Raw genomic sequence first — 112,113 nt, 5'->3', positions numbered from 1 at the left:
TCTTTTGATGTAACAAAGGAAATGACCTTCAGATTACGCAGAGTGGTGGAAGTAAAACTGGGATGTGGCTATGCTTTCTTTAGTTTGAATAGTGGGGTAAAATGTCTCTGCCTTTATAATCTAGTCCTATACCATGCGGATAGTGGTGTCATTTATTGCAGTTGATAGGGGAATTCTGAATGGAACTGGATAGGCATGTTCTCACGAGTGCTTTGTTTTGCCCATTGGATTTTGAAGTCGTGTTTGTTTTAATGCCTAGGTGCTTCAAGTAAATCTACAATGGATGACACATGATTATTGATCCAGTTAGTTGCACGGAAGGAGAGATTTTTTCCCTTTACTTCTAACTTTGAGAAGCCCTAGGTTTTACTCTTTACTCTTAGAAATTCTACAAAATTTTCATTTGAGATAGGCGTCCTTTTTCTAGTTGGAAAGTAGGAGGGAAAAATGTTTGGTCTATTTTGGCTTCCCTCCAACAATGGATTTAAGAGTGTTGTGGGAAGGACTAAGAGAAAGAGGCCTGGATGTTGGGTGAACTAAACAAGCTCTTAGCCAAGATGAAGAAAGGAAGCATTTTGCACCCAAGAATAGTTTTGTAAGTGTTAGTGGGTCTGAAAATGACAGGGAAATATGACTATTTGCTAGGCAGATTAGATTGTTCGATATAATAAAAAACAAGGAAAGCTGCATATTATGGGAGAAGGACTTTATAAATCAGTGGTTATTTATCCCCACTTTGGGGTAGGTAGCCACAATCCTAATGGGGTTACACACTATGAGTGTTGCTGGTGAATAATACTTCAAATGTGCCAGCAGTATTCCACTATTTTATTTTGTAGCATCCATGAGCAATGGATAGGGATGACCCTACCCTGCAAGTGGCTACTTTTTTAATTTCTTTTGGGTGGACAAGTTGATCCTTATTACATCCAACAAGGTCTTGGCAACAGGTAAAGTGATGTTTTGTCCATTAATTAAATAGTGGACTTTTGTTGCTTGTCTAGTAGAGTGAATTTTAGCACCCTATTTTGTCAGTTTGTATGGGGCGTGTTCTATGCTTTGGGATATCTAAAGCAGTATTTTACAAATGGTTGCATCACCTAGCAGAGCCACAAGAAGGTGTACCTGATGTTCTTAGCTCCTTCTAGGTTTGCCTCTTAACCGACTAAGAATCACATCATCACAGCTAAATGTAAATTCTTTAGCATGTGTCTCCCATCCTATCAGGAATGTATTAAAATAGATTTAGGATTTGCCAAGATTGAAAGATAAGCTTTTAGGACCTGAATTGTATATTGCTGAAGAAGAAGAAGAAGAAGAAGAAATTTTGTTCCTGAACTAGATGGGCCACAGTAAGATGAGACAGTGTAAAGTTTTTACTATCCAGACTAAGAAACTTGGAAGAGCTAGCATGGATTTTACTGGCTGTCTTAAGGACTAGGAACAGCCAACATTTTTTAATTTACTAGAGAATAGCCAGAAAGACTAAAACTTGGAAGAGCTTCTAGTAGAATCTTTAGATTTTGAGGCATGAAAATTTCAGATTCTGGTACACATCTCTGTGCGTTTATTAGACCCAACCCTCACTCTTTAGGTGAATGCTGGATGCAGAACTGCAATTGCCATCTTGAAATGCAAATTAATATTCACATTCTGCCTGTTTTAGTTATGGTTGTGGAAACTTCTAGATCCTTGGTTATGACTCTTATGAGAGATTTAATATAAAGCTTAATCAAGGTTCAATGGTTGAGGCAAGGGGAACCTCTTCTCTCTATTTATTTGTTTTGCTGATGGAAACTCTCAGTTGTCTTCTAAAAAGAGCTAGGGAAGGGGTTTCATCCCAGGTGTCATTGTTTGCCAATGATACTTGTATCTTTTGAGGGACATGCAAAGATGAAATGTTCTATCTCATTTGGACTTTTAATGTGGTTTGAAGCAATTTTTAGCTGAAAATTAAGTTAGAAAGAGTGAGTTAATTTCAATTGGGGGTGTTACTAATGTGGAGGAGTTGGTGGTTGTATTGGCGTGCAGAGTAGCTAGGGGAGCTTCCTTCCATGAATGTGGGTCTGCCTTTAGGAGCTCCCTACAAATTGTTGGTCATTTAGAATGTGGTGGAAGATTTAGAGAAGGTTTGCAATGTGGAGCAACAAGGGCGGTGGGGTGGGTGTGGGGGGTTATTCTGGGTTGGCTCTTGGTGAAATTCTTGACAGATTGTTTGTGTAAAAGAGAGGAGGGTTGGGTATTCATGATCTAACTGTTCCCAAAAGACACTTTTTGAAAAGTGGAATTGGAGGTTTGTGTCAGAAAGGAAACTCTATGGAAGTAGGGTATTATCGATAAATTTGGAGAAGAAGAAGGGGATGGTGTTCTTTAGAGGTGAGGGGATGGATTTGGGGTAGAGTAATGGAATGCAATTATAGGAGGGTGGGGAGTTTTTGAGAGCAAAATCAGTTTTAGTGCAGACAATGGAAGGGAATAAAATTTTGAAAGGATATATGTTGTGGTGATCATCTTTTTTAACCTTCTTTATATGCTATAGCTACTTCAAAGGATACATGGGCAGTAGATGTGTGAGAACATGCTAATGACGGGGCATTGGGCTCTCGGGTTTCTTAAGACAGCTCCATGATTTGAAGTTGGACAGTGTTCCAACTTCCAAGTGTTCCTATTGAGGTTGCAAGGAAGATCAGTATATAGGGGTAAAGGGGATAGGGTGGTGTAGGTGATATTGGAACCTTTTCTTGTGAATGATATTTGGGATCCATGGGTTCCAATGAAAGTGGGTGTTTTTCTTTCCTAGGAAGCAGGTTGGAAAAAATTATTGACTTTGGATCGGTTAAAAGGAAGAGAATGGACTTTGGTGAATGGATGTTTTTATGTATGAAGATAAGAAACAATCTGTGGAGCACATCCTCTTCATCGTGTTAAGCAAGAATTTTATTATAGTTAGTATTCTCCTTGTTTATAGTATTGAGTGTTGAATTCTTTATATTGAACCTTCTAATTTGGGCGTTGATCCTTCATCCGAAAGAAATGAAAGATGGCGTGGGAAAGTAACTCCTCTATGCTTGTTTTGAACTACTTGGAAGGAAAGAAATTACAAATCAGGTGACAACATGGAACATGTTGATCAAAAACTTAAAACATCTTTCATATATAATTTTTTGGAATGGATACTATGTTTTCATGTTAAATACTATGTTTTAAGAACTTAAAGCATCAGTACTGCAATACCTAAGCTGAATGTCAGTCTCCCATTTATGAGATTGATAAAAGCATCCACAAAATTTGAAGTTCCCCAACTTTTCCCCTTACCTCAACTTTTACAAAGTTTTTCCGATTTAAGGATCTTCCACGAGTGCTGCACATTGTATTCATTCAGATTCAACTTGATCTTCTAAACCCATCTTGCCACTCAATTGCTCTCAAATCCAAATGTTCCCAACAGAAACAACCTATTACATCAAAGAAGCTGTCGGATAGAAAATAAGTTGGAGTTCAGCACTGGAAGCTTCAATGTGGTGAGGAGACATGAATGCATCCAGCGTGAGGCATGAGGATGGTCCGCTGGGCGCTTCATGACTTATTTCTGATCTGCGCCAAGAATTCTGGGAAACCCTCAAGCTATGTTTGTCTCAGACAGCCTCTATCCAACTGCACCCTGGAAATTTACCGAACTTTCTTTGCGTCATCATCTTCTTTATCTTTGCTGCATTCCCCCAACGACCAGCATCAGCATATAAATTTGACAACAACAAACTGCTTCCAGGACTCTCAGGTTCAAGCTCGAACAGATGCTCAGCGGCTACTTCTGCAAGTTCTATGTTCCCATGATTCCTGCAAGCCCCTAATAATGCTCCCCACACAAACTTATCAGGCTCAACAGGCATTGCCTTGATCAAATCATAAGCCTCAGAAAGCTTTCCCGCTCGGCCAAGAAGATCCACCATGCATGCATAATGCTCTAGTCTCGGCTCAATCCGGTATTTTTCTTGCATCTTCTGGAACAGACTTTCTCCAAGTTCAACCATTCCAGCATGACTACAGGCATTGAGGACTGCTGTGAAGGTCAGGTGATCAAGTTTTGTATCACTCTCCTCCATCTGATTAAAAAGCTGAATTGCTTCATTGCAGTATCCATGATTTGCATATCCAAAAATCAAGGAATTCCAAGTGACTCTGTTCCTCTCCGGCATCATATAAAATAAGATCTTTGCTTCTGATATATAACCACATTTTGCATACATGTCTACAAGAGCACTCCTAACATACACATCTTTCTCAACTCCGATCACCATGGCATACCCATGAATTTCCTTCCCACGCCTCAGGTTTGCAACATTTGTACAAGCAGGCAGCAGACTACTGATGGTTACCGAACTGGGGCAGAACCCTTGATCCAGCATCTCTTTAAATGCATCAAAACCCTCATGGTTGTGGAAGTTCTGCACAAACCCAGATATTACTGAAGTCCAAGATACCACATCAGGCTCAACCCCATTGGCAGTCATCAAACGAAAAACTTCAGAGACCATTGATTTGTCCCCCACCTGCGAAAATCCTGCGATTAAGGTATTCCATGATACTACATTGGGCTTAACCCCTGCTTGTTGCATTTTCTGCACCAAGTCCAGTGCTTCGTGCACAAATCCATGTTGGGCATAGCCTGAAACCATGGCATTCATCACCACCAAATCTTTGTCAACTATCCAATCAAATACCCGGCACGCCTTTTCAACATGCCCACATTTTGAGTACATATAAATCAATGCACTGATGATATAAGCGTCAGATTCAAATGAATTCTTCAGGATTACAGTATGCATATTCTCTCCAGTTCGTCGATCAGAGAGATGTCCACAGGCTTTGAGAATGCTGGGAAGAACAAACTGGTTCGGTCTCAGGCCTTCTTTCTGCATTTCTGAGAAGGCGCTCAAAGCCTCCTCATAAAAGCCGCGACGAGCGTAGGCCCCAGTCAGGACAATCCAACGACGAATATTCGTCTTGGGAATTTTATCGAACAGTTTCCGGGCGTTAGATAATTGCCCGCACTCGGTGTAGAAAGACATGAGCTTGGCGGCAAAATAGGTCAACCGAGCCAACCCAATGATGACCAGATGGGCATGCAGTGCTCGGCCACGGTACAACGCTCGATCACGAGCGTACATGTCGATGGCCTTTGCATAGGTATCAGAAGATGATTGAAATGTGCGGTGGGTGCTGATATTCCGATAGACCGTATAGACATTTGCTCTGTTGATGAGACTCTGCATTGCAGCAGCAGCCAATGGCGTCGGCCCGATTCAATTTCAGCTAAAGATATGAAAATGTAATGTACCCTCCTCAAATGATGGGTTCCACTTAGGGAGATGTCTACAACCAATCTGATAAGGGAATAGCACAAATGGAAAGAGCATATCACCAGTAATCCCCACAAGAACAGCAGCCCTGCTTGAAGTGGTGAAACCTATAATTGTCCTTCAATACTGTATAGCGGTCTGTAATTCTTGAGATATACTTCATAGTTGAATGGCAATCCAAGCAGACACGAAGGTTCTTCGAAACACGAATTGGTTTTCCAGGAGGCAAGCTTAAAAGGCCAAAACAAACTGCAAGCTTTTCGCTGTGATATAAGATCAGTTGCTCCTTTGGCTTTCTTGATTCCGGGTGAAGGACTGTTGTTGTAGGAGGGGAATACCCAATGTCTTGTATCTGTCTCACTAGCTGCTTCAGCTTCTCATATACTTTTGGCATTTCAGGGTGTGTTTTATCATGGGAAAAGAATTTGTACATCTTGTTGTTTACTTCAATCCAGCTACATCCCGGTTCTTTTGAAATTTCCTTCTGTTCCATTAACCTTCTTTGATTCTCAGCATCAGCCCATCTCCCTACTTCAGCATACATGTTTGAAAGGGTGACATAAACGGTTGCATCATTTGGTTCTAAGTCAAGTATCTGTTCAGCCACATATTCTGCCATTTGAAGGTTACTGTTGTATCGGCAAGCTGCAAGCAAGGGTCTCCATATTGAAGCAGTAGGTTTCATTGTCAATTTCTTGATGAAGTCTAGTGCATTTTCTAGTTGCCCAGCTCTACCCAGTATGTCAACCATGCAGCTGCAGTGTGTCTCCTCTGGTTGGATGCTGTAATCTTGCACCATGGATTGAAAGAACTCTTGGCCCTCTTGAACTAAGCCAGAGTGGCTACAGGCAGAAAGAACTGTGAGGAAAGTTGAACTGGTAGGCTTGTTTCCTTCTTCAATCATCTTCCTGAGCAAGAATATAGCTTTCCATGGATCCCCATTTTGTGAGTAGGCTTTAATCATTGAATTCCAGGATACCACATCTGCATCTGAGATCTGAGTGAAAACCTGCACTGCATTTTCTAAACTGCCGCACTGTGTATATGCTTCTATTAATGAGCTTGCCACATGCAAGTTCGACTCAAGGTTGGATTTTATTAGCCGAGAATGGATCTGCTCAGTAGTTGCAAGTGATGGAAAAGAAGAACAAGCCTTAAAGATATTTGAATAGGTGAACGCATTACATGCAACATCTTCTTTAACCATTCTGCAAAATGCTTCCATTGCCTTCTTGGTCTTTTCATTGAGGACGTACCCTGCTATTAGAGCATTCCATGACACATTAGATGCTGCCCTCCCCATCTGTTTGAACTGTTTCTCTGCTTCATCCATTTCCCCAAGTCCTGAATACATGTCTATAATGGCAGTCCCCACAAAGACACCAGATGCCATGCCCTTTTTAATGACTTGGGTATGAAACATACGGCCATCAATGAAATCCTTCACACAACCACAAGATGCTAGAACAATTGAAAAAGTGAACTCATTTGGCTCAATCCCACTTTCTCTCATCATGCTGAACTGCTTCAGTGCCTTCTTGAAGTCACCATGCTGGTAAAACCCATTTATGCTTGCAGTCCAAGAGATAATATTCCTTTGCCCAAGACTCTCAAACACAATCTCAGCCTCTTCCATCATCCCACACTTGCTATACAGTGTCAAAAGTGCATTGCCCACTGCTGTTTCAGATAAATACTGCATCTTCACAACATGGGCATGAAGCTGTTTTCCTTCTTGGATCGCTGAAATAGTCCCACAAACTGCTAGCATGGTTGAATACGTGTAATGGTTTGGCCGAATACCCATATTCCCAATTTGCATGAAGACTTGAAAAGCTTGAACAAAGAAACCATTCCTTGCATAAGCAGAAATCAAGCAATTGCATGTAGCAGCATCCAAACTAGTCATCTTATCATATACTCTCACCGCACTGTCCACTTCTCCGCATTTGGCATACATGTCAATAAGACTAGTACACACAAACTCATCACTACCAAGTCCAATTTTCACCACAAAACAATGCCATCTTCTGCCAAGTTCAACACACCCTTCACGGCCACAAAAGCTTAAAGCACTAATCACATATTGCCTATGTGGAAAACCACCACCAAACTCAACATGGGGAGTCCCATTTCTTGTGAAAAAACCAGCTTCTTTCACACCCTCTTCAGGATCATCCGTACACCCACTGCGATGGGACTCAGTAATTGAAACACCTATCCGTTTGGGAGTTTTTTCAAACAGTATACAAGCATTGTTTAAATCCACCCATCCTCCGACAACATTCCCCTTCGACATACACCCTTTATAAGGACCCGACGCAGAGATTATTGGGTTGATGTTCTTTTGAAGATCAACAGCGATACAGCCAGGAAGTAAAGAACAGGTAGGCCAGCTGCTGCTATAACACTTCAGTGGTGAAGCCATGCCACCCACCTGATCAAACCAGTAGTCTTTTGCGAGAAAAATGAAACAATCTTTATAGGTAGCAAATTTTGCTTGGAAAAATTTACCAAATTTTCTTCTTCCACTGCCCTTTAGAATTTTTGGGCCGTTGCCGTTTGGCCGTGTATCACTTTATGTGGCGAAAAATTGTAAAAATATATAATTATATTAAATAAATAAATTATGCCAAATGAATTTTGATTTAATTTTCTAATATTTTTAAATATTACAATTTTTATACTAAGAAGTTTTGAGTTTGATTTTTTTTTAAAATAATAAATTTATTTATTCATTTGAAATTTATTTGTTTAATTAATTTTTTTTAAACAAAAACATGTATAATTTAAAAAAAATCATATTTAAAGTATGTTAATTTTTATTTTTATTTTTATAATTTTTAATTTTTTTATTTTGTTTTTCAAAATTATTGAAAACAACTGAAAATAGAAAACAATCTGTTATGAATTTTTTATTTTTAAAAACAAAAATTTGTTTTTAAATTATAAAACAGAATCTTTATATCTACCTCTTTGTTTTTTGGTTTTATAAATGATAAATAAACAGAGATTTTTTCTTTTTCTTTTTTTTTCTTTTTTTTCTAAAAAGCTATTTTATTTTATGGCATTTTCAAATAATTATTTAATTATTTTGTACTTAATTTTAATTTATAAAACACTGCTAACTGTAAAAGACCGTGGAGTTGGGAACCGCAACATGCTATGTAAAAGCACAGCCACTCGTGGGAAGAAGACGGAGAAGACGAAGAAGAAGAAACCAGAAACGTAATCCAAACGCCATGAAATGAGATTATAAAACACCACCTCATGAACATGCATGGAATCACTCTTCCCTTAGCCCTGCAGCTCCATTTTTCTCCTCCTCTTTTCTACCTACAAAATCTACCCAAATCTTCATTACCCATTTCCAGAATTGCCTCTGCACCCCATTTCAATCCTCTCTTTTTCACTCCAAATCGCAGAAACAATGGTAAGAATAAGAGGAGGAATAGTACCCTTTTGAAGGCGAGTCGCAGAGAGTCTCCGTATGAGGTGTTGGGGGTTTCTCCTTCTGCTAGTCCTGATCAGATCAAGAGGGCTTATCGGAAACTCGCTTTGAAGTATCATCCCGATGTCAATAAAGAGGTATTCTTGTGATACAAATTAGAGAAATTTGATATGGGTGTTTCTTGTTTTTAACTTACGGTTCGTTTTCTTGAATTATAATGAAACCAATTTGGATTTTCCAGCTTTTCATGTCTGCAGAAGTGAGTTACATTTTTGGATCGTGTGAAGTCTAGAGACGTTTTTTTAACTCTGATTGATTCCATCAACCCTCAATAGCAGTGAAAAACTTGAGGAAAATTAAAGGAAATCATCTATAATTAGGATGAACTCCAATTTTGTGTTTGTGGTATGTGGAGAGGGTTGGAGCTGTGGGTACCCAAAAATGGGTAATCTACTATTTCATTGGGGACCAGATAATATTGAAAATACATGCCCTTCCATGACCGAGTATAACCAACTGAAACTCTCTCAAACAAATTAAAAGAAACTTAAATTCGTTGATTTGCTGCAATCATTGCCTAGATCACATTTTCTTTTATAGCTTCCTTATTTCTCTGGAACATTCTTCTTTGTTTTCTAGCTTGCCAGGAATTTGTAGCATAATTGATGGGCATGTACCTCATTCACAAGGGTTGTTCTTTATGTGGGCAATCATCAATGAGGCACTTATTATAAATTTAGACAGCCACCTTGGGAAAGCAATCTTGCTTTCCATAGTGATTACTTATACCCTACTCAAAGTTCCTTCTTTCTTTTTGTTGTGATTGTGTAAAGCTCAAAGGTTCTACATGCCTCGGTTCATGTGGTGTTCCTGACCTAACAGCATGTTAGTATGTAGTATACTAGTATGTCAAGCAAAGCACCTGTAATGAAGTTGCATCCCTAATGGAGTTCTTAGCACCCATGCATGTAAGAACCATGAGCCCATCTTTGCAAGAAGGGAAAACATATTGATTTTTCTTTACAGTGAACATACATGAGAAATTTAATGGATGAAACAAAAGTTCCAAGTGCAGTTTTATCAATTTTCTTATCGTGTGTTTGATGCAAAGGCTTGATGCACTTCACTTTGTATGCTATACTTGCTATATCTGGGTTCTGTTTATTCCTTTCCAAGGCCTTCTTCATAGCTTGTGTTAACAAATGGTAGAATGAAGACAATATTGCATAACCTGAATCTGTTTCTTCCCTGTTTTCCTTTCTGAATCTCAGGGCTTTAGTTTTCTGTAAATGTTTTGAGTATCTCAAAGTTTTTGGTTTACAGGCAAATGCACAGGAGAAATTTATGAGGATAAAGCATGCATACAATGCATTGATGAACTCTGAATCTCGGAGGAAATATGACTCTGGAAGTCGTGCATCCAACTATACCTATTCTAATGCTGAAAGAAACCAAAGCAGGAATACCCAAGAAGAAGAGTTCTATGGATTTGGTAAAAACTTTTGCCCCTGAAATCCATTTGTTCTTATATTCTTATTGTATTTATGCCTTTACATGTGATGGGTGTCCATCTACTTCAATGCTTACTCCTTTAAATAGTATATTGATGATTTTAAGGTAGCTGCCTTTAGACGAGAATTGCTTCCTGCCAAATCGACAGAGAGCATGGGACTGACATGCTTTTAATTGTGTAGTTAAATAAAAACATCTATGGCTCAGTGACCAAGTAGATTCTGCTAACTATGCTACAAATCATTTCCATTTGGAATACTGATAACAGTGCCTGGAAGAACCTGAAATGTTTGGATGACCAAATCAGACCAATTTATCACAAAGGAAAATTCCCAGATCAAATCAATTGACTGGGTAGTTGCATCCTTCTATGTTAAATGCACATTCAAATGGTTCTTTGTTAGGCTCTGGTGTTTATGGCATTGGTAGCTTTAGTTTTCCCATTGCTCATTCATATTCCAACTGTGCATTTATCCCCAAAAATGCTGATGGAGAGATTCTTTCCTCATTCTTCAGTGCATCTTACCCTTGCTTATGAGTGAGGTATTTTTGTATGTTCTTATACTTAACCCCTTTATGCTGCAGGTAATTTTGTGAGGGATGTTCAAATGACAGTAGGTAGATATGTCCTCCCATGATACAATGCAAGAGCAATTAAGTTGCATCATTTCAAATCTTTACAGGCGCTGTTTTGTTTTTCTTTTTTTCATACGGAGATCACTACCTGCTCTGTTCTAGTGCTTAAGCATGGCTTTGATGTTACAGAGGACTTCTTTAGGGATCTTCAAGAAGAATTCCGGAACTGGGAAGCCAGTGCTGCTTCACAAGGGAAGCCAAAGAGCCTGTGGGAGGAATTAGCGGTGAGATGTTAATGTCTTTTACCGTGTCACTTTATATGAAACCAAATAATCATGTGCAAGTGTTTTGGTTTGTTTTGAAACTCACAAGGGAAAGGATTTGAGGATAAAACCACCTCACTTGTAAAATCTGCATTTTAACAGGAAATTGGTGAAGAGTTTGTGGAATTTTTAGAGAAAGAGCTCAACATCACTGACTCGGAAGTTGAAGCGGAGGAATATGGAGGGTCTCAGAAGGCAAATCCATTTACAAGTTCTGAAACAGGGACGACAGGAGGTGGTGGTCAAAGTAAAGGCGGTCAAGGGAGCAGCATTGAAGAAAATATTGATGAGATCGAAGCTACTCTTGCTAAGTTGAAAAAGGAATTGGGCCTATAGGAGGAAATGCAGCTGCATTAATCCTTAGAAGATATAAATCCGAAAGACATGTTCTTTGTCTTGTTGGAATGAGTAGAAAAATGGCTGATTAGTGGAAATCCAGCTTACATAACTATAGTCCAATTCTTTGAAGGCCTCATTCATCACAGAGAAGAGTTATGAATGAAGGTTCTCTCAGCTGTAAGTCATTGAAGCACAAAAGCATGAAGTAATCATCACTTAAGATATGGGCTTATACATCTGTTTTCCTCTGTAAACAAAGCTCTCCATCACCTACGATTGAATCCTTGACGATTTCCATTGGGGTCTGTCCTTTCAAGCATCAGTCTTTCTGCCAACAATGTCAGACAAATTCTCTGTGCAGCACTCTGATGATCTGTATTGAATTATTCATCCTTTTCTACCAATAAATGACTTGAGCTTGGTTCCAAACTTTTCTGTTTACCTAGTATTTTCATTCCTTCTTGTTGTAACTTGCAATGAGGCCCAGATTCATGCAGGAGCAAGAATTTCCAGTAACACTCCTCTGCATCTCCTCCTCTACTCCTGCTACACACTTGAGAGCTATCAAAATAATTGGTTCTGGCCCTTCCCAAGGAATATGGATCTCCATTTTTACTTGAGCTATCTGCCTGCCTGAGGGCTGGGTTTGCCTCCCGTTTGGGGTCCTATGCATCAGGAAAATGTATGCGTATTTTTATGGTTTTAATATATCTCTTCGTTTTGCCTTTCAAGAAAAAGCTTCAAGAGAAAAAGAAGAATCTAGGGGGGAAAAGAAATGGATAATGCTCACAGGGAGTGTGACTTTTTCATACCAAATGAGGTGCAAATAATAACAAAGTAAAATGAAGAAGTTCTAATTTCCTGACTAACAAAAAGGTTACAGAAATTTCTAATTTCCATCACACAGAATTTGAGTTTCACTAATGAAAATAAAGGCTTTCTTACACAAAATATAACAGGTTGGGTCATCCCGAATCACAATCCCCCATAGAATCTAGTCCTTACAGAGCCAGAAAAGAATGTAACACAACATATAGAAAATATTATTTCCCTAGAATTAGAACATATAACTAGTTCTAATTTCTAAGTAACTCAAAAAAACACAAGATCCAGGAAAACCCCAGGAGTTATTCCGATGCTTAATGGCATTAATACACTAGGCATTAACGTACTAGGCAAAGCATTGAACCTACAAGTCTTTCAAAATCTCTCTCCAAACCGGAAAAATACTGCACCAGTACCAGAGTTATGATCAACAGCATACTCAGCTCGTACAAGACCTAGCTTGGCACCAACACCATAAGAGGAACCATAACCCATTCGCCGGTAGACTTCAGTTGGGTTCCCCTTTACATCCTTTGAACTTCCTAGATCATTTCCGTGTTCTGCAAACGCATACACATGTGTATTTCTTACAGGGATTCGTAGCTCAGCTGCCACCTGCATATGGCATTGGAAACAGGGTGTCAAATGCTTATTCTACAGCAACAAAATCATAAGCATGACCATCTTGATGAAATGTTAGCATATTTGCAACCCTAGCTTTTGCAATGTTCATTGAATGTAATGCTCGTCTCCAGGAAGTCCTACCTCAAGGATATTTCTAGCAGCACCCAATTCACCCATATTGTAACCTCTCACAGAATAAGGCCCTCCAAGTGCAAAAGCATCATAGCTTGGAAGGTCACCAACACAACCACCATAGTGGCCATGAAGCACTAGCACTGGTGGTGGTGGTTTACCAGCACCTTCCTCTACTTGCTTCAACTGGATAAATCGGGTCAATGTAAGCTGGTGGCGATTGAAAAATGGGAAGTTGCTCCCTACACCGAGGCCTTGGTCCACCTGCAATTTATTTTTATGTAAATAAGCACATTACTGGGGAGAAATCATGTTTTGCTGCATGTGAAGGTCACATTGAATGAAAGACACCATAAGTTCTCTAATATGATGGAGAAAGGAGCCGTTCTTCAAATTGTCAGATTAAACATTGCCACCTCCATAAAGCTGGTGATTTCAACATACAAATTATCAAACTGTATTTTATCCATTAAACACAGGACGATAGCACATGTGCATCAGAAAACTTAATAACTATTTTACTCTAGTCCCTATAAGGGGTCAAAAATGCTCAATATGTGAAAGAGATCTATAATAAAAGCACTGTGCAGTGGAAAATGTGAAGAAGGAAAACAGCAACACTAGGACTTCTTGTGTACACAAAAGCATGGTGACATTTGAAATGCTTTTCCACAAGCTTGTAGTCCTGGATTGATAATAAATACAGTAGCTATTTACACTGCAGTTATTCAGTTCCTAATTCTAGAACTTCTAGCAAATACAGCACATCCAAGCTGTACAATCACCAAAGAAATGACATGAAAGGAGGAAAAATAAAGGAGCAAATGGAACTGACCTGAAACACATTCCTCTCACCAACTATAGCTCCATTTACAAACTTGGTGTTATCCCGGGTGATATTTGCCTGTGCAAATGCCATTCGGTCAATGCCAGTGCCACTGAGGGTTGTTGGAGGTCCATCTGCACTGATACCTCCACTGGGCAATACCCTTTGTCCATTGGGAGAAATGTGACTACTTTCATCACGTGTTGTTATCTCTTCCATAACGAGTCCATAAGTGAATTTGCTCTGGCGGGTAAAGTTCTGCTAGGCAAGCAATCAATCAGGATAGAGAAGTATAAACCATTATATTAGAAACCATATATTAAAAACTTCTATATTACAAACTACAAAGCATCATATATGATAACCAATGTAGTCTACCTCTGTAATATTGGCTTTGATGCCAGCACGGTCAACCCATATAGGAGGAACTTCATCCACTCCAGGCCCACCGGTGAAGACTGGACTTAGTTTTCGGCTGTTGAAGCAGCTTGCACGGAGGGTACGATTGCGAGCATTATATACACCATCCAGATATGGATGCACATACTCGAGCTTAAAAGCAAGGTCATCCTGAGGAAAACATTTGCTTGAATGTTACTATGATGCAAAATCTCAAAATACCAGATACTTTGTTCAAAGGAAAAAGTGTGTTTCCATACACTCATTTGAAAAAAACCACAAAATAGGAACTCAAGTTTATAAAATACAAATTTCAAACACCTATCTAAAAATAATTAGCATTTCATGCACTTTTTTATCAAAGGTACTACCTTTGACAATTCAGGTACCACCTTTGACCATTTAGATACTACCTTTTAATAATATATGTACTACCTTTGACTATACATGAAACTTGAATTATTTTTTAGGGTTCTTATTTTGTAATTAATTTTACATGAGTGTGTGGAAACTCACTTTTTTCTTGTTAAAAATATTTAAATAAGATAAGAATAAACCCCATTTGACTGCTGAGAAAGTTGAGAAAACAGAAAAGAAAAAAAAAATGTTGCATTTTACGTTTTATGTTCTTTGGCTCTCAGCAACCAAACCAAGAAGAGCATCACAAGGCAAATTTACCTGGGGATTGAGGAAGTTGCTAGTAGTTACTGAACCGAGAATAGATCTATTGAGCCCTTTAATATTACGATGCTCAAAACTAACAGTTCCACCGGGCTGGATTGATGCCTGAAAAGACATTTTACATTACATTAACTAGCTTTGAATTTCTTTTCAAGAAATATAAAACTTCTTTATTTTGTAGAAAGTCAATATAAAAGAGCATAAAATAGAATTAACTAGACATTACCATCAAAACCCCAAATGCATAATGTTTGACACATAAATTAGACATAGATGATCGGGCATATACATACCAATGTGGGACGTCCTCCACGTCCAGGAACAATACTCCACTCTGAACTCACTTCAGCTGTCTTCTGTTCTAGTTCTTTAAGCTTTATTTCCACAATGATCCCACCCTCATTCTTCTCATCAGGCCGTGGGTTAACTTCAATGTTAGAGAATAAAGCAAGAGAGTTGATATTCCTCAAAGCTTGTTTCCCAGCTTCTATGTTAAAAACATGGCCTTGTCGAAGCTGTATACCAAAATTTCAAAGGCACAGCAGATAGATAAAGAAGTCAACAGTCACTCTTGTATGAAATAGAATTACTTTTTTCAAGAAAAATAGAATTATAATTTATATAATATAGTCATATAATAGTTTGATATGATATATTGATTTAATGAAAGAGTTTCTTATCAGATGTCCTAAAAGAAACATATACTTAACAAAGCAAAACCCATCAGCATTTTGGGAAATTCACTCTTTCATCTTATAAGTAAACAGTAGACAATAAACAATCAACCCCCATTGATTTTGATGAATAATCACCCATTGGAAGTATAAGAATATAAGATATAAATTAACAAAGCAAAACCCTCTTCCGGCTTGAGCAATTCATTCATTCAGCCCATATATAAATAGCAAAGGAATCACCCAATTCAAAGTTTTTGGTCTTTTCTTTCCTTTTGATGCCACCTATTAAAAATTTGAAACTAACCAATATATAACCCGACAGAGCGAAATCATTTACCTGTTTGGGCAATTCTCGCCTTACAACTGGAAGTTGGGTGTTCCCCTCAACCACATTTCCAAGCTTATCTTGAAATTGTATGACCAATTGTGTAATGTCCCCTTCAACCACCTCACAAACAACCTCTCTCGTATTCAAATTCCCGAAATTTACAACCTGCGCACAGGCGTACCCCTCATCATGATACCATTTCTGGACGCGGTCCCTTATCTTCTGCAGCAACCTCGCACTCACCTTTCCCTGATCCCTTAGCATCTGCAAAATCTCCCGGTACACCGGCATTGGCAACAAGCAGGGCCTAGATTTGTCAATTCTCCTCTTGTAATCTTTTTCTTGATTCCGGAAATACTCCATCTTCTCTTTGTCTGTCATGTCCGCGTCCATTTCAATAGGCTTCGTCTGCGGCATCAACCCCACATTGATGCACCTGAATTTATCTGCAGATTGCCATGTACTTTCAAGAAACGATATCGTCACCCCTACTGTCCCATCTGGATTGGTCTTCCCTTCGAGATCAACCTTCTCAAACATTCCACAAGTTGCTAGATTTTCAAGCTCTTTCTGAAGCTGGGCTTTGTTGTAGATACCTCCCGGCCGGATGGTGACCATCTCGAAGAAGGAATCTTCGGTGCCGACGACGCTCCCGCGACGACGATCATAGAAAAGAATTTCCGAGATCTTGTACTTCTTAAATCCACTAAGCTTGTTAAGCTGAACGACAATGTTGGCCGGCAGGCCATGAGAGTCCCATTCCTGAGATTCCTCGTCCTTCGCAACAGCAGCTGGAGAGAAAATTCTAGACCAAAACCCACCATCCCCACCCCCACCACCACCACCACCACCATCCCCAGTGCCTCCTACACCTCCGCCGCCGGAGAAATCGCCACTATCGACAAGGGGAGTGACGGGAGAAAAGCGGAGGAGAATACCGGCGGCTCCAGCGGAGAAGGCTAGGGCCTGGGCGAGGGAGAAGAAGGGTTTTTTCGGTGTCAAGGATTCAGGGTTTTGCGAGGAGGAGGAGGAGGAGGAGAGATCGCATTTGATGGTGTTGGCAGGCGTGGAAGAGCCTGCTTTCAAGATGGGGGTGGAGGAAGCCAATCTACGGCGGGGGCGAAGAGATGGGGTAAGAGGGGGAGAGAAAAGCTGACCCTGGGCGCCGAAGGACGCCATTGCTGGGCAAAAGAGGAGGGATAAGGCGAAGAGGATGATGAAGACTAAGAAGGGTTTGGTGAGAGGTTTATGAGTGAGAAGTGATAACTGATAACCAAGGCTAGGGTTTTTGGGCTTGGAACTTGTGAGCCCTGCTTCCACCCTCAGAATTTGGGCGACATCTGCAGTGTGGGATTAGACCTATTATATTCCATATATATATTTATCAATTGGGCTCCCAAATTCCCTATCAAATTCAAATACAATTATAAAAAAAAAAAATAAATAATTGAATTATCAACTATTACATTAATTGATTGGTACTTTTCTTGTTACCCAAGCAATGGAGCCAAAAAGGAAAATAACTTTGCAAAATCAAAAGCAGGAATCCAATTCTATTACCAAAAAAAAAAGTATTATTGTTTTTGGGAGTATATATTTCAAATGTAAAAATTAACGGTAAAAAATAATATTTTAAAATATTTAGGTATTTAAGATATTGAATAAATAAATAAATAAAGAGACCAATACTTTGTCCATGAAAATATTTTTATTTAATTAAAACATTTTTTAAATATTAAAATTATTTTTGTTTTGAATCAAAGCAATTTTAAAATGGATTAGCATGTAAGTAATTATTTATGTAGAAACTGGGCCAGGTCCAGTTTCTAACAGTGGTTGTAGCCCTTTACTTTAAAAGCCCAAGCCCAAAACGACGCGTTTTACTTTCCGGGAGGTAGGTACAAAACCAATTGCAGCGAAAAACATTTGTGGAAATGGCGAAAAATGAGCTTTCGCCTTCCTAGTTATCTCCTGCGACGCACCCCACCTGAAGTGTGTAAAACAGCCTACCAGTTACGTTCCCGCGCTGTAACGACTCAAACCAACCGCCTTGCTCTTTTCCCGGGGAACGATTTCTTCTCTTGTAACGGCCACATCGCTTGTGACACCGACGAAAAACAGAGTTCAGTCGATTTGAAGCTCTTGGCTCAGTTGCAGCAACATGGGTCTGCACCTACCGCTCACATTCTCAACAGAATGGTCTCCTCGTGCGCGAAATCTGGGTCTGTCTTTGTGGGAATTCAGCTTCATTCCACCATAATCAAGGTGGGTTTTGATTCAAATGTCTATATTTGCAGTGCTCTTGTGGATATGTATGGTAAATGTGGTGCGGTTTCAAGTGCTCAGCGGCTATTCGATGAAATGCCCCATCGGAACGTGGTCACTTGGAATTCATTAATATCTGGTTATTTGCATGTGGGTTGCCCAGAAATTGCAATCGAATTGTTTTTGGAGATGGTCAAAGTGGGTATAGACCCGACTCCTTTCAGTGTTTCGGCTGTTTTAGTGGGTTGTTGGCGAATGGAAGACACAAAACTTGGGATTCAGGTGCATGGTTTGTGTATGAAGTGTGGGTTTTGCTATAATATTGTTGTTGGAACGTGCTTAATAGATTTGTACTCAAAGGGTTGGAATATTGATGCTTCGAGACTAATGTTTGATCTCATGCCAGAAAGAAATATTATTACTTGGACTTCAATGGTTGCTGGCTATGCTCATTGTCAGCAACCTGTTGCTGCGATGGTTTTAGTTAGAGACATGCAGCGGTTGGGTATCAGGTTGAATTATGTGACTTATAATTGTCTATTGAGCTCTTTTTCTAGTTCAAATGATTTGGATCATTGTAAGCAAGTTCACTGTAGGATAATTCGTGAGGGTTTGGAGTCTAATTCATATTTGGAAGTTACCCTTGTGACAGTATATTCAGAATGTAGCAGTAGTTTGGAGGACTTTAATAAGGTCTGCTCAGGTGTTACAAGATGGGATCAAATCTCCTGGAATGCAGTCATTGGTGGTTTATCAAATTTAGGAAATGGTGAAGCAGCCCTCAAATGCTTCTCTAAAATGAGGCAGGCAGGCATTGATATGGACCTCTTTACATTTACAAGTGTCTTAAGAGCAATAGGAATGATTTCAACCCTTGATGAGGGAAAGCAAATTCATGCTCTGGTTTTGAAAGCGGGCTATGGCTCAAATCTTAATGTTCAAAATGGCCTTGTTTCCATGTATGCAAGATGTGGCTCAATTAATGATGCAAAGAGGGTTTTCTCATTGATGGACAGACATGATGTGATCTCATGGAATTCATTGCTATCCGGGTGTGCTTATCATGGGTATGGTAGAGAAGCTGTTGAATTGTTTGAACAGATGAGAAGAAGTGGGGTCAAACCAGATAATACCACCTTTCTTGTTGTGCTCTCTGCTTGTAGGCATGTTGGGTTGCTGGACAAGGGTCTTGAGTATTTTGATTTGATGAGAAATGATTATTCACTAGAATCTCCCACAACAGAGCATTATTCTAGTATGGTTGATCTTTTTAGTCGAGCTGGATATTTATCAGAAGCGGAAGACTTTATCAATACCATGCCAATAGAGCCAGGATCCTCCGTCTACAAAGCTCTGTTAAGTGCTTGTCAAGTTCATGGAAATGTGGAAATTGCAGTACGATGCGCAAAAAAACTTCTCCAGATGTGCCCCAATGATCCTGTGATTTATGTGCTGTTGTCAAATGTACAGGCAACAGTTGGTTATTGGGATAATGCAGCAAGCATAAGAAAGGTCATGTGTGATAGAGGAGTGAGGAAGGAACCTGGTTACAGTTGGATTTAAGTTAACAAAGAGGAGTGAAACAAGGACAGGAAAGCTTGTCAATGGAAAATGAGAGCACCGTATTTATATGGAAGGTGTGCCAGGATTTGAAGATCATTTGGTGCTCACCAGAATGGGAATTTTGTTTTAGTCAATGATGGAGATTGGAGTGGCTCAAATGTTCAGATCTACTCTGTTGATGTCATTACAATTGAATTAAAGCAAATAATCTTCGAAACTGATGTTTCGATGCTTCTTTGATGACAGTTACACTGTCACTGTGGCTGATTGGAATTAGTTACCATCAACTATTGTTGATATCAGTGGTCAATGGTATTCAGCATCAAGTGTTTATAAGGCCATAGACAGGTTAACCAAGAAACCCATGATCTAGTGTGGTGGGTCTGTATTTATCGGATCTCTCATAGTTGGAGGGTATGTATGAGTTTGCACATAAAAATCTCAGATCTTTTCTGCTTCATATCAGTAAAATCTTTTCTTTGTCTGACAAAAATTAGATCGTCTTAGGGTTGAGAGAGTATGAAGTGTTGTATTCTGTGGCAGTCTTATGTACCATGAAACAGGTTCAAATGAAGACAACTTTATGCCAAATGCATTCTTTTGTAGAGCTGGATTAATACATCCCTTGAAATGCATGGGAATGATTAATGTCTTGAGGTAACAAACAATACTTGAGATACTTTTATGGTGTGAACAAGAGTCCAAGATGATTCATTAATATTATGCAAACAATGGATGGAGAGGCGATGCATAATACAGGTTCCTGCAGCAGTTCTTTCATGAAATACAGGTTTAGTCATATTCACACCTAGCTTAAAGGTGTGATTCTTATGGTTGAGATGAACTGCAAGGCAGAGGACAACTAGTTGGATCCAATATTATACTCGCCGAGTTAAGCAAGTAATGATGATCAGGTCGGGCACCCAATCTTAAGTCTCATGAGTTCCCTCTACAATTTTTAGTATGTTAGACTAAACTACCCAAGGTCTTTTTTCATGTGAGCTAGGTCAATCAGGATCTCACCAAAAGCCTGACTATTGCGACCCCATCAGCACCTGGCACTGGAGGGCATGGGAAGAGTGGTGACCAAATATTGGATAAAGGGGTTCAGTAGAAGAGTATCTGATGTAGGACAATCCTAGGATGGTTGCCTACACTCAAGGGTAGGTAAGCTAGGGTTTTATTTTTTAGGGTACAAGGAGAGGAACAAATAATAAATTTTATGGTATAGAAAATTATAAGATAAGAAATAGAGAGAAAGAAGAAAAGATAGAAAACCTTAGAGTCTCACTAAAGACTTCTAGGAGTCTCACTTAGAAGAAAATCAATGGAGTCTCACCATTGAGAGTTGCAACCTTGCAATGAAAGAAAATATAATATTATTCATATCAATTCATCTCTTTGATTTACATTGATTAGCTTATTTATAAGTTTCTCTAAGAAATCCAAAGTCTACTAGGACTCTAATAACCTATTATGATTTTAATTATAATTATAACATCCAAAGTCTACTAGGACTCTAATAACCTATCATCTCAAATTCTAATTATATTATAACTCAACTAGCTAATCCTAATTAGACTACAATAAATATCAATCTCAATTCAATTCTAACTAATATTAATCCTACTTAAAGTTTACTTAGGTCTTCTCTTTCTTCCTTGAATAAACTTTAAAAGGCTTTCCCCCATCAATTATCCTCGGCTTGAAAGAACTCGGTTCCGACGAGTTAGATGCTTGATACAATTCATAGAGATCGGGGTTAAGCTTTTGAAAATCCGTTGTCGTAATCCATGTATTTTCAAAGTGTGGTTTGTCTTTGCCATTTCACCAAAAAAATTTGGTATCCACCTTGTCGAGTGGACACAATCAAAAACATATTTGATCTCAGGACGTAGGCTAAGAATAGGTGGTAATTGAAGATCCAACTCTTCACTTACATCATTGTGATGGCCATGGTAGATATACAAATCTTCCACATTAAATATTGGACTAAAATGCAAGTCTGAAGGGAATTCTAACAAATAAGCTTTCTCATCCAACCACTTTAGTACTCGGAATGGACCCGCCTTCTTAGCTTGAAGCTTTTGATATGTGCTCGAATGAAATTTTTCTAGTCGTAGACAAACCATCACTAGATCACCTTCTTGAAACTGAATATATCTTCAATGTGCATTTGTTGCCTCTTTATAGTTCTCATTACTGATTTTGATTTTTTTGTCGTACATTTTCATGTATATCTCGTATATGACGTGCAAATGCATCACCATCTTGGTTGGTGTGGACAGAAGTAGGCAATGGTATAAGATCAACAGGTTGCTTAGGTTTCAGCCCATATGCCACTTCAAAAAGTGAGTACCTAGTAGTATGATTAGTAGAGTTGTTGAAAGCAAATTCAGCTTGTGGTAAGACATTGTCTCAATTTCTTAACTAATCTCTCACAATGCATCTCAAAAGATTACTAAGGTTGTGATTAACAACTTTTGTTTGTCCATTAGTTTGAGGATGAAAAGAACTTGAAAATTTTAATTCACTACCTAGCTTGGCCCACAAAGTTTTCCAAAAATAACTTATAAACTTGACATCACGATCAGAAACAATGGATTGTGGTAATCCATCCAATCGAACTACTTCTTTAAAGAACAAGGCAACAACATAAGAAGCATCCCAAGCCTTCTTACATGGGATAAAATGTGTCATTTTGGAAAATCTGTCAACCACAACAAATATAGAATCAAAGTCCCGTTGTGTCCTTGGTAATCCAAGTACAAAATCCATGCTTAAGTCTTCCCAATGTTTGGATGGAATTGGTAATGGGTGTATATAACCCTGTATTTTGCTTTGAACATTTTCCTACTTGATATGCTCAACATTGTTTGATAACCTTCCAAACATCCTTCTTTAAACTAGGCCAAAAGAAGCGATCTTCCACCAAAGCAATGGTCTTATCTCGTCCAAAATGTCCACCCATTCCGCCTCCATGAAGTTCTCATATGACATGATCACGTAAGGAAGTCCTTGGTAAGTAGAAACGATTTTTATAAAACAAATACCCTTCTAAAATCTAGAAATCAATATGTGTTGTTTTTTAACCACTCAAAAGAGAGGAATAAACATCTCTAAAATCAGCATCATTGTCATAGCAATGCTTTAATTCTTCAAATCCAATTGTAGTGGCTGACATGTTTACTAAGAGAAGGGCATTCCTACTAAGGGCATCAATTACTTTATTTTCAATTCCTGCACAATGTTTTAAATTAAAGGTAAACAACTGAAAAAAAAAAAAAAAAAAAAAAAAAAAAACCTACTCCATTTTGCATGTCGAGAGTTAAGCTTCTTTTGAGAATTAGGATATCACAAGGCTTCATGATCCAAATATAAAACAAATTCCTTGTAATTGAGATAATATTGACAATGCTTAATTGCTTGCACTACCGCATAGAATTCAAGATCATATGTGGAGTATTTTTTTTCTTTGCCCCATTGAGCTTCTCACTAAAGAAAGCCACAAGATGTCCTTCTTGGCTAAGAACTGCTCCAATTCCCACATAGGAAGCATCACAAGCCACCTCAAATACTTTCTCAACGTCTAGTAGACGTAGGATAGGAGGGTTCACCATCTTGGATTTGATTTCTTCAAATGCCTTGTTGGTCGCTTTGGTCCAAATAAATAAACCAAGTTTCATGCATTCAATAATTGGGGTCATAATAGAGCTGAAATTTCAAATAAATCATCGATAGAATGTAGTCATTCCATGGAAGCTTCGCACCTCATGGATATTTGTTGGTATTGGCCAATCAACAATAGCTTTAATCTTCTTCAGATCTGTTTCAACATCCTTAGAAGACACAACAAAGCCAAGAAATACAACACTAGGGCTCATGAAAGTACATTTTTTCAAATTAATGTAAAAAATTTCAGTCCTAAGAGTGCGTTTTACTTGCTTCAAATGTTCTTCATGATCTTCACAAGATCGACTATAGATAAGAATATCATCAAAATAGACAACAACCAACCGTCCAATAAAAGGTTTCAATACCTGCATCATAACCCGCATGAAGGTACTTGGAACATTGGTTAGTCCAAACGACATGACTAACCACTCATACAATCCATCCTTAGTTTTGAAAGATGTCTTTCATTCATCCTCTGGTCTAATACATATTTGATGATATCCACTTCTTAGATTAATCTTTGAGAAGATTATTGATCCAACCATCATATCTAGCATGTCATCAAGTCTTGGAATTGGAAATCAATACTTGATTGTGATTTTGTTGATTGCACGACTATTCACACACATCCGCCATGATCCATCCTTATTTGGTGTTAGTAGGGCAGGAACTCCACAAGGACTTAGGCTTTCACAAATAAAGCTTTTAGTAAGTAATTCATCAACTTGCCTTTTCAATTCAGCATGCTCTGTTGGATTCATTCGGTAAGCTGGTAAATTTGGTAATGATGCAGCGAGAATCAAATCAATGGCATGTTGTACGTCACGTAGAGGAGAGAGTTGATTAGGTAACTCTACAGGCCACAAGTCTAAAAAGTCATCAAGGATTTTACGTACATTTGTTGGATATTCCTAATCTTGTTCTTTAAATTCTTCCACTTTCCAAGCCATTAAAGCAAAAATAACTTTAGTTTCTTTGCTCTCATTTTCAAATACATAGTAAGTACCGTTTTTTGTTGTGTCTCTTCCTCTGACTTCTTAATTGGAGAGACTTCTTTCATTGGACGAAGGATCTTCTTATGTCTGTTGTGTATGAGAGCATATGTATTTTCATAGTCGTCATGTTGAACTCTTCTATCAAAGAGCCAAGGTCTTCCAAGTAAAATATGATTTACTTTAATGGGTAAGACCTCACACCATACAGACTCTTCAAAGTCCTTACCACAAAGGAATGTTACTATGCAGCGAAAACTTATCAAGATAGAGGTGTCATTAACCCATGCTACTCTGAATGGATTTGGATGTCTATCTGTTTTAAGGTTTAGCTTCTCAACAAGTTCTTGCGAAGCTATGTTCAAATTGCTACCTCCATCAATGATCATGGTGCATAATCTCCCTTGACAAGAAATACGTGTCTGGAAAATGCTAGTACGTCGCCAATCTTCTTCTCCTTTTACCTCGAGTGAACTAATAAAGGTCATACTACAAGACTATGTCCTTCCGTCATACCATCATAGTAGTCACATTTTTCCCTAACTTCATCTTCATTGTAGGTCTCTTCTTCCTTTGGGTAACTTTCCAATTCAAATTCTGGTTCTTCAACACAAAAGTGTAAACCTTTGGTTGGGCACACAACAACATAATGACCATGCCCACCACACTTAAAGCATAAAAGAGTCACGTCTACTTTTCTATCTCCAATACTCATTGAAGTTTTACCTTTATTACCATTCTTATGAACCACATTCAAAGTCTATTGAGTATTGTCTCCACCATTCACATGATTAGAAGTTCTCAAGCTTGATGTGCTTAAAGGTTTGCTTGTTGTCCTGTTAGAGAAAGTGCTCCCAATTTGTGAACTTGGACGCCTAGAAACTCGAAATTTGAGGCATTCTTCTATTTTGAGGGCTAGTTGATAAACATCATCAATGGTATAAGTGTGTGCAACTATCATCTCAAGTTGAATCTCCATTCGAAGTCCAGCTTTGTTGCGGGCCGCAAGTTGAGCATCACTTTCCCGCACTTGATTTCGAATACTCAATTCATGGAATTCTTCTGTATATTCTTCAACGGACTTGGTACCTTGTTTAAGGGAAAATAATTTTGTATACATAAGTTGTTCATAATCAATTGGGAGAAAGTGCTCATTCATCTTCAACTTCATCTCATCCCATGTGTCAATAGGTGGTTGGCCAGTTCTATGAACTTGATTCTCAATATTATGCCACCATAGACGTGCTGCTCTTTTCAACTTTGCCTTCACAAAAAGAACTTTTTTATTTTAGGCATTGCATACCAATCAAAGTAATCTTCCATTGACATAATCCAATCAAGAAAAGCTAATGGATTTAGTTTTCCATAAAATTCAACAACTTCAAGACGTACCTTTTTTGTCACATCATCATCTAGCTCAAAAATTTTAGCCTTTCTTTGACTCCTCATCATAAAATTGTCTTGTTCTTCGCGTGATCAATTTGGCGATTGTCTAAATTGATGACTTGCAATCTCCTCTTCAATTGGTTGTTTTTCTTGACTTTTTTCTAATAACTTTATAGTTTCATCAAGTTTGTTATTTAGTTGTATTATAGCATCTTGATGGGATTGTTGTGTGACTGAAATTTCCTCCAAGCGTATTGTAGCGGCATCTTGATTGCTAGAAGTTTTTTTGGAACTCATGCTTGCATAAGTTGCTCTGCTCCTTAATTGCATATGCCTTCAAGCCAAAAACTTTGGCTCTAATATCAAAATTGATGTAGGACAACCCTAGGATGGTTGCCTACACTCAAGGGTAGGTGGATTAGGGTTTTATTTTTTAGGGTGCAATAAGAGGAACAAAAAATAAATTTTATGGTAGAGAAAATTATAAGATAAGAAATAGAGAGAAATAAGAAACAATGAAGAAAAGATGGAAAACCTTAGAGTCTCACTAAGGACTTTTAGGAGTCTTACCTAGAAGAAAATCAATGAAGTCTCACCATTGAATGTTGCAACCTTGCAATGAAAGAAAATATAATATTATTCATATTAATTCATCTCTTTGACTTACATTGATTAATAGCTTCTCCAAGAAATCCAAAGTCTACTAGGACTCTAATAACTTATTATGATTCTAATTCTAATTATAATATCCAAAGTCTACTAGAACTCTAATAACCTATCATGACTCAAATTATAATTATATTATAACTCAACTAGCTAATCCTAATTAGATTACAACAAATACCAATCTTAATTCAATTTTAATTAATATTAATTCCACTTAAAGTTTACTTAGGTCTTCCTTCCTTTTCTTCCTTGAATAAACTTTAAAAGGCTTCCCCATCAATATCTCATGTACAAGCTTGAGCCTGGGGAGAGGAGAGAGCTCTTTCTCAAGTTATCTACAGGGCAAACAGTTCAAGGAAAACTCCTGGTAAAATGGGTGTGGTAGAGAATGTTAAAGAGGCTGTAACTTTGTTGCTTCGGAATGAAGAGTTCTCCCCATCAACAGCTGCCCCAAGTACAAAATAATCATCAAACATTCCCATCTCTACCAAATTGGCATCACAAATTCCCATTACCACCAATTCAGCATCTCAGGTTCCCCCTCTCTACCGAGCCTGCATAAAAAATTTATCTGTACCGATTCAGCATCACACATTCTATCATGTGCCAGGGGATTATTGACATATTAGACTGTAATTACTATTAAACTGCAGTCCTGGTTCTGCTCTAAGTTCTGTATTTATGGCTTATCTGCCACAGCTGTGACATAATCTTTTTGTATTTTATTAAATTCTAACAGTTCCTTCTGCATTGCTGTTGACATTGACGAAGACAATCATGGAAGGATACTCCAGAGTCCAGACCAACTGAGGGAGAAACATGAAACAAGCGTGTCACACGTCCAAACCGTGTCACACACCTCTCTCTCGATTCATTTTTTGAAAAAAATCGTCCCTTCATGTGGACATCCCTTTCATGTCCATATTTATTAAACTTGTTTGAAGATATTGTACGTACGAAAATCATAAACATTCATGTGAGAACATACAGTAGGCAAAAAGTTGTCCAGGGCGTGTTTAACCTTGGAATTTTTTATTGGATGCAAATGAATAAAGCAAAGGAAGAAAAAGTGACCAACTTTTTAATTTAGTCTTGGCCTCCAATACCAACATAAATAGAGAATATGGCATTGATTGCGAAATGATATTTTCTGCCAACTTGAGAGAGAGAGAGAGAGAGAAAGAGAGAGAGAGAGATTATATCAGAGCCTCTGGGCAATGATTTGCCATGTGAAATCAACTTTTCTGATCGAAAATTTATGTGGCAATGTAAACTAGATTTAGCCATCTTAATTGATGGCAAGTGGTCCAATAATGTAATCTTGAAAACTTGGTCCTACTCCTCCCATGTGAAGATTCAAAACAAAGAAAATTCCCAAGAAATGGAAAACTCCAGAAACAGATTTAGCCATCTTAATTGATGGCAAGTGGTCCAATAATGTAATCTTGAAAACTTGGTCCTACTCCTACCATGTGAAGATTCAAAGCAAAGAAAATTCCCAAGAAAAGTAGCCTCCCAAGAAATGGAAAACTGCAGAAACAGTGGCCCTTCCATTACCCAAAATCCAAACATGATTTTCCGCCAACTACAGTTCTGTTTCAAACGATAGTGGGAACCCACCCATTTCTGATGGTATCACATCATCTATTAGGTGAAGAACCTTGAGAAAAACATGGACTATTCTACATCATGCCTTGGAGTTTATCTAAAGCGTTAGGTGAATTTTGTACCCCTGAAGAGTTGAATATTCTTTCATTTGAGTTAGCAATTCAAACGTTGCATGCCTTGAAATATCAGGCGTTTCAGAGGAAGGACTAATCATAGCGGACAATTGGTTTGAAACTGAGGCACAATGACAGTAAAGACTGGTGGAATTCTAGAATCAGATTCAAAATTCAAAAAACCATCACTTTCATTTAATTTTGGAAGGAAATTTCCGTAATTGGAACAGTTTTTTGGGAGTAGTGAATTTGATGGCTGCTGACCTGTTCCTTTTCCAAACCTAGTGGTTGTGTCTGCTGGTGTTCATATGCTAGTTTCTGGTATTAACTAATACTTTCCCAAACTATAATGAATGATATGCAAAAGGAGAAACTTTATTCTTATTGAAAGATCTGTTCATTTGGAGAGATGATTTGATGTTGAAAAAAAATTGATAAGAATAATACTCATCTCAAAGTATTTATCAAATTAATTTTTTTATCCACGTAAGCATCCACATAATTTTTTTTTTAAGTGTAAAAAACCATTGTTGGTGATTGGATTTAAAAGTTTCAGAAATATCCTTAAAATCATTTACATATCGTGGTTTTACAATTTTCTTAAAACCATAATTAGTAATTGTGATTTCAAAATTATTTTTAATCCATGTCCGTTTTAATAGTATTGTGATTTTAATATTATTTTTAATATATTCTTTATCATAATCACAATATAAAAAAATATTTTTTGTCATGATAATCATAAAACCACAGTTAATAACTGTGATTTTAAAAATATCATAAAAATCATAGTTACAGACGGTGATTTTACAATTTTCTTTAAAACTACCGTTAGAGGGAAACTCATGTAACCATAACTAAAAAAAATATGAAATTTTAGAACTTTATTTTTTTTTATTATTATTATAGATTATGGATGTACCAAAATTTCTTAACAATGTACCAAATTTCCTTCAAGTTCATTTCTTACCATTTTTTTTCAACAAATGGATTATTTTGGACTCGTTTGGGACCTTTGATTACTCTTCGATGAACATGAGAGTCAAATTTGGAGCATGTATCTTCTTGGAAAGGTGGAAGGCATCATTGTCCTTTTCATGGCCCACGTTTGAGATTGGGTCCCAATGAAAAGGGAAAGAGAGATTCCTAAATTTCAACATAGAGGTCCTAGACACCTAGTTCAAAAAGCTCTGCAGAGAAGAACCAGTCATGTGAATTGATCCTGTAAAGCCCATCTGTCTTTGCAAAAAAGAAATCTTTTGCAACCTCTTTCAATGGCTACAATAGTTACATCGCTTCACTTTTTGATCATTCTCTTCACATCTGTCAAACTCTTGGCCTTGGCAGAAGAAGCAGCCCAGTTCATCCACAATGGCTTCCAAGGAGCGAGTCTGCATCTTGGTGGAATCGCGAAGATCCACCCAAACGGTCTATTGCAGCTGACCAACACTTCAAAGCAACAAATTGGCCGCGCTTTCTTCCCAGTTCCTCTGAAGTTCAACACATCTTCTGGTGATTCCAAGTCTCTCTCATTTTCTACCATTTTTGCATTTGCAATAGTTCCTGAATGGCAGGCTATTGGTGGCCATGGTATTGTCTTCACCATTGCGCCATCCATGGACTTCCCTGGAGCTGTGGCAAGCCAATATTTGGGACTCTTCAATGTTACAAACAACGGTAATTCTTCCAATCATGTGTTTGCAGTTGAGCTAGATACAATTTTAAGCCCAGACTTGAAAGACACAGATGGAAATCATGTGGGAGTTGATGTGAATAGCCTTGACTCTGAAGTATCAGCTCCAGTGACCTATTTTTCCAACAAAGAAGGGAAGAATAAGAGCTTAGAGCTCATAAGCGGGAAAGCTATGCAGGTTTGGATAGATTATGATGATGTGCAGAAGCTAATCAATGTGACAGTAGCTCCCCTCAAAAGCCCAAAACCAAGCATGCCTCTATTGTCAACACCCATTAATCTTTCTTCTATTTTCTTGGAGTCTATGTACGTTGGTTTCTCTTCAGCCACTGGTGCAATGGCAAGTGATCACTATATTCTTGGGTGGAGCTTCAACAGAAGTGGGAAAGCACAAAGCCTTGAAATTTCAGAGCTTCCTTCCCTACCCCCAAGGAAGAAAGGAAGGAAGGCACTAGTTGTAATTGTTTCGCTGTCACTGACAACATTAGTAATTGTTCTGGTTGTGCTCATGGGAGCCGGTTACATTATAAGAAAATTGAAATTTGAAGAACTACGGGAAGAGTGGGAAGGGGAATATGGTCCTCAAAGATTCTCCTATAAGGATCTCTACAAAGCAACCAAAGGTTTCAAAGACAAAGAGCTTCTTGGAGCAGGGGGTTTTGGGAAGGTTTATAGAGGAAGACTTCCTTCTTCAAACTTAGAAATTGCAGTCAAGAAAGTGTCTCATGATTCAAAGCAAGGGATGAGGGAATTTGTGGCTGAAATTGCAAGCATGGGAAGGCTTAGGCATAGGAACTTAGTCCAGCTCCTTGGATATTGTCGGCGAAGAGGGGAACTGCTCTTGGTCTATGATCATATGCCTAATGGCAGCCTTGACAAGTTCCTATTTAGCGATGAAAATCCGATCCTTACTTGGCCTCAACGGTACCATATCCTCAGAGGAGTAGCATCTAGTCTTTTATATCTGCATGAAGAGTGGGAACAAGTTGTTCTCCATAGAGATGTGAAGGCTAGCAATGTTCTCCTAGACGCCAATCTGAATGGCCGGCTAGGAGACTTTGGGCTTGCTAAATTATATGATCATGATACCCACCCTCAAACTACTCATGTAGTTGGGACCGTGGGATATCTGGCACCAGAGCTTACTAGAACAGGGAAGGCAACTAGTAGCACTGATGTGTTTGCTTTTGGGGCTTTCATGCTTGAAACGGCTTGTGGCAGGAGGCCTGTGGAGCTACAAGGATATCCTGAAGGGGGGGTTCTGGTTGATTGGGTTCTTGAATGCTGGAAAAGAGGAGCTATTCTTCTGACTAGTGATCCTAGATTGGAAGGTAATTACGTTGCAGAGGAAATGGAATTGGTTTTGAAACTAGGCCTGCTTTGTTCAAGCCCTATACCTGCAGTTCGGCCTAGCATGAGGCAAGTGATGCAGTACTTGAATGGAGATGCTCCTTTGCCAGAGATACCACGTAACTTTTCCAGTATGGGAACATTTGGAGCAAATGGTGAAGAATCAGCTGAGGTTATCACGTCATTCCCTTCATCATCTGGGACGACTACTGTCCGTTCATTCTCTAGCTCTGATTCAATCCTCAACCAAGGTCGATGAATAATGAAGCAGCAGTATTTCATGCTGCGCACAGACCCGATCACGAGTCAGACCAATCAGGCACATGGCAGGGTTATGCTTGGAGATGGGAATGAAAAATAGAAGTTATTTATTGTATAAAATACGATACATCAGTTTCTGAAACTGATAAAACGATACTCTAATGATATATTTTGTATTCTAATTAGACTCCCATGTAAAGGTTACAATTAGTGCATACATGGATCTGGTTTTGAGACTAGACTTGCTTTGTTCAGACTTCAACCCAGCAGCAAAACATGGTGAGGCAGGTGATGCAATTTCTGGATGGGAATAATGTTTTGCTAGTGAAAACCATGATGATTCAGATTATATTAGCATCCATTCCTTTCTAGTTGAATTCACCAAAAAAAAAAATGTTTTCAATCACAAGAAACACAATTGAAGAAAAAGATTTCGGAGTGTCAATCTATTAGTGACTTCCAAATTGAGAGCAACTTGTTATCTTTATGCACCTTGGAGAGGTACAGAAAGATCGAAAGCTGCAGTTGCTTCATTAAGTGGTTTTTCCAGGATGGAGGATGTGGTATATATTTCTTTATGCTCCAGACCAAGTTCATCAACTAGTGTCTGGCATATAGTAAAGCAAGGGGTTTTGATCTATCTGATCTCTATTTTTAGTTTGGGGAGTGTGGTTGAGGATGAGTTTAGGATGCATATAATGTATGGTTATAGTTTGTGTACTGCAGATATCAGTTCAAGGGCCCAACTAATCAACTGACAATGAAAGAAATGCTGCAGCCAAATCAGTAGTTTGAAAGAAAAACAAAGCACCCATTGGAATTTAAACAGAGGGAATATCATAACACAAAATTACATGATATTAATCCATGAAAATAGAGGTGGCAATATGACCAATTCCTCATTCCCCAGAAAGGGTTTATCCTTCCTGAGATGGTCCAATATAAAGGGAAGAATAAAAGAGGCAGGCTTCAGTACTGGCAGCTCCCATTATCACTCCTAGCAGTTGGATCAAAGTTTGCTGCAGATGGATCAGTGCAACCTTCAGGAACAGGAACACCAACTTGTTGGGCTGCCTTGCCTGCATCCAAAAAAAGGGACAATAGCTTGAACATGTTCTTATATATTTCTTCCATTTATAACAAATTCAGAGAGCAGATTAAAACTTCTTACTAAAGCCTCTAGAATCAGGGTTGCTGACCATAAAAGGCTCCTCTCTCGATGGAATCCACGTTCGCATCTCCAAGAGCTGCCTCGCTTAAGTACTTGTCAGCCAATTGAACTCTCTTCACATTCTCCTGTTCCATCACAAGCATGTTACCATACTCGAGGAGCTTCTCAACTGTCATCTTGGGCTGCTCAAAAGTTGGGGGACCCTCCTTTGAGTTAACAAGCTTCTTGCCAATGAAGTCAACTCCAACACCTGATATCCACTTCCTTACTTCATCGTCATAAACCCGAGCTCTGAGGGCACCAAAGAAGTCTGCAGAATACAAAGAAAAAAGGCAAGTCTCATGTTGATGGCATGTTTTTGGATCAAGACAGTTCTATCTGCTACCAATGCAATAATTCAGGAAAGCCGAGTTTGTCGACATGCTTACCAATGGATTGCCCTGGGAAGGTGTCAACAATCTTGACAATATCATCATCAGGAACGTTGTCGCTCCTGAAGATTCCCTTGCAAACACCAATCCGGTCCTCCCTATTAGGAGCCCAGTAGAATTTCTCCATACGACCATCACGAATGAGAGGGGCATACAGAGTTGAGAAGTCATTGCCAGTGACAATGATGGGGACGCGGGGATTTTCCTCTTTGTTGTACATACCAGGGAGCTGGACATTTGTCGGGTTATCGGCAATGTTCATGAGGGTTGCATTCACCATCTGGTTGTTGACAGTGTATTGGGTAGTTCCACCAAGCCTACCTGCTCCTGCATCAAGATCATTGATGAAGAGGCAGCACATTTTTCCCTTCCTGATGATGTCAGCTGCCTCACGGTACCTCTGCCTTATCAGTTTTGCAGGTTCTCCTGCATTCCCACTTTCAAGTTCTCCAGCACTCATCATGATGGGGCTGAAAATTTGGAATTTCATCACCATGAAATCAATGTACAAAGCAAGAAATCTTCACAAACATTATGAAATAGACAAGCAAGTTGAAGTGAGAACTAACTTGATTCCCATCTTAGAGAAGACAAGCTCACACTGGAAAGATTTCCCCTGACCTTTGCCTCCCCAAATACCCAGAATGAGGGGAACCTGCAACAAATTCAAGATTTTCATCCAGGTTTCTTGTGATTGGAGCAAAACTCAGTTCATAAACTTCTAGCTAGAACTCCAAGAACTTCAAAGCTCAATCATTTACCTTGATGTTAGGCAGGGTCATGAAGTTTTTGGTGATGTGAACCACAAGCTTGTCCATGAATGCTGGAGCAATGTAGAATCCATCCATGTTGTTATCCAAGTTGTATCTGAAACAAATCACATTATCTAAAATGAAAAATCATGTAACCCATCATCATCAAAGAGGTGTTCCTTTTGTTCTGTATTTCTTACTGGCGAAGTCCGGTGCTGAGGTATTCATATGAACTCATCACAGCATAGTGGGTTCCAGATTGCATGGGAGCTTGGAAAAGAGAATCCACCATTCCCTTTCCTCTGGTGATATCCTGCTGGTCATCAGACACATCGTAGGCAAGCCCTTTCCATCTGTCCTTTTCAGTTTGCTCATTCTCGTCGATTTCTGCAACCACCTTAAAGCTTCCAGATGCAATCTTTGGGTGGGTGAATCTTGAGCTCACCTTCTTCAAACTGCTCCCGAAGAAGGCGGAGCTTGGGACTGAACCTCCAGTACCAGAGCTGTTCAAGCTCAGCTGCATCAAAGCAAACCCCTTTAGGCCTAACAACCCACACAATTAAACTTAGTTACACATACCATTTCTCTCAAATCACATTCGGACGGATCACCCACAATTTGAAATCCTTTAATTTCAGACCAAAACACAAAGCCCAGGAAAGAACTTCTATAATAACATGGTTTTCTCTCCTTCGAAATCACATTCAAACACACCCAGTAATCAAAACTAACCAGCTTTTAGTAAAACACTAAGACTTCAAGCATGACCCATTAGACCACAAAAGAAGAAAAACCCATGAAGGATATTTCAGTAAAATATGAAGGAAAAAAAGAGTTGTTTCTCTTCTTTTCCACTTCACAAACTAGTTACAGGACCCAACAGCAGAGAGGGAAAACACAGTACCGGTGTTCTGTTAACAGCTCCAATGGTTGAGACTGTTGTAGCCATGGCGATTAATCACCAAGGAGGCTGCAATCGAATCAGAGGAAATTCAAGTCCAACTCTCTGAGGGAAGTGATGAATGGGGGAGACTTGGAGGTACTTTTAGTAATGAGTTTTTGTGTACTGGTTTTTCAAATTCTTAACAGCCACACGCTGAGGATTGGATGAGTGACACGTGGTGGTCTCTGAGACAACCGTTAGTTGCACATATATACAAAAAAGGATCATCTCATTCCTCTGAAAGAATGACTGTTGAGGTTTGGGTTTAAGCTCTTCTCTTCACCACTAGTTTCCAAGAGATTTTCAGGCTGGAGAAAATTTAAAGATAAGCAGGGCATATGGAGTGGCTGAGATGAATTTGTCCATGAAAAATTTTTCCTTCTATATAAAAACTAATCGTTGTCCTTCCGCTTTCCAGGAATCCATGGGATCAAAATGTGCCAAGTGTCCATCTTATCGCTCTTGCTACTCGCCTGACTGCGACATGTTTCTGAAGTTTTGGGGTAGCCAATGGCGATACCTGAACAAATAAACTTGACCACATAATATAAATTTGAATTTTGATGTGCCATTTGATGTATGAGGTTGAATACATGAGGCTGTTGGTTGGTAGCAAGGGTTTGTGGTTCAAATATGAACAAGAGCTGTTCTGGGTTTCAACCATTTTCCAAGACTAGTTGAATCACCAATAATTTTAACTTAAAGAAGAAACTTGCATGACTTAAACAAAGGGTTTGTTTGTTTCTTCCAGCCTGAGACATTCAACTTAAAGAACAAAAATTTTGGATGCCCACATTTACAAACTTGTACGGCTTCTCAAGGCAACCAAGCCTAGTTTTTACTTGGAGAAATCCAGTAAAACACAACGAATAAAAGGGAACTTTTCAGTTTAATCCAAGTCTGCAATAATTCCAGAAAACTCAATTGTGTGATGCCACAAAGTTCAGAAACCACTCTTTTTATTAACAATACGTCTCTGTTTTCTTTGGTTACATAACATCTTGTAAGAGTATTGTGAACACTAGCCCGATAGGACTATTACTTAATCATTTCTCTAACTAACGAAAAGCCAATGGTCATCACTTCCAGCTGCAACTCTCATCATGTGACGAGAAATAATGGTTGAGTGGATATACAGCAGGTACCATGCTATATCAACACCGAAACAAGTCCACAGACAACCAAATGTTTGGTGTCTGGAAGCTCTGGATGATAGGTCTGTTGCCTTCAAGATTTCACTTCAAGATTTTGGATTCAATTTCTTCCAAGCTCAAACCTTTGGTCTCTGGAACATAGACAATTACAAAAAGGAGTGATAGCAATGCAATAATACCGAAGAGGAGGAAAAGGTTCTCTGCCCCCAGCAGCTCCTGAAAAATTAGCACATGTTAGTGCAGATTGCCTCATAACAAGGTGGCAGGCATCATGTACATCATTAACCAAGATGAAACTGGCTTTCAGAGAACTACTAAACTAAAATTAATACCTCCAATGGTGAAAAAGCAAAAGTCACAATTGCATTTGAGCCGAAGTTAGTAAGAACAGCAAGACTAATTCCTCGCCCTCTTGTGCGAAGAGGGAATATCTCTGACACCATAAGCCAACTGATTGGTCCAAAAGATATCTGAAATTCCATAACATATTTCTGTCAACTAACCAATCTTGACTCCATAGATTAAGAAAAATGTTGCATATAGGATTAATCTTGTTTGGTTTTCCTTTTCTTTGTTTTTTCATTATTATTTTTTTCATTCCATGAAAAAAAAATTAAGGCCTTCTCTGATATGGATCTTTGATGGGGTATCAAATAGAAAGATGAGCCAAAACAATGACATGATAAGACTTTCTCCAAGTTGGATAAAGCAGGGTGACAAGTCCTAGTCAGAGTTAAAAATTCAAGATAAAAAGGGAACGAATCAAGCTTTGGGATTACACAAGCAGCAGTCTAGGAAGTGTTGGAAATAAATTGGAGAAGCTCCTGGAGTGATACGGAGGATGAGAAAGCAATGCACATGGCAAAAGAAAAGAAGGGCAATTTTTTCAATGTAAAAGTACTCCAAATAATTTCCTTATAATTTGGAATTTATAATAATATTAATGAATAATTCAGGATAATGGCATTTTGTCTGACAAAAGGCTACAAATAGTTCCACCCAATTTCAGGGATGATAAGAAATCCATCACTGTAAGGCCAATAACCAAGAGAACAAACAAAAGGGTACCTGGTAGCAGCCAACATAGAGAAGTAGAGCAGCTACAGCAACAACAGGGAAGCCCCCAAGAAATTTGTAATATGCTGAAAGGAGAAGTAAGGAAAGAGCCTGTATCACACAAATAGAAAACAAAATGAGACCTTCCACAATCTTCTTCATTAACAAAGAAGCTTAAGGAGCACTGCATACAAATTGTATTTTTCAGGAAATAAACCACTTCCAAAAGTGATAGGATGCATACAAGTCCACCAACTCCTCCGATCAGCAAGGGTCGTCTTCCAATATCATCAACTTTTAGAACAGCAATCCCTGTCATCAATAACTGCAGGAAGATAAATTGAAAAATGTGTCACTCTCTTTAAACACAATAGGGCATTGTATTTCAGAGGCATCAGACATTTAAGGCTAAATTCCTTCTGAGAAGATTGTTGCACATACCTTGAAAAAACCAATCAAAACCGAAACACGGGCAGCATCAGAAGCAGCAGAGAACCCGGCAGTCTTTGACATAGATAAGACACAAAAAAACAGGTATATAGCATATTGTTAGGTAAATGAAATGAAAGAATATTCTATATATATCCACGCATACAAGAGGTTTGACTTTATCCCATACCTGGAGAATTGAACCCGCAAAGTACAGGACACTTGGTTGCCCAGTTATCTGTTACAATCAGGAAAGCAGTCAGGCCATCAATATAAGGTTCATCCATAACCCATGAAATATTTTTTGGTTTATTTAATGAAGAAGAGCATAAGAATTTTAATGAATTAAGGAACCATGAGGCCTTTGGAGTGACAAGCACATAGATGAAGAAGTACCTGCTGAGAAAGGACCAAACCTCCACCAATTATGAAAGCTTTCAAACTTGACCCTTGAAACACCTCCAAGAAACTTCCTTCAGATTCCTGATCTGTATAGGCCGATTTCAATGAGGCCAGAGTGTGTTCTATTTGCATATCAGACACTTTGTCACCAGCAGGTCGTCCTCTCAATTTACTAAGAGCATGGATGGCCTTCTCCTTGTACTCTTGCAAAGACCCTTTACCTTGAACTGCCCTGAGGAGTAACCAGCGAGGGGATGGTGGGAGAGTCCACATGCCTAATCCCATTAATGAAGCAATCGGAGCACTAAGCCCATACATGTAACGCCACCCTCCCACTTCATTAATCTCGAAACTTCCAACAAAATAACCCAACTACAGAAAAGTCAATAGTCTAACTCAGCCCATTTAACAAAATGAATTAATTCACAGAGAAAAGAATTAAATCTTTGAGAAATATAGAATACCAAAATCCCCAAAACTATGAGGAGTTCCTTCAAAGATATTAGAGTCCCACGAATCTGAGATGGGCAAGTCTCTGCAATATAAAGAGGAGCCCCATGCATGGCCTATAAAATGAGTTTATTTAATACTTTAATTATGAGTGAATAAATCATAATATCAGCCACTAACATGAGACATTTCTGAAGAAACTCACCAAACCGATGCCAAGGCCATATAGAAGCCGCCCTACCAAGAGAACATCAAGTTCTGGAGCAGATGCGGTGATCAAACCACCAAGAGCATATAGAATGGCTGCTGTAATGAGTTCCCCCCTCCTCCCTATATGAGTCAATTCAGGAAGTTGTATTAGAAACATTCATGAATCCCAAATTGTACTCAGTAAAAAAAATATAAGCAAGATATACCTAGGAAATCTGCAATTGGGTAGACAAGGATGGAACCAAGAAGAGCTCCATATAAGGAACCACTAACCTATATTCAAGGCAATGTGATAAAAGAATGGATTCAGATAAATTTAAGATCATTGGCAGAAATAGAATATGAGTATTCCATTACTAATCTAAAAGTAACAAAAGCATCAAGTATGAAACATACCACAAGACCAAGCTGAACAGCTGAAAGTTCAAACCAAGTAATGCCACTAAGCTCAGGAGACTTCAAAATCGTTAAAATAATAAAAAACAGCTTTAACAACACAAGTCTCTAAAATGAATACAGTGAAAGGAGAAACATTTAAATGAAGATACAATCACTAGAACTATTAGAAAGAATTGTATAAACTACAATGTACCTGCAAAGAAATAGTAGCACCAGAGGTTGCACCAATGTCATACCCAAATAACAGACCTCCCAAAGCAGGGAACAAAAAGCTGAAATTTTGGGAAGTAATTTAATTAGAGATGATAGCATGTTAATCATCTGCAGCACAACTAGTTACAAAGTAAGCAAATAAATATTAAACTACTGGTTACCACTTACCATGAAAGCATCATGTGTTATGAAATGCACTCTAGTATGATGTAAAACTACCCATTATCAAAAAATTAAACAACTTGAGAATTGATCAATAATTGAAATGAAGTTTAACAAAAAAGAAAAAAAATAAAAAATAAAAATAAAAATAAAAATCAGCAATATTACAAACTTGTTGATGATCAACCTCCTTGTCTCTCTTCAGTTCCACCATCATTCCCTCTTTTAAAGTATTTTTTCCTCTTTTGAAGGAAAAATATAAAAAAAAGTACTTCCAAAATTTTAACACAATAGTACCCAGTCTGATCAAGGACCAACGTGAAGGTACATTCTTCTCCTCAAATACCATAATGCGCACTAGAATAACCAATAAAACTACAACCAATTAATCACATACTATCAATTAATTTACCAGTAGACAGACTTGAATTCCCATACGAATTCAACGAAATGCAAAATACCATCAACACACAACACAAAATACAAACATGGGAAGCAAAGATAGAAAGAGAGAGGAAAAAAAAAAAAAAAGCATGAGAGTCGAACACAAACTTACGGCAAAACAACCGAAGACCAAGAAAAAACCTCCTGGTATATCGCGTCAGAATCAAGCGACCTAGTTTCTTCCCCAGAAGAACCCTCACTCTGAGCCCCCAACTATACAACAAAAACGAGACCCATCAAAATTACTACAATTATTCAATGGGTCAACAGTTTCTGAATGTCACCTTGAACACGAGCCTGCTACTCTGGAGCAACGGTGGCTTCGGAGGCATGTAAGTTTGGGACTTGAATTGAGAACCATAGAAGAAGGGTGAAGATGGGTGAGAGTTAAATTTGAAGAAGAGAGACTGGGAGTGCTTGGGATGGTGAAGTGCTGGGTGTGAATGTGAGAGCTTGAGGTTGAAGAGAGACTGAGACCATGAACTGGAAGCCATCTGGTAATGACGAGAAAGAATGATCAGACGGTTAACAGCTCCCGCTTAATTTATCTTCTGTATGAAGGGGATATGGACGGTTTTTGTGAATCCTCTTTTATACTTTCTTAAGACTTCTGAGTTCTGACTTTATCTTAGCCAGTCTGCTCATTTTTAACACAGTTCCCCCAAGATTATCTTTGGCAAGAATTAAATGCATTTATGATTTTTTTTTTTTATTGAAAAAAAAATATTTTTTTTTAAATTAAAAAGAAAAAAAATTATTGTTTATCATTGGGTAAAACTATGGGAATTGTTCTACACATAAAGTTTAATTTCCAATTGAATAAAATTGGTAATTATTAGTGTCTTTTATTGTTTGAAAAATACTACTCTTAATCAGTAGATAACGAGAAAGAAAATTGGAATCATTGGTATAACATATTTCCATATTTCCATATTTTTCTTAGTAGAGTAGTAAATAATTTTAGAATGATTGTTACAACATCAATATTTTTCTGAGTAGAGTCGTAAATAAATTTTTGACCCAGTTAAAATGCTATAAAAATAACTAACAGAAAGTGGCCACCCTCTCCAAATTTGTGTACAGGAGCGTTGGGCAGTGGGCACATTGTCCTCCAATTTGGTCTAGCAGTTGGCATAATTGGTATTGGTGTGAAGTCTATAAGAAGGGTTGACACCCATGTCAAAATTTCATTGTAAAAGCAAGAAAAACCCAATTTAGGTTTCATCAATGAAAATGGATTGGGGTTTGATTATGTTGTTGAAGATGGTAGGGAGTTGTTACTCAAAACCCTAACATTTGAGACAGGGTCACTGAAATGTGAGGACGGGAGAGAGTAGGCATGACAGACTCCCCTGTTCCTCTCCATGAAAGCAGGAATTCAAACCAAAACGCCAGCCATTCATATGAAACATTCGGCAAACTGCCGTTACCTATAACCGCCTTTCAAAAAAAGGGACATTTCATCCCCCTTTCACCTTCATAACTGATCCCCTCAGTTTCCGCATCCTCCATCCTCCAGGCAAAGTCTCATTTATATCTCTATGCAAACCCCCATTCCAATATTGGGAGAGAGAGGAGACAATATCTCCGGTGGCCTTGTGGATTTCTTCAACAATGGAGTATCATATCGACAAACCTCACAAGAAGTCAAGATCACACAACAAGTCCAAGAGAGACAAATCCCCCACCAGGCTACAGAAGCGCGCTCCCAAGTCGCTTCAGCTTGATATCGTCGTCTCCGCCAACCCCTTCCAGCCATCTGCTGCTTCTTCCCACACCGTGATTCCATTCCTATCGCCGCTGATTCTGACACCACCCCCACAACCCACCACGGGCACGGATGAAGCAATTCAACGGCAGAGCAATGAGAAGAAAGCTGTACCACCTCCCTCAGGCGGGTGGCAACATCCGGCGGTGGTTGCATTGCCGGAACCATCTTCCCTGTATAATGTCTTTCAATCACAGTGTATGCTGTTGAACAACTTATGACGGGTGAAGATCTTTGTTTCATATATGGCTGTATGACATAGTAGGTTTACCGGTTTTGTTTGAAGCTTTCTGAATCTTTGGGAGTCCTTCTCCTCACCTCCCTCAAAAACCTGCAGGTTTATCATGGTTGATCTCTGCTTATCCCATTCCATTTCTGTGGTTTTGTGTAAGCTCTATTTTCTTCCCATAAATCAATCTAACAAAGTAAAAGCAAGGGGAATGATCTATATCTGAAATCAGCAAGGGGAATGATCTATATCTGAAATCAGGAGTGTCCTGGACCTAGGAAAAATTCACTGAAAACAATCACAAAGAAGTGCTTATAAGATAAAAAAATAAAGCTAAGGGCACAGGGTGAGGAATGGCAGTTCTAGATGCAGTGGCTCTATGAAGATGGACAGAAAACCAGCAGTCAAGTGAACAATCCTAACTGCAGTTATCAGATCAATAAACTAGACATGAATGGTCTTGACGAAAATGAACATCACAATGGGAGTGGATTGGGGGAAAAGATTCTCCCAGGTAATCTAATGCTAGGGAGTAACATAATGGCTCAGGAGACCAGGGCTCCCCTAGAATACTTCCAGTTTCACACAAAAAAAGTCAAGACGGTAAACTGGTCATAACAGGACCCAACAGTTCGAAGTAGTAATAAAACTCAATAAGATCCTCCCCAGATTTTCAGGGGCCAAAATTTTGGAAATTTGGATATCAAGCAAACCTGTAGTATTGATCACGGCTACTGGCAATATAGCATAGAAAGAACTAGCAGATTTGTTGGTCCCAACAACCCAACCAACAAAAACATATGTAAACAAACAATGCAATGTTTAGTAAATTAACCAAAATGTCAGTATACAGAGTCGATGGAATTACACGTTCCATCAGAGAAAATGTGAACTTGGGGAAACACAAGCATCCATCCATTTGGAGGCCAAAAAAAGCTCTTCCCTTATGTACAACTGGCCAATCATCCAACCCACATCAGAAGCATCAAATATCTCGTCCTCTCCCCTCAAGCTTACACTTAACTAATAATAATTCAAGAAAAATTACGGAACACCCAGTGACACTTCCATATTTACTCTCCAAAAAGCAACTGGCACTTGATGGCAAGGAAGTTTTCTGAAGCAAATCAGAAATCAAACTCTCCATTTGCCTGCAAACAAAAGGAACAGTCCAATGAATAACTTTGAAATTTAGACAAGACAAGGCATGAAAGAATATGGACTATTGAAAAAAAAGGGCAAAGAAAAGGAAAAAAACAAGCAGATATGACAAGTCCAGAAGATTGGTTCCATAAGAGACCTTGTTGAAGAGAATATCCTTATTGTTTATGTGCATGATGCCATCCTTCAGTGTGCATTTCCACTTGCTCTTAGTCCTTGTCACCTACCCATCCAAATGCATTATGTTAATGAAGTTGCTATCAAGGATACAGACATCTCAACAAGACTCAAGTCAGCAAAGCCTTTGTCCCAACTCTTTTTGGGGAAGACTCCAAGATTCTTTTTTATTTATAAAATCAATGTCCAATTACAGACATAAATTCAAAATCAAATAAACAGTTTAAATAAAAGAGAATTACCTTATCAAACTGAGCCAAAACTAAATGCTGTGTGTTTAGCTCCTCTCCCTGGTCCACATCATCCAAATCATCATCATCATTTTCATTCAAGGGTGGCTCATCGTCATCATCATCTCCAACATCATTTTGTATCCCAACTGCAGGGGTACCAGCTTGTATGTCTAAAGAGATGCATAGACATGAGGCTCAGACATTGCAATGACAAATTTATCATCTCAAAACATATAACATGCTTTAACACATCAATTCACAAAACTCAAGACTTACCATTGGGAGCCGGTGTATTCACAATGTTATAGTCTTCATTGACGACTCCCTGATAATTATAGATCTTCAAGGTAAAAGACAAAGCAACAGGATTAGCTTAGAAACCAACAGCTGAAAAGTTCACTGGGTTTTGCATCAGAGTATCCTCCCAAGAATAACTTGTAACTCATTATTAAAGATAAAAATTCTCAACAAAAATTTGACGCCAAAAAAAAGCCTAGTAGCAAGCATATATAGTTCATATTCATGTTCTTAAACATATGCACAGATTAAATTGTGCATGCATTGTCTCAGAATGGGATCAGCAATGCCCCAGATCAAAACTAGGAAAGATGTTAACAATCCAATCAAAGCTGACAACTGATATGCTGTCATTTCAACCAGCAGTACCCAAAGTCAGACATTCTAATCAGTACCAACTTTCAACAAAAATAGTCCAGCAAAGCAATCTTCAGAGTTTTCAAAAAATAGAATCTCTCCGAAAATATGAATTTGGATCTGCAATCAATCCAAGTTTCCAAATATTAGAATGTAAAAAATTAAAATCCAGCCTGGATCCACAATTTCTACTCTACCCACCATTAAGCCCTGCATAGAAATATATAAATTGTTGCAAATATAACGCCTTCACCATGAAGACGTGTGAATAGAAAAATAAAATTTAGACCCCTATTTCACAACTCAGAGGTCTGGATCAGTGATCACACTTCCCACCCAGCATATTTCCCATGATGATGTCCGCCCTTCACAACCTAACCATCAATCTCAGACTAACTAATCCTGGTGAAAGTACACCAGCTCCACGTCCTTTTATGAATGGTACAACCCTGTTATCAGAACCACTAATCAAACTGCTTATAGGCAAAGAACTATCAACGGTTACTGACATACATAGATGAGCCATCAACAGAACAGAGAATTAATCTTATTGCCACTCAAACAGAGAACTTTCCACCATTAGGTTCTACATTAGAACACAGATATAACAATGCACATCGGCATTGAAGTATTTGCATGATAAATTCAATAGGTGCCAGATATAGTACATTCCAGCAATAACATTTATGTGTGCCCGTGTATACTTGGAAGACACAAAAATAAATAAATAAATAAAATAAGAAAAGGGGAAAAAAATAAAAGAAAGGAAAAGAAAGAAGAGCATAGCACATTAAGTCTGATTATGGTTCTGGGAAAAAAGAGAGGCTTTTTACATTGGGTGTAGAAAGCACATCTTCATAAGGATCAGGAATTGGCCCATCCAGTTGAGGAATCCTCACATAGGATCCAGCCACCTGCGGAAATATCTCTCTATTCGCTTTGGTGAGTATGTCATGCCCCTTGATAGAATTGCTCCCTTGACTTACCTGAGACATTGGCCATTAAATTCAAACAACGTTGTGGAATCAACAACAAGACGTACAAATTTGCAGTCAAAATGAGCTCAGAGACCCTGAAGGCACCGCTAGTGTAAAGGACCCTTCAATAAATTAAAATTATGACATAGCAGATCAAGATAGGACAACTAAATGCAATTTATTTTATTCAAACTTTCCTCACTATCTCCGCATATTTACATGCCAAAATCATAGTCTTGGTAAATGCACAAAAAACTGCACTTTCCTTGCAATTGCTGACACATCATTTCATACATAAATGACCAAGCTTAAGATCAGATGTTATGAATGCTTAGAGCTTGTATTAGAAGAGAGATAAAGAGAACAACAACGTGACAAGAAACTTCCATAATTTTTCTTGCATGCTCAAAACTGCATCGGAACATGAACTTCCCAAAACAAGGAGGAAGAGGGAATTTAATTATTAGGAGCAATTAGCATCAGGCCTCTTCTCCAAATGCCCAACAACAGCAGTCATTCAGTCAAAATTTCACCTGACCATTCCATAACTTATGTTTGCCTGTTTCTGTTCATTCCACAGCAACTTTACCAAAAGATAACCATAATACTTTGGGCAAATATTATGCATTCTACAAGTGCAAGTTGTCAGATTACATGCTCAGAAGGCCGAACCCAAGTGTCAAGTTTTCATTACATTAACATTGGCCATATTTTATTCATTCTACCAGGGGCTTTCTAATGACATGCTCAAGAGCCAGCATTCAATGGCTGAGTTTCATGTCCAAACTCACTTCCCTATAACTCCTTATATCTTGTAAATACGGATTGCAGGAGAAAGGGAACTGTATTGTCAGAAAACAAACTTTGGACCAGCATCCATCCTTGGACATTTATTCAATAGGGTGAAGAAATTCCAAATTGGCAACTTCCAGTTCCAACTCTACAAAATTTTTAATCAAAATGTAAAAGATGCAGTCCATCCTCTATTTACCATTTTTCCTTCTGCAGTAAACTTTTTCACCTAATTGATTGAATTTCACTTTTAAAAAATAATATCTGCCATGATTTGACTTGAAGGCCGGAAAGTTTCAATAATCATCCTTGCAACTAACATGTTTTGATTCCACAATAAATGATCATTCCATTTATCTTAGCTCGACTCCAGCAGTTGCAACATGCACAACATGTTTAGTTCATTTGGGAATAGCCAACATATCTAAACCAAAGTCTCCTACATGTAATCAGGAAGTGAATCAAGTTCTTCAATATGAACAGAATACCATTAGATAACCACAAACATGAACTGATCACAGGGAAACTACGGGAAAACAAAGAAGTAATTAATGGAAAATGATATGGGAAAAATACTTAATGGTTTAAATAAACAGTTGTTAGATAGAACTGGCACTATACACAACCAAGCTGAATTGGCACAACAAGCGATGACATGGAACCATTCCAGAAAGAAATGTATATTTCATCACACACATTATCCTCATTCTTCCAATACTTGTACCCTTCCATAGAGTTCTTTATCAATAATCCAAAACATACTAATGAACTCTTAACCTGATGCCCAAGTATGAAAGGAAAAAAAAACCACAAAAATACAATAAAATAGACACACAAAAAGCTTCTTAAACGAATACCAATACCAGGTTCACCCAAAAACATTCTGAAACCCATACAGTCCCAAGGTCATCATAATTTTCTAGTTTGTGTATTCAAATAAAAAAACCCAGTTCCCAATGCAAAATAAGTAATTAAGAAACTACATAACAACATAGCTCCAAAACCTTTTTTTCTTTAAAACAGGCATAGCTCCAATCCTAAAGAATCAATAATAACACCATTTTTGGTGGCATGTGACTTAAGACTGCCATAAATCCATTTTGCAAAACTTTCTAAAATGATTGTTCTGAAAGAAGTAAGTTGATTCAACCACTGGAAAATTCATTCCAGTGATGTTCATTTGCTAAACATACAAACAGATGGCTTGAAACATGCATATATTTTGATGAACCCACTGTCACAAATGTTCTATCTTGATTACCTGACAATTACTACACAGCCTATCATTTTAATTAAATCTAACAATAATGATTTTATTTACTTAACATGAGTGCAATCATGTCACAGCTAGGGGTTGGGCATGGGCAAACAACCGTCAAGACAACCTCAATACAGGATGAATCTATGCACATGTATCAAGCACTCAACCTGACTTGAGCCCTTTTTATTATCATTCTTGTTGGTTGTTGTTGTTACCATTATTGTGAAACTCTATGGCACAGATTTGCTATATCACTGGCTGGCTTATTTCAGAAATGTTATTTTTTACCAAAGCCTACATTTTCATTTTTTTTTTCATGAATTGGAGAGATCGTTTTTTTTTTTTTTTTTGATAAGTAAATAAGAATTGGAGAGATCGTAGTTATTATAAAACTCATTAATGACCTTGATTAACTGTATCTTAAGGGAAACTAATGGTTGGGTGTTTTTGTTTGCTATAAAATTGTCCTTTAATTAGGATTATCTCACTATGCTCTGACATGTTTGCTTTTAAAACTTTGCTCTTAATTTGAATCAAAATAATTATAGGACCATCCTATTATTAACTTTAATCTTTGCCCAACCTGAGCATAAACTAAGCCCCTAAAAATTGAGCTGAAGTTAAGGGTAGGTTACTGGAGAAGGTCAGGTGGAGAAATGGTTGACATTTACCTGTCCATGAACCACCCAATCTGTCATCCGAAGTCTTAAACCTATGCAAAGAAATCAATAGTATGCCACAAAGCCAGACCATATTTACATTTATTACACCCTAGGCAGAATAGTAAACACCCAATTGTGCAGTTTTGACTACATTGGTCATTTAGCAGCTTAACTGGACATGTAGCATGCCAATAGTAGTATCCCTGTGTACAGAATGTATGCCAACAAGAACTCAATATTTAGTTTGAAGGAAAAATGAGTAAAAGATCATGCTGCATTTGATGCACCACACTATAATTTCATAAAAATTGAGAGCAAAAATGACAACAATCTAACAGCTAATGAGGAAACAAGATTTAATGTAGGGAATGAAAGAAGGACCTCCACTTCAAAAACCTCCGGGGCAGGATCTCCAGCTCCATCCTGCTGTGGTATGTATCCACTTGTGTGATACTGTGATGGAAAATCCTCACGTTTTCGCTTGCCAGAAGACATCATGAAAAAATCCTGGATTTTTCTCCAATATCAACACCAATGCATCAGTAGTAACACTACATAGAGTTTTAAAATGGCATCGCACATTCCAGACAAGGAATATTCAAGGAATAATTCCAAATGAAGGCATATAACATTTAGGCACCCACACCTCTTGAATCAAGAGAGCTCAAAATCCAGAAAGACACATTAATTTGAGCAAGTCTATGCAATTTCAATATTAACTAAGGCTAAGAATTACCTGTGTCAAGGGCTGCTGAGAGTTTCCTCTGTCCCCTTCATCCCGACCTTCCACATAAGCTACAACAGGAGAAAAAATAATCATTAATACAATCATTCAATGGAAAAAAAATTCATTTTAATATTCATCACTAAACTAAACAAAATGTGCCCCTTCCCCATTATACTAACCAACGTTAACATCGACACTGAGAGGAGGCCTTTGTTGCATCCAAGGGGAAGGTGGTGGCTGCAACAAGTCAACAACAAAAGCAAGGGTCGCCATTTACATCAGCAACAAATTAACAATCATCGTCAACTCACAAACCATATCATGTATCTTTTATTATTTTTCCACATCTGTATCATGTTTTACAACATAGAAAAAGTTCTTTTTTCATTAATATTATGTATCATATTTTACTGTGTAGCATAAGTTCTTTTACATAATGAGACATAAATTTTAAAAAAAGGAAAAAACGAAAAATGTGCATGTATGCGACTTATATACCGCAAGAATGAAGGCCAAAAGGAAAATGATTTAATCATGTAAGGTAGCCAGCTTATAAGAAGTAAATATAGACATAGAAAGATGGCATAGCAAAGGTAAATATAAATATTCATCAATATTATATTTATGGGAAAAAAACATGATATGCATAAAAGAATAAATATAACCCAAAAAAAGGAACTACAATCATATGTAAATAAAGATAAAGAAATATATTTGTATAGACTGTTGCCATCTTTACATGTCATTTTCAATTTTCTAACTTTTTAAGTTAATATTCCCACCCTCTAGAGGGGAAAAAACTCAAAAAATAAGAATAAACTATCAAGGAAAATTTTCCATTCATCATCATTCTCAACATTCAAATAACTCAAGCAAAATCTCCCCAACATTTATTGTAACAATAATTACACTTGAGCCTCAAACTTCCACACATGCATTCAACAACAGGCATATAATGTCTTTATGTAAGATAATCAAAACATTCATTTTGTCCAAAGCTTGGGAAATTTGATTGTTGTTTTCAATTAAATCTTCTCTTATCTCCCCTTGTTGGAACAGGATAAAATTCAGTTCTGTTCTTGATAACTTCTTGACGAATGCTGAGCTGTAAATTGGTTCTTTGACTTTCAGGAATGAAGAAAGCCAAAGATAAAGGCCCTGTTAATGAAGAATCAGAGTCTACTGATTCTGAATCTCCATTGGTGCTGAAAAAAAAGGAATCCCCCAACTCCTAAGGAATAAGCAGATTCAATCTGATTCTGTATCCTTCCCTTTTCACCCTCTTCTAAAATTTGAGTACATTTTAAGCATTAATATGACAATTTTTTCAAGGAAAAAACTCTCAAATTTAATGTTTCTTAAAAAGCATTAAAAGAGTAGCCAAAGGTCTTTGTATCATAATATTTCACAGCATAAAATACAGTCTAGCTGAGATAATAATGTTAGATATGAGCACACCCACAAATAGAATTTACTGTATCTTATATATTGTAAGATGCATCATTAAGTCTGACAACTATGTCAACCAGTCTGAAAAAACTATTGACTCAGTACTGCAAACTTAACCACTAATTGGATATTCGGACACTGAAAATGTAATCATGCACACACCTTGAAAAGATAATCAATTACAAGCTTGTAGAAGAATAGGTAAACAGAAAGATCACAATATCAGTGAAATTCACCATGTATGAAGGTGGTCTTCCAGATTTCATGTCAGTAGCTCCACCACCATCCTGTGCAGCAGGATACTCTGTAGGTCCAGTAGGAATGTTATACATCGAGTTGTCCCCCATTCCTGGTAAAGGTGTTTGAATTGGAGTCTGCAATGGTGTCTGCATATAAAATCCACATCAAGAATTCAACAGCAAGAACAGTGAGACCAAAAAAAATACTTCAGTTTTTTTTCATTTAATTAAGTGAATAGGTATGATCAAGCAAAAGAATAAACTCACCGGAGGAAATAGTATCTCGGCTGTAGGAGTTTCATACTCCTCAGTTCCTTCGTATGGTACATTAAGATCATGGACCGGAGGGGTAGGGGCTGGGGCACCACTTGTCTGCTTCGGTGCAGTGGATCTCTCTATCGGACCAGTTACAACACCAGCTTGCACCATTTTCATTTCCCAAATCTGGAGTTTCAATGAAATTAACAAACCCGTTTACACTAATAGTTGTGTTTGATTTCTGAGAAAACTCAAGAAAAACGATAAATAAAGTTTTGATATTTCTATCTATTTCACTTCAATTTTCTCTAATAATAATAATAGTAATAAAACCCTCGCCCAACTAAACCAAATAATTATCTTATGCACAACCAATATAGGACTTTTCATTAAAAACTTTTTGTCCCACAATTCGACAACCTAAGCCTCGAACCCTTGAATCTAAACCCAAAGATCGGGAAATCTCAAAACCCTAAAACAAATCAGATCAAAAACAATCGACCCAATCTCCCAAACAATCCAATCAAACGCCAGACAAAATCTCTCCTATAGTAAAAAAAAAAAAAAAAACCACAAAAAAAGGGAAAAAGAAAATCAGTGATCAGAACGAAGATTTTACTCCTTGAAGCTCGCTGAGAACACTCTCTCCAGGACCGCCGTTGTTAACGAACTCATCGCGGACCTTATTGATGACATCTTCGATAACGCTGACGTATACCGTGCTTGTCATTGATGAAACAGCCATTCCCGATTCTTGAAATCTCCCTCCCCAAACTCCGATTCGAAGAATTAAGAGAGAAGAAAGAGATTTTCTCGGGAAAGTTAGGGAAGGAAAATATTAGAGGGAAAATTGAGAGACGGAGCACGGAAACGAGAGGATGGGGGTTTGGGGGAGTGGAGGAAGCAGAGAGAGAAAGGAAGGAGAGGACAACGGCGGAGGAGGATAGAGAGGAGAGAAGAGGCGGACCAGAAAGGAGGAATAAAGAGTGGAATATAAATAGGTTTGCATCCGTTTATATGGGTGGGTCCACGTGTCCAGATCTCCACGCTCCTCCGGTCCGGTCTAAACCCCCCCACTGATTCCACAAACTACAAATATTTGCTTTTCCACTTTAAATTCAAAATAAATAAAATAGTTTTGTGAAAGTAATTTAGCAAAAAAAAAAAGTGTGTTTTTATATTTATTGAGTTTATATTTGATGCAATTTTTGGAATTACATAAAGTAATTTGAAATATAATAAATTAAATAATTGAAAACACATTTAAAATAAATAAATAAAATAGTGAGGTAAAAGGTATTTGAGAATATGTTTCATGTCAATATATTGCATTTATGTTATGACAAAATTCAAATATTCTATTCAAAAAATGCTCATAAATAGTAATTGGGTTAAATGAATAAACCCTTAGACAATCTAATTATCAAATAGGTAATAGAATATGATATATATTCCCTTTAATAATTAGGTTAAGTTGGATCTTCTTTGAGTCAATATAATTAACCTTCTAACTTGACATGTTAAATTTTAAATAAGTCAACTATGGGTTAAATAAGTTCCAAGTTATAATCATGGTGATCAAGGATTACTAAATAAGTCAAATTATATTCATTTATGTGAGTTAATACAAATTTAATCCAAATAGGATTATACTCAATTTGTACCTATTAAAAAAATGTGTTAAAGTTCGAGTTGTGTTAAACTTCGCAGTCCCTTAGCATAGATGAATGAAAATGAAAAAGCTATATGTTTTCAATCGTTTGATGGATATTATGAGATTTTTATAGAATTTAGTAAGAGGATTATGAAATTTGAATGTGTAAGGATAATACCATTAGAAGTGTGACATGATATAACAAAAGAGATTTTAGTTTCTATTATTCTATTAATGTTTATATTTATACGAGGATTTAAACCTACATCATCCAGCCTCGCATCACTTGCTTTGTATATAAATTAGGTGCATTAGAGGTTGCACATGATATCTAAGTCACGAGTTCTTTGGAAATTGATACATTGTTCATAATCAATTTATGGACTTAAGCAATTTATTTGAGTTTGTAATATACTACCTCATAATTTGAGAAATGATTTGTCTTAGTTATTAGAATGAGTTTCCCATAGTAAATGTACTAATGGGTATGACTACACATTGAGCATGATTTAGCTTGAATTGTGATATTGACTATCAAGTAGTCATGAATTCACTAATCTATTATATTGCATGAACTCTTAGTACTGAGAAAATATTGAGCTAATGTTGAGATTTTCAAGAACTTTGACCAACACGTGAAATCATAAGGTGGTCATATATTCCTTATGATTTGAGTCACTATTGATTAAGATAGATGACAATAGGTATTCTTAAAAAAATATACAATAATATCTCTTATAATTGAGACAGTGTGTCTGAGAAGATAATTATAAAGACTTGTGGTTATGAAATTTGTGGTGTTATAGTAATTATTTAAGTGAGATTTGATGTATATCCTCTGTGAACTAAGTATATTAGTTGACCACAAAATACAAGAATTTGAGACTCAAAAATAGTAAAGATAATTTTAAGAGATCAATAATTTATATCTCGTTAGGTTGTGAATACTAGTTCACGACGAGTTGCATGCAGTGAATAATCTATCACAGATCTGATAAATTAATTAAATTGGTTTAATAAATTTTCATCTTGATGTAATTTCATAAGATATTTGAATACAATTGACTCTCCTTAGTTGAGTTAACTTCAAAATTAAGTTATGACCAATATTTTTCCTATGGATTCCAATAGTCTTCATTTAAACTCATAATGTTTGTTAGCACAAAGGTTTGGGGGAAATTAAAGATTTAATCATATATGCGTATAAGAGAGTTTTGATATAAGCATAAGGTTATATAAAAACTCATAATTTTTTATTTTGAGGTTTTATATAGAAATAATCATTTATGTGCATAAGAGTGTTTTAGTAAAAACACAAGATAAGTTGCATGTGAATTAATAATTAATTATTTTAGGTTTTTATATTTAACTAATTACTCAATTGAAGTCTAATAAAACTAATTAACTAATTACGACCCAATGGGCTAACTTAAGTCAAGGTGGGTCAATTTCACTTAAGCCCATAAGAGTGACTATATTAACCTCTCTAGGGTTTAGGATTAACCAACCCATTCACTTCAATCTTCTAGAGGGAGAACCTTAACCTCCTTCTCTCTTCCTTCAAATGTGTAGCCACTCTATACATATGTCAAGAAATATCAATGGATTTCGAGATTCGCTTCACTAATTAGATTTGATTTGAGAACATTTAGATCAAAGGTGAAATGTCTTTTTAAGCCTTAAATGTCATACCCCAAATTATAAAATTATGGTTTAATTGTAATACAACTAGGTTAATTCATAATTATAGAATTTGAAATATGAATTAAAGGATAAAAATATAATATTTGTTATATAGTATGTTAATTTTTTATATGATAATAATGTTTTTTTTTTTTACCATTTCTAAATTTAAAATTTTATTTCTTTTAAAAGTTTAGATAACATGATCTAATAGATGACTCTCAAATATACCCCGATTGAACGAATGCATAACCTTCTTAACAAATGCATAAACTCTTTCAGAGCTTTTGCACAGTTTTTGTGCCTCAACATCTGTGTTTCTTAAGACAACTTTGGGACATAGATACTTTATTTAACATATAAATGATAGATGTATTAGACCAAGGTTTGGTTAATCTCATATTTTCATGATAATAAAATAATAATTGAATTTAATATTTTATAATTAAGTATGATGGGCAAGAAGATTTCACTGTAGTCATAAAGAAGAAGATACATAAAAAATAAAAATAAAAAAATCAAGAAGAATAATTTTTTTTTACCAAGATTATTTTCAAATAAGAATGTGGGTACACTAAATTAAGAATGCATACAATTTTTGTTAAAGTACATAGCACTCTAAAATTCATCTACTTGAATTCAAATTGGTTTTAGATTTTTAAAATTAGATAATTTAAAATGAAAATCACCTTTGATTCTTAATCAACTTATTCGTGCAGAGGTTGATTCACCCCATAGAGAAATGGATAGACGAGATTTTTGCTTATCGTGATTATAATATAAAAAAATAAGATTAATTCTTTCAAAGATAAAAGACTCATATTTAACGCATTTTTCATCGTTATGATGACTTTCTCAATTGTAAGTTTTTATATTGAACCAATTTAGGCCATTAAAAGTCATTTATGAAAAAAACTTCTCATGCTTTTTATATAATTGATCAATGGTCGACTAAATTGGTTGAATGATGGGATGAATCATTGGCCTATTTAGGATAATTTTTTTAAAATGATTGACGGAAGGCACCAATTGAGGTTGTAGCTTTATCGATCGATTGACACTTTAATTGATCAATGTTTTTGTCTCAAAAAATGCGTCCACATGAATTTTTCTTAATTTTTTTGAATTATTTAATTTTTATATAAAAAAATTAAAATAAGTAAAATAAATTTGAAGTAATATATAAAAATAACGACTTTAAATTATTTCTTTTATTTCATTTTATATTTTTTTTCAGTATTTTTCCTCAAACTTTTTGAAAGCCAGCGAACACATCAAGGATGGTTTGATAAATAATATTAATTATTATTTCCAAGCAAAATCAGTAAATGCCCAATAAATTATTTAAAATTATATATTGTATTTTTTTTTTCTGGTGAAAAATAAATGAACCGAAAATAAAATGTAATTTAATTTTCTAAAAATGATACTTTACGTGGAGAGATATTTTTTATTTTAATATCTGAATACCGAAGGCAGGGTATAAGAGACACTTGGGCCTTACGAAATACAGAGGGCATTTACCATCGGCCGAAGCTGCTAACACTCCAGAGATAGGGTTTCGCTTCTGTTGCCCAAAACCCTTTTTCTTTTCTTTTCTCCTTCTTTCTCTTTTGGATGCATCCATGGCCTGAATCCGTACAACCCTAATTCTCACTCCAATTCTCAATCTCCCTCAAAAGCCATCTTCCTTCCTTCCTTCCCGATAAATTAATTTTCCAGGTTTCTACTGAAACCCTAGAAAATGTCGGGAGGGTTTTTCCGGGTAATTCTTCCTATTTTACCAATTGTTGTTAGATCCAAATCGTTTCGTCTGGGTTGCCTCCAGATCTTCGCGTTTCAGTGATGAATTACTGATTCAACGCTCTGTTGTGCAGGGTACGTCGGCTGATCAGGACACTCGGTTCTCGAACAAACAGGCAAAGCTGTTGAAATCTCAGAAGTTCGCTCCGGAATTGGATCATCTGGTTCGGTTTTTCAATCTGTAGATATATATGTGTTGGTTTTGGGTGTCTTTGACGATGCGTACAAATGTGGTTTTTTTTTTTTTTTGTGTTTTCTTCTACAATTTTGGAGAATTAGAATACAAGGCAATGGTTGAAAATGACGCAATTATTGGTTTGATTTATTAGTCATAGCGTGCTTAAAATTTTAGGTGGACGTGACAAAAGTGAAGATGGATGTTATTAGGCCCTGGATTGCTAACAGGGTGACTGAGCTTCTAGGATTTGAAGACGAGGTTCTTATCAACTTCATTTATGGGCTTCTTGATAGAAAGGTAATTTATTGTATGATGATGATATAATGGTAGGAGAGATTACCTATACGCCGTGATTCATCTCTAGTTTGTCAGTGTGAGGCTTTTTTAGTTTTGTAAGTTGTCATATCAGTTCAATTTTATACAGGAGGTTCTGTTCAATTCATTTACACATAGAACCATGATTGATGTCAAATCAATATAGGGGAAGTTGGTCTATTTTTTCTACTTATTTTATTTTTATTTTTTATTTTTTTGATAAAATTAAGCTTGTTGGTTATTATGATAAGTTTCTATAAAATTTGATGACTCCAGAAGGCCTTTTATCGTTAGCTTCTTCTTTTGTGTCTAAGCCTAATGTGATCATCGTTATGCTCCCTTTGTTGCAGGATGTGAATGGAAAGGAAGTTCAAATATCACTGACCGGGTTTATGGAGAAAAATACAGGTAAGTTTATGAAAGAGCTTTGGGCACTTCTTCTCAGTGCGCAGAAGAATGCAAGTGGTGTCCCTCAACAGTTTTTGGATGCCAAAGAAGAGGAAACTAGGAGGAAGAAGGTCTGTTGTTGTTAGTTGTTATTTTTTTCAATTACAGTGTAGCATGTGTTCTTAGTATTCATGTCTTTCTTACAATTTTTGATCATGGGTGATGGTGATGGCAGGTGGAGGCAGATAGGATTGCCAATGAAATTGAGAAGAAAAAAGAGAAAGAAATTAAAGAACTGGAGCAGGAGAAAATGAAGAAGATGGTAATGCAGACTTTTTTCATGCCGGAGTTGGCTGCTCTAGAGCTGTGTTTTTTGGTTTTAACTTTCGTTTATGTTTTTCATGGCATTCAGCTAGCTTCTGCAATTATTTGGGTTCATGTCCTTTACCTCAAACTACTGTAGGACGGCGGGATTGACAACTCAAAGGTCACAAATGCTGTATTGGAGCCAATCTCAAAGCATATGCTGCCAATGTCTTCCAATGCCCACTCCAAAGATGACAAAGGAACTGAAGAGAGGAATGGTTTGAGAGGAAGGAACAGGTTAGGGATGGAAAATGTTTCAATATTTGCATATGGTGTAGTATTTGTATTTTTTTTTGTCTTCTTTTTTTCTTTTCCTGTAAATTCTCTTCTGACCAACACAAACCTTTTTGTACTTAATACAATGGTTCAGCTGGTTTTCCCCTACCTGTAGACTTATCTATGTTCAATTGGTGTTTTGAACAAAGCAACATATCAAGGGGTGGCTCTTGGAATTTGAATGGCTTCACTGTGTTCTGCACAATGTTTGATGTCAAAAATCCATTGTTGAACATGGTGTCCTTAACGAGCGTGGGGGCTATCCCTGTAGCTGATGGCAGGATCAATCCTAGGTTTTTGGAAATAGTGCTTTCAACTGTCTACCATCATTTATGATGTTATTTATTTTTGATAGGAAAACATCAAATGTAGTAGAAATGCCTAGCAAACAGGAGCGCTAAAGTTTACACAGCATGTACAAAGGCACCAAAAGATGAATAAAATGAAAAGAGAAACAAAAAAAACTCCCTCTCCCTATTTAGTGATGAACCAATCAACAAAGTCTACCATGGGCATTGAGAAATCTCCTATATATACCCTAACCCACTCCACAAAAGCATATCATCATTTGTGATGATTAGTGCCGCTTTCTGTAATTGATGCATATGTAGAGTTGGATGTCTACCTTGTGATATGTACAAATAAAACACATTTCATAGGGTGTCAAAACGCCACCATGTCATATATATTTAATAGCATGATTTTACTTATCAAAAAAAAAAAAAAAAATAAATATTTAATAGCATGATTGCTAAGGTATTTCATTTGTTTTTTGATGGCTGTAATCTTCGCTAAGTTGTCATGTTGATGCTATTGCTGTTTTGGCAGGCTTGTATCTATGTCTCAGAACTTTCCCCTCTTCCTTTGGTGCTTTATGATATATTCTTGTGGAAATTGTTCTCCATGGTTCAAAACTTACTAAATATTTACAATTTGTTGTGCTAAACTAGATTAGGTGAGGTCCATGTGAGAAATTAAATTTCATTGATGTAAAATTTGGATGAGAATAATAAGTCTCTAACCCCCCTCTAAAAAAGTTATGTTTGGTGTTTGGATTTTTTAGTACTTTATTTTCCCAAATTGTTTTGTGTGTATAGAAATAAAGTTTCCCTAAAAACCAGCCTGAAAATTTGAGAATTTGACTTAAAAAAATTAAAATATTGATATTACTATTTTTTGAAATGACTGCTAGAGAATTTGTATCCATTAGAGAGGATTGGCTAATGAAAACTATTTGCTTGACGAAAATGGTAAAGAAATTGTTGTCAACTTTTAAATGCATTTGGAAGATTTGAATTAATCATGTGCGACATTTTCCATTGAGGTGGTTGAAAATGTTATGAGGGGAGTAGATTGCATTAAGCTAGATGCTAGGTTGTAAAATTTTTGTTTGTTGTTCTTGGTGTTATCAAAGGCAATCGCCTAGGTTGCCTAGGCCATTAGGCCAGGTGGGGCAGATAAATGTTGCCTCTTGAAGACTTAGGCAAGGCAACTTCAAAGAGGAAACGCCTAGGCAATGGCCTTGGGATAAGGTGCAAGGCATAGATGTGATCTCTCGCCTTTGACCATGAGTTAAGATTAAGCATACTTAGATTATAATTTCATTCAATCTAACATTGGATTAAACAAAGTATAAAATAAAATATTATATTATCAATTATAGAGATAATAAGATGGAGGGCTATCGATCTAGTCTTGATAGAAGTGTTGACGATTTTGATATCAATAATGACTATGATGATGATGCCTAAAGCTTCTCTAAAATGTTCAATCTCTTATTTTGTTTTTTATTTTGCTTTTTAGATGTTTGAAAAATTAGAATATGCATTTTGACAGGATGGATATCTCTAAACAATATGATGTTTCTTATGATATGGAGTATAATATTTAACAATTTAAATGATTATTAATATTTTGTTAATTTTATAAGATATCATGAATGATGAAAAATTAATGGTGTTGATTGTTGAAGGCAACACTTATACTGGTTGAGTTTTGAATAGGTAAATATATGTATATTTTTTACCGCCTTACTATAATTAGGCTATTGCCTTGTTTTTCACCTTTTGCCTTAGGCTAAAAGGAGTCTTATCGCCTTGATACCCGCCTTTTGCTTTTGACAACATTACTTGTTTTGTTGATGTATGAATGGAAATGATTTATGTCATGGAAGTTTGCAATAAATATTATAAATTTATGTTAGTTTAGCACTCACTTTAGAAACTGCGATGATTTGGAAATATAAAAATAAACTTGAATGCACATCTTGGATTGATGGGTTTAATAAATTGCAATAAATGACTATTTTAGACCACATATAATGCTTTATAGCCACCTGCCAGGGTAGCTCAATTGGTTAGGGTGAACATTGGAAAGTGTGGTCCTTGTAAGTGACACATGATCCTGGGTTTGATTCTTGCCACTGATGATACCCTGATTTTACCCTGTGCTGGTTGTTTCGAGGCAGTTAGCACTCTGAGGTTTGGGTTCTTATGGAGAGTCCTAAGGGCTTAGCCATGGAAGGTTCCTCCGTTATAATAATAATAATAATAAAAAAGCTTTACAAACAATTAATGTCCATTTTTAAGTTGATGTTAAGTAATCATATTGCAACTAAGAATTTTAGATCTAGTTTATGTGGTGTTATTAGATGTTTCCTTCATCATAGGAGTACAAGCATTTGTTAGCATCTTACTATTTTAGTACCTGTGTTATATCGATTTGGTAACATAGGTGCAACAGTGCTAGGTCTCATTTACTGTAGTTTTATGATCCTCTGAAAGCACTTTCTAGTCAGAAGGTGCTTTAAAGTAGTTGGTTAAAATTTAAAGCAGGTGAGAGTTGGGCTGAGAAGCTCTTTTTGAAGGAGGTGGGATTTAGTGTTTTGTTAGAAGAGCTTATGGGATTATTAACTTATTATTATTATTGTTATTTTTTGATAAGTAAGCGAGATAAATATATTAAAACCACATTCTGAAGGTGTGCCAAAGTACGCAGGTCATTATTATTATTACTTTTATATTTTATTTATTTACTTAATTTTACTTAATGAATAGCAATCTCCTCTGCACAAAGCCTTTAGTAGAAGCACTTCACTAGAAGTTAGAGCTGCTTTAAACAGGCCTCGAGTCTCAACTTGCAAATGGGGAATGCTTGCAGTTTTATCTTTAGCTGTTAATTTCCTAATTTTATTTCAAACTTTTGATATTGCAAGTGCAACATTGTGGCTATTTTGTACATTAAGTTGTCAAATTGTATGCAACATGTTGAGATTAGAGTGGCTTTCAATAGAACTTATGTAGACTTATGATATTTCCATGATTTGTGCAGGGTTTCTAGATCCCCCCATCCAGCTGGTCATTCTCCTTCATCTCCTCGGTATTTATCTTGATTATTACGTGCTTACTTTTTTAGTCACGTTGCTTATGATTGCAACTGGGAACATGACTTTTTTTAATATATATTTTTTGCTAATTTCTTGTGCAGAGGCACTCCTTCAAGGTCAATCAGCAAATCAGTCTCCAATTCAGGAAGCTATCTAGAGTATGTTTCTCATTTTTCCAGGTGGAATGATAAATTTAATTTAATGCATTTTGACTCGGTTATATTGTGTGATACCTTTCTTGTACTTTCTATTCTTCACATGTGATGAATTAATGTGTGACATATCATCCTTTTTTAAAACTTATTCATTCATTTGTTATCTTTAAAAATCTTAGCTAAATTATACATATTTTAGTGAAAGGCACAGGTCAAGGAGTGTATCTGGATCACCTCGACCACGGCGGCGGTCCCTTTCTTCTGAAAGGGTGCATCACTCCCCAGAAAAACTTACACCTCGTCGAAGACATTCACCTCTAGGATCTCTCTCTCCTTCAAGAAGGAGATCATCTTATTCTAGACGAAGATCCCCATCGGTTTCGCGTCACAGATCACCCTCTCCTATGCGGCGTAGATTGCGTTCTCCAGGGCGACGCAGATCACTAACTCCTGTGCGACGTAGATCTCCACGCAGGTCACCACCTGGACGGCGTAGATCCCGTTCACCTGGACGACGCAGATCCCGTTCACCTGGAAGACGCAGATCCCGTTCTCCTGGACGACGCAGATCCCGTTCTCCTGGGCGACGTAGATCCCGTTCTCCTGGGCGACGTAGATCTCCATCTCCTTTGCGGCGTAGATCTCTATCACCTGCATGGCGTGGATCCCCCCCTCCTTTGAGGCGCAGATCACCAACTCCGAAACGACGTAGGTCACCAACTTATAAGTCACCTTCTCCTGTTCGACGGTGGCGTCGAAGATCTCCAACTCCCCGGCACAGGTCTCCATCGCCAGTAAGACGTAGGTCTCCAATACCTGCCCGTCGGAGATCACCGTCTCCTTTTCGACGAAGATCCCCTTCATCAAATGGATGGAGTTCATCCTCTCCTATTAGACATAGGTCTCCTTCACCAGTCCAAAGGAAATCCCCAAAGCGCCAGAGGAGGTCACCTGTGCAATCCCCTAGAGAAAGAATCAGGTATAGCCACCATTAGCTATTTATTTCTCTTGATGATTCTATTGATAAGTTATTTTGTTGGGGTTTATTGTGTGAGGTGCTTTTGTGGTTAGTGGATAGAATTGAAACTCCAGGGGCCCCACAATATCCATACAAGTGCCTTACTGGAACAATAATACTACAAGCTGAATCATAGTTCTTTGGGTGCAGTTTGTGTTATCCACACCAATGGTGTGGATTCCAGAAGATACTTCCATGAGCATGCCCATGTTGAACTTCCAATAAGTTTGCTTTTAATGTTTGGTTTCGTATGTTAGTGTTACTGTCTTACAAAAACATGTTACAGGACTCATGAGAAATCATCTCCTGTTCATCGTGATACTTTAAGAGAGAAAGTTGAACATGATGTTGAGACACGCAGACGACCAGATTCTTTGTCACATCGAACCCCAATTTCTATGAGATCACCACAGAGAGATCCAAAGGACCAAAACAACTCCCGTAATAAAGTGCCATCTTTGTCAGCTTCACCTGAGAAGTCTCGAAGTCTGTCAGAGTCTCCAGCACACATAAGGAAAAGCAGTTCTAGTGAAGATAGGAGGTATGTATCGCAGTTGTGACTTGTAACCAGTAAACCATGATATATTTTAACATGAATTTGTTTGTTTTTTTTTTTCCCTTTTTGCTATCTTACTGTATGTGCTTTACATTTTCTTTGGTGGCTTTAAGGTCTCCCAGTCCATATGAGAGTCCTGTGAGGCAAACAAGGAAACGCCCCAGTCCTCCACCAAAACCAAGGCAACAGAAACCTCGTCATGAGAGTCCAGAAACTAGTGTAGAGGAGGAAGAATATGCCAGGTTGGATTGGATTTAGCACTGTTCATTTCCCATGACTTCTGGTTTATTTATTTATCTTTATTTTTTTATTGTTGAATTTTTGGAGTGAGGCTTGATTTGTTGTTTACAGGGAAGATGGGGATCATAGATCCAAGTCTTTAGAGAAGAGGTCCACCTATCCATCCATGGTGGGTAAGCAGAGAGATTCTCCTGTGAAAGTTCATTCCAAGGAAGAGTACTCTCCTGAAAGATTATCTGGTCGTCGAGCTAATGAAACCCGGGGCCATTCCGAGAATACAGAATTGAGAAAAGAAATCCAAAAGATAAAAAGGTTTGCTATTTTCTTGGTCATATGTTTTCTTCTGCTTGGTGCTTATTGATTACATGTGACCATTCTGTGATCTTATTTTATTTTACTTTTTACAGTGAGAGAGCTTCTGGAAGAGTCTCCCATCACAAAGTTCTTGATCAACAGAAGTCCCCTTACAAAGATTCCTTATTAGGTGAGAGGCAGCAGACATCATACTCTGGAGAAGGTTACAAAGTTGATGAGAAGAAGAATTCTCACACTAAGGATTTGGATCACAAATCGGATGCTCTACCAAAATCCTTAGTAAAAGTTGGTCAGAAAAATCAGAGTGGTCCTTTTGATTCTGGTTCTGAGGAAAGTGATAAGCACAGATCTGAAGGTAAGGAAAGGAGAAAGCATAAGAGGTCAGATAGGCATGAAGCGGCATCAGATGAAGACAGTTATGATTCCCAAATAGATGGGAGGAAAGAGGCCAAGAGAAGAAAAAAGGAGGAAAAAAGACTACGAAAAGAGGAGAGGCGTAGAAGGCGCGAAGAACGACGTCGCAGAAGGGAAGACCGGCGTGCAGAGAAGCTGAAAGGGAAATCAAGGGACACTGTCACTCCACCTTCAGATTTTGATAAAAATCAAAGTGATGCATATGTTTCAGATGGGGAACATGCTTCAAGGAGGGAACCTCATTCAAGTGAATCTGAAGAAGCTGAGTCTGAGCAGAAAAAGCTTGAGATTGAGTTACGGAAAAAGGCTCTTGAATCTCTTAGAGCTAAGAGGGGTGTTGGTCACTAATTTTGTCAATGCTTGGAAATTTGGCTGTCATTTTTCCGGTTTAATCCCCATTGCGCAGTATCTTTTAACATTTGCTAGGAATATTTTTGTTTTGAATGAGAGTGTATTTAAATATTGATAACTGTTTAATGTAGTCTGTCTTTACTGCTGGCAGCTGAATTGGATAAATGAGGACTTCCTGAGCTATTCTGTTGAGTACAACTTAATGCTGAAGTTACGTTGCTGCTAGATTTTCTGGTAATAATTGTCTTCCCCTTGTTGGGAATTTGATTTTGTTGTGCTTTAGGATATTTTGGAAATGGATATTAAGGTGTCTCATTGCCTTGACTGTTGCTTCTTTTGTTGGTTTTTTTTTTCTGGTTAAATAGTTGCATTACATTTTGAAAGTTCTCTTATCAGCTCTTGTCTGCTGCTCAATGTGAGTTTAAGGTATTCTTGCAGTTAGAAAGTAATCAGGTCTGTTGGGTTGACTGATCTAATTAATTGTCTGTGAGGGCAGAAATTAGAGCTAAAGGTGGTCTTGATAATATGAGATTGATACTAAGTCGGCTTTCTGGTTAATTGATAGATGAAAATATTACCCACACTACATGACTTGGTTGAGCAGATCTTGTGCAGTTCAACATGTTGAACATCAAACCAGGTGAAGTGTTTTCATTCTTTAATGGGCTATTTTAGAACAGGGACCCTGTATATAGGTTAATCCTCTTTGGATGTAGACTCCTATTTGACTGTATTTTGGATTAACCTCTGGCATGCTTGGCAGCTTGAGAGTTGTTCCTGGGATTTTGTTTTCTAAAATTCTCCGTGGGTGCTCTAGGCTTGCGACTCATCCTGTCCTGATGTTGATCCTGCTGTTAAGTCTGTTCAGATGGTGGCATCAGTATGTATTGCTTCTATAAAGATATTACTTTGACATTGTTATAGTTTGTTGAACTTTATTCTATTGGTAACTTATTCATTTTGGGTTTCTGTGGCTTTTAGAAAGCCTTGTCTCCTTTTCCAGATAGGGGAAATGTGGTTAATTGGTTGTTTGTTGCTTTGGTATCCTCTCTTTTTTTAACCTTCTGCTTTCTTTTCAAGAGCCATAAATTGTAGCATCAGGTTAGCATGGATGTATTTGGGTTTTGGACTTTGGCTCAGGGGTTTATAATTTTTACCTTCTTGAGCCTGACTTGTCAGGCATTTGACTCAATCGGATGCTGTTCGTGAGTTTCAACTCTTAATTTAACTTATTCCCCCAACCCAATGTATTACCCCACGTCAAAAAAATGTGTTCTCTCATTAATTTAGGGTAAATATTTAAATTTTCTACTGGTGTATGGTGGTTGCTCCCCAAACCTATTTTTTCATGCTCTGCTTCTATTTCAACTGCTTTATGGTGTTGGAGAAAAGAGATGCATGTATGACCAGTGATCTTGGAAACCATGGTAGGGGTGTCTGGAGAACAGTACAAAACTGGGTTGTATTTTGAATAGGGAATGATATGAGGGTTGTGGGATTTATTGTTGTCATAAGAGGTGCATATTTCTTGGCACTTGTCTCTCCTGGTAGTAGTGTAATACTCGAGATATGAATCACATTTCTGACAGTCTATGCCCTATATTACATGCTCTTTAATATTTTGGTATATCACAGGTTTGATGATATATGGGGAGAGCTGGGGAAAAATGTTTTACCATGAGTTACATTTATAGTAACTCCCAATGAGTTGCAAAATATCCTATTTTTCTGTTCCATTTTCCTCTATTTGGTTTTCCTTAACAGTTGAATTCATCTGGGTGGAAGATGGGGAAAACAGAATTTTGGGGTATAATGGAGAGGATGTGGTGTTTATTGGGTCTGTTCTTTTTCTCTCTGTTTTTTTGATTGCCGGGTCATTCATCTTTCATTGTAGTGCTTTTTGTTGTGAGCTTTTTGCGTTCCTCTGGGCAATGCTAAATTTTCCAGGCCCTTCCCACCTGAAGGAATAGAGGAAACTGCGGCACTGGTCACAGAAAGTGAATGGTTCTACGTGTGAAAGATGTGTAAATGATGCATCTAAATACATAAAAAACAAAGAAGGCTAACTAATCCAAAACTCCGTTGGCTTCTAGTTTAATTACAATGTGGTAGCTAATCAATCTGATAATTATCTACTTCACTAGCCATTTACAACATCAATCATGGGTTGAGAGAAGTTAGATAATATGAACTCGATTTAATTAATGAGTAGGTGGGAGGCTTATTAAAGCTAGTGGCATTAATGAGGTGGGGTTCAGTGATGAGTAATTGGTAGACGAAGCTTGATAGACCGATCCAGGAAGCTTGGTCACAAATTTTCTCTGGATATTTTAGCTGGTGCCGTCTTTTTCAACAGTGCTCAAATGAAAACGTCTGGCCTCCAATTTTCCACTTCCTTACATGTGGATAAACTGTGATTACGTGGACCATTCTCATTTGCTAGCCTCCTCTTTATCTCTCCATTCAGATAATATTCCATGGAAGCCCACTCCACCCCTAGTATTCAATTGACGGCATGAGGTGTTCCTCTTCTCCTCCAAACAACAGCAACGGAGTCTCTCTGAGACTTGGTTGTATTGCATAATCCTAATCTCCCTTGTATCTCTCGATCCACTCATCCATTCATGGCCCCTACTCTCACCTCCAATTCATTCCTTCTCACCACCCCTCCCCACCCGAGGCTCACTCTCAAGAACCCATCACTCAGAGTATACGCCAAGAGGGCTGGACCCCTCTCTGCCTTCCGCCTCGGCAAGCAGTCAGACGGTCCATCCGAAGAGAGCCAGGAGAATGGGTCGGCCAATTCAGCACCCTTCTCCTTCAACTTTGGTAAGGTATCAGATGTCTCGTCTCTGATCCCTGTTATGACTAAGCCCTCCTCCGGGTTGTCATTCGGCCGAAGAAAAGACCCTGGCACGGTATTTGTTGCCGGAGCAACTGGGCAGGCTGGCATTCGCATCGCCCAAGCTCTGCTTCGTGAAGGTTTCAGTGTGAGGGCCGGTGTGTCTGATCTCGGTGCGGCCCAGGAGTTGGCTCGTCTTGGTGCCAAATACAAGGTCTGATTCTCAAACAATTGTTGCCAAATTACACATTGCTTTTTACAATCATTATTAATTAATTAAAAAACTATAAAAGAAAGATAGAAAACGACTAGAAAATGATTTCATCAAGACCGCAGATCATATCAAATGAGGAATCAAAGCGTCTGAATGCGGTGGAGTCGAGCTTCCAAGACGCGGAATCAATAGCAAAAGCAATAGGGAACGCCAGCAAAGTGGTAGTGACGATAGGTTCAGGAGAGAACGGGCCCACAGCAGAGGTCACCCCATTGGACGCCTTACAAGTGATCCAAGCAGCTGATCTGGCTGGCGTTGGCCACGTGGCTATAATCTACGACGAGAGTCCCTTCGTGTCATCCACATACAATGTGATTGACGGCATCTCAACCTTCTTCAACAACCTCTTTTCCCGATCTCAGCCGTTGACGGTGACGGAGTTTTTGCAGAAGGTGGTGGAAACCGACGTCAGCTACACTCTCATAAGAACCAACCTTACGGAGGACTTCTCACCGGAGAGTTCGTACAACGTGGTGGTGTCAGCTGAAGGAAGCGTCAGCTCAAACGACTACAAAGTAATGTAATGTATGCGGATAATTTCTTTTTTCGTTCTTCTTCCATGTTCTCTCTTTCATTTATTATTTATTCATTCCTGATTCTTAATTTTAATTGGGAATATTAGGTGGCCACGTCGCAGATAGCGTCGCTGGTGGCGAACGTTTTCTCCAACACCGCCGTGGCAGAAAATAAGGTAAACAAAGGAAACTTTTGATTTTAACAACCTTATTTTTAAGCAAATTTAAATATGGTTTTTAAGTATAAAATTGTTATTTTAAATGTGGGTGCTAGAGCAGACGGCATTTTCTTTATACGAATTAACAATGTTTGGGTTATTTTGTAACCCAGGTTGTGAAAGTTTTTACTGATCCTGGAGCGCCATCAAAGCCTGTGGTGGAGCTTTTCAGGTAATCCAATTCCAATCCTTGATTACTATTAGAAGTTGAATGGTGGTTTGGAATCTAAAACTTTTTTTGTTGTTATTGCAGTGCCATTCCTAAGGATGGAAGGAGGGAAGCCTACGCAGAAGCACTGGCCAAGGCAAAAGCAGAGGAAGAAGCACTTAAAGCCACTGAGAAAGCCCGTGATGCAGCCGAGGCTGCAAAGAAGCTTCAGCAAGAGGTGAAAAAGCTCTCAGAGCAAGAAACCCGTGCTGCTACTCTGGCTGATGAGGCCAAAGAGAAGGCCGAGGCTGCTGGGGCTTCTGTGGAGGGCTTCTTGATTAAAGCCAAAGACCTTGGTTCTGGACTCTCCTGGGAAAAGTTCAGCTCCCAGCTTGCCATTTCTGTTCAAAAGCCCACTGAGAAACCTAAAGTGCAGATTGCAACTGTCAGGGGACAGGCCAAGGCTCGGTCCCTCCAGCCAAAGAAAGCAGTTGTCAAACTGCCCACTTTTCCAAGACCCCCGGCTTTCAAACCTAAGGAGGAGCCAAAGCCTAAAGGTAAACAACCCGAATCAAAGGCAGAAGTGAGGAAGGTGTTTGGAGGCCTGTTTAAACAAGAAACCATATACATTGACGACGACTGAGAGATCTTTCCCCACTCATTCGTAATCTTTTGGGTTGGTTTGGTGCAGATGTGGTTTAAGATTTTTAGTGGCGTTGTTCAAGTGCAGTTTTATGAGTATCGGCAACTATTGTGTACAAGCTTTAAGGCTTCCAAACTATTATTTTTTCCCCTATGAAGATCAAATCTCCTCCAACTTTCTGGGTGAAATCTCTCTCTCATCTAGCTGATGTAGTTGATTCATGATAAATCTGGATCAAGCATTCCCATCTTGCAAGTTGCAACGTGAATGTATTAACTTCTAGGTTTCCAATTCTGTGTTCCCTACCTAGTCGAACTCCATAATACAATGTTTAAACAAAACCCAAAAGAACAAAAAAAAAGAAAAAAAAAGAAAATGCTATAACTTCCCAGGATGTACTTTTCTCTGTAACAAAAAACCAAACAAGAAAAGATTTCTCAAACTTATGTGTAATTCAATCTGGATTTTGTAGGAAGGGGAAGGGTGTACCCTCTTTTAGCAGAAAAACCCTTTGCAACACATCCTCCAGCTCTTCCAGTATGACGGGCTTGCGAATTACACCATCAGTTCCATGGTGAAGACACCAACTCTGGATATCCCAATTGGATTCTGATGTCAGTGCAACTACCCTAAGCAAACTTCTCAAGCTTAATTTTCTTATCCAAGCAAAGATCTGCTTTCCATCCTCTTCCAAAAGGTCGTCTTCTATCAGCAGTAGATGAAAATGGCTTCCTCTCAATTGAAGAGTTTCTTTACATTGGTTCCAAGATGAAACAACTGTTAGGTGACAGCCTAAGTTTGTCATTAGTTTCCTGGTAATGGATCGGTTGAAACTATCACTGTCAGCAAGGAGGGTTTTCATTCCTTTGAAAAGGCATCCCGCAGTCTGGGGATCCATGCACCTTGGTTCAATAAGACATCCCTCCGATGGATGGATAGGTAATCTGATTGTCAAGTTCATACTTCTACCAGACCCCAAAGAGCTGGGGCCGATTGATAGAGTCCCATGCATGAGCTGCATATAGAAAGCATAACTTTCTATTTAACTACTAGAATATATACTTGGACAAGCAACACCCAGAAGGCGCTACTTCTAAAACTGATGGGAGTTTGAGCTAAGCTATTGATAACTTTATTGCAGAATACTTGGCATGACAATAAGGCATGGCTAGATTAATGCATGTAATAAAAATAATCTTCACTTACTATTTCAGAAAACTGAGATAACATATAATGCTAGAAACACAAATATCTATAGACAATCCATCAGAATGTAGCCGCTAAAGAATTTTACCTTTGCCATCCTTTCACATGTATTGAAGCTAAAAATCCCAGGATTAGCAGTTTCAGAGTTGTGTTTTTCACGGATCTCTTCTGATGAACTCGGGTCGTATTCTTTTGAATTAGTTCTGCAGACCTCGAATTTCAAGAGAGCTGAGTCCTCATAAGTAAGTTGTTTCCATTTTAAGCAATTAGTGTCTGTACTGTTAATGGAAGATACACAGAGAACAAAGCTTCCACCGTCTCCCAAACACAAGACATTTCCCAGCATGTACAGAACAGCCTGAAGAATCCTCGTTTGGTCTCCAATTACATGATCTGGCAACTTCTCGGGCACCTCCATCTCAAAATTCAATCCCTGGAAAGCACACAAGAGCCTGGATATGCTCTCGATGTCTTTCAACATTGAATGGAGGCTAAACACCCGAGACTTCAGTTGTAATCTATAATCTCCCAAACCCAAAAACCCAATCGCATCCTCCATCAAAGCAGACAACACATGACTTATCTTTGCTATATGACCAACTATTCTACTCTGTTTCTCTGATCCCATTTTCTCAATCTGCAGAATTGACAGAATTGCAGCAATTGATCGACTCTGTTTAACCATCTCTAGATTCATCACCTTCTGCGCCAAGCACATTGACTCATTAGCCAACAGGGCCATCTCTATAGCTCTATGCAGAACAATATTGTGTTCCATGAGTTTTTCTATCATCATCACTGAATCTTCAACAATTCCAGCATGAGACAGTGCCACAGCCACCTGGTCTGCCACAACTTCCACAAGTTCGAGCTCTTCTGGGCTCCAAATCCTGACCTCATCTTCTGGAAGAACCAAAACCAGGATGGCGTGACAAGCCTTGGCCGCACCGAAATCTGAAACCCTAAGCATCGGCACCCGAATCGCCAGGCCCAAACCGTTCCCCGTCTCCCGACCCAACTTCGAATTGGACCCCAAAAGCTTAACCCCATCCCCACCCAAAATGTCCATCAACTCCGAACCCTCCACTGGGATCGACACCGGATCCTCCCTCCTACTCAAGTCATGAATCAGCGTCGCCACCGAGCCCGAGTCGTCCACCGCCCAGATGGCGCAATTATCCAGGAACAAAGCCCTAGCGAGCTCCACAATGGTGGTGTACAGAATGGTGTGGCGGTCCAACGACTTCCTAATCTCCCGAGTCAACATCCTCATACACTGACACGTCTCCTCGTTCCTCCTCATCAACTCCACCTTCACACCCAGCTCTCTCGTCTTCCTCCGCAACAAGTCCTCCCTCACCATCACGTTCAACATCTTGGGAATAAGCCTGAGCAGAGCAAGCGAGATCACGAGCGACACCAGAGCAGTACACAGCTTGATCACAGTCAACGTGACCCAAAAAGCGAAGGAGCATCGCTGGGTGGCAACCACCAAGAAGAAGTGGGTGAAGCCGCAAAGGAGGATGAAAGAAGAGAACCAAAGGAAGAGGAAGCGGAAGGGGAAGGCAGAGGAGCGAGAGAGGAAATAGAGGAGCTCGAGAGGGATGGAGAAGCAGGCAATGGAGATGAAGAAGTCCGCCACTCTCTGGAAGAGGTGGAGGTCCAAGCCGAACAAAACGAGGTCGTCGCAGTAGTAAAGCATGGTTAGGAAATCAAGAAGAAGAAGAAGACCATTTGGTTTTGCATTTATGGGTTGTGTAGAGACACTAGAGAGAGGGAGGGAGGGCGGGCGGAGGAGAGAGAAGGGGGTTCAATGAACGTAGAAGGAGAGGAGGTGAAGTTGTATCGAAACGTGTAACTTACAAATGGCAGCTCACCATGCAAGCAGTTCACTCTTTGGACTCTACGGGCTACCTTGTCTACTTTTTTTTTTGAGTCTTCTTCCTACTTTTTTTTATTGGAATATATATATTAATTTTGAAAACTTAGTGTATTTTATTTTATATTTTTTTTATTAATCTTTTGAGTAATAGGGTCTACCTTGGAGAGATTTTTTTATATAAAAGAATCCATTTTTAAATTTTTTTTTTTTTCATTATTTGTTTTGTTCCAACTTTAATAAATGGAATATAAATAAATGTAATTATTGAATTTATATGTCTAATTACTTAAAATTCTAAGTCTCTTCATTTCATGACATCTTTATATTGATGAAAGCTTAATCAGAACTATATTATACGATAATTTTTGTAAAAAATTATTAAAATAATGTGATTATCTTACTAATCAACCTTAATTGTTTATATGTCGTTTCATAGACGTATTTCTCATCTTCCTCTTTTCATTTGAACATCATATGAACAACTCTCATCATTTATGATCATCCATGAATTGGTGTCTAAGTTAATTAAATGATAAAGCTTAGCTAGACTAAATAGCATTGAAAAATAATCATCCAAGCACAAGTCAATTGAAGAATTTACCAACTTGGATCATCCTTCCCACGATAACCTAATCCAACTACATGACCAAGTTAAATTGAAGCAACATCAATACTAATTATTTGCGCATTAAATTTAGGAGTTGATCTCGTCAACTTTGATGTAACCATATGAGGCAAAGTTATGTTTGCTCCAAGAATACTGAACCTAGTTATAGGAATAGGTCTCAATAATTGTGGTTGTCCGCATGTCAATAACCTAACCTAAATAAAAAATAAAAAAAGTTAAGGTACTCATTCAAAAATCAAAACTAATCATCCAAGCGTTAATTGCATGAACTAGTCTTATTAACTTTGATTTACTATACACTAGGAACTTAATATGACTATATAATAAAGTTACACTTATCGAAACAACACTAAAACCTATGGTCAACAAAGTGAAAGGATCAAGGAGGAAAAAAAGTAACAATAAACATCACCTTTTTTTTTTTCTTCCCAAAGTCATGAAAGAAAATATATCTTATGATCTATATATGTATGATGGCTTGAGGAAGCTCACAAGGAAGAAGTAAAGTGATAAAAATGTGGAAATATCCTTGATTTGTAAGGACATTTGTGTGATTCCATTAGATTAAGACATATTAGTTAAGGTTTAATTTGGGGTTGATTTGAATCCATCGACTTGTTTTGCAATTGGACAAGTCTAGCAACAGATTGAGTTGACAGATTTTGTGCGCGTTCATGCACATATTAATAATCATCTATGTATGTTCAACTTCGATGTTTTGATCAAGTGTTTCATCAAAAAATATGTAACTTGGAATTCAAGAAGTGATTCAATAGTTGTATCACGTAATTAACATTCTAAAATCTACTTATTATCAATATAAAACTTGATAATTTCATAATAATTAAAATCAATCTTCACTAGACTAAAAAAATATTAACCTTTTATAATAATTATCAGAAAAATATCACCACAAAATTATTTTGCAATATAAAATAAATATAATATACAGGACCGCATAAATGTCTCTAAGATTATCTTCCATGTTATCCTAGATATGAAAAGTTACAAAAAGTGAAAATGTAAAGAAGAAATCAAGACAAACACCTTATAATGACAAACTAAGAGTGCATTCGATAGTTATTTTAAGTATTTTTAGTTTTTTTAATACTTAAATTATTTTATTTTTTAAGTATAAAAAAGATTAAAAATACTTTTTAAAATCACTATCAAACGTACTTTTATTTTATTTTTTCCGATTCACATATGCTATGATTTCAAATAATGATACCAGGAATACGACATCTTTTTCGACTAATTTCTTGAATTGATATGAGTGACAAGTGTTTCCAATTTTCATTTCTAAAAGAATTACATCCATGCCACTCTTTTCATTAAATAGGCATTAGAAAGAGTCAGTGCTCTCTCGTTAATTTCTGCGTATAAAGTAGAGGATGAGTGGCCAATGGTTCCAATATTCCAATTCCTGCCACAAAACCGCGGCTGATCAAAGAAACCACATACTGCCTTTGATCCTAATGAGGCCACTTAGTCAATATTCTTTGCAAAAGGTCGCAATGGTAGAAAAGATCAAACAAAAGTAATTTAAGTTTTCTATGGGCCTCTTCTGTGTATCATTATTATTATTTTAAAGTACCGACAAAGGAAAGAAAAAGAATTTAAGTTTATCAAATTTAATTTATCATAAAAATATGAAAAAATAAAATATATTTAAAATTAGTTAAACTTAGAAATGAAAAAAACTAAACTATGATGAAATGAGTTTGAAGAAATGAGTATATATAATTAATTTATTAATTTTAATTTTAATTTCTAATTTTCTTCTTTTTTGATTATTTTGTTTTAATTTTTCAAAAACCAAACTTAACATTATTTTTTATTTTTTATAATTTTTTTTTCTTTTGTAAATAAAGATTTAGATAGTATAAAAATAATAATTTGAATATCCATATTTGAAGTATAAGAAAATACACAATCTTTCACATTTTCAATGTAAGATCTTGTGCTCTTTTGTAGTCAATTTTATGTTGAGACTTATGAATATAATATTTTTTTTTTCATTTAGAATTATTTTAAAACTATACTCTTAAAAGTTTGAGAGATTGAAAACAAAGGTTATGAGAACAACTATGTTCTTTTGCATCACTTACAACTTGACATGATAATTTATTTATACCAAAAACCTTATAAACCTTTTTGGAGAACAATTCTAAATATAAATTTATGAAAATGCCTTTAAATACTAAAAATTAAAAAAAATCAAAATTAGGAAGATAGAGGATTAAAGTTTGAACGTTGGAATATATTTTTAAAAGGTGCACTTGAAATACTTTGACCTAAGGCACCTCACTTGCTAAGGCAATACCTTTTTGGAAAGGTACACCTCAACCTTTTACTTTTTCTATTTAAACATTTTTGTTTTTGAAATTCCTAGTTATATATAGACATTTATATAATTTTCTTATTTTTTTTTGTTGGATACCTTTTTTAAATGTTTGAAATTTTAATTTTTTTTATTCATTGTATTAGATTTTGAATAATATTTTATAAAATTAATATATATTCTAAGTCGGTTTCACTTTGCTTAGGTATGTGCCTTATGTTTCTTGTACTTAAGTTGTAGGAAACTAATTAGTTAATATATTATAATTATTCTTTAAACTCTAATTACTTTAAATGTATCTTCAAGATTAATTAATTCTGAATTAACATGAAGTCAACTACATTATTTGAAATATTCCCTTTGATAATTCAGATACCCAAAATTAAACACATAATAGATAGAAATCCACTCTAATCAAATATCAACACTTAATTTAGAACATTCATATACACACGTGTGTGTATATATAACTATTCTTTCCTTATATAATTATTGATGGTACCCTTGAAGGTAAGATGCATTGGACTCAAAATAGATCAAAATTGTCAACTAGACTAATAAATCAACAACCACTTTATTGGAAGAATCTTAGTCACTATGTCATTTTCAACATATATTTTCAAACTCAAATTACCTCAACATTTGAAAGAATCAATTTATTATTAGGATATATCAAAATTTACTATTAACAATCCAATATTATAACTCTGAAGTGATAGCAAAATATTTTTATTTTTTTACTTGAAAATTCATAATGATGATTTTGGGGAATATAACTACTTCTCTTTTAAATTTCTATGAATTTGTCCTACCCTATTATTCAAAGGAACCAACTTCATTGTTAGACTATACCAAAATTTACCATTATCAGTCTTTTAGCGTAGTATAACCTAGTTTTGACATGGTAGTAAATTGAACTTTATTTATTCAAAAATTCGTTAGGATTATTTTAAGTAATGTAATTAGTTTTATTTTAATTTTCTTTGCAATCAAACCTGTACTACACTATAAACAAAATTTATTATTAGGTTATATCAAAATTGTTCATTAATAGTCGTTTAATGTAGTATAATCTAGTCCCTAGAGAGCAACAACAAATTGTCAACTAGACTAATATATCAACAATTACTTTATTGAAAAATCTTAGCCACTATTGTGTTATTTTCAATCTATATTCATATAATATATGTGACATGTGAATTATTGAGTAAATTCTTCATAAAATCATTATTTTAATTTGTAATTGAAGAAATATAACAATCATTTAATTGCATATTTGGTAAAGATTTTAGAAAATGTTTTTAGCATTTCTAATATTCAAAAAATAAATTTTTTGAAGTGTTATAAATGTTAAAAATACTTTTTAAAATCACTATCAAATATACTCTAAGTAGATGCACAATGTTCAGTATTTATGAAAAAAGAGAATATGTTTTAGATGGTTTAATTGATGATCAAACAAGGAAACAATTTTGTCTAACCACCGCGAGAGTAGGAGGAGGTTGCCATCGGATACACCTTTTCAAAAAGACCAATGAGAAGTTACAAAGATATTTGAAAAAAAGTTCATTAACATTACTATTTAATATATGAAATAATAAAGAATATTATTTTATAATTCTTCATGAAATTAAAGATAATAATTATAATTACATGATTGCATCTAATAATTAGCTTAATAAAAATATTTTAAAATTCAAAATTTTGCATATTTATTATTATTAGCTACCGTAGCCATTGAATTTTGATTAGTCATGACAATATTTAGGGTAATCAATAAATTTACATGTGTTACATTTCAATCCAAATACGCTTCATTAATATAAATTATTAATTTATTATTTGAAAATTTTGAGTTCTTACATCAACTGATTTAATTTTCAGAACAACCAAACCTATCAAGCTTGTAAATATAGAATCTATGACGCTTGCTTTGAGGGGTTCTTTTTCAAGGACCAGAATCACATGTAAGCTTCCTTATTTTGTTGGACTCAACTGAATAAAATTGGCAAAATTTTTCAGTGACCTTGATATAGTTGGTGAAGATAAAGCAAGCTCCATGTGAATCGACACAAGTGCAGTGGTTGCCCTCATTTTCTTCACAAGAATAGGCATATCTTAGCATGATAAGTTGAGTGTTCATGGTCTTCTTGATCAGAACTTTATGGCGTTGGCCTCCAAGGATAGCCCATGAAAGAGCAAGCTTAGAACTTCACTTGAAGGTTAATGGAAGTGAAGTTACATCCGTTAAAGCCAATTTCAATGGCATGTAAAATGCAATCCACTTGATTGATTAGCAGCAAAAACCAAGTAAAAAAAGCATGTACACATCACATGAATCAGCAACTCATTGTGAAAAACCTGTCTGTAGTACCTTTTTAAGCTTTTAAGTACTTTCTAGGTGGGAGAAAATTCCCATGGGGGGGTGCTGATTGCTTCATTTCAAGATGCTTTCATTCCCCTATCCTTGGTTCCAATCTGTGCAATTGTTCTTCAAGAGGATTTCATCTGGAATTGCTGCTAAGTTCAGTGCCATCGGACAAGACGTTACATTTTTATCAGATAAATTAGTTGGCAAACTATGCAAATCACTGGCCATTTCCGGACTAATTGTGTATGTGTTGTACATTTTGTTGTCTAACCATCCCTGCTGCCAGTCCTCCAATTTCTTAGCTAACTTGAGACACAAGTGGGGCTCAGATCCCATTACTACTGATTCTCCTACTAATCTTAGCGACCTTGTGTTTGGAATAGCAGCTTCCGTCAATACATGGAGGACTAAAAGAATATACATCGATGCATGGTGGCGACCAAATATTACCCGGGGGTATCTTTTCTTAGAAAGAACTCCCACAAATTTCCTTCCATGGCCTTCATCTTTTCCCCCTTTTCGAGTTTCTGAAGATATCTCTAGATACCAACCATATAACAAGCATAGGATGCCACATGCAATAAGAATGGTACGCGTGATTGCAGAGACATATAGGGAGGAGAATAAAGGAGTGAGGTGGTATGTTATGGCGGATGATGATACCGTGCTTTTCATCGATAATCTAGTGGAGGTCCTGGCAAGGTATGACCATAGGAAGTACTTCTACATTGGGATGAATTCAGAGTGTGTTACGTCGAATATAGATCACTCATTTGAAATGGCATTTGGGGGAGCTGGGTATGCTTTGAGTTACCCTCTAGCTGAGGCCTTAGCCAGGAATTTAGACGTGTGTATCAAGAGATATCCAACATTGTATGGAAGTGACCATATTTTGCAGTCATGTGTTGCTGATTTAGGAGTCTCCCTTACCCATGAAAAGGGGTTTCATCAGGTAAGTACTGACCAAATGTTGTCTGAGTTCCTCTTCTTATGATTTGTATTAATGATCGAGGTAATTGTTGTTGCAGATTGATCTACATGGTGACCTATCAGGTCTTTTATCAGCTCACCCGCAGTCTCCTTTCCTCTCCCTCCACCACCTCGATGTCACAGATCCCCTCTTCCCTTCCATGAACCGAAATGAATCAGTAGTCCGCCTTATGAAAGCTGCAAAAGTCGATCAATCTCGACTTTTGCAGCAGACCATCTGCTATCACAAGCCATACAACTGGTCTTTCTCCATATCATGGGGCTACTCTACCCAAATTTATGAGAATATATACCCTCCAAGTGTTTTAGAGAGACCACTCCAAACATTTGTTCCATGGAAGAGGATAAGGATGCCGCCCTACATGTTCAACACCCGGTTTCCCTCCAGAACTCCATGCGAGGCACCTCATGTTTTCTTCTTCGAATCCGCAGAAAAAATCAAAGGGGAACAAATTGTTACAACTTATATTCGAAAATTTCCACGTTTGTTACCACCTTGTCCTTCAGGTGGCAATCACTCTGCTGATTACATCTCAAAAGTTAAGGTTTTCTCACCATTGAGGAGACTCCATGGGGTGAGTGTATTATTCCTTTTCTCTCTCTTAATTTCGATTCTTCTCAACTACATACCAATCTTATTTGATTCTTATATTTATTTCTATTGACTTATTGATAGAGAAGCTAATTTTTCCTTTTTCAGACTGGAAATAGAAGAGAATGCTGTGACATAGTGCGTGTGGCTAAAATGAATTTCTCGGAGGTCAAGTATAGGGCTTGCATGAAAGACGAAATAGTGGGTTGACTGCATGTACTGTCAAATACCATACTACTGAAGAGTTCAAAACATATGGGCATATCTTCCGGTGATTTAAAAAAAATTCTATCTGCAATTATCACAACTAGAAGGATGTGACTGGGACCCCAACAAGCTATACCACTGTGTTTTGTATTGGGAAATATGCGAAAGTGCAGCTAACTGCTAATGAATGGAACAGTTCTACGTATAAATGGTGTTCGATCATGTTGAATCATTGTTGTGTTTGGGAAACAATTAGTTGGGAAGCTAGAGGCTGAAATGGTGGTTTAGTTTTGTTCAATATTATTAATTCCTAGTATAAAAGCTTAGGTTCCCTTTGTGTTTTAAAAATATTTTTTATAAAAATTATTTTATGATATTTTATAAAATTTAATTTCTATGCTTTTAAATATATTTTAAAAATAACTTTTATATGTAGTTTTTTATTTTTAATAATTTCTCATATTTGTATAATTATTTTTTAAAATAATTTTTTAAAAATAAGTGAAAACAGCCAAAAATTAAAAAATATTATATGAAAATACCGTATTTTTTATTTTTATGAATAAAAAGCTATTTTATTCTTTTTTATTGTCAAATTTAAAGTTGTTTTTTTTTAAACTTTTTCATTGTCAAATTTGTTTTCCGAATTGTTTGAGAAAATTATATTAAAAAACAATGATCACAAGGGATCTTAATTTCTAGAATAGAGTTGAAAAAGCAGCAAGGCTCTCAAATGGGAAACTAGCTAATGAATGGTAATTTGTTTTGATTAGATAATATAAATCTCACAAGCGTTAGTACTGACTTATATAAGTGGGAAAAAACAACTTAGAAACCTCGATTTAGGAAGGGCTGGATAATCACCAGTTTGCATCCTGGCTCACAGTCACAGATGACATTTGCAAAAAAATTTGTATATGGTTTCATCACAATACTGGTACCCTGGTACCCTTTGAATATATACAGAAAAACCTAATACTTATACATGTACGACTTATAAATCCAAAAATAATGAATGTCGTTAAAAGTTAATATATAGAAGCTTAAGAAACTGTAAGAAAAAAGAAATAATTATTAATTATAGAAGATAAAAAAACTCTTAAAAGGAAAAAATATGGTATCAACAAAAGATGCTTGTTGACATATATTTTTTTGCAGATAGTAAACTATTCATCCACTACCTACACCATGCATAGAAATTCAGAAAGAGCAATCTTCTTGCCTAAGGCTTCTAGTGGCCGAAAAGCATTTCAGGAAGCTAATAGACTGCTACTCATAAAGGCTTTCTTTAGTGTTAGAATATTGAATACATGTAGCTTTATTTTATTTTTATTATTTATTATTATTCTTATTATTATTAGTTTCACCTAATTATATTTGTCATGATCTAGTCTTCTAGAGTCCACTGGGATACATCTGGTTTGAGTTTTGCTTAATTTATAAAGTTCTGGTGATTAATATAATGTTAGCTCACTTTGTCTTCTCAATGTTTGTTGAAATTCTATTGAACCTGCATATTAATGATTTGAAGCAATGATATACATATCGAACCCAAATCCAATAACTTAAACTTTTAAGAAAATTTAGTTCTTCAACATGATATTAAATCTTAGGTGGTGTTTGTTTTTTTATTTAATTCTAAATAGAACTTTAATGCTTAATAGTGTTAAATATTAGATTGTTTGTTTTTCTAGTATTTTATTTTTATTAAGTATTAAAAAGTAAAGAAAAACTAATATATTATTTTTTCTATTTAAAAAAAGTTATATATTTTGGCTTTTTCTATTTAGTAAAAAGTTTATAATAAGTCATGAAAAAGTAGAAAAACAAACAACTTAAATTCTAAAAACAAATTACATTCAGTAAAAAATAAAAAAAACAAACGCCACCTTAGTTTGGAAGGTCACATATTTGAGTCACCTCTCCATAATTTACATTTTCCTTATTTTTGTTTGTTGGATATGAATTCAAATTTTATGTCTCTCCATGTGTGGGTACGAGGCTCCATGTGAGGGAGGGTGTTAAGAAGTATAGTATGCATATTAAACCCAAATCCTACGAGTTTAAGTTTTTAGGAAAATTTGATAGTTCAACCAAGGTGTAACCTATATGAAAACAGTGTGGAAAAAAACTCCACTTGGATGAACAGTGATACCATTTGAAATGTACACTTACATACTACCTGTTGGATTCAAGATTGCCTCATCAGCAAAAATTACATAAGCATTATTGAAAAAAGAATCTAGATTAAAATCTGGCCAAAAGTTAATGCATGACCTCTCCCAAATGGGCAGGGAGTTTAAGAAAAAGTGAATAGACAGAGCTGAAAAGGAAATGGAATGACTTGAGATTTCCAGATAAGAACTCAAAACAATATTGCTTTTCCATGTCATCTAGAAATGAAAGAAGATGAAGAATTTGTGTGTCTTTGACATATGGCAGCAGCAATATTACCCAAAAAGGCAAGTGATGAAGTAAAACTAGCAATTCAAGAAAATTAATATATGGAGAGATAAGATCCATGATCAGTAAGCACATTTAGATGACATGACTGAAGTTTTTTCCTTATGATGCTGTAAGAAGCATGCATGCATGCATGTATGTATATGATCATCTCTCTCTCCATAAATTACCACTTCCCAACTTGAGATCATAAAGAAGAAGACAACGTTTATACTCCCAGTCCTGGCAAAGGAGATATAGCAAACTCATAGCCGAGAGAAACCAGGTATCTCATTCATGTCTACACCATGAGGTTAGTCACTTGAAATATACAGATGCCTTGTTCCTGTTGAGAGAGAAGCTCTCAATCTTTACATAGGCAACTATGTTATGAACCCTAATTTGTTAGCAGGCCTTTATGATTTCCTTAACCCCCATCTCTTTATTCTAAAGTTTTATATATGCTACAGTATATTTATATCATATATACCCCAAGAGGTTTCCCCTTTACTTAGTGCCATGCATGTTTACGATTTCCTGGCTAATTAACCAATAAGTGATTAATTCAGGTCGAGGATGAAGTGAAAAAAAAAGAAAGAAGAAGAAGAAGCTCTGCAGACAGTTTAAATTGCTTATCTTCCATTATATAAAGCAAATTCACAGGAAAACTTCAAAAAACACCACGATATATATCATTGAATTCTCACAGGACAACATCTGTAAAAGAAAGGGAAATGCATGCAAAGGATCCATTGAACAAAACAAGACAGTTTGGTTAGGATTTAGGAAGTAGTTTTCTTAATTTATAAGAGTTGAATTAAAATTGCTAAGAACAAGACTTCCCAAATCCTAACCAACCAGTATCCAAGTGACACCTTCCTGCTGTTACACAATAGATACACATAATGAAATAAATTGCTTAATTAATCCAAATTTAGAAGAACTTTTTGGTACCCGTTGCCTTTGATGGTCCATGTGGCTCAGGCCCCAGTCTGAGCTCAAGATCTAACTCAGCATCTGATGATCCTTGGCCAGATGACAAACCCTTTCCAGCGTTAACAGTACTGATCATATCTTGACTGGTCAGCATACGATCCCTAGTATTTGATGGCGTTTCCCCCAAAAAGTTTAGTTTCTGGGGTTCCCCTACACGGGTTTGAGCCCTGATAGTGGTATCATCTTCTCCAGAAACTATCCAATTAGGCCACGCAATTTTGCTTCTTTCTTCACTGTACATAGCTTGCAATGGGTCTTTTACGTTTGTAGGAATTGGAGAAAACAAGGATGCCGGCTTTGTGATGTCCAAAGAGTACTGTTGGGCTTCATTGGAAGCTTTCTTGAGCTTGGCTTTGTCTTTTCTGTGGATATTCATATGGCCACCTAGTGCTTGTGCAGTGGAGAAACCTCTCTTGCAAAAGGTGCACTCATAGGACCTAGCTTGGCTTGGACCTTGGTCATCTGATGTGCAGACCACCTGGTCTGAAGTAGTTTCTAGGGTTTGGTGATCAGTCTCCATTACAGAGACAGAGAGAGATGGTCAACTGGGTTGGTGGTGAAGACTCTTCTAATATTGATCTGGAAAATATGTGGAACTGTACAAGGCCTGCCCTCTTTCTAGACACAAATGGTCTGTAATCTCAAGGGATTATAAATTTAAATACTTCTTAGTGACCAAAGTGGTCTTAAGAATTGATAAGAACATGAGTCAATAGGGGGGTGTTTTGGTCATGTTAAGGGAAAGGGCAAAGTGCAACAATTGAATCAAAGCTGGCAATGCAAAAGCTTCCATGATATGCTAGATGACACCATTCACTTCCTATGATTCTGCCACATGGAAGCCCCACAGAATGATAGGAATGTTATCCAGTCATATATGAGCTACTCATATATGTATACAATACAGTGTTCATTTTCTATAAAATATGTGGTTTCCCCGTGGTTTCCCGTGTGCAGCATTCGGCCATGCGCCTATAGTTTACTACACAAAGTAGTAAAATTATATCCAGCCTCATGTATGACAAATTAATTTAATGACAAAATTTGCAAATTAATCTCAAAATGGGGCTTGGGATCAACTGCTTAATTTGTTTCAACCCAGCTTAGGGGTTCAAGCAGGGAGAAGTACTATTGGGTAGCCTTAATTTGTGACTCTAATGGCAGCTAGCCCACACACCTTTCTAAATTATTGTTCACAAACGTTCATTTTGTAGGATAGAACATTTCGGATATTTATGGGAATTAAATGCATGGAATTAGAAGATGCATCACATTGACCGTGTCCATGATCAAGGGTCGATATCATTAATGTGAAATGGGAATCCATGTTGTCAAAGGATTCCTGTAATTATTTTTCTATTATGGAACAAGTCACTTTAATATCTTATTAAGCAAAAATGGTGATATCATTTCTACATAGATTAAAAAGTTCAAATTTTGGGAAGTGTATCATGAGCATCCAATATGAAGAGCTAATTTCAAAATTTTCAATCGAACGACTTAGAGAGGAGGGTTGATAACTAAAAATATATGGTTGATTCAATTATGAGAGGATCGAAATACAGCCAAGCTAGGCCAAAATTTCAAAATTAAAATACGATTTCGTTTTGGATTGTTGTGGGGATTGGATTTATTACGACCAAGTTGAGCTAGCTCATGTAAATTGGATAGCTACCAAGGTCAGAGCATTCACACAGGATGTCAAGGTGAGATGTGGCGGAATGACTCGTATATATGCTTGAGATTAATTTATGCCGGCACATATTCGGCTTCTATACCATGTTAGACAGTATAATCAAACTTCTCTTCTGAGAATTTAGACACATATATATACCAGGTTGAACTAAGTTGGTCCTGACTCCTGGGACTCTAAAGGGTCATCTCTTGGGAACAGTGGGTCTCTTCTAATGAGCTTGGACCATGAAGTCTGTCAAACTATTGACCTCCCGGTCTGGGCCTGGATTGAGCCATTGGTTCTGCCATGTTAGGTTGATTAATGAGCATATAAGTGAATGACAATAGCACATGAAGGAGTAGAATATTAAAATTCTCGTAAGAGTAAGATTGAATTTTTATAAATAAACTTTTGATTTTTATATATTCAAAAAAATAATTTAATATTCTCAATTATGATTAGAGAATAAACTAAGTGTTCTGGTGGTCACAACTAAAAAGGACTTCACTCACACAATTTGAAAATCAAACCTGTATATTCAGTACCCTCTTCAACCACGCTACATTACAAATTAAATATTTGTGGGGCACAATATCTCAAAGCAGATGCTAAACAGAACATTGATGATTGCCTTATATCCTGCACTAATTCAAGCACTGAAGTTTTGAATCAAACATTTGGCCAAAAGCATAACTAGGGTTAGGTTCCTTGTGTCTCTTTCTTGGGTTTCAAAAGCTTACATAAGATATATATATTTGCCTTGGCTTCTAGGGCTTGTCCTTGTGACTGCATAATACGAACTGAAGAACGGACAAATGAAGCCTAGATAGCGCCTGAGAGTGCTGATGCAACATTATTCTCTTCTCATATTTAAAATGGTTTTCAGTGTAATCCTTATATGGAATAATTCACGGAGTTGGTGACCTTTCTTGGATGTTTTCTGAAGGAAACTACTATTAGGAGAGAACACAAGCATATGGCTTCAAGTGTGATAATTATTAATTACGATAATAATACAGAGAATAAAACGGGAATCCATGTTGGGATATATTTAAAATCCATGTGGTGTTCTGGTATATATGTTGTGGGGTTTGTGTAGCCAAGTACTGATTGAATTCCAGATATTTATGTAGAAAAATGAGCTGAACGTGGTTCATGCTTGGTGCATTTGTCGGTCGGCTTTGTAGAATCATCAACTTCTACCTTACATGTTCTTGTTTAATTTCATTGGATATAGACTCCTCTACAATTTCTTTCCACGTATCTCTATTGGGGTGAGGCTCCTTGGTAATAACTATTAATTTTGTCCTTGCAATCATCGGCCTATTGATAATAATAAGGTGCCTTATGTCGTAGTACATAAGGCAGTACTGTTGTCGTTTTGGAGGAAAAACAAAGGGGTTATTCAGATAGAGAAATACCATTTCTTTCTATCATGCTTTTCCTTCATTTATTTTCCATTACATAATGCATACAATATTTCTTGTTTGTTTTTTTCTCCTTTTCCTTTTTCTGTTTGATGAAGCTAATTTGATGGCACACACATTAATCTGCAAAAGGGAAATGCAACAGCAGATATGCTGCTAGCTCTTACAACTTGATCATGGGTTCCAGAAGTAAATAAGTAGTTTTAATCAAAATACATGAGATACAAAACAGTACATCTGAATTAAGCTATGGTAATTAGGATTGGACTTTCTATAGGAGCTGCTAATTACTATAAAACATTGCTCATGCAAAGATTAATATTCTAGACGAGCATTTAAGAAACATTGCAGAGTACTTGCAAGATATCTCTCCCATAAGGCAGTACAGAAATTGCTAGCTGCAAAAAATTGGTAGAAGCCCTTTAAAGAACATCATCAGGATGACTTTAGTATGAACAAAGACAAGCTTCTGATGTATTAATAATAACATGAAAAATATCCTATAGTTCAAGAGCAGATCAAACAAGCAATTGTGATTTCCTATATATTTTTAATAAGTTGCACACTTCAGATGAGTAAATGTAGTTAAATTCCAAGAGATGAGTCTCATGGATAATAAGAGGCTTTATATTAGCCATAAGACTGAAGATATTTAACAAAGAAAACAGGAGAAGAGAGAAGTACAGCGCTTGTTGTCATTTAGGGAAAAAGCATAGTAATTACTAGCCTACTTCACCTTTGGTGGGTCACCAAGCCGGAGCTCAAGATCTAAACCCTCTGCACTGTCCAGGCTAAGTGCAGTGATTTGCGATTGGAGATCATGCCTAGTAGCTGAACTTCCTTTAGGGAAGAAAGGTAGCGGTATTTGATCGGTTCTTCTTCTCTTGCAGCTAACAGTCTGCTCCTTGCCAGGACCAATAACCAAATTCAAGCTCATGGATAGATCAGATTTGCTGGAATTAGCCTCATCATGGACTCTTGATTTTCGCTTCTTCATTGGATTTTCCTCTCTTCTCTTAGAATCAGGGATGCTGAAAACCCTAATGGGAACAGAATTAGACCAAGATTGAGGGAAGCAGGAAAAGGTACCTTCATGACGTTCTTGAACAGTGGAAGAAATCATGGACAGCTCTTCACAGTTCTCTTGAGTGGATAGCACTGAAACCCTTGAAGGTGAGAGCGGTGATGCAACAACTCCATGGATTGAATTAGGGTTAGGATTGCAAACCAAGGTGCAAATTTGATCTGGGTCTTCATCACCCATCGATTTACCGGATATCTCTTTATGGGGACTAGAAGGCTGCAGCTTAAGCCGTGCCCTATCCCGTCTGTGGACATTCATGTGACCGCCCAAGGCTTGAGCTGTCCTGAATTCTCTTCTGCAGAAACTGCAAGAATAAGATCTTGGAGGCCATATAAAAGCACCAAAAGGCTGGGATGCATCCTTGGCAAAAGCTTCTTCTTCCCATGAATTCGATGATGCATCCAAATGAGATTTCCAACGGCCTTTGCCTTTATTCCACATCCAATACCGTGCTTGCTCCATTGCGTTAATGCCTGAGATTGACTGATTACCTCAAGCTGCTATTTCAAGCTTGAAAAGAGGGAAGGATGAGTTTTCAGATGGACAAGAAGGAATCATCATCACTTTATATCCAAGTTGGAAATATGAAAGTCACACAAGAAATCTGTGGAGTAGAGAAAGAACTTGGTTGAAAATTAAGGCCTGACTTTCTGCTAATTTTGCGGTTTGTTTCCTAGGGTTGGGGGACCCTGGTGTGGCTCGTAGTTTATATCAGGTTTGCAAGTGAAGCAGTAGTCAGTCCTTGATTGAGGAAGCGTTATTTCGCAGCAATTTCTCATGGCAAGATATTCATCTCGCGAGTCAGAGATGAAGAACCCTAGTTGAATAGAAATATAGTTAGTACTGTTTCTAATGCCAACATAGCATATTTTGTTTCTGGTAGTTACATTCTTGCCATCATACATTTCTCTTTAGAATATTGCTCTTGTGGGTCTACGTAGGACCAATTTAAGGCCGTGTTTGAATTAATTTCTGAACAATACATGCTTCCAAGTTTCAAGGAATATTACAGTATATCCATCATCTATAAACTGATCATTGCATATATACTAATAAGATTTTCCAGGTCTCTCATGTGCATCTCTGTAAAATATTTCTACAATTGTTTGTTCTTATTAATAAAGATGAACTTGGTTATAAAAATACAGTATATATAGAACCTTGTGATGTTTGGTTCAGACAGATGGAAATCTTTTGATGATCTCGTAAGTAACTGAGACCATTCTAATTTGTTCTATCTCAACTTAGACGAGTGTGGTTGAACACCCATGTTATGATCCAAAGATTTCATAACAAATTATCGGCTTTCCAACATTCTTATTTCAGTGAAAACATATAATCATATACAATAAGATGCCATAGAACAACTTGATTAAAGTAGTAACCTCTATACGAGATCATGTAATTGATTATCTCATTTTCTGTTACCTATAATCAATATATCAGTCAATTTAAGCAGTCAAGTATTCTCTTCATTCTAACAGTATTCAGACCTTAAAAACAAATGGAGTATACTTTAATTGATTCTTCATTCAGATGTTTCTTCTTGTCTCTGGCTAGTGTTTTTTTTTCTTTGAATTCCTAAGTCTTCTCTTCAACACCAAGTCAATTTAGCGAGTCAATTAAGGCATTTACATGGTATCCCAATAACAATTATTGATGTACTTTTCGTGTCCTTGTTTGGGATTGGAAAAAGAAGGTTTTGAAATATTATTATCTGGTATATGAATTATCATATTCAATGATAATTACAATTCGTCACTGCAAATTGTGTTGCCTTCACACCTTTCTTCACGAGAGAGGAAGAAGAAACCAAAGTCATGGCAACCGGTCATTTGTTTAAACAAATAAAGACAGAAACAGGAAGGGTCCATGCAGCTGCAGTATGTACAACTAGGACTCATTATTTGTTAGACTACTCGTCTTTGGTTTCAAACTTTTTGTCTGGTGATAAGAATTCCAGGTAGTGATTAAAATATTAAATAGAAAATTATACTTGCATGGCAAGATTGAGAGACACAACAAGTATTAATTGTTGAATATTCTTTGCAAGGCCCGGAAAAACCATTTCATACGTAGTGGGAATTTAAATATAGGATGCCAGGTGTGGAGTCTTCTCATCATCTGATCATACGATAGACTTGAACCCAATGACCTTGACCTTTTATACAAATCCATCCATAGCGAATTGGGTTGTGACATTATTTCTTTTGGGTTGCAATTACCATGATTTTGGTTGCTATATGATGTTAATTAAGACGAGTCAATGAACCAGAAACAAAGGACACTACAAATATCTTTGCATCTCTGATCCATCTTTTCTGGCAATCTTTGAATTAAGTTATTGTCTGGTGGCAATCATTTGAAATAACTTACTTGATATGAAAGGTTCACCAATTCAAGGTGCAAGGACCACGGAAGATTCTTCTAAAATGAAATTTTAATCAGGGGGAAAGAAAGATGAAGAAGAAGCTATATTAATCTATGATATTTGACTCCAGCATTTTAATAAAACTGAAAACGACCAAATTTAATTCTCAATCTATCATAATCCAACCCCATGCCATCACATGATGGTGTAACTTGTTGGACATGAAATTTAAAATCAGGACAAAGATTTAGTGCAATTCAGAGAAGTTGGGCTAAATCTGTCCACTGAACTGGTATGTACGTATCTTCGGAGAAAAGGAGAACGTATTTAATTAATATAGATTCATATTATTTATCTGAGCTTTTCGATTTAGAGATTTCTTTATATTTATGTACAAACTGAAAGCAGGAATTACACTTGTGGCACTGTGGGGAGTAGCAAGAGTTTGGGAAATGGGAGGTTTGAGGGCGCAATAAGGGATGACAATGGGATGGGTCTTTTTGGGTACCCGCCCCGCCCCGCCCCGCCCCTAATGGGACGGGGTTTAATTTTAATAAACGAGTTTGTGAATTTTTTTAAAAACCTGGGGCGGGTTCAGGTATTGCCCTGCTTCGATTATATATAAAAATAAATTTTAAATTAAATTAAATTTAAAATTTAAAATTAATTTTTATTTTACTATTTTTAATATATAGATAATAAAAATATTTTTAATAAAATAAGTTATAAAAAATATAATAATTTAATTATTTATAAAATATATTTATTTTAATATAATTAAAAATTTTAAAAATAATTTTTTTTTTCAAAAAAAGTTAAACGGGACGGGTATGAGAATTTATTATACCGCCCTGTTTAATTTTTTAAATGGAACGGGGATGATAATTGTTTCAAATAAACGGGGTGGGCTGAGATGGGGGCGACCCGTCCCGAACCCGCTCCGTTGCCATTCCTAGGGGCAATAGGGGCCGGATTTATAATTTTTGCGTCCCAAGTCCTTTTTAAGGTTATGCTCCTTTTTAAGTTTCAGTCCAAAGAATGAAGGAATAGAGATGGAGGCATGGCTCAGACTTGGGGCAGCAATGGAGATAATATATCATGATCTCTCAACGGAATTGGGTTTGTGTTTATTAATTATCCGTTGTTCTATTTTAAGATTTTTGGCTTGAATTCCAAATTCCAAACTACTGATTTTTGAACTGTTCTTTCTCTTCTCATTTCCTTGCTTTTATGTTATAAATTCTTCGGGCAATCTATTGTAGAGGAACTGGCTGGATTAGGTGCAACCACGCATTCGTTTTCTCGAGAAAAAACTGAACTTAATCAATCCTAAAAGAGTGGGAGGATTTAAGGTTTTGGAGTCAGTGGTTCAGTGTGTGATTCATATCCTCTTCAGCCCAAAAAAGGAAGCTAATTAATGAGACATCTCCTCTGTGTGTTCCTCTAGTTTGTAAAATGATACCAACAAATTTTGGAGTCATATTCATGTTCAACATAAGGGAATGGTTTCATTGTACCCATAAGTATTCATAGCCTCATGTTATGTAAGCTACTTCTTCAATTTCTCTGCGTTGTACTCATAGGGGCATGCTTAAGTAAGGGCTAAGCATATCTGTAATTTGGCTTCGGAGTGGACATAAGAAGGTATCAGGACTCATTATATTCCTCCTTGGCTCAACAGAACTTCTCAAATGGAGCATGTTTTCACAACACATGCTTATCCAGCGACAATTGGATATCAACATCACAATATTTGATCATATTGGAAGATGGAGAAACATAATTGGAAGTTTGTAGATTTTACTTATGGAATACTTATCTAGGATGCATATGTGTTGAAAAACCTAATATTTGGTAGGGTAATACCTAAAGGGAGTAAATGAGTGTTTTTCGAAGATTTTAATATATAAGAGTTGAAATTTTTAATTCAATTAATCATTTGAAAATGAAGAATAATTCAAAGCAATCAACTAAAAAAAAGATAAAGGATTTTTATATGAAAAACCATCCACATAACATGTGTATGTAAAAACCACAGGATTAGAGATCTTGAATCAACAATCCACTATAATAGAAAATAGTATATAAAATTATCCTAAAAAAATTATCACCGTAACACGTGCAACATCTCATGTGCCCTTGTAGATCTTGCCTCTACTCTTGAGAGGATGAGTCTCCTTCATAATTCAATGAATAAAAAAGCTAAATGTATTTGAAAGTTTTGAGTTATATGGAAATAATAATAACTTGAAAATTTAGGCATTTCCCACCTTGGGAGAACTCTCCCAATAAACCTAATGAGTTTGAAATCAATTTAGAAATCATATCTTTTACTAAAATTATAATTTAGAAACTTAAGAATTTTAGGAAGATTTGGAAATATTTCATATTTTAAATTAAAAATACTTAAAATATTTTCCTTTTAAAATTTCTAATTTAATTTTTTTAAATCTCTTTTCCAAATTTCTTAATTGGAAATATTATCTTTTTAAAATTCTCAACTTAATTTTTTTCTAAATTAATTTTATTATTTGAAAAAATTTTCAATTGTAAATCCTTAATTTAAAATTTCTTTCCAAATTATTTTTATTATTTGAAAAAAAAATTCTTTTTAAAATTCTTTTCAAATTAATTTTATTTCTAATTTCTATAGGTCTACTCTATGTATTTTATACCATTATTCTCAAATAACTCAACCATACTTACATGTTAAATCTCTACTTGATTTTGTACCAACCTTAAATCTTCAAAGGAATGTAAATTACAAGAAAATACATATATAGAGTTCTAAATTAGGATGGATGGAATAAAATTGTCAACTTAATTTAACTAGCTTAATGCACTAACAACAATGAATCTTAGGCCTTGAAAAAAAAACCCATTTCTATTAAAAATCTCAAACCATTCCTCTTGGAATATATTTTTGTAAGGCATTTTCCCATTATACTAAACTATTTTATTTTAAAATTTTCTTATAGGAATATAAGTATCTTTAACAATTAGGTAATTAGTTTTTTATATTGAATATTCCTACATACTTAGGAAATAAAAAATACAGGAAAGAGATTTAGACTTGAAGATATATATATATATATATGTAATTAGGGCTTTGGAATTTGAGCGATCTCTTTAAACTATGGTGAAAATTCTTCTTCATTTTCACCGATGGATATAAGTTTTAGCCGAACCACATAAATCATTATGTACATATTTTATGTGTATACTTTTTTCCTTTTTTTGTTATAGTTTTTTGTGACAAACTTATGTCAAAGTTAAGATTGTTGGACTTTCAATGAGATGAAGTTTAAGGTTAAAAGGTTTGATGGAAGAAACAATTTCAATATATAGTGCATCGTGATGTATGCAATGTTGGTTCAATAGGGGATTTCTAAAGTATTGAGAGGTAGAGAGACTTTAACAACAATGATGCTTGATAAAAAGAGATGAACTAATGGAAAAAGTGCGCAGGCAATACTATTAATTACTTTGTGCTTGGGTAATGGGGTACTTCATATAAGGCTCTAAAAAATGATACAACTACTAAGATATGTTATAGTTGAAGTTGCAAAATTTGTATATATATAATAGAGCCTCTTATAAATCAATTGTGTATGAAGAAACAATTGTTTACTATCCAGATGATGAAAGACATATGGATCAATTAAAGATCACTTCGATTATAAGTTTAATAAAACTATTATAAATTTGAGGAATGTTGATGTCAAAATTGATGATGAAAGTCAAATAATAAATTTTGATATGTTTCCTATCAATTTTTTTTTTATAATGATAAACACTTTGTAGATATCATAACATATGATAAAGATACTCTCTCTATAGAGGATGTTAAAATAGGCCTAAACTCAAAAAAAGTTGAAGAAAAGTGTATTTGAGAGTAGAGAAGAAAGCTTAGGTGAAAGTTTAGTGGTTAAAGGAATAACATGAAGAAAAATAATGGTAGTAAAAGTCAATCCAAATCTAAATCAAAGTTCAAAGGAAATAAATATTCAACTACAACAAGGAGAGACACCATGTGAAAAATAGTCCAAAATATAAAGAAAAGAAAAAAAAAAAAAGCTTCTATGTACTTTCAGTGACGGGATAGCTGTGAGTAGATGAAAGTTCAAATACTATAGATATCTTTTGGTTTTTGTTAGTAACTCTGCAAGCAAATGGATCCTTAATTGATGATGATGCTTTTTTCATATTCTCTCGATAGGATTGGTTTAGTGTCTACCAATTTTTAGATGGCGAGAAGGTTCTTATGGTAGTATAGCTCATAAGGCTGTTAAGATAGACACCATTTGAATTATGATGTGTAAGTCCAATTGTAAGGACATTGATTGATATAAAACATTCTCTAGAATTAAAGAAAAATTTGATTTCTTGAATACGCTTGACTCACATGTATGTATATGTAAAGCTGAAGGTGGGGTTATGAGAAGCTCAAAGAGTCCCCTTATTGTGACGAAGAGATAGAAAATTAATTATTTTTATATATTATATGGTACATAGTACATTTACCGTGTAGCTAAAATTTCAACCTCAGCAGATCAATTTAAAAAACTACAAGATTATTCCATAGGGCTTATGGATATGAATGAAAGAGTGATGACAAACTTCAGCAAGTGAAGCTTGTTTAGTGGATGGAAGATGAGAGAGCTGAATTTTTGTGAGCAATTTGTGTTTAGAAAATAATGCACAACTAAATTTAATACAACTATTCATAACTAAAAGAACTTTGATTATATTTATTAAGATTTTTGGGGTTTTTATTAGGTTGTGTCACATGGTGGTGGACTTTCATTGATGACTATTTTAGAAAGATCTGAATATATATTTTAAAGTATAAGAGTGATATCTTTGGAAAGTTAAAATAATGGAAAACTATGATTAAAAATTATACAAGGAAAACATATCAAACATTTGAGAATTGATAATGACATATTTAGGACTAAAAAAGTATGCTTTAGTTCCTTTGCTAGTTCTACAAATTTAAGAATTTTTTGTTATATTATTTATATTTAAATAAAAGTAAGTTGGAATTAAGGATAAGAAAATATATATTTTTAGAGTATGCAGATGATGTAGAAGTTCGATAGAACTTAAATTCAAAATCTTTTGAATTTCTTATTAATATATTTTTAGGGTATTTAATTGTAGATTGATATTCCGTTATAATTGTCAATTTCTAGTATTAAGTATATTTTTTTGTACGTTACATATTATTAACGAAAATTAAAATTTCAATCATATTGTAGATTAAATGTTTATAATGACAATTTGAATTTTGTAAACTAGTTTGATAAATATTTGAACATTGGTTCTAAAAATAAGGTAAGAATTAGTGTGACATTGAATGCTATAAAAGATTTTAAGATGAATCCATTACCAAACAATGAAGGCCTAGTCCAATCCCATTGACCAAAAAGCTTCACCTATGAAATGGCAATCATAAATTTAAATCAAACTAAGAAAAGGGTGATTCCCCTCTAGTATATCCATGGTCCAAAGCACCCGAAGTGGCTCCTTGTTTGGAAGCCAAAGTAAACACATGTCTCACACTCTGCTTCCATCTCAACCTCAGTATTCATACTCTTCAACTGCAACCAAAACCTTGAGAATCCATACTACAGCCCTCAACCGAACAAATCTCACAAATTCTACGCTTCAAACTACAAGGGCAATGGGTGAAGGCACCCTAAACCCCATCACCAGTACTCTAGTACACCCTCGATGGTCTCTCCGGGGAATGACAGCTCTTGTCACCGGTGGCACTCGTGGAATTGGGTTTCTTTTATCTCTCTCTCTCTCTCTCTCTCTCTCTCTCTTTTTGTGCATATATATGTGTATTATGGATGTCGTTTGAGAACCCTAATTTGATTTTGGAATTGGGTGCAAATTTAGGCATGCGATTGTGGAGGAATTGTTGGGCTTGGGTGCTACAGTGCATACGTGTTCTAGGAATGAAGCGGAGCTTGATGGGTGCTTGAAGGATTGGACTGGGATGGGGTTCAGAGTAACTGGTTGTGTGTGTGATGTGTCATCTCGGGTCGAGAGAGAGAGGCTCATGGATAATGTCTGCGATGTGTTTGATGGAAAGCTCAACATCCTTGTAAATTCCTACATTTCCCTTTCCCCCTTATGTACTGTATATTCATTCATTTGGGTTATACATTTGTCTTGTTACTCATTAAAAGCATGAACTTGATATATAGCTGCAGCTTGGTGTCTTAAGTTTCTCAAGCATAAAATTGTACTGTAATGATGCCCCTGTCTTAGGAAGTTATGGTTCTGCAAGTATGGTTTGAGGGGCCAAAGACTTTGTTGAAAAATCAAAGATACAAGAGTTATTGCCAGAACAGTTGGGATCTAATTTTCAGCAGGAAACAATCATGTGATTTTTATTTATGAAAAAGCTTTTGCCAGCTTGAAGAGTTGAGAGTTAAAAATAATTTTAGAATGGGAAAGTTCTCACTTGTTTTATACTTTCTTAGTTGGTGATCATTAAAAGGAAAGAATGAAGTAAGCTATTAATCTAACTTGTCAGGGATATGAATATGGTGTAACTATGACTGCAGGTATGTATTTGTTGTTGTCCTCTCTCTGTCAAATTATTCTTTTTGAAGTTTAACATGTTTTTGTCTAATTTCGTTTGACATTACATAAAGCATTAGGAGTTACCGTACTTCCTTATGCTACTATATATATATGTCATAAATTTATAAAATTTGAAAATACTAGCATACTTCTATCCCTACGTGAATATTCTTTGCAATTGTCTTGTGTTTTTAATCAGTGTCTTTCATTTCTTGCATTCATTTGCATTGTTCATTTGATAATTCTAGCCATCTGCTTGATTATTTACATAGCATAATTGGATTAATAGTATTTTATTCCCATGACACCATCAAGTCCAGTGGTGTCTATGCTGTCATAGGCGGTCATTAGTTCAGCCATGCTGGATGGGACACCCATTTTAGTGGTTCATAGCCATTAGGCCTACAATGCTCTTTGAAAATCATCCTCTTGGACATTTTACAGTTTGCTTTTGTTTATCCTTGGCAGTCAGAAAAGTTTTCTTTTGTAGTTTTGTGAAAAATATTGATGGAATTGAGTCAGCTAGAGTCATGATTGCTGTCAGGTCCATGCTAATGTTGCTTCCCGCGGTGTTTTTAGGTAAAAACAGATTAATCATGTCTGCGCAAAATTATTAGATTGTCATATTCACCAACATGATGCAACTGTAGTTGTTTTATCATGGCATCAAGCATCTAAATAAGAAGTCCTTTTACATTAGCGTATTGGATCCCACTAGTTGTGCAAGTCTTGTTTTTACATTTTGCATTCCGATTAAATGCATCAGTTTCAAAATGCTTATCCTCGTTGGTGAATATATAGAAGGGTTGATTTGATTATTTGGTTGTCCAGATAAATAATGTTGGGACAAATATAAGGAAACCAGTTGTCGACTTCACAGAAGAAGATTTTTCTACTTTAATGGCAACAAATTTTGAATCTGTTTTTCACACAAGCCAACTTGCATATCCCCTGCTTAAAACATCTGGATCAGGAAGCATTGTGTTTGTTTCATCTGTCTCTGGTTTTGTATCACTAAAATCTATGTCTGTTCAGGGAGCTACCAAAGGTAATTACATACTTGTTTTCTTTCTTTTTTGTTTTTTGGGGTTGGGGTCTATATGGATTCTGAGCTTGTAGAAATTGATGGTAAAAAGTTGGCATCTTTCTGTTGTTTTGTCATTTATAGGAGCAATTAATCAACTTACAAAAAATTTGGCTTGTGAGTGGGCAAAAGACAATATCAGGAGTAATGCCGTTGCACCTTGGTACATCAGGACTTCTATGGTGGAGAAAGTAATTTCTTTATTCTACTATTGCTACCAAAAAAGAATATGCCTCTTCAGAGGTTGCCAAAAGGATGTGTTTCTGATACCATAAAAGTTGCACAAACAATGTTTCTGCAAATATGATCTATACCACTCAATTTGAACAATATTTCCTTTGTTTTCTGGTTTCTTATTTCATTCCAGGTGCTAGGCAACAAAGAATATTTGGAAGAGGTATTTGCTAGAACTCCTCTTTGTCGCCTTGGAGATCCGGAGGAGGTCTCATCCCTGGTGGCATTCCTCTGCCTGCCTGCATCATCTTACATCACAGGCCAGATCATTTGTGTCGATGGTGGGATGTCTGTGAATGGTTTCTACCCAAGACATGACTAGAAGCAGCAATCTATCTATAGCCCACCCCTCCTTTTTTTGCTTGTTGGGGAATGGTTATCTGTCAGTCAGGGGATGATTTTTGAGTTCAGGAGAAAAGACTTGAACAAGACCAAGTCTGCAGTTCAAGCTCTATGAGACTCTTATCAAGTGAGGCATGAGTATCTTCCTTCTGTACATTGTGGTACTGCCAGATTTCTGAAATGTGCTGAAATGTGTTAGAGAATCAGAGATTCATATGTTTTTGTTATTCATATGGATTCTGATCCTCAAAAGTTTTCTTTAGCCTTACAATGGCTGAGAAGCTGGATTATAATTCCTTCTCTACCTTTTTCCAACCCCAGTTGTATTATCATCCAGTGTTTTGCAATTGTGAAGCTAATTTTTCCTACTTTCCTTCAATTCTAACTCTCCACTTGGGCATGCTTGGTTTCCAAGAAAATGATTAAGCAAGTTCCTCTCCTTACCTTATTTTGGTGGTACGTTTAGTGGTTGTGAGAGGTTTGGTTTAAACATTGGGTTATGGAGTTTTTTTGTCTATCCTTTTATTTTTTTTATGTAAATAAATGAAGAGGAAACAAGAAGGGTGGGTCAGTGGGACCAATACCTCAAGGCTCTTGTTTGAAATGTTTGTCTAATGAAAACTACTTTTGGCCAATGGTGAGGGTTTGATAGGCAAGGTTTAAAATTTGTTGCTTTTCTTTTTCATGATGTGACATCATTTTGGTTTTATTTGCTGTCATTGCTACTACTCTTACTGATAGCCAGAGAAAACTCCACAAACCATATTTAATTCATGTTTATCTTAAATTACATATTCAATTGGGATATTCAAACAGAGCTTGAAAGTGATTTTATTGGAAGTATTTTTAATTATTATTATTTTTTTTAAAATCACCTATCAAATAATGTTTTTAAAATATTATAAATAATTTTTAATTTTTTAGTAATATTTTTTAGATTTTATCAAATGCATTATTTTTCTCCAAAAATACATTTTAATGTTAAAAATGTTTTTAAAAAGTAATATCAAATAGAATTTAAGTTATTTATTTTAATTTCCTTTACATACCATCACCATTAAATATAATAAAAATTATTAAGAGAAAACGTCACCACAGGCGTTTCTTCACAAGTGAAACAGGAACCTGTCTCTTGCGGTGAGTATTGATTTGCTATTAACTCCACAACCAAACTTGGATGTTTGAAATGACAACTGGAATTTATCAGTTTTGTCTCTTTCTTTTCAGCTTCCTAGAATCCGTTTTCCTTTTTCAAGGTAAACGTCATTTGCTATGTGGCTTCTGTTTGATTTTCAGTTCAAAGAGTGGCAGAGTAGAGAAGAACCTAGGAGGCATGGCACAGACTGGCTGCAGCAATGGAGATGGTAGATGGTCTCTCAAGGGAATGACAGCCCTTGTAACGGGAGGAACTACTAACTAGAGGAATCGGGTCTGTACACATTCCCTGTTTTTCTGTTCTAGAATGAACTTTGATCTGTCTCTGCCAATTATCACCTTGTTTTTATATCAATTCTGCAGACATGCTATTGTGGAAGAACTGGCTGGGTTAGGTGCAAGAATACACACATGTTTTCGAACAGAAACTGAGCTTAATGAATACTTGAGGGATTGGGAGGGTAAAGGTTTTGAAGTCACTGGCTCAGTCTGTGATGTATCCTCTAGGGCCCAAAGAGAGAAGATAATGGAGACAGTACCTTCTAAGTTTAATGGGAAGCTGAATATCCTTGTTAGTTCCTCTAGTTTATTAAATGTGACCCATCCATTTTAGAATCATTTTCACTAAATATAATCGATGAGTTACCCTAACTGAATCTTTGAATTTGGATCAACAACGCTGGAACTGGCAAACCGGGACGGACAGTGGAGTTCACAGCTGAAGAGTTCTCAACGGTCATGGCTGTAAATTTTGAATCTGTGCACCATCTATGCCAACTTGCGCATCCCCTTCTGAAGACCTCAGGAGCAGGAAGTATTGTGCTCATTTCTTCTGTTTCAGGTGTAGTATCACTCAAGTATCTGTCTGCCTATGGAGCAACCAAAGGTACTTCATGCCACCATCAGGTTTATGTTGCAGGTCCTGTGTTGTTGGACAAGATGATAGATATTTACCTTTATAATTTTTCTTTCAGGGCACTGAATCAGCTTGCAAAGAACTTGGCATGCGAGTGGGCGCAAGACAATATCAGGACTAATTCTGTTGCCCCTTGGTACATCAAAACTTCTCTGGTAGAACCTGTGAGTTTAATTCCCTTCACCTCATTTAAAAGTTGCTGTTGTTTTCATTGGGAAAACTGATTAATAAACTAATCTTCTGTTTTACTTTCTTTTATTTTTTTGGTTGTATCATTTGGTTTCGGTTTTTTAGTGAGAAAAGCTTTACGGAAGAGGTAATGAGAACAACTCCGCTTGGTCGAGTGGGGGATCCAAAGGAGGTGTCATCCTTGGTAGCATTCCTCTGCCTACCAGCATCATCTTACATTACTGGCCAGACCATTTGCGCTGATGGTGGGATGAGTGTTAATGGTTTCGATCCGAGTCAATGCTAGAAACAACTAGCATTTATATATGTTGTTTTCTCAAACCTGGTTTTATGTTCCTTCACCGCTTCTGTTTTGAGGTTATTTGCTTGTGATAGTGACCTTGCGCTCCTAGGAGTTAATACATGGTTACCAAATAATAATAAGTCTATGCTTCCAATAAATATTGAAAATTTTCTTATTATTCAATCACGGATTTCTACTTTCTCCACCAATCATAGATGCAGTTTATGTCTCCGGTGCTATCCCCAGTCACCCGCCTACATCTCCAGTCAATTGCAACCCTTCTCTACCAACTTTAATGGTTCAATGGCAGTATCCATAGTCATATACAAGCTGTTGGATTGGGAAGCCTGAATCAATTTTATTACGTTTCTCTCTTCCATTAGTTTTGTTGGATTGGAATGACTAGGCCTTGTTTAGTTGGGTAGCCTGTGTTCATTTGTTTGTGTCACCTGTGATTCTATTTTGGCCTTGGTTTGAGTATCTATGGCCGCTGTTAGTTTCCATTTTTGTTGTTATTTTTCTGTTCTGATGAAATCCTTGAAAACATTTGACAATTTACATTCAAGGTAGCATACTAGCATGGGACACATCTGCATCATTATTCAGAAGAACAAATGATGCTTGGTTGCAATTAATCTTGGAGAATGAGCTACCGCTAACTACACAAACTGATATGATAATTAACCAGTATTTCATGAAGGTAAGACCTTTAGCTGTAAAAAATGAAGCTGAGCCACCATGCTATGAAGCTTCGTCATTGAAATCAATGAAATGTGTCACAAATTAAAATTATAATATTTAATTTCACATTTATTTTTATAAAAATTATATAATGATAATTATAAAATTAATATAATTAATTACTATAATAATTTCAAAATAATAAAATACAAAGACATACAAATAAAATTAAATACTATAATTTTTTAATTTTAAATATATCTTTATACTTAAATATTATATATGTTATATTTAATAAAATTTAAAATATTAATACATTTATATTTATCTTCATCATTTAATTTTATATATCAAATATAAAAATGAAATATTATTAAGATTTTTAATTACACATTCTTAATTTTTTATATTTATAACATTACTAATTTGACCATTGTTCAACCACCGGTTCGACTAATGAACCAATAACTTTTTTGGTTTAATCATCGACCCGATTTTGAAAACATTACACAAAACTACTTATTTAGATCCAAAAACTAATATAAATGAGCAGACTCGAGAGTCATCATCCATGGTTTAAAATATAAATACAGTGGTTAATTGTTGCAATTAGAAGATTGTCAACTAAAACATTACTCTTAGAGTTAGAAATTTTAATGACTAATAAAAAAGATTAATCAAGAAAATGGCCAACTAAACCTTTTTTGTTATAAAATATGAGATTCTATACCAGTATGGTAACTTGTGGATGATCATCCATAAATATCTCTTGTAACTCCCTATAAAAGGGAGAGACCCCTAATGAATTTGAATAGAGTTTTCTCGTGCATTCTATTCTCTTTCTACATTATGATTCTCTTGTTTTCTTCCCCTTTCACTTTATAATTTTACAACATGTTATCAGCACGAATAGTCTCTACAAAAGAAATAGAAAGATTTTTCTCTATTAAGAGAAATAGAAAAATGTTATTCTCTTTAGAGAAATAAGAAAGACGTTCTTCTCTTTAGAGAAATAGAAAGATGTTCTCCCCTTTAGAGAAATAGAAATATTTTATTTCTTCTTTCTCACAAAAAGATATGTGATAAACTTATATCATGATTTTCTATTTTATTACCTTTTGATCTCTATTTTCATATATTTTATTTGAATACATAAATATGTATAGTCCCTATAACCAGAAGTTATGGGCTAAATTATAAATTATAAGGTACATTCATAACCAGAAGTTATGAAAAATATGGACAATCCCTATAATCATAAATTATAAATTATAGGGTAAATTTATAACCAGAAGTTATGAAAAAGATGTACAATCCCTATAATAATAAATTATAAATTATGGGGTAAATTCATAACCAGAAGTTATAAAAAATATGTACAATTCCTATAACCAGAAGTTATGAGAAAAAAAATGATAAAATTACAAATACATGACCAGAAGTTATGTATATGATCCTTAATGATTTATTTTTAATTATACGGTATAACTAGAAGTTATACCAAACAATATTATAACCAGAAGCTATAAAATAAATAAATAAATAAATGTTCATAGCCTGAAGTTATGTACAAATCTACATAATGAAAGTTCATAGCTCGAAGCTATGCACAAATCTACCAAATGAATAGTTCATAACCTGAAGCTATATATAAATTTATATAAAAAACAGTTCATAGCTTAAAGTTATGTACAAATTTAAATATTTTCTTATTCTAACAAAAATAATCATGACCCGAAGCTATGAAAAATATTAACTTTTAATTTCTTTAATTAATTGTAATTATATCGTGTAACTAGAAGTTATACATAAATAGTTCATAGCCTGAAGCTATGTACAAATTTGAATATTTTCTTGTTTTGACAAAATAATCATAATTCAAAGTTATGAAAAATATTGGATTTAATTTTTATTTCGTACTCATTTATTTTTCACAACAGGAATTATGGAAAACAATTTTTATTAACAATAGTTTCATAGCCAGAAGCTATGCATACAATTTATAATTCTCTTGTATAACCAAAAGTTATTCAAAACAAAATTGTCAATGAATCTTGGAGCTATGATCAAAGAAGGAAATCAAGCATCCCTGTAAGATCGCACAAAAATACTGATTTTCCTTCATCATCATTTCCATGAAGGTTTAACAAAATGAGCTTTTGATGAGAAATCACCAGTTTCGTCCAACTAGATTTGAATCATTCCCTGAAGTGAATGCAATATTGTCCCCAACTCGTGGACGATGACGAGGACATGGTCGTGGTCGTGGAAGAAATCCACTATACCATGGTTCTTATAGTAATAATTCACCAAATTCGCAGAAAAGGAAAGCCTCATTGCACCACCAGAAGTGGAATAATATTGAGGTAAAACAAGAAAATGAGAAGTGTTTACAAGATAAACCTCCTAAGAACCATGAGAATAATTGTTATATATGTGGTATGAAGGGGTATTGGTTGCGTACCTGTTGTACGCCCAAACATTTGGTCGACCTTTACCAAGCATAAATAAAAGGAAAAGAAGTTGAAATGAGCTTCATTGATAGTGATGGCCAAGTGGTTCTAACCCATTTAGATGTTTCAGATTTCTTTGAGAATCTTAATAGAAAAATTGACCATCTAATTGGTGATGGAAATGTTTGTTATGATTAGACGTTATGTTTTTATTTAGTTCTTTGCAAATAGGTTTATTTTGTTATCATCTTTGAACACATTGTTCATCTTTTATAGTTTATTTCACATTTTATTATTTATCATTTAAATTCTTTTCTTTATTTATACTTGAAGATACATGGATCTCTATCATACCTTGATCCATCATTACAATTAGTTTGATTATTGAAATACTTCCTAGTTATTTCGTGTATAAAGTACTCCACACTTACAAAATCAAATGTGTGAGATATTTATGAAATATATAACTTTAAATTATCTTTTCATATTTGTTTTATTGTGTTATTGATTACTACTCAAAAAGTGCTATTTCATAGCTTGTAATTAACTCTTTTAAACACTTTTGAGTAGTAGTTATTACCTTTTAACTCAATTGGCATGTTAAGGACCCTTGCAATAGTTTTTAATCAAATTGTGTTAAGTTTTGGTGTTTTTGATAGCTTTTTGATCACCAAAGTAATCCAAGAATGAGGGAGATCTTTGTATAGTTCATGGCAAAGCAAGTTGAAGCTTAAATTCATGAAGAAACTAAGCTTTGGAGCTTCATAACCCTTTGCAAAAGCCAAATGAGGATGCAAGGAAGAAAATCACAGAAGAAATCAACCATCCAGTAATTTCGCAACTTGTAGAATCCAACTTGCGAAATAGGAAGAGGAAAGGAATTGCTGCAGGACAGAGAGCTGATAAGTTGTAGGATAATTTCGCAACTTGCGAAATGGACAATTTCAACTTGCAAAATTTTCGCAAGTTGCATTTGAACTTGCGAAATCCACCTATAATATGAGATATTTGCGCACCAACTCCGTTTGATATTTATCTTAAGATATTTGTGTGTAAATCCCTATTTTCTCCTTGTAACCCACCAATGACAAGTTTTCTTGGTTGGGAAGTTAGTAGAAGGGGTGATTAGCCTCTCTATATAATATCTATTGTAATTTTCTTAAAATATCTCGGGAGTTTTTCTCAGAGAAAAACCTTTGTATAGTTTTTTAGAAAGTAATACACAGAGCTCTGCTCTGCCTTACCTTCGTATTTTGTTTTCTCTTTTATTTTTACTTCTAGCAAATCAAACTCTAAGGATGTTTTCCCAGAGGATGAGTGGCTAGGCTTTTTGTGTCTTGGAGTGAAGGAAGCTAGGTAAGGTTCCGGATACAAAAGTGGAAGTTTCGTTGTTTCAGTTTTTAATGAAGAGAAAGTGTGACCCGTTAATGGTTTTTATCTTTTTAGTTAACTTAAAATCCCTTAAAATCACTTGGGCCAACACTTGGTAAGGCAAGTGGACTCCGTTCATTGAGATCCATTAGTTTATCTCTTGCGAGCCTCTGGGAGGTGGTTTAAAGGTAGGATTATCTAGAATAGCCAACACTTAGTAAGCTTTTAGACTCCCAGAAGACATCCATTAGTTATCTTTTGCGAGCTTTTGACGGGTAATCCAAGGTTAAGGATCACCCTGAATGGCCCATACTAGGTGAGAGGTATGAACCATTGCAAGATGATTCAGTGGCAGGGATTTAGTGTTTGAAACCATTAAGGAGAAGCATCTGTACCACATCGGTTCGGGAAATAACTATATGTTAAATCCTCAATGCGAGGAAAAGATCCAAGTGACCGAAATCTCCCTTTTTGTATAAGGAACCTGAGCCTAGTGATCTAAAACTCCAAGAAGCGCTTTTCTTTGTAAGTAATTTCAGTTACTTTATTCTCGGTTTCACTTAAAACCAACATTTTCACACATACTTATGTTTTCTTCTAAAGCTAACCTTGAAAAGAAAAAACACCAATTTAGTTTTTGAACTAATATCAATTGTAATTTGAAAACCCATCCATGTGGACGATCCTAGAGCCACTATGCTATGTTAGCTAATGCTACCCTAGTAGATGGTGAAATAGGTTTATAAATTTTGTTGATTACTCCCATTTGAGGATTGAAATCAGAGTACACCAATTGATTGAACACCAATTAGCAGGGCATACACCAGCTGGGCATGAATCAGTTATATATGCTGTCATTGCTTTTACACAACTTATTAAGTTAAGTTATCATCGATGACTAATATTTTTCCATTGATTTTAACTTTTTCTCTATAATAATATTTATTCAACTCTATAAAGACGAAGTCTTTATGATAATGTTTTATGACTTGTTACTTTGATGAAACTCTTGTCTCATTAATTGTACAACATTGATGACAAACAATGTTAATACTATATCAGGTGATAGAAACCTAATTAAAGGATCCAAAAAGAGCTTATATTATGTCACTAGTAGTATTTGATTCCATGTGGATAACACTTTATATGATGATAGATCCAAAAGAATCTTGTAAGACCAACTTGGTCCCCCGGGCTAAAAAATCATATGGATGTACATTATAAAACCAGAAGTTTTTATTTAGTGACTAGTCTACCTATACACTTAAAAGGTAGAATGACTTGTTGTGCAAATTATCATTTTAATGAGACAATTATCTCGCCGTTAGGGGAAGAAGAGCCATTTCCAAAAGAACGGCGTGAAATTATTTGGAATGCATTGAATTTGACTCATCTTGATCCCCATACAAATCAATGTGAACTAGAAGTTCAAAGGACCACTCATTTGCAAAATCTTGTAAATTAATTACAAGACGCATTCATTGATACAAAGAAAGTGACAAAGTCATATATCCCAACTGCAAATACTCCAGCACGGATTGATGTCCATGTAGGACAGTTAACAAATTAATCTAAGATACGCCTGAAGCGTGGTAAACTTGTTGGCTCAAAGGATGTAACTCTCCGGAAGAAGAGTACCCAAGAAAAACTTGGCACTCTAAAAGAAGCCATAAAAAATATCTGATCAGTTTAAAATTGATAAATCTATAGCCCCAGAAGAGGCACAAATAATGTAGAAAGCCCTTGAAGAGGCACATATTAAACAAGAAGCCCCTAAAGAGGCACATATATTGAACAAGAAGCCCTTGAAGAGGCACAAGTTATGTATACACGGGAGAAAAATGAGGTCAAAATAATATTATTATTAACAATATTTTCACTTTCCAAGTGGCCTCCAATATCATAAGAAATGATGAAGATCCTGAACCACGAAATGTGGAATAATGCCGACATAGAAATGATTGGCCAAAAATGGAAAGAAGTTATATAAGCAAAGTTAAACTCATTAACAAAATGAGAAGTTTTTGGACCCGTAGTCCAAACACCTGAAGATGTAAAGCCTGTTGGGTACATGATTACTATTCAAAAAGTGCTATTTTGTAGCTTGTAATTAACTCTTTTAAACACTCTTGAGTAGTAATTATTACTTTTTAACTCAATTGACATGTTAAGGACCCTTGCAATCGTTTCTAATCAAATTGTGTTAAGTTTTGATGTTTTTGATAGCTTTTAGCTACACCAAAGCAATCCAAGAATGAGGGAGAGCTGTATATAGTTCATGGCAAAGCTTTTGGAAGCTCAAATTCATGAAGAACCAAGCTTTGGAGCTCCATAGCCCTTTTCCAAAGTCGTTCAAAGTATGCAAGGAAAGAACAACGGAGAGAGGAAAAACAAAGTGAAGAAAACAGAGGATAGCAATTGCAGTCTTCTTTCACACTTTTGGAGCACTTCTCGAAATCCATTTTCTACATGCTATATACCATTTCAAAGCTCAGGAAGTCAAGAATCTAACGCTTCAAACGGTGTGTGAATTGGAGCTGAAATGAGGAAGATATGGCCTTCGCAAGACAACTACATCCAGCTGAAGGACAAATTCGCATCTTGCGAATTTGGAACTCCAACGTGCGAAATTAAAGCCTACCTTTCGAAATGGAAATGGAATACAACCGCACAGTCACAGAGAAGCCCAACTTGCGAAAGTGATTTTGCAACTTGCGAACTTGGAGCTCAACGTGCGAAAATGGATTCCAAGTTGCGAAATCAACTTGCGAGATTTTCGCAAGTCACCATGCAACGTGCGAAATCTACATGCGAACTAGGATATTTGTGCACCGACTCTTTTAGATCTTTTCTTCAGATATTTTTGTATAAATTTCCATTCTTCTCCTTGTAATCCACCAACCATAAGATTTCTTAGCTAGGAAGGTTGGAAAAACTTCTCTATATATATTCCCTTGCATCCATTGTAAAATATATAGATAGATAAGTATGTAGAATCGATCAATATATAGAATATACAGAGCCTTGCTCTGTTTTTCCTTCTCTTTCATTTTCATTTTCTTGCTAGCTAAACATTCTCTGAGATGTTTTCTCAGAGGATGAGTGGCTAGGATTTTTGTTTCTTGGGTGAAGGAAGCTAAGGAAGGTTCCGGCTACATAAGTGTGAGATTTTGTTGTTTCCGTTTTTAATGAAGAGAAAGTGTGATCCATTTTTGGTTTTTATATTTTTAGTTAACTAGGATTACCATGAATAGCCAATACTTGGTAAGCTTTCGGATTCCATGGATTCTTATTGCTTTCAATCTTGCTCCATGGAGGTCTAATTGTTATCTCTTGTTCGCTTGTGAAGGATGATCCGATGGTAAGGATCACCTTGAATGGCAAATACTAGGTGAGAGGTATGAGCCATTGCAAGGTGTATCAGTGAGAGAGATTTAGCGTTGAAACCATTAATGGCAAGCATCTGTATCACACCAGTTCGGGAAATAACTATAGGTTAAATTCCGAATGCGAGGAAAAGATTCAAGTGACCGGAATCTCCCTCTTTGTAGTTGGCACCTGATCCTAGTAACCTGAAATCCCAAGAAACACCTTTCTTTCTAATTTCTTTCTAGTTAATTTTAGTTACTTTATGTTAGGTTAGCTTAATACCATCCGTTTTCATTCAAACTTATGTCTTCTTTTAAAGCTAACAAAGAAAAGAAAAAACACCAATTTAGTTTTTTGAACTAATATCAATTGCGAAGTGAAAACCCATCTTTGTGGACGATCCTATAGCCACTATACTATGCTAGCTAAATGCTACCCCGGTATATGGTGAAATAGGTTTATAAATTTTGTTGATTACTCCCGTCTGAGGATTGAGATCAAAGCACATCAATTGAGTTGAATCAATTGGAACACCAATCGGGCACGAATCAGTACAAATTGGTATTTATATGAAAAACGCAATGAGAATAATGAGATCATAAGATATAAAGTGCGATTAGTAGCACAAGGTTTCTCGCAGAAACCTAGTATTGACTATGAGGAAACATTCTCTCCCGTCATGGATGCAATCACATTTCGTTTCTTAATTAATTGGGTAGTCCCAGAAGGACTAGATATGCATCTCATGAATGTTATTACAACATATTTATATGAATCCATGGATAATAATATATACATGAAAATCCCTGAAGGATTTAAATTGCCTGAAGCAAATTGTACAAAGCCTCGTAGCATGTACTCAATCAAGTTACAACGATCCTTGTATGGATTAAAGCAATCTGAACGCATGTGGTACAATCGTCTTAGCGAATACTTGCTAAAAGAAGGGTATGTGAATAATCTTATATGCCCATGCATCTTCATTAAGAAATCAGAAACCGGATTTGCAATTATTGTAGTGTATGTTGATGACTTAAATCTCGTTGGAACTCCTGAAGAGCTCACAAGAACAACAAATTACTTGAAAATGAATTTGAGATGAAAGATCTTGGAAAAATAAAATTTTGTCTCGCCCTATAGATCGAGAATTTTCCAAATGGAGTTTTAGTACATCAATCAACATACATTAAGAAAGTTTTGAAGCGTTTTTATGGATAAAGCGCATCCTTTAAGTTCTCCAATGGTTGTTTGATCACTTGAAGTGAAAAAAGACCCATTTTGTCCTTGCGAAAAAGATGAAGAATTACTTGGTCCTGAAGTATCATATCTTAGTGCTATTGGTGCACTTATGTATCTTGCCAATTGTACACGTTCAGACACTGTTTTTTTTTTTTATTTTTTTTTTATGTCAATTTAGTAGCAAGATATAGTTCGACTCCAACTCGAAGACATTGGAATGACATGAAACATATATTATGTTATCTTTGCGGAACTACTAATATGGGTCTATTTTACTCAAGGGAATCAAAGCAACAATTGTTTGGATATGCAGATGCAAAATATCTTTCAGATCCATATAAAGGTAAGTCACAAACATGGTATGCGTTTAATTACAATGGTACTGCTATCTCATGGAGATCTATCAAACAAACAATGGTGGTCACATCATCAAATCATTCAGAAATTCTTGCAACTCATGAAGCAAGTCGTGAATGTGTATGACTAAGGTCAATGATCCAACATATTCAAGAAACATGTGGACTACCTTCCATCAGAGGCAATGCAACCAAGTTACATGAAGATAATGCTGCTTGTATTGCATAAATTAAAAGATGATTCATAAAAGGTGATAGAACTAAGCATATCTCCCCTAAATTCTTCTATACTCATGAGCTCCAAAAGAAAGGTGAGATCGATGTTCAACAGATTCGATCATGCAATGATCTAGCAGATTTATTCACAAAGGCATTACCTTCGGCCGCATTGAAAAAGTTAAGGTATGACTTTGGAATGCGAAGATTGAGAGATCTACCATTTGAAATATTGAAGAAATCATAATCATGTTTACATGAGGAGGAGAATGATAATATGGATATACTGCACTCTTTTTTCCTTGGTCCAGGTTTTGTTCCATTGGGTTTTACTGGCAAGGTTTTTAATGAGGCAGTTATAGTAATCCAAAAGAATATTGTATTCTTTTTCCTTCACTAGGGTTTTTCTCATAGGGTTTTTTCTAGTAAGGTTTTAATGAGGCATATTCTTATGATCATCTAAGGGAGGGTGTTATAAAATATAAGATTCTATACCACTATGGTAACTTGTGGATGATCATCCATAAATATCTCTTGTAACTCCCTATAAATGGGAGAGACCCCTAATGAATTTGAATAGAGTTTTCCCATGCATTCTATTCTCTTCCTACATTATGATTTCTCTTGTTTTCTTCCCCTTTCACTTTATAATTTTACAACATTTTTCACATTTTTTGTACTCACTCTAATAATTGTTGCAATTTGAAGGTTGTCAACTAAAGCATTACTCTTAGAGTTAGAAATTTTAATGACTAAAAAAAAAGATTAATCAAGAAAATAACCAACTAAACCTTTCTCATAATTTTTCATACTCACTCTAATATTCTTCGTTCTCATATTTTTCTTATGTATATATTTAGGTGTATGCGCGCGCGCACACACACACACGTGTGTTCATGTCCGAATTATGGACATTCTTTTGTATTTTGTCATATTCTTCTTACACTCTCAAAATATTCATATATTTTTTACAATCTTCATACTTTTTTTTTTTTTTCAAATTCTTGATATTCTCTCATATTCTTTGCATAATTTATATTGGAAAAATGAATAAAAAAAATGGTTTAAAATTGATAAAATAAGAATAAAAGATGTAAAAATAAAATAAAATAAAATGATAGAAAAATATCAATATTAGAGGAGGATATACTTGGATAATTAGGCGCTAAAACCCTGAGTATGTAAACATAATTTTTTTTTTCCATTTGTTTTTTCATTTCTTTTTTACCTTTTCTTTATATATATATATATTATATTTTTTTTTGAGAACCAGACAGCTTTGGTTTCAAAGACCCTACATTTACCCATCATCCTTGTCAAATAATTATGAGGAAGTCATACTTACACGTGGAGATTGAAAAAAATAATGATTGAATTCCACCAAATGAATTAATTTTGTTTGGCAATTTCATTTGAAAATCAACAAAGAATGATGTGAGGTGTGAATCTTTTTCCATTAATTTGATAGCGATTATGAGGTTGCGTAGATGCTACAACGACGACCAAATGTGATGAAGATTTCAGGAAGTGTTGGAGTGCGCATGCTTGAGGACCAAAACTGTGAACTTGAAATAACTATTGAATGCTACCATATGAAATTTGGCCTAAAAGTCAATATTAGGAACATGATAAACATTTCACAATTTAATGTTGACAAGATTAATACAAAGTGAGGTTTCCCCCTAAATTTATTATTATTATTATTACATATATTTGTTTCCACTAAAATCTTATCTTTAATACTCTAAAAGTCAATATTAGGAACATGAGAAACATTTCACAATTTAATGTTGACAAGACTAATATAAAGTGAGATTTCCCCCTAAATTTATTATTATTATTATATATCTTTATTTCCACTAAAATCTTATCTTTAATACTCTAAGAGTCAATATTAGGAACATGAAAAGTATATACACTTCAATGTTGACAAGACATTATACAAAGTAAGGTATTATTTCCATAATATCTTTGCTTACACTAAAATCTTATCTTTAATACCCTTGAAGTTAAGATTATGAGCATGAAAAATATGTCATACTTCAATGTTGACAAAATTAATACAAAGTGAGGTTTCTTCGTCAATTTATTATTATTATTACAATATCTTTTTTACACTAAAATCGCGTCTTTAATAGCTCAAAGTTAATATTACAAGCATGAAAGTTCAACATGCCATCCTCCAATCTTAACAAGGCTAATACAAATTGTGATTTCCCTAATTTTTTTTCCATTGTCTTTCTTTTTCTTGTACCTGTTGTGATTTAGGTCACAAGCCAAATAATTGCAAGAAAATGAACTCACACGTGAAAATTGAGAAGGATGAAATATTCTCTAACATTGCACACTCTTAGAAGAAAAATCATTTGGTTGACAATTTTATTTGAGACTAACAAATTGACGGAAGGACATGATGTGAGGCTAGCTTGTATATGTTTTTATTCAAATCTAGCCACATGATGAATCCTACAAACTCCTTTCCCATTTTTTATCGCAATGTTTTAAATGATGCCACGTACCTAAATTCTTGAAATTTTGAGTCAGTTAAAGGCTTGTACTCCTTCAAATTCAGCCTGCTCAATTAATTTGATAGCTATCGCGAGGTTGCCTATGATGCTAAGATGACCAAATGTGATGAGGATTTCAAAAAGTATTCGAGTGTACTTCAGTACCAAATCTGTGAAATGATTATTGAATGCTACCTAGTTTTGTTTGAAATTTTCATTTGAAATTAAATAAATAAATATGTGAGGCCTAAATCTTTTTCCATCATATTGTACTCATGTTCAAAGTCTGCCACTTCCATTCATTTGACAGCTATAATGAGGTTGTCTATGATGCTAAAAATGATCAAACGTGCTGAGGATTTCAAGAAGTATTCCAGTACATTTTAATTGGCAATGTTTTAATTAAAGATAGGTATTATTCATTCTAAAAATTCATCCATTCATGTTCATTGCATGGTCGAAATGTTATTAAACAACTAATATTATAAATATATAATTTATATTTTATTAAAATTAAAAATAATTTTTAAAAACTAATATGTATATATATAATTAAAAACCAATTATAATTATTTTTTCATATTTTATATAAATGTATTAATAATTAAAATTTTATTAAATAAAATATGTATAATATGAAAATGTATGTTGAAAATTGAAGAAAAATTGCATTATATATATAAGTTTAAAAGATATTAGATTATTTTATTCATATTGAATTTCTGAAATAATATACATA

General features: G+C 36.0%; 17 protein-coding genes and 1 long non-coding RNA gene across 23 annotated transcripts; 9 read left to right on the top strand and 9 right to left on the bottom strand.

Moving 5' to 3' along the window:
• Positions 1 to 3,235: 3,235 nt before the first annotated feature.
• LOC117915722 (pentatricopeptide repeat-containing protein At5g59600) lies at positions 3,236 to 5,410 on the bottom strand. The gene has a single exon (XM_034831381.1). The coding sequence runs from the start codon at positions 5,271 to 5,273 to the stop codon at positions 3,636 to 3,638; it is 1,638 nt and encodes a 545-aa protein (XP_034687272.1). The 5' UTR covers positions 5,274 to 5,410; the 3' UTR covers positions 3,236 to 3,635.
• An 8-nt stretch (positions 5,411 to 5,418) lies between these two features.
• Positions 5,419 to 7,788, bottom strand: LOC117917056 (pentatricopeptide repeat-containing protein At3g24000, mitochondrial-like). The gene has a single exon (XM_034833282.1). The coding sequence runs from the start codon at positions 7,786 to 7,788 to the stop codon at positions 5,419 to 5,421; it is 2,370 nt and encodes a 789-aa protein (XP_034689173.1).
• Positions 7,789 to 8,503: 715 nt separating this feature from the next.
• Positions 8,504 to 12,077, top strand: LOC117915923 (dnaJ homolog subfamily B member 8). Of its 2 annotated transcripts, XM_034831675.1 has the most exons (5): positions 8,504 to 8,948; positions 10,135 to 10,303; positions 10,909 to 10,941; positions 11,089 to 11,183; positions 11,325 to 12,077. In XM_034831675.1, the coding sequence occupies exons 1-5, from the start codon at positions 8,631 to 8,633 to the stop codon at positions 11,556 to 11,558; spliced, it is 849 nt and encodes a 282-aa protein (XP_034687566.1). In that variant the 5' UTR covers positions 8,504 to 8,630; the 3' UTR covers positions 11,559 to 12,077. The 2 variants fall into 2 exon arrangements, with proteins under 2 accessions (XP_034687566.1, XP_034687567.1); XM_034831676.1 differs by lacking the exon at positions 10,909 to 10,941 and having other exon boundaries at positions 8,505 to 8,948.
• Positions 12,078 to 12,396: 319 nt separating this feature from the next.
• LOC117915922 (protein TOC75-3, chloroplastic) lies at positions 12,397 to 17,389 on the bottom strand. The gene is made up of 7 exons (XM_034831674.1): positions 16,063 to 17,389; positions 15,342 to 15,563; positions 15,046 to 15,153; positions 14,347 to 14,538; positions 13,978 to 14,226; positions 13,152 to 13,406; positions 12,397 to 13,001 (listed from the first exon to the last, which is right to left on the bottom strand). Exons 1-7 carry the CDS (start codon positions 17,230 to 17,232, stop codon positions 12,762 to 12,764), a joined length of 2,436 nt encoding a protein of 811 aa, XP_034687565.1. The 5' UTR covers positions 17,233 to 17,389; the 3' UTR covers positions 12,397 to 12,761.
• Positions 17,390 to 17,997: 608 nt separating this feature from the next.
• Positions 17,998 to 20,488, top strand: LOC117917055 (pentatricopeptide repeat-containing protein At4g13650-like). The gene has a single exon (XM_034833281.1). It carries the CDS (start codon positions 17,998 to 18,000, stop codon positions 19,879 to 19,881), a length of 1,884 nt encoding a protein of 627 aa, XP_034689172.1. The 3' UTR covers positions 19,882 to 20,488.
• Positions 20,489 to 29,541: 9,053 nt separating this feature from the next.
• Positions 29,542 to 31,842, top strand: LOC117916104 (L-type lectin-domain containing receptor kinase IV.1-like). 2 transcript variants are annotated; one of them, XM_034831954.1, is made up of 2 exons: positions 29,542 to 29,833; positions 30,026 to 31,842. In XM_034831954.1, exons 1-2 carry the CDS (start codon positions 29,596 to 29,598, stop codon positions 31,621 to 31,623), a joined length of 1,836 nt encoding a protein of 611 aa, XP_034687845.1. In that variant the 5' UTR covers positions 29,542 to 29,595; the 3' UTR covers positions 31,624 to 31,842. The 2 variants fall into 2 exon arrangements, with proteins under 2 accessions (XP_034687845.1, XP_034687843.1); XM_034831952.1 differs by having other exon boundaries at positions 29,542 to 31,842.
• Positions 31,843 to 32,412: 570 nt separating this feature from the next.
• On the bottom strand, positions 32,413 to 35,008 carry LOC117916106 (ribulose bisphosphate carboxylase/oxygenase activase, chloroplastic). 2 transcript variants are annotated; one of them, XM_034831956.1, is made up of 7 exons: positions 34,884 to 35,008; positions 34,180 to 34,496; positions 33,989 to 34,094; positions 33,797 to 33,882; positions 33,225 to 33,697; positions 32,825 to 33,106; positions 32,413 to 32,704 (listed from the first exon to the last, which is right to left on the bottom strand). In XM_034831956.1, exons 1-7 carry the CDS (start codon positions 34,926 to 34,928, stop codon positions 32,595 to 32,597), a joined length of 1,419 nt encoding a protein of 472 aa, XP_034687847.1. In that variant the 5' UTR covers positions 34,929 to 35,008; the 3' UTR covers positions 32,413 to 32,594. The 2 variants fall into 2 exon arrangements, with proteins under 2 accessions (XP_034687847.1, XP_034687848.1); XM_034831957.1 differs by having other exon boundaries at positions 32,610 to 32,704; positions 32,797 to 33,106.
• Positions 35,009 to 35,849: 841 nt separating this feature from the next.
• Positions 35,850 to 40,422, bottom strand: LOC117916105 (D-xylose-proton symporter-like 3, chloroplastic). Of its 2 annotated transcripts, none has more exons than XM_034831955.1 (14): positions 40,126 to 40,420; positions 39,954 to 40,054; positions 39,216 to 39,294; positions 39,020 to 39,079; positions 38,830 to 38,896; positions 38,619 to 38,743; positions 38,428 to 38,529; positions 37,958 to 38,335; positions 37,752 to 37,799; positions 37,574 to 37,636; positions 37,377 to 37,457; positions 37,145 to 37,243; positions 36,409 to 36,546; positions 35,850 to 36,292 (listed from the first exon to the last, which is right to left on the bottom strand). In XM_034831955.1, the coding sequence occupies exons 1-14, from the start codon at positions 40,333 to 40,335 to the stop codon at positions 36,158 to 36,160; spliced, it is 1,686 nt and encodes a 561-aa protein (XP_034687846.1). In that variant the 5' UTR covers positions 40,336 to 40,420; the 3' UTR covers positions 35,850 to 36,157. The 2 variants fall into 2 exon arrangements, 1 of the variants encoding a protein (XP_034687846.1); XR_004651508.1 differs by having other exon boundaries at positions 36,202 to 36,292; positions 37,325 to 37,457; positions 40,126 to 40,422.
• Positions 40,423 to 41,455: 1,033 nt separating this feature from the next.
• LOC117917054 lies at positions 41,456 to 41,830 on the top strand. Its single transcript, XM_034833280.1, has one exon. It carries the CDS (start codon positions 41,456 to 41,458, stop codon positions 41,828 to 41,830), a length of 375 nt encoding a protein of 124 aa, XP_034689171.1.
• Positions 41,831 to 42,639: 809 nt separating this feature from the next.
• On the bottom strand, positions 42,640 to 51,397 carry LOC117916161 (transcription initiation factor IIA subunit 1-like). Its single transcript, XM_034832056.1, has 11 exons — positions 51,048 to 51,397; positions 50,438 to 50,614; positions 50,168 to 50,317; positions 48,662 to 48,719; positions 48,492 to 48,550; positions 48,137 to 48,262; positions 44,897 to 45,049; positions 43,686 to 43,749; positions 43,419 to 43,579; positions 43,139 to 43,222; positions 42,640 to 42,989 (listed from the first exon to the last, which is right to left on the bottom strand). The coding sequence occupies exons 1-11, from the start codon at positions 51,171 to 51,173 to the stop codon at positions 42,966 to 42,968; spliced, it is 1,182 nt and encodes a 393-aa protein (XP_034687947.1). The 5' UTR covers positions 51,174 to 51,397; the 3' UTR covers positions 42,640 to 42,965.
• A 3,885-nt stretch (positions 51,398 to 55,282) lies between these two features.
• LOC117916253 (serine/arginine repetitive matrix protein 1) lies at positions 55,283 to 63,846 on the top strand. Its single transcript, XM_034832204.1, has 13 exons — positions 55,283 to 55,530; positions 55,643 to 55,732; positions 55,921 to 56,043; positions 56,412 to 56,579; positions 56,684 to 56,770; positions 56,912 to 57,051; positions 60,421 to 60,468; positions 60,577 to 60,654; positions 60,830 to 61,609; positions 61,935 to 62,189; positions 62,318 to 62,446; positions 62,556 to 62,756; positions 62,852 to 63,846. Exons 1-13 carry the CDS (start codon positions 55,510 to 55,512, stop codon positions 63,519 to 63,521), a joined length of 2,790 nt encoding a protein of 929 aa, XP_034688095.1. The 5' UTR covers positions 55,283 to 55,509; the 3' UTR covers positions 63,522 to 63,846.
• On the top strand, positions 63,667 to 68,414 carry LOC117916255 (protein PLASTID TRANSCRIPTIONALLY ACTIVE 16, chloroplastic). Of its 2 annotated transcripts, XM_034832206.1 has the most exons (8): positions 63,667 to 63,758; positions 64,090 to 64,164; positions 64,288 to 64,404; positions 65,737 to 66,580; positions 66,703 to 67,155; positions 67,263 to 67,331; positions 67,487 to 67,545; positions 67,627 to 68,352. In XM_034832206.1, the coding sequence occupies exons 4-8, from the start codon at positions 66,149 to 66,151 to the stop codon at positions 68,162 to 68,164; spliced, it is 1,551 nt and encodes a 516-aa protein (XP_034688097.1). In that variant the 5' UTR covers positions 63,667 to 63,758; positions 64,090 to 64,164; positions 64,288 to 64,404; positions 65,737 to 66,148; the 3' UTR covers positions 68,165 to 68,352. The 2 variants fall into 2 exon arrangements, with proteins under 2 accessions (XP_034688097.1, XP_034688098.1); XM_034832207.1 differs by lacking the exon at positions 63,667 to 63,758 and having other exon boundaries at positions 63,974 to 64,164; positions 64,342 to 64,404; positions 67,627 to 68,414.
• Positions 68,415 to 68,420: 6 nt separating this feature from the next.
• On the bottom strand, positions 68,421 to 71,129 carry LOC117916254 (ethylene receptor 2-like). The gene is made up of 2 exons (XM_034832205.1): positions 69,459 to 71,129; positions 68,421 to 69,179 (listed from the first exon to the last, which is right to left on the bottom strand). The coding sequence occupies exons 1-2, from the start codon at positions 71,070 to 71,072 to the stop codon at positions 68,619 to 68,621; spliced, it is 2,175 nt and encodes a 724-aa protein (XP_034688096.1). The 5' UTR covers positions 71,073 to 71,129; the 3' UTR covers positions 68,421 to 68,618.
• A 5,542-nt stretch (positions 71,130 to 76,671) lies between these two features.
• On the top strand, positions 76,672 to 78,387 carry LOC117917053. The gene is made up of 3 exons (XM_034833279.1): positions 76,672 to 77,547; positions 77,624 to 78,160; positions 78,286 to 78,387. The coding sequence occupies exons 1-3, from the start codon at positions 76,672 to 76,674 to the stop codon at positions 78,385 to 78,387; spliced, it is 1,515 nt and encodes a 504-aa protein (XP_034689170.1).
• A 3,373-nt stretch (positions 78,388 to 81,760) lies between these two features.
• On the bottom strand, positions 81,761 to 82,342 carry LOC117917052 (transcriptional regulator TAC1-like). The gene has a single exon (XM_034833278.1). The coding sequence runs from the start codon at positions 82,340 to 82,342 to the stop codon at positions 81,761 to 81,763; it is 582 nt and encodes a 193-aa protein (XP_034689169.1).
• Positions 82,343 to 85,427: 3,085 nt separating this feature from the next.
• Positions 85,428 to 86,780, bottom strand: LOC117916646 (transcriptional regulator SUPERMAN-like). Its single transcript, XM_034832775.1, has one exon. It carries the CDS (start codon positions 86,468 to 86,470, stop codon positions 85,652 to 85,654), a length of 819 nt encoding a protein of 272 aa, XP_034688666.1. The 5' UTR covers positions 86,471 to 86,780; the 3' UTR covers positions 85,428 to 85,651.
• A 7,086-nt stretch (positions 86,781 to 93,866) lies between these two features.
• On the top strand, positions 93,867 to 97,018 carry LOC117916729 (tropinone reductase homolog At5g06060-like). Its single transcript, XM_034832880.1, has 5 exons — positions 93,867 to 94,169; positions 94,287 to 94,494; positions 95,811 to 96,027; positions 96,148 to 96,254; positions 96,431 to 97,018. The coding sequence occupies exons 1-5, from the start codon at positions 93,883 to 93,885 to the stop codon at positions 96,617 to 96,619; spliced, it is 1,008 nt and encodes a 335-aa protein (XP_034688771.1). The 5' UTR covers positions 93,867 to 93,882; the 3' UTR covers positions 96,620 to 97,018.
• A 772-nt stretch (positions 97,019 to 97,790) lies between these two features.
• On the top strand, positions 97,791 to 99,340 carry LOC117916730. The gene is made up of 4 exons (XR_004651592.1): positions 97,791 to 98,068; positions 98,158 to 98,680; positions 98,769 to 98,874; positions 99,005 to 99,340. It is a non-coding gene; the product is annotated as an uncharacterized LOC117916730 (long non-coding RNA).
• The last annotated feature ends 12,773 nt before the right edge of the window (positions 99,341 to 112,113 follow it).

Source organism: Vitis riparia, chromosome 6 (assembly GCF_004353265.1).
Source record: "Vitis riparia cultivar Riparia Gloire de Montpellier isolate 1030 chromosome 6, EGFV_Vit.rip_1.0, whole genome shotgun sequence".
NCBI lineage: Eukaryota > Viridiplantae > Streptophyta > Magnoliopsida > Vitales > Vitaceae > Vitis > Vitis riparia.
This window is presented reverse-complemented; position numbering and strand designations above follow the sequence as displayed.

Excerpts from the sequence above, each read along its gene's own strand:
- LOC117916106 (XM_034831956.1), bottom strand. The coding sequence starts at position 34,928 with ATGGCTACAACAGTCTCAACCATTGGAGCTGTTAACAGAACACCG. Across the intron at positions 33,883-33,988 it reads TGACCCTGCCTAACATCAAG|GTTCCCCTCATTCTGGGTAT; the intron begins GTAAATGATTGA and ends AATTTGTTGCAG. Across the intron at positions 32,705-32,824 it reads CGAGAGAGGAGCCTTTTATG|GCAAGGCAGCCCAACAAGTT; the intron begins GTCAGCAACCCT and ends TTTTGGATGCAG.
- LOC117916253 (XM_034832204.1), top strand. The coding sequence starts at position 55,510 with ATGTCGGGAGGGTTTTTCCGG. Across the intron at positions 56,044-56,411 it reads ATGGGCTTCTTGATAGAAAG|GATGTGAATGGAAAGGAAGT; the intron begins GTAATTTATTGT and ends CCTTTGTTGCAG. Across the intron at positions 60,469-60,576 it reads CATTCTCCTTCATCTCCTCG|AGGCACTCCTTCAAGGTCAA; the intron begins GTATTTATCTTG and ends TTTCTTGTGCAG.
- LOC117916105 (XM_034831955.1), bottom strand. The coding sequence starts at position 40,335 with ATGGCTTCCAGTTCATGGTCTCAGTCTCTCTTCAACCTCAAGCTCTCA. Across the intron at positions 37,458-37,573 it reads TTTTGATTGGTTTTTTCAAG|TTATTGATGACAGGGATTGC; the intron begins GTATGTGCAACA and ends ATCTTCCTGCAG. Across the intron at positions 37,244-37,376 it reads TCGGAGGAGTTGGTGGACTT|GCTCTTTCCTTACTTCTCCT; the intron begins GTATGCATCCTA and ends TGTGTGATACAG.
- LOC117917053 (XM_034833279.1), top strand. The coding sequence starts at position 76,672 with ATGCTTTCATTCCCCTATCCTTGGTTCCAATCTGTGCAATTGTTCTTC. Across the intron at positions 77,548-77,623 it reads ATGAAAAGGGGTTTCATCAG|ATTGATCTACATGGTGACCT; the intron begins GTAAGTACTGAC and ends TTGTTGTTGCAG. Across the intron at positions 78,161-78,285 it reads CATTGAGGAGACTCCATGGG|ACTGGAAATAGAAGAGAATG; the intron begins GTGAGTGTATTA and ends TTCCTTTTTCAG.
- LOC117916729 (XM_034832880.1), top strand. The coding sequence starts at position 93,883 with ATGGTCCAAAGCACCCGAAGTGGCTCCTTGTTTGGAAGCCAAAGTAAA. Across the intron at positions 94,495-95,810 it reads ATGGAAAGCTCAACATCCTT|ATAAATAATGTTGGGACAAA; the intron begins GTAAATTCCTAC and ends TTGGTTGTCCAG. Across the intron at positions 96,255-96,430 it reads GGACTTCTATGGTGGAGAAA|GTGCTAGGCAACAAAGAATA; the intron begins GTAATTTCTTTA and ends ATTTCATTCCAG.
- LOC117917055 (XM_034833281.1), top strand. The coding sequence starts at position 17,998 with ATGAGCTTTCGCCTTCCTAGTTATCTCCTGCGACGCACCCCACCTGAA.
- LOC117916255 (XM_034832207.1), top strand. The coding sequence starts at position 66,149 with ATGGCCCCTACTCTCACCTCCAATTCATTCCTTCTCACCACCCCTCCC. Across the intron at positions 67,156-67,262 it reads TCAGCTCAAACGACTACAAA|GTGGCCACGTCGCAGATAGC; the intron begins GTAATGTAATGT and ends TGGGAATATTAG. Across the intron at positions 67,546-67,626 it reads CCTGTGGTGGAGCTTTTCAG|TGCCATTCCTAAGGATGGAA; the intron begins GTAATCCAATTC and ends TTGTTATTGCAG.
- LOC117915923 (XM_034831675.1), top strand. The coding sequence starts at position 8,631 with ATGAACATGCATGGAATCACTCTTCCCTTAGCCCTGCAGCTCCATTTT. Across the intron at positions 8,949-10,134 it reads ATCCCGATGTCAATAAAGAG|GCAAATGCACAGGAGAAATT; the intron begins GTATTCTTGTGA and ends TTTGGTTTACAG. Across the intron at positions 11,184-11,324 it reads GCCTGTGGGAGGAATTAGCG|GAAATTGGTGAAGAGTTTGT; the intron begins GTGAGATGTTAA and ends GCATTTTAACAG.
- LOC117917056 (XM_034833282.1), bottom strand. The coding sequence starts at position 7,788 with ATGGCTTCACCACTGAAGTGTTATAGCAGCAGCTGGCCTACCTGTTCT.
- LOC117916646 (XM_034832775.1), bottom strand. The coding sequence starts at position 86,470 with ATGGAGCAAGCACGGTATTGGATGTGGAATAAAGGCAAAGGCCGTTGG.
- LOC117916254 (XM_034832205.1), bottom strand. The coding sequence starts at position 71,072 with ATGCTTTACTACTGCGACGACCTCGTTTTGTTCGGCTTGGACCTCCAC. Across the intron at positions 69,180-69,458 it reads CATGTGAAAGGATGGCAAAG|CTCATGCATGGGACTCTATC; the intron begins GTAAAATTCTTT and ends TTCTATATGCAG.
- LOC117916161 (XM_034832056.1), bottom strand. The coding sequence starts at position 51,173 with ATGGCTGTTTCATCAATGACAAGCACGGTATACGTCAGCGTTATCGAA. Across the intron at positions 48,263-48,491 it reads CTCAGCAGCCCTTGACACAG|GATTTTTTCATGATGTCTTC; the intron begins GTAATTCTTAGC and ends AGAAAAATCCAG. Across the intron at positions 43,750-44,896 it reads ATGTGCTTTCTACACCCAAT|ATCTATAATTATCAGGGAGT; the intron begins GTAAAAAGCCTC and ends TTTACCTTGAAG.
- LOC117917054 (XM_034833280.1), top strand. The coding sequence starts at position 41,456 with ATGGAGTATCATATCGACAAACCTCACAAGAAGTCAAGATCACACAAC.
- LOC117915722 (XM_034831381.1), bottom strand. The coding sequence starts at position 5,273 with ATGCAGAGTCTCATCAACAGAGCAAATGTCTATACGGTCTATCGGAAT.
- LOC117916104 (XM_034831952.1), top strand. The coding sequence starts at position 29,596 with ATGGCTACAATAGTTACATCGCTTCACTTTTTGATCATTCTCTTCACA.
- LOC117917052 (XM_034833278.1), bottom strand. The coding sequence starts at position 82,342 with ATGGAGACTGATCACCAAACCCTAGAAACTACTTCAGACCAGGTGGTC.
- LOC117915922 (XM_034831674.1), bottom strand. The coding sequence starts at position 17,232 with ATGGCGTCCTTCGGCGCCCAGGGTCAGCTTTTCTCTCCCCCTCTTACC. Across the intron at positions 14,539-15,045 it reads GCAACTTCCTCAATCCCCAG|GATGACCTTGCTTTTAAGCT; the intron begins GTAAATTTGCCT and ends TGTTTTCCTCAG. Across the intron at positions 14,227-14,346 it reads TCAAAGCCAATATTACAGAG|AACTTTACCCGCCAGAGCAA; the intron begins GTAGACTACATT and ends CTTGCCTAGCAG.